We start from the raw sequence: 144,179 nt of genomic DNA on the forward strand, positions 1-144,179 counted from the left end.
CTGAAACCAAAACTACTAAAATTGGGCTTTTTGCATAAACTGACTATTATTTAGATAATTCACATTGAATCTATCAATTACTCTGAAATATAGATTAGTCATAGCATTGGTCTTAGTGGGGCAGCCTGGACTAGACAAGTCAAACTACCATCTAATTTGCCATTGTCTTTTCCATTTGCCCTTATTAAGCAACCCATAACCCTGAGCTCAGGAGCCTCGGGGATTAAATTGTATCCCAAGTCATTGTTATGGAGAAGCAATCTACTTTCTTCATTCCCAGCAACAACTACTGATGAACTTCTGCCAACAGGTATATGAGCATAAAGCCCTGGGAATGTCAGCCACCCTCCAGACCCCTGGTCCTGCTTCAAGCATAGCCGTCATCTGTGAGAAAATAGCTTCTTCCTGTTGAGAGAGGCAAATCAACCTAGCTAAAGCAGTTGGACATACCAAGGAAGAAGCCAGACATGTGGAACCACTACTATCATCTTGTAGACCCTGATGTAGAGTCTGGTGCTTGTAATCATCCATGTAGGCAGCATCTGTGTACCCAAGTATCCCCTTTACTCTTTCCACTCCTGTGGAGACCCTGGCTCTGGGCTATGGGAATTTGCCCTGAATGCAAAAGACAGCTAATGAAACCCTCAGGATCTAGAATCTGTCAAGGGCCTCATCCCTTATAATACCAGCTTTGGAGCTACAAAACTCCAAATTCCCCAAAAGCTGATGAACAAAGGAAGTGAGAAAGGAGATCATGTGTATGGGGGCCTGTGTAGCAGTTTACTAAGCTTGAAGAAGCACAACATCCAGTTAGGATACCCAAAAGTCATTTGGAATAAAGATCTAAGTTGGAAAACTATGGAGTTGTCCAGCATGGAAGGAGGCTGAGAAGATTTTTGAGATTCGTAACCCGAGGAAACTACATAGGAGTAAAGTAAGCAATAGGGGAAAAGAACAAAAAAAAAAGACTGAAGCTATCAAAGATTGCAATTAGAAGAAAATATAAAAGACTGAATATAAACATAAATCTAATGGGGAAAATAATAGTAAAGAAAATATGACCTCTGGAATCTGCGATGGCAAGCCTCACCACAGAAATGTGAGAGACCAATAGTTTAAAAATGCAAATACACAAGTCAGGGACAATCTAGAAGAGGAGCCAAAAAATCAGTAACATTAAAAGCATGTGTCCTCAAAACACAAGCCAAAATGCTAATCTCAAAGACAAGATGAGGAAAAACAATCTTTAGGGTCCCTGAAGAACAAGACAAGGACAAAACTTTTAATATCAGAATGCAGGAATGAATGGAAGAGAACTGCCCCCAACTTCTCACCATAGAAAGTGAAATATCTAAAGAATTCAGTTTGTCTTAAGGGGAGAAAAAAGGGCTTCAAAGCTCCAAGATATACAGTGGATAAATTTGACAGTTTAGTTCAGAACCAACTTCTCCAACAATCAGAAGACCTTGGAATACAAAGGAAATGGAATTTGAACTAATAAAAGACTATTCTATAATCACTAGAAAATGAAAGAGGGATGGATAATGTGTTCTAAGAGCAATGGAACTCGAGATGCCACTCAAGGTTACAGCCTGCAAATCTGAGCTTAACCATATAGGGGGAAAGATGGATGTTCAACAATAAAGAAGCATTTTTTTTTTTTTTAACAAGAAAAGCAGAAAAGAAAAGACTGTTTAGAAATACAGGTGTGAATAATGACAACAGCCAAGAATAGCAGCAACCACAAAGTGACAGCAGAAAAATCACTGTTCTTTTCTCAATATACACAAGGAGATGGGTGAAAGCAATGTCAATTGGAGGTAACAGCAAAGAGATAATATAGACAAGATTTGATAATACCCTGGTTACAGGTAGAATCATTGCAACTTTATTGGACTACATTACAACATGAGAGTGTACATGAAAGGAGAAGAGGAGAGGAGTAGTTGAAGGGGAGAAGAGAAAAGCAAAAATAAACTAAAAGGCAAAAGTGGGGAGACAATCTAAAAAATATCAATAGAGGAAAAAGAATTGCCAGGATATTAGGAAACACTTGTCCACAGCAATCTGGCAGAAATTAAGATTTAAACCAACATCTTACAGGAGGCTCCACAATACAATTCTAAATGGATATGTGATCTTAATAAAGGTCATTCTATATAAAAACTAGAAAGAAAGCTCACAGCTGGGTAGGAGATATAGTCTTAAACAAGAACAGGAAATTACAAAAAATATGTAATTTTGTTTACTTCAAAAAATTTTGTGACGACAAAATTATTGCATGTTCGATAAGAAGGGAAGCAGTCAAATAGGAAATAATGACTTGGAATCTAAAATATATAGTGTAAGTCCATAATTACACAATAGATAAATGGTCAAAATAGAAAAAACAAAAGAACTGTTCTCAGAAGAACAGCAAAGTATTCATAACCACACAAAAAAAAAAAAATGCCCTAAAACACAAATGAAATAAATGCACATCAGAACAATCCTGAGTTTTTACCTCACACCCTGTAAATCAGCACAACATGAAAAAGAATGGCAAGACTATGTTTAAAGGGTTGTGGAATGACAGGCACACTAATATATTATTGTTAGAGCTATGAAATGATAAGTCTTTTTGGAAAGCAGTTTGGAATTACGCAAATAAAGTAACTAAAATAGCCCTATCTTTTGAACCACACTCCATTATTGGTTTTATATCTATAAAAAAAAAAAAAAGTCCCATATTCTGCAAAGTACTTGTAGCAACACTTTTTGTGATAATTAAAAAAGTATCTCCAAAATAGATGCTTAATAATTAGAGAATGACTAGATTTCAGAATATAACTTAATGGAATATTACAGTATTGTTAAAAATGACATGTGGGATGAATACAGAGAAAATGGAAAGATCTATATAATTATAATGCACGATATAAGTAGAATCAAGAAAACAGTATACAGAGTAACTGAAACAGTGTAAGTGGAAAGAACAAAAAACAAAAATAAGTGTGTGTAGCAAAATTACAGATTGATCAGTTCTTGAAAGAAGAGATATAAGAAGACACCCTCCAACTACACTTCTTTTTGGAGGTGGGAGATCCACAAGTTTCAGATATTTGCATGTTTTCAGATTTTTTTAATGTATTGATCAGTTATGCTGATTTTTTTTCCCTCTTTAAAAAATTCTATTTGTCATGCAATGGTTCTTTGGCAAGGTTTTGGGTAAGAGTTACTTGGGATAACTGTGATGGTGAAACAAATAAAATATCAATAAAAACTTGCTTTTTTAAATGACTTAAATGTACTAGGCATACTTAAGCATTTTGTTTTACCTTTTACCACTTTGTTATAGTCACAGTTGCAAGTTTATATTGTTTTTACCAGTTTTTAAAAACTGCTTTTCCAGAAGCTGCTTATTTATATGTTGCCATCCTAACTCAGCATAACACAGTAGCGAATACAGTGAACTTGGAGCCAGGAAGAACTCAGCACAAATCTCACCTCAGACAACTTATTAGCTGTATGACTTGAGCAAGTTACTTAATGCCTCTAGGTCTCAGTCACCTAATCTGTAAAATGTAGGTTTGGGACTTGTGTTTAGGTCCCTTTGTAGTTTAGCTCCTCTGCCAGAGACCTTATATTGAATTTCCTTAATAATTTTCCTTCTGTAAAACCACTGCTTTACTGAATTGTCCTTATTGAAATTTATACAAAGTAGACTAGAAATATTGGTAGCAATTAATGCAAGTTTAAATAATGTGAAATTCCACTTAGTGTGAATTATAAATATCAGGTCACATTTAATGAGTTTTAAAACTTAATTAATGTAATGTGAACTAGTCAAGAGTTTTAATTTTAAACTGCCGTTGTGAACTTGCCTATTGTCATGTGAATATAATATGAGATTTGCAAACAGCTACAAGGAATAGTGTTAGGATGATAGAAATGGAGAGCCCTTTCCTATATAAATTGAAGATTGCCATTAAAAAAATAGTTATCAGAACAGCCATTCAGACAAAAACTTCACATTATTTAATGCCCTTAATAAGAACTAAGTTACCTTGGAAGAGAGAGAGCTAGATGGCAGTGGATAGAATGCCAATCCTGGAGTCAGGAAGTCTCAAATTTCTTAAATCAAATCTGACCTCAGACACTTAGTTATGTGATGCTGAGCAAGACACCAAAAGATCTTACCTCAGTTTGCTCATCTGTAAAATGAGCTGGAGAAGAAAATGGCAAACTACTCTAGTGTCTGTCAAGAAAACCCCCAAAGGTGTCTAGGGTTGAACATGATTGAAAGGCAACAATAATTTGGAGGACAGGGGAGAGTTTAGGGAGTAGAGATTGGGAATATGAGTTCTATTTTTATATATGCCGAGTTTTGAGATTCCAGTAAGAAATCTTTTGCTTGACAATCGTGGGGTTTAAATTTGACACAAGCATTCATTGATCATTCCATTCATGGAAGGAAATCTGCTAAATTATGCAATTAGGTGACTTATATTTACATGTTTTCCTAACATAAATGAACATATAATGAAAATAATAGAACAAAGCATTGCCAATTAATCTTCTCTTAAGAGCAAACTCAAAATACTCCTTAATTGCTGTTTAACTGCTCTTCAACTGTTCTGAAAGATGTGATAATATGCTTGATGCCAAATAAAATCAAAATGGTTTCAACTTTATTTGAAACTGGATGCCTAATATTGTGGAATCCATTAACTTACTAATACCCAAGAATTTCACTTAGGTCAAAATTAAGATCTAGAAAGGGACCCCAAAGGATCTTAAAAATCGTATAGTCCATTTTCTTCATTTTTACAGATGAGGAGTCCCAGAAAAGTGAGATTTCTTGGTCCAAAATTAGACAAATTACAGCAGAGCCACAGACCTAGGACTGCCAATTCAGTGCTTTTTCATTCACTACATTGTGGCAAAATTTATCTTGAAGTTTTTACCTTTATCCTATTTCAAAGCCAAATTATTTTTCCATTTACTTATAAATGATAACAAAAACAATAATTATCATTTGGTCAGTGAAACTACCCATTGTGGCCCATTTGGCCTGTTTGGCTCTCAGGAAGAAAGACATAACACATATTCACAAGTATATTTTCATGGAAAGCACTCCCTTCCTTGCCTCTAACTCTTAGAGTATCTAGTTTCTATATAGATTTAACTCAAGACTTTATAAACTTAGCTACCTTCTGCATGAAGTCTTTCTTGATTCCCACAGTCAGATTTCTGCCCTGCCCAATCTCTTGTGTGTATAACTATACTCATACACTTATATACATTATATGTTTATATAATCATATACATTCCCACCCACCTCACTTAAAATGTAAATGTAAGTTGTTGGACATTTGCTTTTTATCTCTCCAGCACATGTCATAATCCCTGAAACATAGACACCTAATAAATGCTTTATTGATTAGTTAATAAACTAGTCATGAGTAATCTAGAAAAATTTACTATATGTGGGGCAGCTAAATGGTGCAGAGGATAGAGCACTGGTCCTGAAGTCAGTAGGATCTGAGTTCAAATACGGCCTCAGACACTTAATAGTTGTATGACCCTAGGCAAGTCATTTAACCCCAAATGCCTCAGCAAGAAGCAAAACAATTTTCTAGTGCACATACAATAGTTTTAAAAAGAAACTTTTTGATATATTCTAGCTGTATCCGACCACCTGCCCTTTGAGGAAATATGACCAGAATGTTTCATGCACATTATGCTCTCAAAGTACCACTGTCATAATACAATTGGGTGGGTGGGGGTGGGACAAAGGATTGGCAACAGCAACTACCTACATCTGTCTCCAGCTAGGTATATAAGTTTCCTTGGTTATCATCCACTTAGGAAACATTCAAACCACTCTGAATGGAAGCCAACAAGAGTAATGAAGACTGATATCTGGTAAGCTATTTATGAACTGTGTTGTTTTGAAGCTAGATTTGATTTGGTTCAGGAAACTTTTATTCTGTAGACTTAAACCTGTATTTTATTTTTCACTTTTTTGGCCATAATATTCTAAAGATAAAAAAGCTTTCAAGAAATTAACTTTGTCTCAGTTGTAATAGAAATGATCTGGAGAGAGTGAGCCTGGAAATATATGGGGAAATGGGGTAGAAGGGAAATCCTCAAACCTAGAAATGCCAGTGTCTAAGACAATTGAATACTGACTTCCTTCTTAAAATGCCCTTGCTGTCATACAAAGATGATGCAACGGCATTGTACACAAATGTCATCTTTATTATATACTTAGCACTTTATAGCACAAAAGGGGCCATTTAGAACCTTAATATAAAATAAGCAAATTGCCAGCCCCCAAAGTCAAATTATACAATACTGTAGTTTATAAAGTGCTTGCTTAATAACTTTTCTGTGATGTAGTGAATGAATGAGAAAACAGCTATTGAGTAGTTACTATAGGAAGAACTGTACCTAAGTATAAAGAAGCATTTCTATTTTTCAATCACAAGTTTATTGAATCTAAAACTTAGACATTTAGTCCAATAAAAATTCCTTGTAATAGGATATAGTATATTTTTAAATACCCACTAATTTTTATATGTGGCACAAACAGGATCAGTGGATGACAAGTTGGGTCCAAAACTGAACATGAGAAGAACAGGTCAAATTTTCTTCAAGAAATGGAAAAATTCTTTTAATGACCCTAAACCTTCAAAAGGACTATTTTAAAAATGCCAATATTTTAAGGTGTTATATGACTGGTAGATGGAACATAACAGTGTCACAAATAAGTAATACAGAATATAGAATAAATATGAAATAGTGGTGGGAATTAGGAAAAGCCTTTTAAAAAAGAAAATGCATGGAAAAAGGCAGATGAGAAAACATTTTGTAATATCCTAACTACTAATCATGAACACATCCCAAAATGTGGTTCATAGAACACAATGCTCCAGGTGTCCTGATCTGACTAGAGCCAAAAGTACAGTGGGACTCTTCCACTTTATCATTTTGAACATTTCCTTAAATTCAGCCAAAGTTTAGAGAAGCTTTTGTAGAGAAGTTGCAACTTAGAACATGACTCTGAAGTGAAGTGGATACCACAAGTTTTTCAAATATATAGCCCTGAGCAATTCACTTGACTCATCATTCCAGTGAAGAAGCAATGTAAACATGTAATTCTCCATTTCAAGAACTGTCCCTTTTTGCTTTTTGATTTCTGGCTCCAGCTTAGTCTAGGAACTCTTCTGGAGTTAGAGTCTTAGACCAGGACCATCTTCAAAATTCTTGCCATTGTTGTGATACTGATGCCGATTCAAATTCAGTAGCTGAATTTGGCCCAGAAACTCACTATTCCATCAATACTTTTATCCAATGCCATCTTTCTGGTTGTTTGGCTTCTTATAGTCTCGGAAGTACAAGTCCTTGGGAGTATTGATAGGTGCAGGGGCTGAACACCAAAATATATTGAAGTTTGGGACTGGTGTCACAAAGTGTCTAAAAAGAATTTGTAGACTTAGATTATTTTCAAGTGTAAAGTAGTTATGCTATTGACAATGGTCTAAGTTCCAAAAGGGAGTTTGGCCATTAACAAGGGAGAAAACAGCATAAGGCAGGTAAAATTCCTAATGAACTCACTATTGTAGTGCTTGATGAATGGGCTAAGTTCCTAAAAGGAATTAGAGAAGAAATGGGGTACCAGTAAGTTGTTTTATAGCAGAAAAAATAACCTGGAGGGTTGACTTTTATAGCTTAGCCTTCTGATTGGCTACAATAACTGTGGAGTCATAATTTTGTCTGACAGGAATTCAAGGGCCCTTTGTAACAAAGGCCCCTTTAAGGGCAAGATAATCCTGTGAAGGCTTTCACCAGTTTGCCTGAAGAAGTAGCTGTAGAAATTTAACTTAAATTCAACAAAAGCCTCCTGTCAATGTCCCTCCTTACGGCTCATGTAGTTACCAAAGACCTGGGTTGATTTTTTTTTTTTTTTTTTTTTTTTTTTTTTGCTGCATCCATCATTAACAGCCTTTAACAGACTTTTCTCTTAAAAAATTCAAATCTTTGTTTATATTTACTGTTCACTTTCTCACTATTTAATCTCTTATGATCTTTCTTCTGTTACCATGCTTACTAAAACTATTCTCTCAAAAGCTGCCAATAATTCCAATGGCCTTTCCTCACTCATTCTCCTCCACTTCCCAGTGATTTTTGAAACTGCTGATCATTTGCATACATCTGCATAGTACTATATATTGTGTTTTGGGGGGTTTTTTGGTCTCATTTACCTTGTTTCCTTAAACACTGAATGTGTGTGCCTCAAACTGAGACCTAGAAAAAATCTTCACTTAGAAAAGATATTAACTCTAAAAGGCCAAGGTCTCCCATTGCAACCAGGTCCATCTTCAATAGCCCTAAACTATATCTTACTCCTGGATCCAAATGGCTCTAAAAGGAGTTAAAGATTCTAAGATATATAGATAAGGAGGAAGTAAATTCCAGGAAAAGGCATAATTAAGGTAAAGGCATTCCTTTATTACCAGCAGTTGGGCCTCAAGTTCATTTCTTTGGTTATGGTAATCTACAAAACCAAGAAAAATTCAAAATGGCAACTTCTACATATGAAGCTCTTAGCTGCTAGAACCCTAACCCCATCAAATTTTCTTGTATTTATTTGATATTTGTACATATTTCCCCAGATAAGCTACTTTAGAGAGGTTTCTTTTCATTTTTATCACTATCCTGCCAGCTTAGCCCAGTGCCTATCATAATAGACAATAAATACTGATTGATTGTTTGTTTTTAGTGCTTAGATAGGTTGATTCTCAGACAATCTTATCATTGGGACTATAACTTTTCCAATTTGGTAACCTGCTAGAAATTGTCCTCAATTGGCACAGCCATCCAGAACTCTGGATCAGCTTCATATTCCATTTAGGCATTGGCAATAGGAGTTCTGTGGAGAAATAGGAGAAAAGGGAAATTGACAGAAGTTTAGACAGAAAGGATAACTTTTTCCTCCATTAGAAAAAAATTTTTTTAAGTAAAAAAGAAAACCTTACTACCCAGGCTAAGAATATAGGAAGAGATTCTTGTCACATGTCATTGCTTACCCCACACTGAACACCAGGATATTTAGCTTCCATTTAATGTTACTTAAAATGTGCTTCATATCTTTATTCTGAATCATTCAATCTTCCTATCTCTAATTCAATTTAGTCAAATGTTTTCAATATACCAAAGTTAAATTTCAGTGAAGCCTCACCATCCCAGTTTATTTGATCATAAACACCATTCCAGGATATTTTAAGATATATTGTAATGCCAGAGAAACTGAGGCAAGACAGAGATTGGTTTTCAATCTTTTTAATGTGGAGAGGTTTTTTTTAGGCTAGCCAGCCGAACAGAACTCATGTTCAAAAATCATTTGGCCTCAAGGAACTGAGTCAAGAAACTTTTATAGCTAACTAGGGTTTGCAAACAGAATAATCTGAGTATACAATCTTATAGGGGAAACAAAAGCAGATAAGGGAGACGAAGACACTGGGCGAGTAGACAAGCCATAATTCCAGGAAAGAATCACACTTAATCCTGACAGGATAAGGGTCAAGATAAGAAGGCTGGGGTTACAGGAGACAGCAAGGCAAAGAGAAATACTCAAACTGAGAGGGAATTATCCTAGAAAGAATTGAGATAATGCACTTGGATTTTATTATACAATGGAATGTAAAGTATTCAAGCTTTTTCCTAACTCAATTCTCCCAATCTTAATGGCAAGGAAAAAGAGGGCGAGGGTGTTATAATTTTATTCAGGGCATGACAATTCAAGGCATAAAAATGTTTTTCTTGCAATAACTGTAAAAGAAGGACTTGTCTTATTCTGATGATATAGATGAGAAAATTGAGGCTAAGTGATTATATCATGTAGCCCCCTATCCTAAAACCCAGTGGTATGATCCTCTTTATCAGTGAATATAAAGACTTTGCCCTGTGTGAAGGGTGAGGCAGAATTGGTAAAAGGTAAGAGTTTCAGTTCTCAGCCAGTTCCCTTTTGGGGCCTCTTCAATCTGATACTCCTGCCTTCCAATTTTGAGAAAAGATGGAAGAGAATAATTCTTCTTGAGGTAGCTGAAATATAAGACTCTGGGAAGACATAAGAGAAGCAGGCTGTCTCCAACATGTCCCCAGTCCCAGATTGCAACCTTGGGGGACTTAGGGGTATTTTCCCATGGGTGAAATCTAGGATATTCTCTTTTGGTTGAATTGAGTTTTCTCACTCCTTTTGAGAAAGCTTTTGGGAGAACTTCATTCTATATTATTTAGCATTCTCCTATGTATACTTCCTCTGGTTTCTGTTTTGTGCTATGATTTGGATAGAAAGGTTTTGGGTTTTTTGTTTTGTTTGCTTATTAGTTATGTATGTTCACTGTGGAACTGGTTTTGGATGACAAAAAGAGCCAAGCCTTGTATATAAAAATTGTGGTACTCCTCCCAAAATGACAAAGTGATCAAAAGTTAGATGTAATCCAATCATATTCCCTAGACAATAATTTAAGGAAATAGATACATGTGCTTCCAGGCCTGCTACTCCTTCAATCTGAGAAGAGCAGGGTGGTAGATTCCAGTTCTGTTATGGGAGCAACCTGTTGGTAGCTGCGGGGTGTAACAGAAGCCACCTGCTAGTGCTGCTGGGGATCTAATTCTGACCAGCAGAATAGGTCCCTTCATGTGAGAGGATGATAACAATACAAGGAGACCCAGAGGCAGTTACATTCTCTGATCTCTCTGCTTTTCCCTCTTGCCTCCAATTTATTTCATTCTCAATTCACAAGCAACATCTGCATCTGTAAAGGCTGGTTTGTAATTCCCTTCAAGAACTCTGAAACTGTGTCCCCTTTGATATGTAAAAGAAGGGAGATTTGGAGTCTTGGATTCCAGAGAGTCTGGGAGGGGACATACTTTCCAGACAAGCCTTTTCTAAGATAAGCAACTCATTCAATTAGAGATCTTGAACAAATAAACCCTCCACTGATCTTTTGGGGTAGCCAAATCCCCATTCAGAAAATTCCAAATTCTGGAAAAAGCCTTCAAAGTGATTTCATTCAATTGGGAGATCTTGTTCTGATAATCAGCTCAAACTGCCCTCAGCCCCATAAAATAGATTTCTGTTAAAACATTCTTTGCAAATCTCCTCATTAAGAGATTTGTCTGCTAAGAGAGAGCTTTTGAGCAAAAAAATAAAAGTTCCTTTTGCCATTTAGATTTCGGGTTCCTGAATTCTTTCACATTGGACCTGTGCCTCTGACCAAAGAGGGGATTCTCACATCAATTTTCTACCACTAGAACCACATCATTATGATTCACAGCTGTGGGTGCTTTTAGAGAATTGTCCCACTCCTTCACATTTAGGCATGGTCCTTAACACAACTCCAACCTTTTGCTTCCCTTTCTGGCAAGAATAAAAGACTTCCTTTGAGAAGAGTGGAGAAAGTAGAAGTTTTCTGCCTCCCTTCAAGCCACACACGAGGACGGCGTCCTTGCAAAACATGGACCTTTCCATATATAGAGACCACACATCTTTGCTAAAATTACAGGAGATAGTCATACAATTAAAAGAACTAGAACTAGAATCCAGACAATCTCACGTAATGGAACAAAATAAGAAAAATCCTAGACTTAGAATAGAAATATATACATCTAAATCTCTCTATGTCTATATCTGTCCTATCCATCAGAGTGAACATGGTATATAGAAAGCTATCTTTAAAACCAGGAAGATCAATGCTCAAATTTTCCTGCTGACCTATGAGAGTTATGTGATCCTAAGTCAGTCATATAAAATAGTCTTAAAGTCAGTTCTCTAAAGATTATTGAAGACACCTTTCGTAGAAGGAATTTCCTCACCCGGGGAATTGTTGAAACAATGAAATCACATTTGGTTTTCTCCTTCAGTTACCACCTTTATTTCCATACCTTATGTCAATATATATTCGTGGAATTTTTCAGTTCCCAAGGACTCCCCAAAGTGTGGTAGGAACCCTCAAAAGGATAATTTCCTGGGAGGAGTCATTTCTGGGTTCAAGTGCCAAGTTTTCCTTAGGACCTGCTGGAGAAGATGTATTAAGTGAACAGTAGGGACAAATCCCCCAGTGGGGAGCCCCAGGCTGGATTCTTATCTTGAAGGAAGTATTTTAGTATGACTGCCTAATGACCAGTGTCTCCTAGTCAGCCATTTCTATCATACAAGCAGAAAAGTAATTATTTTAAAAACAATGTTGTACTGAAGAAGTCTCAAGGTTTAGACCAGTCAGTGCATGCTACCTTCATTATTTTATGCCAGTTGTGTGTATGTAGGTATGTGTGGGTATGTGGGTTTATGGGTACAGGTGGATGGTGGGTAGTTTTCAGCCAAAACTTTTAATTTATCCATCTGGCTGAATTCTCCTTTAGGGATGTTCTACGTGGGATTTGCTATTCACAGTGCGTAAATATATTTGGACAGGGAGTGGTTGTTCAGCTGCAGAGTGGGAGTTAGCTCTTTACATGTCACAAGACCTAGAGAAAACAAAGTGACGCTAAATTCATGTTTCTCCCACAGAGCTGAAGTTGGAGGATACCCTCAAACATCCCTGGCAGCCTGATCTGCTTCTTTTGGATTCAATGTATGTATTTGTTGGAGAAAGAAAAAAAATCATGGTATATAATATATTCCTAATCTTTCATCCTTTCGTAAGACACAGTGTGAAGCTGCTTGCATCAAATGTGAGTCTTTGGGTAAATTCTTTCCTCCCTTGTTTGTGGGGTACCTGCATTGCATAAATATTGTTTAAAGTATCAGACATCTTCATGAGATTTCCAGAACCATTTTAGCCAAAGGCTCTGGCTGATGAAATAGCTATAAATCTGAAGTTTTCTATTGCAAAACTTAGTAAGACATTGTGACCAATAGCTGCTTGCTGGCATTTAGTGTACTCAAAAGAGATTTCTTCCTGTGGCTTGTATTAATTCTATGAGGGACAACATAGCTTATGAATAATGCTTTACAGTTGTATTCTGAGTTCCTGAAGTGGTTCAACATTCTGTGAAACATGCTATCTTTATCTGAAAAAAACATCAGGGATTTTGGATTTCTTTTTCATTTTTCTAAATGAATGAACGTTATCTTCTAGTCAAATTGAAGTACCTCAGGGACAGTAGTTATTTTGTTATTATTGTATTATCATAACCTAATGTGGTATCTTATATGGAGTAATGCTTAATAAATACTATAAATGTTGTAACCTTCAGGACTCTTAGAAAATACATATCATTCTTTGAAGGCATTCATTGATTTGAAATTAAAAAAAAAAAAAGTATGTGTCTTGTCTTCAAAAAAAAAAAAAAGTTATCCAGTATTCAGAAATACAAAATAGTGAAACTATTAATAATTTTGAGTTATATTTCCAGAGATGTTCTATGATCTGATGTCCCATGGCCCATACAGACAAGCTACTCCTACAGCGATAATTCTTGAAGCAAAAAATAAAGCAATTTATGTATGAAAAGATCCATACCACACATTTCAACTTCCTCCTCCACTCTTTGAATCATATACCTCTTTTCTATCTTATCATCCATCCTAAGGCCAAATATAGCTATTTCTATTTGTACTTCTAAAGTGTGGGAATAGCACAAACATTAATAAAATGTAGATTTGCCATAAATAACAAGAGTTATTTGAGGTATGATTTCATATACCCAACTATGTCCTTTTCAAACACTGGCATTTCCTTCATAGGCAAATCTATAGAAAGTAATTGACTACATAAATATTATAAGAGTACGTATTAGGCAAAATAACAACATATTTGTTATATGCTTAAAGCTAACTCAAATCCCTTGATTGAGAGGAAAAATTTGTATGTGTGTCTATTCGAATTTAGGCAGAAACAAGGGACTGGTTTCTTAATGTAACATCATATTACTGACATTTCTGCTACCTCACTTTGTTAGCTCTGCCAACATTGTGGTAAGGCAACAATTTGTGTGGGGATTTTAAGTTTAGTAGGTTAACTTCCTAACATAGCATCAAGAGTAATTGTGTTCAGAAGTATTGAAACATAATAATGTTTGTTTTTAGTCATTCTAAACTTATGGAAAATCATTTCTTTAGAGAGAGAAGAGCTAAATACTTTGTTGCACATTGGAATGTCAGAGTCAGATGTCATTTAAATCAGCTTTCATTTCAGTACCTTCAGTGATTTCCCCCCTTATTTTCTCTTTTTTTCCCCCAATATTTTTTTTAATTCTTATACTTGTTCTATGACCTTGCCTGATTCCTGCTACTATACACTTAAGACTTTGAGGACTTTCTATTCACTCCACACTTAAACTCTCTCATATAGGTCATCTCCAAATGTGTGAGATCCTTGAGGAACATAAATTTGTAAATTTGAGGACCCAGTTAGAGAATTTGCATGACTTTTATCTAGTAGTGCTCAGCAATGTGGAGAAGGAACCAAGAAAGTGGACCCTGGGGTTTAGGATGGGCAATGGTAATAGAACAAAGATTTTGCTGAAATGTCTATTTTAAGGAGAATTCACACAAGGCAAGCAGTCATGGGGAAGTTGGAAGAAGCAAAGCCAAGGACATTTTGGAAGGCTTTTTGGAAAACTTTGGAATCACTTCTATGACACAGGAGACATTGGTAAGAGACAATCCAGCATGGGATACCCACATCAAAGAAGGCACTGTGCTCTGTGAGTGAAGCAGAATTGTAGTAGCTCAAAAAGAAATGAGATGTGAAAATTTAGAGACATCTCTACACCAAATGTTTATGTGGATTTATATGTGCTCAATCTGTGGTAGAGCCTTCCAAGATGGTGCTGATCTGATCAGCCAATCTGATGCAACACTATCTTGACTGCAACACAATGACAAAATAACAGTGATGTCATTTGGGTCCTCTTGGAGAACTAAGTACAGCAATCAACCAACTAACTAGAACAATGGTTTAAAAAAAAATTAAAAGGGCAGATGACCCCAGGAAATGATTGAATTCTTAATGATAGGTCAAGATCCTTTCAGAGAAGAAAAAAAATTCCTTTCTTTGTTTGCAGGATGTACTGAAGTAGCTACATTTTTCAAATGTTTCTTATACATATCAGTTACTTTGAATCCATAATGTTGGATTAATTAATGTTGTCGTCTCTAGAGAAAAAACCTTTTTTTAAAAGATTCATTTTGATATCAGAAGAAAATGTTAATAATGCAATTAAATTTAAAACTGTCATGAGCACAATTTTTTTTTCCTTTGTCAATTGTCAAACTTTCACTGGCACACCTCTATTTACCAACATATACTTCTAAAAGGCATTAATGATAAAAACAAAACCAGAAAGGCTTCTGGTTGAAGATAAGCTTTTAGTTGGTACTTGGAGGAATACAGAGAAGTAAAAAAATTAAAAAGTTATTGGAATAAATATACTATAGGCATAATGTAAGTATTGGATATAAACAATGGAGGAAATAATGGGGATTAGGCCTACAATAAAGAGACCTCAATTAAAAATAGGATTTAAAGACCTCTTGGTCAGTCTGTAAACCTATTGAGCAAAAAAAAAATTTTTTTGTTGTGTACAACTTGACCTACATCATCTTAATGACTGGCAATTATTCAGCCCCAGCTCACTTTAGAAAAGAGTCCCAATAAAAGAGATGGACAATATAATATGCTCAATGTGATGTAAAGTTCAGGTTAAACCTTTACATATCCTCCATCCCTTTGCCAACGGTTATTTGCCTACATTAAAAAATAACATAAAAAATAATATAAATAACATAAAAAATACACATTAAGTGGTGTAAAGCTATACCCTGAATCAGCCCAAATCCAAATTTCATATATGTCAGCAATAAGATGTTTGGAATTTACCAAAAAGACCAGCCTCTCAAATGAAAGAGTAACCTCTTAGAGGGCTTTATTTTCATTATGCTGACCTGGCACTAATCCATTTTGAACTCAACTTGGCTGCTACATTAGCAATGCTTTGAGAAATTCATTTCTGCCTACACATTGTTAAATTTCTACATACCAAAAAAGGTCATGAGTTATGTTTTCCAGCAGGGCATTTTGTACTCATAATTTTAGAACTAGAAGGACCTTCAGAGCTTGTCTAGCTTTCATGTCCCCAAGTTTCCATATCATATAATTCAACATCAAAATTATCTTTACTATTTGCATTTGCATTGTAACTATAATACCAAAGGGGAAGCTAGGTGATAGAGTAGAGTGAGTGCCTGGCCTATAATCAGAATACTAATCTTAGTGTTCAAATTTGATCTCAGACATTTATTAGCTGTGTAACTCTGACAAGTCACTTAATCCTGTTCAACTTAAATTTTTTCATCTGTAAAATGAGCTAGGGAAAGAAAGGGCAAAGTAGTCCCTATCTTTGTCAAGGAGAACCCCAGATAGGATTATGAAGACTTGTACATGAATGAAAAATGATTGAACAACAAAATTCTCTACCCACATGGTTTAATCTTGAGCTTGTCCTCTGTCAGCCAGGACTGACACCTTCAAATCTATTGGGAAAAAAATTAGCAAACACTGAAGAGAATTTGGACATTACTGGGTCTTCCAATGATTGATTAGTCACCAAGTCATGAACTTTCATGCTTTCACTGATGACTATAATAATTTTCCTGTTCCTGTAGTTAGGAGGAAAATCAGATCTTAATCACAATAATTAACAAGATTCCCAATGTAAAATCTTTACAACTCCATTTTATATCTCCTATATGAAATTGTGCTCATCTTTAAAAAAATTCATGATCAGTTTCAACCATATACCATGTATTTATATCCTAACTGTTATCATATTGGCTAAAGTTTAGTTTTAGTTCAGACAAAGATTGATTTCTATTTATTCTAATTGTCTATTTTTTCCTTCCCTTTCAATCCAACTCAATCTAACAAGCCATTAAACAACCTACTTTGTAAAAGATAATGTATAAGATGCTAGACATTCAAAACTAAATATCCTTAATGAACTTACATCTTGCTAAGGATGTAATAGATAAATAGATAAGCATATAGGTGTTAATTTGAAGAAAAAAAAGACAACTCTATTATTATATAAGAGACCCCATAACATATGGTCCCTGAACTGAGTCTTGAAGCCAGGACCTGTTAAGACACACAGAGATGAGGAGAAATGAGTATATTCTAGGTTTCAGGATACCTAAAGGGAATCAAATCCAATCAATGGGCATAGGTTAGTTAGACCTTATCTTACAATTTTTTTCCATCATTACAAAGTAATACAAACTTGGACCTTTCATAAATAAAGGATTTACCTTCAATCTTTTTTAAAGTAAACAACGATTTAGATAAAATTACATGGCTTATTTTTAAGGTAGAAATTTTTTATTGTGTTTTAATAGTATTTTATTTTTCCAATTACATATATAGTTTTAAGCATTCATTTTTTATAAGATTTTGAGTTCCAATTTTTTTCTGATATAAGTTATACATATACAATCATTTTGAAAATATTTCCATATTAGCTATGTTATGAAAAATCAGAACAAAAAAGGGAAAAAACATGAGAAAGAAAAAGTAAATAAACAAACAAAAAAGTCTCTATAATTCTCCATCTGGATATGGGTGGCATTTTCCATCCAGGCTATTTGTTTGTGTAGTCTTAGACTACTGCATTGCTGAAAAGAGCTAAGTCTATTATAGTTGATCATCACATAATCTTGCTGTTACTATATACAGTGTTCTGCTGGTTCTGCTCACCTCATTCAGCATTAGTTCATATAAGTCTTTTCAGGCTTTTTCTGAAATCAGCCTGCCCATCATTTCTTATAGAACACTTATATTCCACCATTATTTTCATATACAATAACTTATTCAGCCATTCCCCAACTGATGGGCATAAGAGGGCTTTCTTTCTTTCTTTTTTTTTTTTAACAAAATAAAAGTTAGGTAAAACTAATAATACAGTGACTGTAATACAGTGATTTCTTCAAAGATCTGACAAGCAAATTATCCTATGATCTCCTAATTTGTATATAGTTTCATTCTTTATATCTAAATCATATCATATTCTAAACAAATATGAGAATTATTTGATGAATCCCCATGGGGTAGGGATAGCAATCATGATCTCTCAGAAAAAGCAAAAATAGACAAAAATTTTGCTAAACAATACCACAGACATTGAACTAATGTCAGTACAAAATCTACATACCCGAGATGGCATAGCATCTAATGTTTTTTTTTAAATAATACTTTTCCCAATTATCAATAAAACAATTTTTAACATTCATTTTTTAAAATTTTGAGTTCCAAATTATCTTCTTCCCTTTTCCTTTCCTCTCCCTACTCAGAAACAATAGCAATCTGATGTTTTATGTGTGCAATCATGAAAAACATATATTAGTCATATTGTGAAAAAAAAACACAAAGACCAAAAAAAATTAAAAAAAAAATAAAGTGAAAAATTGTATGTTTTGACCTGCATTCAGTGTCTTGCCAATTTTGTCTCTGGAGATACATAGGATTTTTAATCATGAATCCTTTGGATTTGTCTTAGATTATTGTATTGCTAAGAATAGATGTCATTTATGTTATCAGCATATGCAGTATTGTTATTACTGTGTACAATGTTTTCCTGGTTGTACTTGCTTTATTTTGCATTGGTTCATGTGAGTCTTACTAGATTTTGCAGAAATCTGCATGTTCATCATTTCTTACAGCACAATAATATTCCACCACAATCATATACCACAGTTTATTCAATCATCCGCAACTTATGGACATCATCTCAATTTTCAGTTCTTTGGCACCATAAAAATTGCTATAAATATTTCTGTATATATGAGTCCATTTCCTTTTGAGTTGATCTCTTTAGGAAGCAGACATAATAGTTCTATTGCTGGATCAAAGAATAATTCACAATCTTATAGCCCTTTGTATAGTCCTATCCAGAATGATTTAATCAGTTCACAACTCCATCAATAATGCTTTAGTGCCTCAATTTTCCCCTCCAATATTTATCATTTCCCTTTTCTGTCATATTAGCCAATCTGATAGGTATGAGGTGTGGTATTTCAGAGTTGCGTTTTTCTAATCAATAGTGATTTAGAGCATGAACCTATGAACTGTGCTAAGAAGAAGATATCCCCATAACACCTGATCATAGCCAAGGATGATACTCTTTTTTGGACTTTAGATCAGTATCATTTCACTAAATCATGAAGTTTTCTAAATATTCTTAGTTTTATTTTCGCAGCTAACATATTTTTTTAACTATCAAAACTTGAGATATTTCAATATATAGACGTTTCAAACATATTTCTAGTAAGGGAGAAAAAGCAAACTTTTTATAGCTTTAAAATCAGAAAGGAAATAGAAAATGTTGACAGGCCCTTATCTCAATAGTCAGAATAAAATATAGATGGGTACTTCTCTCATCAGCTTGTTTCATGAATTTGAAGAAGATGATCATAAAACAATAGCCTCCAGAACACACTTCAGTGTCAGAATATATGAAACTCAATATATTATACTGTTAGAACTGACTGTATTATATATCAGAGAAGAATTATGTGATTATATGTGAAATTGTATTTATCACTCCTATTTAAATGAGAAAGTTTTTCCTAACAAACTTGTTTAGCTCAGGATGTCAGATTCAGTTTTAGACAAATTGTAAATGCCCATGCTTATTTTGTGTGTGTGTGTGTGTGTGTATGTGTGTGTTTGTGTGTATGTGTGTATGTATGTGTGTGTATGGGTGTGTAGGGAATTTGTGCCTAGACATTGTCTTGCATTCTCATTGCCAACCACTGATGAGAGGACTTCTATCTCTGGGAAGGGAAACTTCAACATTAGTACATTTGAGGACAATTGAGCCCTAGTCTTAATGCTGAACCTATGGCCTTGGATTTAGGCTCTACAAAGGAAATGAGAAACAGACATAAAGAGAACAGACAAAAACTAAGAGAACTGATAGAAATATTACATAGAGAAACTAAGGTATCAAACCTGTAGGAGGTTGCTCTAAAAATTCATAACAGTATGATAATGCTAAGAGTAGAAACCTTAGGACCCAGAAGGAAATAAATTACACAGTTTTAAAGATGGTAACAGAATGAGTGGTAAGGAATTCCCAGATTATCCTAAAAACTGAAGGATGAGAGTCGAGTCAGTAGCAGTGGTGTGGCAATAATGGAGTGACTTTGAAGTATTGATAAAAGTGGAGAAATTCCAGGATCAAGTCTCTTGAGATCCAGAAGCGAAATTCCTAAACCTACCAAATTCCTAGACCAGCAGTTCTCTAAATGTGATCTGGGAATTTGAGGTTCCCTAGAATCTTTTTTAGAGGTTCTAAGGCAAATTATTTTAAATTTCTAATATGGTAAATATCAATAGATATTAACCATTATTAACAAAACCTCTTTGGAGTCCTCAATAATTTGTAAGGGTTTTAAAGGGATTCTGAGGTCAAAAACCGAGAACCACTATTCTAGACCAAGCTTCTTAGAAAGAACTAGTTTAATGTTATCTAGGAACTAAGATAAAAGTCTTGTAGATTATGAGCCTGAGGGACTTCTTAAAGGTCCTCATGCCTAAATAGATGAAGAAATGGAGGCCCAGAGAAGTTAAATAACTTGGCTAAGATCATAATTGTGGCAAAGTATCCAAGTTGAGAACTTGAATGCAAATCCTGAATCTATATTCAGTGACTTCCCCATGGTATTTTACTCCTTCTACAATTACCTACATTATACATAAGTAAAAGCTGTTCTTTAAAAAAAAAAAATAGGTCTCAAAGAAAGTCACTTTTGTTTGATTTCTCAAATTTGAAAAGACATGTAAATTTAGGTTCTTTAGAACCACTCAAAGCAAAAGTAAATGTGTTATTGGCTAAAATTATATTTGGTGTATGTGCTGGACTTTGACTTTCTCTATTATAACTCAATGTGGCCTAAGCTATACATGTCTTCAAACCAAGGGGAAAATTGAATTTATATTGTTTTCTTATTAGTTATAGAAGTTGAATATAACCATTAGAATTTTAATTTGACCTAAACTATGTAGGAAAACTAACCTAAGTGAGCTAAGAATTTTTATTTCTTTTATTGTTCATTTTTGGGGTTTATTTTGGGGGGTGTGCTACTAATAATAGCTAGCAACTATGTAGTACTTTAAAGTTTGTAGAACTCTTTATACATGTCATTTTATCCTTACAATAATCCTGGAAGGGGGAGATGTTATTATTATCTCAATTTTTAGATGAGAAAACTGAGGCACAGAAATTAAATGAGTTGCTTCTGGGTCACATAGCTAAGAAGATCAGATTTGAACATTGTTTTTCCTGACACAATGCCCGATGGGCCATCTAGTTGCCTCATAATGAATCATAAATAAGGATCCAATCAGTTGTCTTCTCTAAAGTCTAGATTTAGCTCTGTTCAGCTCCATTTCAAACTCAACTTTTTTGTGTGCTCTAAACTCAATTCAGCAACTAACAGCAGATGGAATATTTTCTTCCAACAATATAAACTTTGAATCTGTTCCCAAACTGGAATAGAGGTCTCTCATGGTCTCAGTTTTGAGATTCTTCTCAGACCCAGGTCAGAGATCTTTTGCGACCCATTTAAAAGGTCTAGCATTGACCAACCCCACTTCTCTAAAAAAAAGTCTCTTAAATGAAATTGTTTCTCAATCATATAGTGATTTGTAAATCAAAGCCCACATTTCTGCTAGCTGAGTCACAACTATGTAATACCTTTCGTCCCATAGTCACATATTACAGTAAACTAGTTTTAAGCTATTAATTCCAAAGAACTCATATCAGTTATGAAAATTAGATGCTGGAAAGCAGTATACTTTGCTTATCTTCCTCTTTGTAGCATCACCTTTGAACCAAATGCTTTCTAAGGTCCATTTCATCAACAATTAAAACAAATTGTCAAACAAAAAAGAAATTGGGCAAAAAAGATGTATGTAACACAGATTGATACTTGGTGTCCAGTAGTTTGCTCTTAGGGTCCATATTACAAGCTAAAAACTTTTATAGCTTGTATTTTACCTCCATTTTTTCCCTCTGTAGTCAATTTCCTTTAAAAAAAATTATGTAAGGAGATAGTGCATGATTTGGAAGACCAATATAAAAAGCAAGTAATGAGTTAGTGGAGAAAACAGGGTAAAGAAAATCTGACCTTGTTCCTCTAGAGTATTTATAGTAAGTGTATTCCCTTTACCTAGAATATCCTCTCTATTATCCTCCCATCCAATCAGTTAAATTCTTACCCCTCTTGTAAAGGCTATCTCCAACACTACTTTCTTGGAAGTCTTCCTTGAATCTCCCCAGATCAGAAATAACTTTTCTACACTTAAATCTCACATTGTTTTTATGCATTTAAAAATACTATCATTATTTTTATAGATGTCATAGCCACTTACTAAATTGTTAACTCATTAGCAGGCAGAGATATTATGTTTTATCTCTTATCTCCTTCAATAACTAGCATAGTGCTACATACAGTAGATATTTAAATAATTTAAATAAATGTTTGTTGAATTTAATTAATGATTTTAGGAATACTCTATCTCAAATATATTACATTGTCTCTTTGATCTATATTTTAGATAACTGCTATAAAAAGATATAAGAATCAATGAATTGCTCCAAAGGATAAACAATAAGAGTGGGGAAAATAATAGAAGATATGATCTGGGAAATCCATAAAATGGATAATACAAAACTAATTTCATCAATTAAACAATCCTTTGCTTTTATAAGCTTTATGGAAAAATTATCTTCTTATAAAAGAATCATAGTTGGCACAAACCTCAAGCACTTAAATAATTAGTCTTATTTTGTTGGTTTTAAAAATAAGAAACTTTAAAAAATATGAACATTACTTATGTATATTTTCATTAAGCATTTCCCTCTTGAAATTATCTCCAGTGCCAAGCAAAGATTATAGCATAAGGGAGGCACTTGAAAGGGAGGCAGATTGGCCCAATGATTAAAAGCACTAACTCTGTACTCAAAGGGTATATGAACAAATTCTTTCTGAATGTTTACTACCTTTATTATCTGTGTTACTTTGAGCAAATCACTTAACCTTCCTTAGGCCTCAGTTTCCTTATATGTAAAAGAAAGAGAAAAAAGTAAGTTGATCTCAGAAGTCCCTTCTAGTTCTAGAGCTATGAATAAATTCTTGACTGATTGAATTGCAAGTTATCTTTATTCTCATAAGAGTTATCATAATTATAACAATCTCTGCAAAGAGTATACCATGTGTTATTTCAGCATCCAGAGAATTAAATTAACCCACTGAAAGCCGCAGTCAGCTGCATTATTTCATGGGAGAACTGTTTGTCAACTCCCCAGAGAATCTGGAGTTGAATGCTCAACATAAGACATTCAGCTTCCAACAAAACAGGGCCAGTAAAATATGTCCCTTGAGATTAATATCAAACATTCCACTCCAATTCTCTGATGCTTGTTTTAGGTTATTTTGATTGATGGCGGAATTAAAAACTCAAGTTATTTTTAAAAGAGGAAAACAGCCTTCTCTGTTAGTATGATAAATACAGATGCAGAACCAAAAGTCAATATTCCAAAGGCTGCAGCATCTCAGAACAAGAAAAAGGACCTGGGGACATCTAATTCAACATACTTAATTTACAGGTAAGGAAAGTGAGATCTGGGGATATAAAGTGATATAGGCTGCCTAGATGACATGGTATGGCAGGATCTGGGATCAGGAAGAAGTGAATTTGAATCTTGCTATGGATGCTTATTATCTGCTCCAGCTCAGTTTTAAGTCCCTCAGTGTCTACTGGTATCTTTCCTTATCTGTAAAATGGAAATGCTAACATCAGCTAATATACAGAGTTGTTGTGAAGATCAAATAAGATTATATATATAAAGTGTTTTACAAATCTTAAAGGGTTAAATGTTAGCTATTATTATTATTATTATTACCCAAGATTATAGAACTAGTTATCAAAAGAGCTTGAGTTAATACCCTGGTTTTCTGACCTTTAGTCTCTTGTTCTTTCTGGTAGAACCAAATGATAATGGCTTAGAACCTGATTTATCCATGTATGGATACACTCATAATCACATTTGACCCTCACAACAATTCTTTGAAGGTAGGTAGAGTGCTATTCATGTCTTCACTTTACTTGAAAAAAAAGCTCAATAATTTACTCAGGATCAGCTGAGACTAGTATTAATATCATTTTACAGTTGAGGAAACAGACCTAGAAAAGCTAAATAATTTGTTCAGGGTTAGACAAAGTGTCAGACATTGGACTAGAATGCAAATTTTACCTACTAATCTAGTGCTTTTAGCACTACACTGTGCTTATGTTTGTCCTATTTTTCCAATTTGTAAGTGTGTGGGTTTAAAATGGTTTTTCTTTGTGCAAAAGAAATCTTCTTTGTTGGAAAGAATATATAAATAATTTAACGTTCTTTATAGATTTTGGAGAAGCAAAGCATAGGAATTCTGTTGGATATGCATCCCAACTAACTGATTTCAGTTTCATCAAATTTTTTAAACTTTTTTCAGGTTTCAAAGATCATCTTTATTTTGGATTTATAACGTGTCTAACATTGAGAGAGAAGAAGGAGGAAAAGATGAGAGAGAAAGCAATAGAGGGGAGAGAATAAAGGGGAAGAAAAGGAGAAAAAGGAAGGAGAAAGAGACAGATGGAGACAGAGACATAGAGACACAGAGACAGATAGAGAAAAGAGACAGAGAGAGACATAGACAGAGAAAGAAAGAGGAGAAACAGAGACAGGTCAAGGGGAACAGGAGAAGGAACAAACTTTCAGGGAAAGTGATATTGTATAGGGGATAGAAAAATGATCTCAGAATGTGGAAAACCAAGGTTTGAAGCCTTACCTTTGAAAAACATAGTGAGTGTATGACCCTGAGAAAGTTATTTAAATTCTTAGTGTTCTCCAAGACAACTTTCTAAGACTCATTGCCAATCTTCTTTGGTAGAATGAGTTTCCTAATAGGGAATTCCCTATACCAGTGAATTCACAAGTCCAGACAAATGTAATGTAAATGTAAACTCACATACATGTACACAAGCATGTGACATATTATATACTGTATGTTTTATGCATGCCTATATGGGCACATATATAGGGACATGTATATGTGTATGTATACATATGTGTATATATGTATGTATCCATGTGCTACTCCAGTGGATAGAATACTGGGTCTAGAATCAGGGAAAATCATCTTTCTGAATTCAAATCTGGCCTCAGACACTTACTAATGGTATATCCTGGGTCATCTATAAAACGAGGTGGAAAAGGAAATGGCAAATCAGTATCTTTACCAAATAAATCCCAAATGGGGGTTACAGAGACTGAGGCCTGAAAGAAAAGCAAACAATAATGCATATATACACATACAAATACACTTATAAGTATACATATTATGTATATATGTGTGTATTTATGTGGATTGTTGGACTTTATTTGGCTTTGAAACCCTTCTGCCATTTGACTCTTTGCAATCTTATCACTGCACAGTAAGATGACTTGCCTAGTTATTTTCTGAATCTGTTACATGGTTTCTCATCTCTATGACTTAGCTTACATTGTTTCCTCTGGCTAGAGTACTATATTCCTATAAGACAAGTTCTGCTGTCACAATTGATACTATCTTTTAAGAATTAGATCAATTCTTCCCACATCCTGCGATGCTTAACCTTTTTTTGTATGTTACATAGTCCTTATGACAATCTAATGAAGCTCTCATTTGAGTAATGTTTTTAAATAATTGAATTAAATAGCTAAAATTGTCACTTAGGTATTAGTGAAAATAAAGATATATTTCTTTCCCATTCTAATTCACAAAACTCTTGAAATCCATCCAGGGATTCCAAGAGGTCTTTGGTCCCCAGGATAAGAATCCTTGCACTAAAGTAACACTTGTTTTACTAGGCTCTTCCACAGAGACCATAGAGACCACCGAGACTATTTTATCTTTAAGATATAAATGGAATATTATAGAAAGAATGATTTGGTTGACAGTTTGGAGATTTTTAGCTATTATTTCGAAAGACTTGTCATGCCAGTGAGACAATTGAAAATACCTGTCATGTTTGTGAGAAAGTGAAAAAGAAAGAGTAAGTAAATATTCTTTAAACTTATGAAAAAACTTATAAAGAAAATTATATGAAAAGAGTCTAGTTGAAAACATTATTTTCCTCTCAAGGATGAAGAGAAGTTAGAGAAGATAGAAAGATGATGGAGAAATTTTTCTGGTGAAGCTATTATAAATATATGAATAAACAAATGAATGAAAATATTTAATAAGCACTTACTATGTTCCAAAAACCAAAGATATATTTCTGCTCTCTAGGCGCTCATACCAGCCAGGGGAGGAGACAAGATAAAAAAGAATTTCAGCTGCAGGGCATGTGGAAAGGCTCAGAAAACCCAAGAATTCAGCAACAAAACTGATAGAAAAACCAAATGATAGTGCCCAGTAGTCTGATGGGCTTTTTGAGCACATTAGATTGCAATGGCAGGTGAGATGATAAGACCTTTTGACTCTTCATCTTGTTCCACTGATGCAATAAAGCCCTCTTAGAGAGGAGATGGAGGGAAAGGAAAGATAGAGGTGCTCCTAGCTCTTGTTTGTTTTTCTTTCTCAAAGAGGACCATGACATCAGAGAAATGATACTATAACCTCTGCAAGTGAACTGTATTTAAGTTGAGTGCAAAATTAACCTTTCTTACTTCCCCCTCCAAAGCCATCTGGATTCAGTGACCAGATTTTCATTTTTACCTTTAAAAAAGATTCTTGAAAAGAGACATCAAGTAAGATTTTGTTGTTGTTGTTGTTGTTGTTGTTGTTGTTGTTGTTGTTGTTGTTATTGTGGTTGTTTTGGTTAGGGGAAGTAATTGGGATTAAGGGATTTGCCCAGGGTCACACAATTAGTGCTAGAAGACAGATTTGACTTCAGGTACTACAGATACCAGGGATGATGCTCTATTGATTGAATCACCTAGTTGCCTCATATCTTGAGAGAAATTGAATAGTGTGGGATTATATTTTTATAAGTGAAATTAGCTATATTTATTTTAATGGTTTGAGCTGATTCTGGCTATGACAGTTTTCACAGTTAAATCATTACAGATAATGATTTGTCTTTGTGTTATCACTGGTTACATTATAAACTATACAGCTAGTATCTTTGATGTTTATTTAAAACTTAGATTTTTAGGGATTTAAACACATAAACGAGCAAATACAAGAATAATTTTCTTCAGTGTATTAACTAAATATTATTAAACATGGAAGTTTAGTTGATTGAATAATGGGAAATATGTTGAAAATCAGCAGTCAGAGGCAAGATAAATAGTGCAGTGGATAGATCACGGGCTCTCAAGACAGGAGAACCTGAGTTGAAATTCAGCTTCAGACACAACCATCCTAACTATATGACCCTGAGCAAATCAATTTATCTCATTGTCTTGCAAAAGAAAAAGAAAACAGAAATTAGCAAGCTACTAATCTTTTTGAGAGGTAATTTGACAGAGTGAAGTGAATTGCTTAGGACCACACAGCTCATAATGTTATGCCACAGTTCTCTTTAACTGTCCTGACTCAGTGCATTAGATTCCCTTGTCTCAGTTTCCTTAACTGTTCTGTTTCAATTCCCTAAGCTGTAAAACTCCCCCTCTGGCCCATTAAGACTGAAGGACCATTTGCTCTGGGGATATAAATTGTTTTTTTTTTTTGTTTGTTTGTTTGTTTTTTTTTAATAATAACTTTGTATTGACAGAATCCATGCCAGGATAATTTTTACACAGCATTATCCCTTGCAATCACTTATGTTTCGTTTTTTCCCCTCCCTCCCTCCTCCCCCCCCAAGATGGCAAGCAGTCCTATATATGTTAAATATGTAGCAGTATATCCTAGATACAATACATATTTGCAGAACCGAACAGTTCTCCCACTGCACAGGGAGAGTTGAATTCAGAAGGTAAAAATAACTCGGGAAGAAAATCAAAAATCAAATAGTTCACATTCATTTCCCAGTATTCCTTCTTTGGGTGTAGCTGTTTCTGTCCATCATTTATCCAATGAAACTCGAACTGAGTTCTTCTTGATACCAATCCTTATCTATTGTGCCATTAGTTGGAAAGCTGACTTCAAAATCAATAAGAATAACTTACATTTACATAGCACTTACTATATGCCAGGCACTACACTAAAGACTTTACAATTATTATCTCACAACAATTCCTGAAAGGGTAGGTCTCTATTTTACACAAAACTAAGAGTTAAGTAACTTGCCTAGGCTCATACCACTAATTGGTGTCTGATTCTGGATTTGAACTCAGGTCTTCCTGACTTTAGGGTCGCTGCACCATCAGTTGAGGAGCTGACTTCCAGAGTTAAGAACTATGTCAAAGTTCTATTTTTGACTCATTCTAGCTTTGTAACCCTCAACAAGTCATTTAATTTGTTGAACCAGAAAATTCCCTAAGACAATATATTTCAGAAAATTTACCAATCTGCATTTATTGAGAATTTCTGAACCCTATACTAATGAAATCACACATCTGGAGCGTAAATAAAATATTCTGGCCCTTGGATTCCTTTATTTCCTCCTAAACTCATGTTAAAGTAATAAAACTTTTCCTGCCCATTCCTTTCTAAAATGCCCCATATTTATTGTATTCACTCCTGCAAGAGTATAACCTCTTTAAGTATAGTGATTTAAAAAAAAAAAATAAAACAAGTATTTCCATAACATAGTACGAAGAAAAAAAGATAATTATATGTGCAAATCTATTATGTACAACTTTTACTATATCTTTTAAATATATAATTAAAATTATCATATAACTTTTTTTCCCCCTTTTTTCTCCCTTCCCTCCCCCTGTAATTGATGATGGCTACTATTAGACACAAATACATGTACATACACACACATACATGTAAAACTATTCTATACTTCTATTTATTAGTTCTTTCTCTGGGTGTCTTCCTTCATTTGTTCTTTGTTGTTAATTTAGGTACTTATAATAATCAGAATGATTTGGTCATTCAAAGTAGTTCTTAATATCTTTAGCACTTAAAATAGTGCCTGACACTAAGAGTTAAATTAATGCTTGTTCCATTTTCACAATCTGGCCCCATTTTATACTTATATCATATCCCATAAGGTTTCTAACATTCTAACAAAATTAGATTATTCACTGTTTCTTAAATATGTCCAACATGCTTCTGTACTACTTATAGCTGGAATGCCTGCCTGCATCAATCTTGACATGCTAAAATCCTGTCTAGCCTTTAAGGGACAATTACTATGCCATCTTCTCTATGAAATCTTCTCTGAACTTTCCTCATCTGGCAAGTAGACTTATCTATCACCTAAACTCATAAAGATACTGTTTATATTTATTATATCTGAATTGCCTTAGACAACTCTGTTAGGTTGTCGTTGTTTTGTTGGGTTTTGTTTTGTTTTTTCTGTTAATATTTTTTATTTTAAAATTATATACAAAATGTTAAAGAAAACAATTGCCATCTATACAACAGAACATAAGAAAGGATTCAATATAAAACAATGAATCTCCATGTCAAAAACGCCTATATGATAAATACTGCCCAACTTCTCTTTGCTTCCTTTTTGGTTTTCTTTTGTTCTCTGTTGTTCACTTTTTACTTTACTTTTTCCTCTCTCCCTCCCTCTACCCCAAAGAGCGCTACAATTAAGTGTATACATACATACGTACGTACGTACATACATATATATATATATATATATATATATACATACATACATAATATTAAAATACACACACGTGTGTGTGTGTGTGTGTGTGTGTGTGTGTGTGTGTGTGAGAGAGAGAGAGAGAGAGAGTGTGTGTGTGTGTAAAATATTAGCAGTACTCATGATTGTCATCATTATTTGGGTAGTTTAAAATAAATTTGTGGGGTCCGACTGACCATGATAAGGTAGTATATAAGGGTGCACTTTGCTTATTTCCTCCTATCATCTGTTTCTTTGAAGGTGGGGAGCATCTTCCTTTATATTATAAAACTTGTCTGCTGCAGCCAGGGCATTTTTATCAAAAATCAAGAAATTAATAGTATAAAGAGCTAGATTTAGAAGTTCTCACAGGGTTACCTGTGGCTCCCCCTTTCTTTTGTTTTTGGAGGAGGGTCTTAATGTCTCTGTTTTTCCTCTCTACTATTGCCTGTCCTTGAGGATTAAAAGGGTATGCCAGTGGTGTGTAAAATCTTATACTGTGCACAAAAGTGTGCAAAATGTTTAGAAGTATATGCAGGTCCATTATCTGTTTTTATGGCTTGTGGCACACCCATAATTGCAAATGCTTGTATAAAGAATTCAGTGACCACTTGGGCTGTCTCTTTTGCTGTTGCTGCTGATATCGCAAAAGTGAATCCTAAAGAAGTGTCTACTACAACATGGATAAAAGACAGACGACCAAAAGATTTATAATGGGTCACAGCCATTTGCCAAATTTCATTGGATCTCAAACCATGAGGGTTCTTCCTGGAGGCAATGTAGGAGCATGGGAAGGAAGGCAAGCTGTACAGGTTTTATTATGCTTCTTGCTTTCCTCTCTTGTTATTCCAAAATGCAAACGTAAAGCTTGAGCAGCCTGATGATATTTAAAATGAGATTCTTGGGCTTCTTGAAATAAAGGAGTGTTAGCCAGCATAGTTAGAAGGCTATCTACCTTTGAATTACAAAAATAGGACCTGGAAATCTACTATGAGAGTTGACGTGCAAGATATAAATCTTACCTGGATGCTTTCTCACTTGCTCTTGAAGTTCCTTGAAGAGCTGATATATATTAGAGGCTACAAATTTTATTTGGGCTGTGGCAATTCTTTGTACCCTACCTACTGAATAGGCTGAATCAGATATAATATTTATATCTCCTGGATAATAAGAGCTAGAATGATTGCATACAATTCATTCTGCTGAGGACTGAAAAGGAGTTTTGACTACTCTCTTTATAGTTAAGTCAAGAATATACAGCACAAATATGTTTGGATGCATCTATAAAGATAGTTGGTGCTTTAAGACGAACTTTAGAAACCTTCTCTTCAAGAATCCATTGCCAATTATGTCATAGTCTGGTTATCTTTAATAGAGACCCACATGCAAAATCTGGAGCCATGGCCAATAAAATTTACCACTCTGGGGTGGTTTCACAGCATACATTAATTTGTGCATTTATCTTGTCAGGTCTTATGCCAGATAATTGTACTACTTGCTTAATGACCTTTAATAAAATTCCAGCCACAAGCACTGGGTAAGGAGTAAGGCTTTGTTCTGGTTGTGCTGGGAGGTTCACCCACTCTATCACACAGTCTCCTTGATGAAGGACTGCTGTGGTGGGTGTGTCTTGTGTAGCAAAAACTGATATTTTCAAGGGTTTTTGAGCAATTCTTTCAACCACATTGGATAAAGCCAGTTCAACTTCTCTCTTCTTTTGTAAGCTGGCATGAGTTTAAAGCACTGTCTCCCCTTAAAATGTCATGTAATAGTTGTAACTGACAGCCTAACACTGGATGCATCCATTCTGAAAGTCATTTAAGGTGTTTAGCTTCTCTGTTCTTAACAAAAGTTTTTGTACTGTGAGCACCTAGGATATACTTCATATCCTAAATATTGAAAAGGAGCATGTCTTTGAATTTTCTCTTCAGCTTATTGTTTCCATGGTCTTTTGTAGACATGCTTCTAACATTTGTTCCTCAGGTGCACATCCCAATATATCATCCATGTAATGTAATAGCATAACTTTTGGAAATGCTTTTCTTACTGGAGTAAGAGCAGCAGCAACATACATTTGACACATAGTAGGGCTGTTTTTCATTCCCTGTGGCAAAACTGTCCATTCATATCTTTTATAAGGCTCAGCTAAGTTAATGCTGGGCACTGAAAAAGGCAAATCTTTTCATATCCTCCTTATCTAGAGGGATAGAATAGAAACAATCCTTAATGCCTATAACCCAAAGAGGCCATTCTCTAGGCAATTAAATAGGAGATGGAAGTCCAGGCTGAAAAGTTCCCATAGTTTCCATCTGTTCATTTAACTTTCTTAAATCAGTGAGCATCCTCCATTTTCCAGATTTTTTTCTTACAACAAATACTGGGGAATTCCAAGGACTTAATGTCCTTGGTCAAGATGCTCCTGTACTATATCTAATAAGGCCTGAATTTTATTGCTACCTAAGGGCTACTGTTCTATCCACACTGGTGTATCAGTTTTCCATTGGATAGGAACAGGTGAAAGTGTTGACAGGCCTTCAACAGCAGCCCTGCCTAAAAAAACAAGGTACTCATTTTTAATCCTAATTGTTGTAAAATGTCTCTTCCCCACAGATTGATGGGGATTTTTTTCAACTATAAAAGGAGCAAAAACTCCTGTTTTACCTTCAAATATCCATCTCAAGGGGGTAGCACTAACTTCAGCTGCTATTGATCCCCCTGCGCCAGACATGTAGGTGTCTGCCTTAATCTTTGGCCAGTGACTGGGCCACTTGGCACCTCTAATGATTGTACAATCTGCACCTGTGTCTACCAATCCTTCTAATTGTATGCCATTTATATAGATCATGAGCATAGGTCGGCCAGCTGTCACAGCTGCTGTCCAGTATATTCCTGGATTCTGTGTCTTGGAGTCAGAATCTGGGCAACTATCACCAGGTTGCTTATTAGGATTCTGTGTGAGTAACCCTGATGCTACTACTTCTCCTGAGTGATAAGTCACACATTGTCTACCTGTATTAATGACTGGGATATTATCTACACATTCCCAGTTTCCCACATCAGTGTGTGGATGGACACTGTTTTGTACGTACTCTCAGGAGGTGAAATGGTCAAGCCTACTGTGCCTGGAGGCAAGGGATCCATAGGCTGGAGAGGAACAGATTTCACTTCTCCAGGGGGTATCTCAGTTGTCCCAGATGCATATAACTCTATTTTCCCCAATTGTAATCCCTTTCTCCTATCAGATTGCTTTCTGGCTTGTTGATTGTATAATCCCCTTCTCCCATCATATGGGTTCCTGGCTGATTGGTCATGTCTGGGTACTGGACTTGTAGGCACTTTCTGGGTGCATCATTGGCTGCCATCATGCCCCAAGTGTTTTTTGTTTTGGGCCCTGGAGTTGGGCCCCTCATCCCATTTCCCTGAATCAGTCTACATTCTGAGGCCGAATGGAAGCCTCTGTTGCATTTTGGACATGGGGTTTTGGGTCTTGTTCTCCCACCCTGTTTTCTCACTCTGTCTCTATGCCAACATTGAGCTTTCAGATGTCCTACTTTACCACATTGAAAGCATTGATGAGTCTCTCTGGATGTCCCTTGCCAAAAGGGACCCTGTCTTCCCACGTTTGGATTTTGGGAAGTCTTCATCATAGCCTGGCTATAGAAGGCATTTGTGCCCACTGTGGCACAGCATCTTATGATCTCTCCTCTAAAGGAGCATGCTTGTGTAGTCTTAGTATAATTCTTCTACAAACCTCATTAGCATTTTCTTTAGCAAGTTGCCTTATCATAATGTCTGTTACTGCATTTTCACTATTAGTTCATACAACAGCTGTCTACAGATATCCCACAAAATCAGCAAAGGGTTCATTTGGCCCTTGTGTTATTTTTGTGAAGGCTTCACCCTTGTCGTTTTTATTGGGGAGTGAAGTCCATGCTTTGATAGCAGCAGCAACAATTTGCCCATATGCTGCTAAGGGGTAATTAATCTGTATTGAAATTTCTGCATAAGAACCTGCACCTGTTAGTTGGTCACAGGTGATTGGAGGATTAAGTCCACTATGACTATTTTGTTGGGTTTGTATCCTACAGAGCTCATTCAGAAAGCCACAACAAGTTTTGTCCAGGTTCTAAGGATGTCCTTGCTATAGATTTCCAGTCCCTAGGGGTTAAGACTTCACAAGCCAAATTCTGTAATAACATCTTAACATAAGCTGATGTAGCCCCATAAAGAGTGCAAGCCTTTTTCAGGTCTTTCAGGATTTCTATATCAAAAGGATCATATCTTCTACTGGATACATTTCCAGTTGCAAATCACTTAAATTCTGGCCTTCTTCTGTGGCTTTAAGGTCCTGCCTTTTGCAATCTAGTCATAGGAGGGGGTGACTTTTTGGGGGGAGGTGCTGGCAGTGTCACCATCCCTTCCACTACTCCTCCCCCTTCATCCTGGAAGATGAAGTTGATGGGGGTGTGTCAAGAACCAGTTCTGGTTTAGGCAGGGTTGAAGCTGCTTTGTGAGAGCAAGAATCACCACATCTTTGACCACACCCCCACACCCTTCGCCATGCTCCTCATCCTGGCTTAACTCCCCATGCCCTCTGGTAATATTGCTTTTAAATCCCTATTCCTCCTTTGTCCTCCTCATTTTCCTAATATTTCCTCATCTGGACATTCTGAAAACTTTTCTTTTTTCTATAACTTGCAGGATTTTTTAAAGCCAATTGTATTATGTTGTGTGTGTGTATGTATACATATATATATATAGTGTTTCTTTGGAAAGTGACTCAGAACCATTATCATTATAATAGTCACATAATTGATCACCTACAAGTTTCCAATTATTTAGGCTTATCTCTTCTTCCTCAAAGAACTAAGGGGATGTATATTCTAATGTATGCAGGAAGCCATCAATCGGCTCCCAAGTCATAAATAAGCCCTGTCTCTTTATCAGTAAGAGTATGCTTCCTGCAGATTTCCTTTGGGGTAGGGTTGGGGTTGGGGTTGGGGATGGGGGAGAATCTTTTCCCAGTATCCCATTGCAGCTAGAAAAGGATACTAGTTTAGCCCTCAACAAAGTTAAGTTCCCTGTTTGTCTGTTTAAATAATCATCCTATTTCTTGTTCACCGGAGACTTCTTCAATGAAGTTAGGGTCCTCAGGCCCCACGCTCGAGCACCAAATGTGACCACTGTGCTAGCACCCCAGATACCTCAGAATTGGTCAGAGTCAGGATAAGCAAAAGTCCTTAGTCTTTATTTTTGGTCTTAGATGCAGGATTGAACAGGATGGAAGCAGAATCTCTGCGACCACCTTCCCCCTCATCTACTGCCCAGAGTGACTCTGGCTAGTCTTACTCCATCCCCTAGTCCCTCCTACAATCCTCTGTATACACCAATCATTGAGCCAGCATGGATAGTGGAAAGGACCATCTTCCAAGCATATGCCCATAGAGTATTGTCCAATCTGTAGTTAGACTCAAGTGCTCAGCAGTCCTGACCTCAGTGCATCGATTCAATAATTTCAGCCCTCTACATGAGGGCTGAAATCAAATTAATTAATTATTGTGACTTTGAAGAAATAGAAAAAGTTAAGTAAAATTTTAATGTTAAAAATTATATTGGCTTTACCTATCTGTGACAATAAATATTATTTCAGTTACTTAAATCTGAGTTTATTTGTATGTTTTATATTTTATGTTTATGCCCATATAATTCCTGTTACTTTTTTGGCAAACAATATGGAACAATATTGTTGACACATAATGTAGTTCTCTATTTTTCAGTTTTGATTAAATCTATTTTAATTTTAACTTTGAGTTTATTATTACATTATAAATTCTACTCATGTCCTTTATTTTATTTTTGTGTATATCTCTCAATTTTTAAAATGTTTCCTGAATGTTGCTGAATTCAATTTTTTTGATCTGCTATCTGTTTCTCTTTTATTGGTAAATTCATTCTATTCCCATTCTATGCTATAAATTATATGTTGTATATTCTGGTCCTTCCTATTTTTCTTCACTATCCTTCTCACCCTATTTACCCTATCTTTCCTCATTTCCCTGCTTTACTTCTAACCTGTACCTTGCCCAGGTCCTATTTCTTAATCTACACAGTCCTCTAAGCATCCTTCTCTTGTTCTTTTCCCTCACCCTATTCTTTTACCATTTTATTTTTCTGAATTTAGAAAAGTTTTATTCCCTTCCAAATATATATATATGTATAAATGTTGTTTCCTCTTTAAGCCATTTCCTTTTGAGAGTAAGTTTCCAGCACTATCCACCCTCCTCACTATTTAGCTTCTTCTGTATCAGTTTTTTCCTCTTATACCTCATTTGTATGAATCTCTCTCTACATAGTTTTATTTTTTAGAATCACCCCATCATACTCAGCTCAGCCCGCACCTTTCTTAAAACTACCTAAATAATGATGACAATCATATGAATACTGCTAATATTTTAATATATAATTTATCTTTAATGAGTCCCCTATAATTGGTCTTTAATGTTTACCTTACATTTTTCCTGAATGTTATGTGTCAATTTTTCCCTTAGTTCTGGGTCTTTTGTTACAAAAAAAATTGAAAGTTTTTGAATTCTTTAAATATCCATTCTTTTTCTGTTCAGGATAATATTTATCTTTTCTGGGTAAATTAGTCTTGGTCTTAATCCCAACTCTTTGTCTCTATGGAATATAGTATTTCAAAAAGTTATAGTTCTTCAGCATTAAAGCTGCTAGATTTTGTGTGATCTTTATTATAACTCCATGATACCTAACTTTTTTCTTGTTGCTTGCAATATTTTCTCCTTAATCTGCGAGCTTTGAAACTTGGATGTGATATTCTTGTAAATTTTCCTCCTGGGATTTCTTTCAGGTGGTGACTGGTAGATTTTTTTTTTTTCTATTTCTACTTTGCATTTTTGTTCTAGAACCTCAAGGCAATTTTCCTTGATAATTTCTTGTGATATTGTGTGAAGATTCTTTTTTTATTGTAATTTTCAGATAATCTGGCTTTTTATATAATTTCTCCTCAATCTGTTCTCCAAGTTGATTGTTTTTCTGATGTTTCACAAAGTGCTATTTTTTTCATTTTTTTTTTTTGATTTTATGTTTTATGATTTCTTGGTGTCTTTGGAACCATTAGCTTCCCCTTGCCCAATTCTAGTTTTCAAAGAATTATTTTTTCCTTAAGTTTTTGATTATCTATTTCCAGTTGGCTAACTTTCTTTTCATAATTTTCTTGTTCTTATTTTTTTTCTATTTTCCTCAATTTCTCTTATTTGATTTTTAAAATCCTTTTTTATGTTCTTCCAAGAACTCTTTTTGAGTTTGGGGTCCATTTGACATTTCTCACTGAAAAAGGAGTGACCTTTTTACCGCTACTATTTTCTTAATATGAATCAGATCTTCTCTATTCCCATAATAACTATCTGTGATTGGATTCTTTCTCTTTTGCTTACTCATTTTTATTTATTTATTTTGGTTTTATTTGTTTTTAACAGTTGTAGTGCTGAGGAATGGGGGCTGATACGCCAACGTCTCAGGTCCTTCTTACTGTATTTTGTGAGGTCAGTGTCGCTAATCAAGCCTAGGCTTTCCACTTCTAAGCCATGCCCCCCGCCACACTGTCCCACAAATACACTGTATTTGTGTTCCCTTAGGTAGTTGCATTCTACAGCTGTGCTTTCTACCCAAGAACTGAAACCAGAGACTCTGCTCTTCTGCCCATAACCAATAGAGTCCCACTCCTCTGCTACTGAATTTACCAAATGATAGTTCCTTCTCTTTGCTGCACAGCCTGAGAGGCATGTAGTCAGCACAGGTGATGTTGGCATTCCTTGATAGTGGAAGGTCCTCAGCCATGATTTCCACCCCCATTCCTCATCTTCACTCCCCCCAAAATGTCTGCAACAAGAAAATCTTTAAGATTGAGGCATCCACTCCATCCAGCAATCCACAAGGCTTATTGTTTGTGGATTCTGCTTAGTCAGCCTGGAGGTTTTACACTTCACTCAGGCCCAATTCCTAAGAAGTTAGGTCTTTTCAAATTGTCTTAGGAGGACCACTGTTTTACCTCAAGTTTGAGTTGTTCTGAGGCAATGTTCTCTATCTTTTGTGGAAAAAATTTGGAGAACTGAAAGTTTTTTGACCTACTCTACCATCTTCCCAGAAACCACCTATACTATGTTAAAATAGATTACATATTTCTTTGGAAGGTGACAATTCTCAAATAAATCATAAGACTTCCATATATTCTCATTTATAACAAAGATATTTGTATGTGTACTTTAGACTACACATTCCTACAAGGCAGATTTATTTAATTTCATGTCTCCTTGATGCTTACCAGGAAGCACTTTTCATAAATAGATGCTAATAATAAACTATTTGTGAAAGGAAAGCAGGAAGGACAGAATGAAGAAGAGGGAGAGAAGAGGGCAGGGAAAAGGAAAGATAGAACAAGGGACAGAGGGAGCAAAAGAGAGCTGGGAGGACCTCATTTGGCTGTCTTCTAGCAAATCTATTCATTCCTAAAAATAGTGAGAGTTCAAATAGGTAATATGTAACCAACAGGCATATCTTATTTTTTTAATCCAAATAATCCAGATTTCTATGGTTGATAGCAATATATAAAGCAGACAGACAAAATATGTAAGGCTCAAGCTGTACATAAAGCAGATAGACAGTGTGTAAGGCTCAGCCTCCTTAAAGTTTCCGATGACTGATGCCACTTGAACTTGCTGGCCAAACAAAGGTATATATACAATTCAATTATACTTACCTTTTACATGGTCATGCATAATTTTGGGAAAATATATACAACCTTCTTCTGGTTGCACTGTTTTATATGAAAAACGAGCCGTAAAACCCCAGGGTTTCAAGGGAAGATCTTTGTTGCTATGTGATGGCCCACACAAAGATGACTTTAAATAATAAATCAATGCTGTTCAAAGATTGCAAATTCTCAGAGATTAGAAGTTTTCCATTGACTGTGCCTGTTGAATTTTGTCTTAACTTAATCTTCCCATACCATTCATCTCCATCCCCATAAGCCTACTTTAAGATGCTCTGGGAAGAGATTGAAAACACAAAATCCTTAGCAGGACCAAAATATGATAAACTTTAAAATACTGAATGCAGGAACAAAGTAGCAAAGAAGCTCAGAGGTAATTTTGTAACATTTCAGAAAGAACAGATATTACTAGACAGATCTGATAAAAATACTCACTAAGTCTTATCTTGCCTTGCTTGACTGAATATTATTTCAGGATTAATTGAATTAACTCATAGATCCAGTAACAACTATAAAGTCCTAAGCATGTATTTTAAGATTTTACATGGCATCTTCCTTAGTTAATTTCTATTCCCCACTTCCCCATATATCCTGGCTTCTGTTTTCTTGTTCATTAAAGAAAACCAAATATTCCTACTTCAACAGTCTCCAGTTTCATAGATCATACTATGTCATATTGGAAATGGACCTTAGCAAAATATCATCTACTCCAACATTTTAATTTTAGAGATGGGGAAACTGAGACCTGAATAAATGAAATAATTAGATTAAACATATCAGATTGGGATTTGAGTTTGGAAAACTGAAAACTGCATTCCTCAGTGTCTCATTCATTGTCCTTCCCTTCCCACTTTTAACACCAATACCTTTTAAAACAATTTGTGTGCCATCTCTATTTGGAATGCTTCCAAAATCCTTCATACAAAAATTTCCTTAAAATGTCTATTTCTCTGAAGCCTAACCTTTTCTACACCTTAGTAAGATCAACCACAGTAGAAATATTTTTTGTTCCTATGTGTAACTTGGTAAAATTATGGTGGCATATGCAATGCCAATGTTTATGTGATTTATACATTTTAAAATGAAAATTTTACTTGGAGTTTTTCTGCAAAGGGTTGTGTTTTTAACATAGTACAGGTGGTTTCTGGGAAGATGGTAGAGTAGGTCAAAAAAGGTTTTGAAGGATTTTGTCTTTGTTGATTTTCAACAGAACCGAGAAAAGTTAATTTCAAATTAATATTTTAAAAGCATTTATTAAGCAATATATATACACAGAGACACACATACACACACACACACACAAAGTATCACATCCACCTTGGAAAGTTATGAATTTAATTTACTCTTTGGTCGGTAGTTAAGATTTTTTCATGGGGTAGATGTCATTATTTAAAATGACAGTTGTCAGTGGACAGTCCTAGATGTAAGATTGATAGTATGGAACTCTGGGCTGAATCAGTAATTATCCCATAATATCTTCTCAAAGGATTTTTAATTTTTTGTATTTTAAAACTAAATTCCTATTTATAAACTTGTGTTGCAGTTGACTCTTTCCCCTAAGATGATAAAGAAAAGCAGTCTAGTCCAAAGATTCATATTAGTTAGGATCCAGCAGAAGTATATTTATGTATTATTTTATATATAATGTACACTAGAAAAGTAGATTCATTTATGAAGAACCTTATTGAGTGTCTACCATGAACAAAGCATTTTGATGAGTACCTGGGAAAGAATAAAACAGAATTTACAGCACCCTTAACAACTAACTTTATAAGTGCACCTGATGAAATATTTCAATAATTATAATTATTACTACTTTATAAACTTTATTCTTTTTTATTACATGTAAAGAATTTTTAACATTCTTTTTTCTTAAATTGATTCAAATTTTCTCCCTCTCTCCTTCTAGTCCCTCCTTAAGAAGGTAAACAATTTGATATAGATTCTATATGTACAGTCATGCAAAGCAATTTATTAATCATGTTGCAAAAGAAAATGCAAAACCTTTTTACTGGAGATTTATATCAAATAATACACTCTTTTCCCAAAAGATCTTTGGATCTTGAGTTGTCAAGCAGTAGATCACTATAGCCATTTACTACTCTGTCTTGTATACTCAATATAACTCATTGATCCAATACTATTTCTTTGCCAGTATCATATTGTTTCAATAATTTTCATTTTATAATAGTTTGAAACTCAGTTACCTTCTACTCTACCTTCGGTCTTATTTTTTTTTTTATCAATTCTCTTGATATTCTTGACCTTTTGTTCTTTCAGATGAATTATGTTATTTTTTTCTAGTTCTGTAAAATGATTTTTGGGTGATGACACTGAATAAGTGAATTAATTAAGGAAAAATTGACATTTTTATTATGTTGGCTCAGTCTTGCCCATAAGCAATGAATGTTTCTCCAATTGTTTAGATCTGCTTTTGTATGTATAAAACATGCTTTGTAATTGTTACTGGGTTTATCTTGACAGATAGACTCCCAAATATTTTATATTGTCAGCAGTCATTTTAAGTGGAAGTTCTCTTTCTATCTTTTGCGGCTGGATTTTGTTGGTAATATATAGAAATGTTGTTCATTTATATGGTTTACTTTATATCCTACAGCTTTGCTGAAGTTAATTATTTTCAATAGTTTTTTAGTTCTTTAGAATTCTTTAGGCTTACCATAATATTATCTGCAAAGAGTGATTGCCTATTACAATCCCTTCATTTTTTCTTCTTTTAATATGATGGTATTTTCAGTACTATGCTGACTAATAGTGAAGATAATGGGCATACTTGCTTCACCTCAAATCTTATTGGGAAGGCTTCTAGCTTAACTTCATTATAGATAATGCTTTCACATAGTTTTAGATAAATACTACTTATATTAAAGTTTTTTTTTTTTTTGGGAGGGGGAAGGGGGGCAGAACCAAGATGGCAGGGAGTAAGCAGGTCTCTATCTGAGCTTCTCCTGGCATCCCTCAGATCAACACCAGATCAAGGCTCTGAACTGGTTTTGGAGTGACAGAACACAAAAATGTTTGGAGGTAACAAGTTTCCAGCAGGAAATATTTTGTAAGAACTTCAGAAAAAGTCTGTTTCATTTGCGCACAGGGAGTGGTAGCCAAACTCAGGTGTAGCACAGGGTGGTATGACATCTGCATGCATTGGAATCTATTGGGAGGTTCTCAGGCAGTATACAACAGTATTAGCTACTCTGTCCTGGTTACAAGCCCGGTGCATTGACAGATTAGCAATGAGACATCCAATGCAAATACAAAAGGCAAACAGTGAGCCTCTGAATTCCAGAATAATGCTGGATCCAGCACAGGTAGAAAGTCAGCAGCACTGACCCAGAGCAGTCACTGTTGCTTGTTCAGAAAGTTTGGGACAATCTCCCCTTTGCCCTAAGAGCAGACCTCAACCTTTAAAAAATGAGCAAAAAATCAAAAAGAACTCTGATCATAGATAACTTTTATGGAGAAAGAGATCTCACACCCTAAGGATCTTAAAGGCAAATCATCTCCAGATGAAACCCCAAAGGGTGATATGAGTTTGTTCCCATCTCACAAGGCTCTTTTGGAAGAATTCAAAAAAGTCTTAAAAGAAAATTAAAAGAAATATGAGGAAAGGAAATCAGAACTTTTCAAGAGAGTTTAGAAAAGAAACATGGAAATTATCAGAAGAAAACTCTTTAAAATAGATTTAGTGAAATGGAAAAAAATCATATAGCTTCTTACAAAATAGGTTTGATGAAATGAAAAAAGCATATAATTCCTTATATATAGATTTGATGAAAATGGATAAAGAAAACAACTAAAAAAACAGAATTTGTGAAATGGGAAAAAAATTAAATGAACAAAACACCTCACTTAAAAGTTCAATTGGCCAAATGCAAAAAGAGATAAAAAAAGCTAATTGAAGAAAATAATTCACTAAAAATTAGAATTGAACAAGTGGAAGTGAATGACTCAATGAGACTTCAAGAATCAAACAAAACTAAAAAAAAAAAAATGAAAAAAATAGAAGAAAATGTAAAAGACTTCATTGGAAAAAACAGACCTGACCTGGAAATAGATCTAGGAAAGATAATTTAAGAATTACTGGATTCCTGAAAACTATGATGAAAAAAGTCTAGACAACATGTTTCAGGAAATCATCAAGGAAAACTGTGATGATGATTTGATTTAAACCAAAGTTTAAAATAGGCATTGAAAGAATTTACTAATCACTACCTGAAAGAGACCCCAAAATGAAAACTCCAAAGAACATCATAGTTAAATTTCAGAATTATCAGATGGGAAAAAATATTTCAAGCATCCAGAAACAAACAATTCAAATATCAAGGAAGCACAATCAGAATTATCTAGGACCTAGCAGCTTCCACTTTAAAGGATCGAAGGACCTGGAATCTGATATTCCAAGAGGCAAAGAAATTTGAATTGCAGCCAAGAATCAACTACCCAGCAAAATTAAGCATTATCTTTCAGGGGAAAAGATGGACACTCAATGAAATAGGTGAATTTCATTCATTTCTAATGAAAAGACCAGAGCTGAAGAGAAAATTTGATCTTTAAATACAGAACTCCAGGGAAGCATAAAAATGCTAAAAGGAAAGAAAAAAAAATGTTTCTTTTAAAAGTTAAAAAAGCTTATATTCCTATATGTGAAAATAATGTTTAACTCTTGAGGTCTGTATCTCTGTTATGGGTATAGTTAGAGGGTGCAGGTATAATCTTATTTTATTGTGATGATGATATAAAAAGAAACTAGAGGATGAAAGGGGATTCTACTGGAAAAGGAGGAAAATGGAGTTAAAATGGGGTAAATTACATTTCCTCTCATAGAGAGGACAAAAAAGACCTATTAAAATTGAGGGAAAGAAGCGGGGGGATGAATTGTGTGAAATCTTACTCTCATCAGATTTGGCTCAAAGGGAGAATATCAGACATATTTAGCTTCACAGAGAAACTTGTCTCACCTTATAGGGAAGGTAGGAGAGGAAAGGGGGAAGGGAAAGGAGGAGACTAAAAGAAGGGAGAACAGAAATAGAAGAGGGGGAAAGGTATAAGAAATGGAGAAAGGTTGTAAAAGGGATAAGCTGTTTAATGGAGAATAGTAGTCAGAAGCCAATAGAGGGAAAAAGGGAAAAGGAAAAAAAATATGACTTTGGGGAAAACAAGATAGCAGAAAAATATAGACTTAATAATTTTAACTGTGAATGAGATGAATTCTCCCATAAAAAGGAAGCAAATAGCAAACTGGATTAAAAGCCAGAATCCTACATTTGTTGTTTTCAAGAAACACATTTAAAGCAGAGTGATAGCTTCAGAGTAAAGGAAAGGTAAAAGGTTGGAGTAGGATCTATTATGCTTCAGGTGAAGTAGAAAAAGTAGGAGTAGAGATCCTGATCTCAGATCAAGAAAAAGCAAAAATAGAGCTAATTAAAACAGAAAAAGGAAACTACATCTTGCTAAAGGGAGGGAGGAGGTATCATAGATAATGAAGTTAATAACAATACTAAACATATGTGCATCAAGTAGTATAACATCCAAATTCTTAGAGATGTTGAGAGCTGTAAGAAGAAATAGATAGCAAAACTATAATAATGGGAGATCTCTACCTTGCTCTCTCAGAACCAGATAAATCTAATCACAAAATAACAAAGAAGTTAAGGTAAATAGAATTCTACAAAAGTTAGTTATGATAAACTTTTGGAGAAAATTGAATGGAGACAGAAAGAAATATGTTTTTTTTCTTGGCAATATAGGGAACCTATACAAAAATTGATCATGTATTAGGCATAAGATCTCAAATCAAACGCAGAACATCAGAAATAGCAAATGAATTTACATGTGAATTCTACCAAACATTTAAAGAATGAGTAATTTCAATACTATGCAAACTATTTGAAAAAATAGGGAAAGAAGGAGTCCTACCAAATACCTTTATGGTGCTGATACCTAAACCAATAGGGTCAAAACAAAGAAAATTATAGACCAATTTCCCTAATGAATATTGATGTCAAAATCTTAAATAAAAATATTAACAAAGAAGATTACCATAAGTTATCCTCAGGATAATACACCATGACTAAGTAGGATTTATACCAGGAATGCAGGGACTGGTTCAATATTAAGAAAACTATTAGCATAATTGACTATATCAGTGATCAAACTACCAAAAATCACATGATTATCTCAAAAGATGCTGAAGAAAGCAATTGATAAAATCCAATACCCATTTCTATTAAAAACACTAGAAAATAGAGGAATAAATGGAGTTTTCCTTAAAATGAACAGCAGCATCTATTTAAAATCATCAGCAAGCATCATATGTAATGAGAATAAACTAGAACCATTCTCAATAAGATCAGGTCAGGGGTAAAACAAAGTTGCTCACTATCACCATTATTATTCAATATTGTATTAGAAATGTTAGCTTTGGCAATAAAAGAAGAAAAAGAGATTACAGGAATGAGAGTAAGTAATGAGGAAACCAAATTATCATTCTTTGCAGTATGATAGTATACTTACAGAACCCTAGAAAATCAACTAAAAAATTACTAGAAACAATTTACAGCTTTCGCAAAGTTGCAGGATACAAAATAAATCCACATAATTATCGGCATTTTTATATTTTACTAACAAAGTCCAGCAGCAAGAGATACAAAGAAAATTCCATTTAAAATAACTGAAGATAATATAAATTATTTGGGAGTCTACCTGCCAAGAAAAAATCAGGAACTATATGAACAGAATTATAAAACACTTTCCACATAAAGTCAGATCTACTCAATTGGACAAATATGAAGTGTTCATGGGAAAACCAAGCTAATATAATAAAAATATAAATCAATCTACTTAATCAGGGCCATGCCAATCAAACTCCCAAGAAATTATTTTACAAAGCTAGAAATTTACAGAGCACAGTTCATCTGGAAGAACAAAAGGTCAAGAATTTCAAAGGAATTAATGAAAAACTGCAAATGAAGGTAGCCTATTTGTGATCTAAAACTATATTATAAAGCAGCAGTCATCAAAACTATTTGATGTACTGGCTAAGAAATAGAATTGTTGATCAGTGGAATAGGTTATGTTCACAGGACAAAATAGTCAATGACAATGGTAATCTAGTGTTTGGCAAACCTAAAGAAATTGCTTTTGGGATAAGAAATCACTATTTGACAAAAATTTTGGGGAAAATTGGAAATTCCTATGGCAGAAACTAAGCATTGACCCAAATCCAGTCACAGTAGGTGAGGAAACTCTGGAGTAAGGATAAGACCCTTCATCCCAGAGGGAACCTGCTAACAATGTCTGGTTCAGCTCCCCAACTCCTCTAAGGGCTCTGGTCTTTCTGAGAAGTCAGGGGACAGTGAATACCCTGTGTTGAGATTGAAGCAGAGTGATACTAGGTGGCAAATTACATACAATAGCAAGTTGTTTATGTAGTCCCACGTGCACAGTGTTGTTTTTGTTACGTTATACAAAGGGGAAAGTCCTTGAAGTAAACAGACCTCATTTTCTCACCATCCTCAGGAGTCCCACCTCATCACTTCTCCACTAGGAAGGTATATTTTAATCACCCCGGTGTGGGGGCTCTAGAAAGCAACGGTACATTTTGTCACCCCAACTTCGGAGCTCTAGAAAGCAGGACACAACAAAATGGGTTCATGACTTAGATATAAAGAGAGATATTATAAGCAAATTAGAACAAAAGATAGTTTACCTTTCAGATCTGTGGAGAAGGAAGGGATTTGTGGCCAAAGAAAAATCTGGAGTACAGTATTGAATACTAATATTGAACCAGCCCTGCATTCCTGGTATAAATCCTACTTGGTCATAGTGTATTATCCTGGGGATGATTTTCTGTAATCTTTTTGCTGATATTTTATTTAAGATTTTAGCATCAATATTCATTAGGGAGATTGGTCTATAATTTTCTTTCTCTGTTTTCAGCCTACCTGGTTTAGGTATCAGTACCATATCTGTGTCATAAAAGGAGTTTGGTAGGACTCCTTCAATCCCTACTTCTTCAAATAGTTTATTTAGCATTGGAGTTAATTGATCTTTAAATGTTTGATAGAATTCAGATGTAAATCCATCTGGTCCTGGGGTTTTTTTCTTAGGGAGTTGATTGATAGTTTGTTCTATTTCTTTTTCTGAGATAGGAGTGTTTAGGATATTTACTTCTTCCTCTGTTAGTTTAGGCAAGTTATATTTTTGAAGGTATTCTTCTATTTCATTTAAGTTGTCGAATTTATTGGCGTAAAGTTGGGCAAAGTAACTCCTAATTATTGCTCTAATTTCCCAGTATTGAATACAAAATGGATAATTTTGACTATAAAATTAAAAAGTTTTTATACAAAAGAAACTAATGTAGTCAAGATTAGATGGAAAGCAATAAACTGGGGGAAAATTTACATTCAAGGGTTTTGATCAAGGCCTCATTTCTAAACAATAAAGAGAAGTGATTCAAATTTATAAGAATTCAAGTCATTTTCCAATTGATAAATGGTCAAAGGATATGAATAGACAAGTTTCAGATGAAGAAATTGAAACCATTTCTAGTCATATGAAAAGGTGCTCTAAATCACTGTTGATCAAAGAAATGCAAATTAAGACAACTGAGGTACTACACATCTTTCAGAATTAGCTAAGACAACAGGAAAAGATTGTGAATGTTTGAGGGGATATGAGAAAACTGAGAACACAATCATTGATGGTGGAGTTGTGAACTGATCCAACAATTCTGGAGAACCATATGGAACTATGCCCAAAGGGCTATCAAACTGTGCATACCCTTTGATCCAGCAGTGGTTTTACTGGGCTTTTTCCCCAAAGAGATCATAAAAAAGGGGAAAGGACTCAATGTGCAAATATGTTTGTAACAAACCCTTTTTATGGTGGCAAGAAACTGGAAACTGTGTGGATGTCCAAAAGTTGGAGAATGGCTGAATAAGTTATGGTATAAGAATGTTATGAAGAATGATGGATATTATTCTTCTCTATAAGAAATGATCAGCAAGATGATTTTAGAGAGGTCTGGAGAGACATGAGCTTACTGGGAAAATTGGAAATTAGTATAGCAGAAACTAGGCATTGACCCAAACCTAACATCCTATCCCAAGATAAGATTGAAATGGTGTAGATTGATTAATTTTTTCCTTTTTGATATGATTTTTCTCATGTGACATGATATTTGTGGAAATATGTATAGAAGAATTGTACATGGTTAACATAGATTACTTGCTATCTGGGGGGGGAGGGGGAGGGAAGGAAAGGAGAAAAATTGGAACACAAGGTTTTGCAAGGATGAATATTGAAGATTATTCATGAATATATTTTGAAAATAAAAAGCTTTAGTTTTTTTTAAAGAACCTATGCTTCTGTTTTTTTTTTTTTTTTTTTTTTTAGGAATGAGTATTGCATTTTGAGAAAGGTTTTTTCTGCATCTATTAAGATAATAACATAATAATATGACTTGTATTGTATTTATTATTGTTATAATCAATATACTGATATTTTTCCTAATATTGAACCAGACTTACATTCCTGATATAAATCTCATTTGTTTATAACATATGATCATGGTGCTGAATTGCTATTATCTTCTTGCTAGTATTTTATTTAAATTTTTTGTATCAATATTCATTAAGGAAATTGGTCTATAGTTTGTTTTTCCTTTTCTGTTTTTACTCTTTAGGTATCAACACCATGTTTGTGTAGTAAAATGAATTGGGAAGGACTCCTTTGTCTTTTTTTTTTTTTTCCTAAATAGTTTATACAATATTGGACTTGTTCTTTAAATGTTTAGTGGAGTTAACTTGTGAATCCATCTGGTTCTGAGGATTTTTTTTAGGAACCTCTTTTATAGCTTGTTCAGTTTCTTCTACAATAGTGTTATTTAGGCATTTTATTCCTTTTTTGTTAATCTGATTGATTTGTATTTTTGTAAATATTTCACTTAAATTATTAAATTTATTAGCATATAATTGGACAAAATAACTCCTAATACTTGCTTTAATTTTATCTACATTAATAGTGAATTAATCCTTTCCATTTTGATATGAATAATGTTTTTCTTTTTTAATTAAATAAACAAATTATTTATCTTTTATTGTTTGGCCTTCACAAAACCAGCTCTATATAAACTATATAAACTATAAAAACAGTTTTATTAGTTCAATGGTTTTCTTACTTTATTTTATTAATCTGTCCTTTGATTTTAGGATTTCTGGTTGGCATATAATTAGTGTATAATTTGGTAATTTTGTTTAGTTGCAGGCTCAATTTACTGATTTGCTCTTTCTTATATTGTTGATAAAGATACAGTTTTCCCCTAAGTACTATTTTGACTGCATCCTACAAATTTTGATAAGTAATCTCATTGTTGTCATTCACTTTAATGTAATTCCTGGTTTCATGATTTGTTCTTTGACCAACCCCCTCATTGTTTAGGATTAGATTATTTAATATTAATTAAATTTTAATTTATGTTTCCACTACTCTTTCTTGAATATAATTTTTATTACATTATGGTCTGAAAAGGGTACATTTATATCATTGCTTTTCTGCATTATGGTATAATTGGTCAATTTTCATGAAGATGTCATATATAACTAAGTAAAAATTATGCTCCATTCTAAAGTTATTCCATTGTCTCCAGATATTTATTATATCTAAATTTTATTTATCCATCTTCTTTCTTGTTAATTTTTTGCTTAGATTTATCTAGTTCTGAGACGATTCCCTTCCATTGTAGGTCCTCACTATTATAGTTTTATTTTCTATTTCTTATTTTAACTCATTTAAATTTTCTTTTTAGAATTTGGATACTATGCATTTGGTGCATATATACATATATGTAATATATATGCACATATTTATACATATATATATTTGGTACCAATATTATCTCATTGCTTATGCTTTCAACAAAATGTACCTTCCCTACTTATGTCTTTTAATTGTCAATCTTTTGCTTCTGCTTTGTCTGAGATCATGATTTCTATACGGTTTTTTTTTTAAACCTCAGTATATCAGTATATACTGAAGTATAAAATAGATCCTGCTCTAGTACCTTATTTTAACTCAGTGTTTGTGTGTCTCTGTTTCAAATGTGTTTCTTATAAACAGCATATTGTTAGATTCTGGTTCTTAATCTGTTCTGAAATCCACTTCTGTTTTGTTAGTGAGTTCAGTCCATTCATGTTTATGATTTGTCATTGTTGAATCATGTTCTTTTGGGTCCAACTCTTTGTGACCACTTTTGGGTCTTCTTGGCAAAATACTGGTTTGCCATTTCATTCTCTTAACTCATTTTACAGATGAGCAAACTGAGGCCAAAAGGTTTAAGTAACTTACTTAGGGTCACATAGAATTTCAGACTTCTGATCACTGCGCCCCTTAATTTGTCCTCTGTTCTATCAGTCCCCCTTTCTTAAATCTCCTTCCTATTCTCCTTTCTTATAGAGTAAGGTAGATTGCAACTGTGTATGTAAATTATTCCTTCATTGAGCCAATTCCAATGAGAGTAAAGTTCAAGTATTACTTGCCCCCACCTATTTTTCCCCTCCACTATAAAAAGTCTTCCTTTAATGCCATTTTTATGTGAGATAATTTCCTTTTCACCCTTTTCCTTCTCCAAGTGAATCCCTCTTTCTGCCCTTTAATTTTATTTATTTTTTTAAATCAACCCATCCTAGCCCACTCACACTCATGCCCTCTGTGTCTGTATACTTTTTCTAATTGTCCTAATAATGATAAAGTTCTTATTACAATTAGCATCTTCCCATGTATGAATGTAAATTTAGCTTAACCTTAGTGAATATTTTATGATGATTTCTCTTTCATGTTTACTTTTTGTGCTTCTCTTGAATCTTGTATTTAAAAGTCAAATTTTCTATTCAGCTCAGGTCTTTTTCATCAAAAATGTTTGAAGGTCTTCTATTTCATTAAAAATCCATATTCCTCTTTTTTATATTCAGTTTTGCTGACTAAGTTATTTGTGGGAGTAATCCAAATTCCTTTGCATTCCAGATCATAATATTATAAGTCCTCTGATTCTTTAATATGGAAGTTGCTATTGTGTGATCCTGACTATGATGGCTCCATGATATTTGAACTGTTTGTGACTGGCTGCAGTGTTTTCTCCTAGATCTTGGACCTTTGGAATTTGGTTATAATATTCCTGGGAGTTTTTGTTGTGGATTTCTTTCAGGAGATAATTGGCTGATTTTTTAAATTTCCATTTTACCCTCTGCTTTTAGGATAATGAAAATGGTTTTTCTTGATAATTTCTTGAGATATGATATCTAAAACCTTTTTTTATTTTGGTTTTCATGGTATAATAATTCCTAAATTGTCTCTCTAGATCTATATTTTTCATGTCAGTTGTTTTTCCAACGAAATATATCACATTTTTTCCTATTTTTTTCATTCTTAGTTTTTGTTTCTTCATGGGTCATTATTAGCATTGTTAGTCTATATCTGACCAATTCTAATTTTTTAAGGAATTATGAGTTTTTATACCTCTTTTACATTCAGCTAAGAATACTTTTTAAGAATTCCTTTTCATCGGTGAATTATTGTAATTTTTTTCTATTCGACCAATACTCCTTTATTAAGTTGTTTTTGTCTTCAGTGGTTTTTCTGTGCTTCTTTTACTATTTGGTTATTCTATTTCTTAAAGTATTATTTTCTTCATATTTTCTTCACACATTTCTGTGGGTTTTACCAGACTGTTGACTCTTTTTTTTCATAATTTTCTTTCATCACTCCCATTGCTTTTCCCAGTTTTTCTTCTGCCTCTCTTAATTGATTTTTGAAATCTTTTTTGAGTTCTTCTATGAATTCTTGTTGGGATATTTATAACTTTAAGGCTTTGCTTAAAGCAGCATAGTTTTTTTTTCCTTCGTTTGTCTTGATTTTACCTATCACTGCTCTTTTTGGTCAGATTTTTTTGTCATTTGCCGATTTTTCTATTTCTGGACTTTTAACTTCATGTTAAAGTTGGTCTCTGCTCCTGGAATAAAAGTGGTACAGTCGCAAGCTTTTCTGGCTTCAGAGCTAGATCCCAGGGTTCTGTAAAGGGACATGTAAAGGTCATTGCTCTTCTGGCCTGTATTTTTCCAGGAAGGAACCATTGAACTCTAGTATTTTTCCAGGAAGGAACCATGTTCCTTTGTAACCACAAATGCTAGTAGTTCTCTTTGCCCTGGAACTGTGACCAAGTCCCCTGCTTTCCCAAAGTTTGCATTAGCTCTAGTGAAACTTTCTGATTTAGAATTAAGACCCAATTTTCTTTTAAGTAACTACAAGTATTCTCCTATACCCTGGAACTGTAACCAGGGCCCTTACTCTCCTAATGCTGCAAGTGCTATCAGCTATCGTTTCTTTTGGCCCTGGAATTGTGACCAGACCCCTCTATTCTTACAGCAGAAAGAGCTAATGTTTCTTTCTGTCTTGAATTGAGACTATGGTTTGTGCTTCCCATATGAGCGATCACAAGTACTTTTCTCTACCCTGAAACTGTGGCTAATAGTCCCTGTTCCTCTGCAGTGGTAGGTATTAGGGCTCTCCTTTGGCTTGGGTCTGCAACCTAGAACTGTATATTAACAATGCAACAGGGTCCTTAACTCAGTGTCAACAAAAGATCTCTTTCTGACTAGTTATTTGACCCCCTTACCATCTGCTCTGAAAGCTGTTACTGTTCCTGCTGTAGTTGTCTCTAAGGTCTGCTGCTAGCATTGGGGCAACCTATTTTTCACTTTAGGTCATCCATGATTCAATTTAAACCAAAATTAAAGTCATTTGAAGGGGAATTTGAGAAAGTTCAGGTAAGTTCCTGCTTTTGCTCCAAGATCTTGATTCTGCTTCCTCCTACTACCACTGCTGCTGCTATTACTACCCCTATTACTAACTAGTATAATTTATACAACTGCTTTGAAGTTTAAAATATTTATTATTCATTATTTGTTTGAGTTGCACCACAATCTTAAGACAGTAGAGGCTATAAATCCTATTTAAAGATGAGAGAACTGAAGCTCAGAAAGAAGTATAAATTGAGAACTTCTAGTTTTGATGAGGGAGTGATGAAGATAGTTTCAAAAAAAAGGTAGAATTTGAATGAGGATTTACCAAAATACAGAATTGGAAATGGTCTCAGAAGTCATTCAATCTACATAGCAGAAAAAAAAAAAAAAAAATACTTCTACAATATGGAATTCTATATTCATGTCCAGACTTTGCTTAAAGAGATCCAAAGAGGGAGAATTCCTTACCCCTGAGGCAGCCTATTCCATTTTAGGGATACCCATAATTGCTTGAAAGATTTTTCAATATATTCAGCCTAAAATTGTCAATGCCTCCATATATTAAGGGTTTACTATGTCTATCCTTAACTCCTAATTCTGTTTTCTGATGCCAAATGGAATAAATTTAATATCAAAAGAAAGACTTTTACTAGGCAGAGATGAAGGTGAGAATTCCCAGAAAAGGGAATAGCATTAAGAAAAGATACAGAGGAAAAAAGGTATAGGGATATATTCAAGAAACAATTTACTCTGGGGGAAATTAGTGGGACATTGTACATTGTAAACTAAATGGTAAAGGTACATTGAAACCAAAACATGAAGAGCCTCAAAATTTCACAGCATCTAGATTTAATTCAGTAAGTGAACCTTAGAAAGTGTCTGAGCAGAAAAGTAACATGACAAGAGATTAATGTTATAAAATAGTGCAAAAAATGGATAGGACCATGGAGTGACGGAAGAGGAAGAAAGACTGGAAATAGTGAGACAAATTAGGAAGCTATTGCCATAAGGCACATCAGGGGCACTGAGGCTGCAAATTAAGACAGAAAAGTGGATACAGATTTCAGAAAGGATGAAAATACTGACAATTTAAAAAATTCTAAATGTACAAGTTATGTGAAAGCTATCAGTATAATTTTGGAAAAGTGAATTAGCTACTCTGAGCCTAACTTCTAAAGTCCCCTTTAATTCTTTAGATTTGATTTATTAACAATTGGCAATGAAATAGTAAGTGGTATTTGTGGGGTGAGTATATAGAAAGGGGTAGGAGAGGAAACTTGATAGTTTTTAATATGAATCAGACATGTATTTTTAAACATTTCAAGAGGACAAAATCTATTTTCCTCCTGTTTCTAAGCCCTTTATAACCTTTTGAGAAGGCTTCTATTAACTGGAAAAATGACATTTCTGTTGCAATAATCAAATATGGAATTCAGTGATCCTTGTAAAGGGTTTTGGGACATATTTCACTGGGAACTTTCTGGTCTGAATTTATTTTTTTTCTTCTGACCTCAGAGAAATATCGACAAAATCCATAGCTTGAAACTCCCAGTAATAAAGGATAATACTAATAATACCTTTATTAATAAAGAACATATATTCTTATAACAATTTGTCAGAAACTTTTTTTTACCAGAGATAGAAATAAGGAGGCAAGGGAATAGAATATGTAAAGACAGTCAAAAGGGATGGAATTAGAATATGAAAATTTAAAACTAAAAAATAAAACATTCAGCATTGAATCGTAAGAATTTTAAAATTTAAAAAAAAAATGCCACTCTTCATTCTCCTCATTATATCTACATGACTTAAAGCTCTTGAGTCTGAAGAACTTTATCTCTGACAGATTCTACCAATTTGGAAAGACCTTAAGTATAGGACCAATGACAGCTCTCATGTCTATCAATCCATGGACTAGCCCAGGTTAAATTTGAAAAAGTTCAATATCAGGTTAACCATAGGATGATGACTTTTTTGACCCAAAATCTATTGTAAACTACCTACTTAAAGTGGAGAGGTAATGCAATGTCAAAGGAAGTGAAATAAAGTATGCTTCCTTAAAATTTTGAACTGTGTCATGTACTAAAATACGTATGTATGTAACAAGCTTTAGAGATTGTTACCACTTATAACCCATTATGATTATTAAGTGCTTGGTCTAGTTAAACAACAACACCACTATTTGCCCTCTCTACCTGCTATTAACTTATTGTTTCTCTATAATGAGTTCTAAGAATAAAAAACGTTTGTATTTTGACAATTCCTTGAAAATAAACAGTAATTTTCCTCAATAATTAACCCTATCCCTGATCTAATTTTATAATTAAAAGAGAGAAACCTCTTTTCCCATATATAAATAATCTCTTCCTCTCCCTTCCCTCTGATTCTATCTTTCTTCCTCCTCTCTCCCTTTAATTTTCCCTAATTTCTTAGGCTTAGACAACATCATTGTTACTGGCTAAATAATTTGTTAACATTATAAAAAATAGCACAAAGACATAATTTAAATGTTTCTAGAATGTATCTTTTATGAGAAAGATCATAGCCAGAGTCCCTTCTATTAGCTACCATTGATGATGCCTCCTTACTATAGAAAATTACTATAGATTCTGAATCTCTCAGAATGGAAGTCAATGTACCTCAGGAATTCTTGGCTAATTTCTCTACAAAGTAAGAATTAAATATCTCTCAAAATATTTCTTCAAATTCTTTCTCCATGACAATTCATTCACCCAGTCTCAAGAAAAAAAAAAAGCTCTATTAGTCTTTGAGCAATACTGTGCCTCATGTGGTATTGCTCAATCTCATAATAATTAACTCTTTGCATATTCATATTTAAACTATAATTCCCCAAGAGTAAATTCCCTACCAAAAGAACATTAATTGTTGATACAGTCTCAGGGAATGGCTAATGAAGCTGGCATTTTATGTGTACTACAATTTTTCCTAAGGACCTATTCCTTTTATACTGGTTCAGAGTATTTAATTTTATTTTTATTTTTAACTTTTTCATTAATTCTGAAGTGTGTGTGTCTTAAAAAAGGATGCTTGACTGAGTTAATAGAGAGGTAGATTTGGTTTCAGAAATGTGTTGATTCAAACTCCTCCTTGTGACATTTTCTAGAATCTGGACAAGTCACAATCTCAGGGAACTTTGTTTTTATCTAATCACAGATTCTAGATTGGTAAGACTGAAAAATTTCTCCCCAACACCTTTTATACCCCTATTTTCCATTACCCTCCTTACCCAGTGAAATCATAGATTTTTCAAATATTCACGTATGTCCTACTTATTTTAGGAAAGTCTCCTCAAGACAAAAATTAGAAATATTTCATATTCAAGTTAAGAAGATCTATATTTGATCTCCATTTGTAGTGAATTGTTCAAATTTGCATAAATAATTTGGGCTCCCTAAAACTGATTTATAAAATGGAGATTTTTTTTAATACATGCACTGTCTGATTCCCAAGGTTTCTGAAAAGAATTAATGGGGAAAAAGTACACAAATGTTTCATAACAGTAAAGTAAAATTATATATCAGCAACTATAATTGTATTGTCATTGTCATTGTGCATGCTATACATCCTCTTGTACCCCATAGTTGGTAATGGGGAAAGAGATATGATACAGTCAAAAGAGCATTGAATTTGAAATCAGAGGACTGGGCTTTCCCTGGAACAGTCAGTCCCTTCTTACCTTTGGGATCTTAGATGAATCACAACCTCTGTGGCTTTCAATTCTAAGTCTAAAATGAGAATGCTACAGACTAGAAAATCTCTAATGTCCTTTCAAGTACTAAATCCTTGACCCTATAAACCAGCACAATATTTAACACTGAGGAGAGGTGCATTCATTTTTGAAATGAATAAATGAAGTGGTAAATGACAGTGTACATAAATTATTTCATTTTAAGTTGGAAAAGCAGAAAACTATTAGCATTCCTATAGAATTCAACTCTTTCCCACAAATGATAACATAATCAGGAAAATGTTAGCAAATTATATTTATTCTCTTGTGCTCAAACTTCCTCATCCAACACAAACAAAACTCTCCATTGATTGATGGAGCTTCTGTGCATGGCAAGTACAAGACTCCTGTTAACTTTTGGCTGTTGATTTGATGCATTTTGTCAACTGCTCTTATGAAATAGAATGTGTAGGCAGGATACATGAACTGTCTTTAGTCGGTCTAAGTGCCACCATGACTTATCTGTCTATTTTATTTCTGAATTTGACTTGTTTCTTTTAGAAAATGTGCTGAGATGAAGAGACTTTGAAAATTCCTGAATTTTATTGTGCTCAGAGCTTCCTATGAAAGGCAATATATATCTCCATCCATATAATTTATTCACGGCATTTTTCATTTCTTCCTTAACAGAATCATCTCCAAAATGACAAATAATCAAACTGAATGTCGACACTGCATGAAATTACTTTATGGAAAGAAGTATACACTAAAGGACAATGATGCTTACTGCATCCCGTGTTATGATCAGCTCTTTTCTAACACCTGTGAAGCATGCAAGCAGACCATAGGGTGTGATTCAAAGGTAAGCTTTTACCTGCTCCAACTGGCATCTTATTCCTAGATCACAGAACTCACTAAACTGCCTGAGATGAATGTATGAAACTAACATGTTGAGCTGAATCGTTTGTGTTTTCTGTTTCCTTTCAAGATCAGAGTGAGTTTAAAATCATCATTACTAAGATGTGAACCTTGAATACATAACATCATTGACTCTTTAAATGACTTCGGTCACAAATGTCAAAGAAACATCAAATTGTACTAGATTCAAATACAAACTCTTTTGTCCAGTATTTAAGCCCTTTTCAACCTCATTCATGCACTCTATGGTCCCACCAAACTGACCACCTTTGTATTCCTGACAAGGTGTCATTCCATGTCCTTCATGCCTGGGATGTATTTCTTCCTCATGGAATAACTAATTTTCCTTCAAACATTAACCTAATTCTAATTGAAGCTTTTTCTAATTTATAGATATTTTTATTTCCTAGATATTTCTTAAACATTCCCTCCCCAACTACCTTGTCTCTATTTTGAATGCATATATATGTGTATATATATATATATATATATATGCAAATAAATATATCCATATTCAAATGTAGATATTTAGATGTCAGTGAGTGTGGAAAAGCAGTGTGATGCAGTGAATAGAAAGTTAGTCTACAAGTCAAGAAAGCCTTGGTTTAGGTCCCATCTCTGACACATATTAAATAGATGAAACTGAGTAAGATACAGTACTTTTCAGTACACTAAACAACTCTCAAAGACTAAGCTCTAGAGAAGATGCTGACCCATGTTAAGGAGAGAATTTTCTTACCTATAGTAAAGAACCAAAGGTCCTGTTCCCTAAATTTATGTGTGCTCCTGAGGGCAGGGATGATTTAATTCTGTCTTTGTGTTCCTAGAACCTAGCACACACTTTGTTTTCTATTGTTGGTCCTTCACACTCTTAAAAGAACCAAAATGACATCATGATATCAGGATCAGCTATAGAGTGTGTCTATCTATGGCTGATCATATCGATATGGCCTAGGAAGACTCTACCAGAGTTTAGGCACAAAATAGTCTATTATGATCATTTGGGAGGGTGATATCTTTAAATTTACACATCGCACATTTCTTTTGAGCTATCTCAATTCTGCTTTGCTATAAAGCACAACACCTCCTTTGCACAAGAGCAGTCCTATGCCAGTGTCTCTCATCTCTCATGATTGATAGTAAAGTTCTTCAGAAAGACATTGAGAAGGTCCTTGAATTATGGCTTCTTCTTACGTCCTGTGAGTACCTGTTTTGTAAGCATTCTCCATAAAACAGTCTTTTAAGCAATTTAGCATGCGAAGAATGTGGCTAAGTCCAATCAGAGTGGTCCCCTATGCTATTGAATGCGTGCCAGTTAAATTCAAGAAAGGATCCCAGTCTCAGTGTTTAGTTACCTTATCTTACCAGGTGATCTTCAGGATCTTTCTAAGACAATTCAAATGGAAATGATTTAATTTTCTGGCATGGTGCTAGTAGATTGTCCCATTTTCACAGGCAGACAACCATGAAGTCTGTACAATGGCTCTGTAGACCTTTAGTTTGCTAGGCAGCCCAGTACCTCTTTCCTACAAATTCTTTTGAACTCTCTCAAATGTTGAACTAACTTTGGCAATGCATGTGTCAACATCATCATCTACAATGTACTTCACTGGAAAAGACATTGCTGAGATAAGTGAACTTATCCATAGCATTCAAAAATTCCACTTTGCTTTAACCAATGGTTTCACATATGGATTGTTTGGCTGCTGTCTGGTGGAGAAACTCTGTTTTCTTGGTTTTAAGTGATAGGCCAAATTAGTAGAGAATCAATCCCTACTTTGTTACATCTCAGCCTTGGAGACTGCATTAAGTGCATAGTCAACTGTGAACAAAAAGGTGCACAACAACTTTCCCTCCACTTTAGTCTTAGCTTTTGTAGCCTTTTCAAATTAATTTAGTGTTATCACAGTAGTCAAATTTGATGCCATTTTCATCTTTATTACAGTATCTGACAACATCAGTGAAAATATTATACTAAAAAAGCATGGTTGAGCAAGCATATCACCCTGCTTCACTCCACTGGTGACTGGAAAAGCACAAGAACGTGGTTCATTATCCAAAACTTGTACAAGTATATTATCAATAACTGGCATATACAGTAATGATAAACAGATTTTCCAGGAAATCAAACTTTACCAGGGGGTGTTCAGAGAGTACTAGTACCTCTGCTGTGAAGGCTGCTAAACTCTTTTCAGGGTTGCTCAACCCCATTTCACCTAATTCTCACCTATAGCTCCAAGAAGCTGTAGCATAACATTCAGCCATGTTCCAATAAACTAGTTCAGTAGACAAGCTAAACCAGGTTGGGTATAACCAACAGAGTTCAAATCCAATTGGTAAGTTGGGGAGTGAGGGGGTGTCTACCCCAAGCAGGCAGAATAGGTGGATATAATAAACATGTTGTTCCAACAGGCAATGAAGGTGGTGGGAGCAGTTGCTGTGGAGCCTTGAGTGCTTGATCAATCACCAAAGATTTCAAGGTTACCTACCCACTGCATTCAGAGCTATCCCCAGTGGTATTTTGACTGTCTCACCACTGGGCTCTGATGACTCTGGAAGACAGAGTGAAGCTGACAACTTTGAGTAATCCTACCTAACTTAAATCCAACTTATATTCAAGTCAAAATGAATCATTTTATACCATTTTACCTAGCACAGCACTGACACATAGTAGATTCATGGTAACTTCCAATAATTTAATTAAAATTTTAAAATGTATATTTAAAACATACATAATAATTGATGTCATGTTTCTTGCCTTCACAGTGGGTACAACTGAGATGGGAGGGAAAGAATCTGGAAATCAACATTTTAAAAAATATTAAAAATAAATAATAAAATATTAAAAAAGAAAGCTCCATATAGTAGATGAGAGAAAGCATTTAGTAATAAAGTCAGGAAGGACTTGGGGTTCAGATCCATGCAGATGTACAATCCTGGACAAGGCACTTAATCTCTTGATGTTCTTAGCAAATCTCTAAACTAGAAGTTACAGATGAGTTGTTTGTCCATGTTGATGACAGGAGTTTTCCAAAGCAGTGAAATCTCAAGTCTGGATCAAAAACATATGAGATACTACTTTGGATATACAGATGCAAAACACGAATTAGGGTCTACAAAGGACAATCTTGACCCTTAGGTAGTTTACAATTTAATAGGGGAAATAATCATATAAATAAATTAGTATGCAAGGTAGAGGTGATTGAGGCAAAGGCACCATTTAAAATCCCATTGGAAAATATAATAGGAGAGAAATGGTTTTCATCTGAGAGAATCAGATAAGGTTCCATAGAGGAGATGTGGCTACTGACTCAAGTGGGTTTTACCTAAACTGAAAGATTTTAACAGAAACTGTAAGATTTAAATAGAGGGCAGGAATATGTTTCAGGAATGGGGAAAAAATAGACTGGGTGAATAAGCAAGAGAGAAAGCCAAGATATGAGATTAAAGGAGAAAAAATAGTTTGATTGGAATTTAGAATAAAGGGGATTGACATAAGATTGAAGAGTAGGCTCAAAAGAGACTTTGGAAGGTCTTAATACCAGGTTAAGGATTCTGTACTTTATTCATCAGTTCAGGAATTCTTGTATTCTTTTGTGTTACTGTGCCCCTTTGGAAGTACACATTCAGAATAATGTCAGTGTGGAAATCTCAGAATACTGCTTTTAAATGCAAAAAATAAAACCAATGTATTCCAAATGAAATCAATTATATTGAAATGTAGACATATTAGAAAAAAAACAAATTAACAGAATCTAGGTTAAGAACTGCTGAAGAAAAATAATGGGGAATAAATAAATGTAGATAATGCTGTTTATTATATTGTTTTGATTTTAATTTAGGAATAAGAAGGTTAGATGATCTATTCATGAGGAAGATTCAAGAATTCAGTTAAGGAGTATTTTACAGAATAATTTTAATTAATTCTCTCTACACATATTTTGCTACTTAAAGTCTTCAAAAGAAAATTACCTTAAGGAAGAGGAAGATGATTGTGAAGAGATTACATCAAAGGAATTACCATTGATGAAATCACAGTTTGGGGTAGCTAGGTGGTACAGTGGAGAGAGCACCAGGCCTGAAGTCAGGAGGATCTGAGGTCAAATCTGGTCTCAGACACTTAACACTTCCTAGCTGTGTGACCCTGGGCAAGTCACTTAACCCCAAATTGCCTCAGGGGGGAAAAAAAAAGATGAAATCACAGATCTTTTAGGATATTGAAGCATTACTTTATGTTTGAAGATACCTATGATTTTATTGATACATTCAATTCAATTTAGCAAACATTAAGTGGCAAGGTGATATGGTCCAGGCATATAATATACTTTTTGGGGTCAAACCTATGGTCAGATTCTACCTCTGACATGAGTTTTATGACCTTGGTCAAGATACAGAACTTCTTTGTACCTCATTCAATCTAATATTTATTTCTCTACCAAATCCTAAAGAAACAATCGATACACATATGTCCTCTATAGGGATGTTACTTCTGGTAACTAGAAGGAAATATATATTTCAATATTTATATAGCTCCTAGGATTATAGATGTAAAGCTAAAAGGGATGTCGTATGTTCCTTTATTTCATAATTGTGGAAAATGAAACTTAGAGGGTTACTGCCTTCAAATCAAAGGACCTGGGTTCAAATCCCATATGTGATGGGTCCTACTTATATGATCTTGAATAAACCTGGGTTCAAATCCCATATGTGATGGGTCCTATTTATATGATCTTGAATAATTTATCTTACTTTGGTGAGCTTCAGGTTTCACATCTTTAAAATGAAGTATTGGACTAGATGATTTCTGAGATAACCCAACTTTTAAATGTGTGAATTTGTGATCCTAATTAACTACCCTAAGATTATTTAGGCAGTGAAATTTTGGTGTTTAATATCTTTTTAAAATAATCCTTTTTTTCTTTAAAATTCTCAGTTTTGCTATACATTATTACAAAATTACTACAAAATAGTTGCTTCTTTATTATTTCATCTTCTTCTACTTGTTTTGATAATTTGATTTTCTTCCCTCTTCACTTTACTTAAAATTCACTAAAGGTTTAATAGTTTTATTATTTCAAAGAACCATTTATCTGTTCTTAGCCATTTTGTTTTTAATTTTAACTACTATTACTCTAATTTTCAAGATTTCCTCTTTTGTACTTGTTATAGATTTACTTATGTTTATTTTTCAAACTTTTACAATGATATATTCAGATCATGGATCATTTAAAAATATACCTTAACAAAACAGAAAAAAAGTTGATAAGTTGAATAGCAAAATATTTTTTCCATTAAGGAATGCCTACCTGAAAATGCAGAAATTTACAATTCTGCCTCATCATTATCATCTATTTATATAGTGTGTTCTTTGATACACTCATTATTCTGCATAATATATACTCATTATTCATTTTGTCAGTTTTCTGCTTAGGTCTTATCTTTTGCTTGAGCTCACTATTTTAATTATTATTTTTTTTTTAGTAAATTATGACCTAATAGAATATGTAGCATTTCTTCATGTTTGTGTTTGTTATTATAATGTATATTCCTTAAATTTCACATTCAAAAGCCACCTTGAATCTTTTAGCTTAGAATACTAGCTTGTTACATGTTCATATTTACTTATCTTTTGTCATATTTATCCATCTCTGAGAGAAATATTAAACTTCTACTACTATAATTGTGTTATTATTTTATTACTTTCTTTAAAAAGCAATATTAGCTTTTCTGTTAGATGTTTAGACACTTGTCATCTTGAATGTGTTTACTGTTTAAATTAATTCATTGTCAATGGTTCTTTAAAGCATAATACAATTTCTTTGGTTTTTAATTATTTTTTGTCTACATCTTGCTTCAATTGTTATATGAAGCTCACAAAAAGAAAGTCCTTCTAGTAATGCAATTAGCCCCTGAACTTCAATTTATGAACTTAAAAGAATTTCCTGGGGCATTAAGAAATTGTGTCACACAGGGCCAAGATAACATAATCAAAATGTGTCAGAATGCTTGGAATGCCAGTTTAAAGCATTTGGATTTTGTTTACTGGAAAATAGGGAGCCTTTGATGCATTTTTAGCAGGAGACTGACACAACCAAATTTGAATAGTTAATACGGGAGCAGTTGTGAAGATTGGTTTCAAGGAGGAAAGAAACTAAGCTGGGAGATCAATTAGGAAACAAAATAGTCCTTTAGAGCAGAAATGAGGTCCTGGACATAGGGTAGTGTCACAGAAGATGGAAAGAAAAGGATAGATCCACGATTACTTTGTTATTAAAGTAGAATCAATTGTAATTGGCAATAAGTAAACTTGTAGGTCTGTGTAAAGAGAGCATTTCATACCAATCAACTAAGAAAAAAAAGATACACTTTATACATTTTGGTAAATTTTCTTTTGCAGTGTTTAACTTTTTATTTTTCAGAGAAAATGAATGATCTGCTTTATTTTAGGTATCTATAAATGAATATGGAATAGTTTAACAATATAATATTGGCATAGAAATAACAAGGTATAGGAAGTAAAATATAGGACCAAGAGTCAGGAAAAAATGGGTTCAAATGACATTCATGATGACAATGACTCATGTCTAAAAGTGAAATGTGCTAATTTGGAAGATAATGAGTTTGCTCAATTAGAAATCTTCAAAAAGTAATTATATGATAACTTGTGAATGGGACTTTCTTTCATATATAGGCTAGGCTAAGTGACTGCTAAGGTCCCTCCCAACTCTAAAGATTTATCTGAGTCTGATCTCCCCAAAATTTACCTACTATAAATTATAGATGGATTTTAATCCACGTTATAGACACAATTCTCATACTGGGAATTCCTGATTTTGTTGAAATCGTAGCTCCTTCATGCTTTCATTTGAATAGCAATGCACTATTTCCTTCATGGTTCTTAGTGTTGTAGACATTAAGGGCCAACTTTTAATCATGATTGCAACCATACTGTCTTAACTTAATTTACCTGTTGGCAGCAATTAATGGGCAGGGAACAATCCAGAGGAGGCACTAATACCACTATCACCCCTCTTTAGAACTTCTCCCAACTTTCTATGGAAAAAATCTCTCAATAATGGTAATAATAATTAATAATAATAAAAGCTAACATTTGCATAGCATTTTAAAGTTTGCATAAAGATTATATATGTTAATTCATTTGAATCCTCACAACTCTGTGAAATGAGTGCTATTATTATTCCTACTTTATAGATGAGGAAAATGAGAGAGAGAGAGAGATTAAGGGATTTGCCCAGATATAGGAGCTAGTTAAGTGTTTGATGTAGGATCGAATTCAGGTATTCTTGAGGTACAAGTCCTGTGCTCCCTTCACTGTACCATCTAGCTGCAAAGTAGTAATGAATTTGAAGGACAAGCTCATTCTGCCTCATCTTTTAGGTGATCCACCAAGAAGGCTTCAGGCTTTGGCCCCTAATAAACTCAGAGATTTCTTCTCCCTATAGATAAATAGAATCACTGACAACTTTCCCTCAAGCAACCAGCACAACCTACGGGTACCCAGGTCCTGGGAGTATTTGGTTTTTGTCTTATAAAATGGCCTATTTTGCAACAAATTCTTTTAATTAACATTTATTTACTGTCTCAAAGGATCTTTCCTACAAAGACCGACATTGGCATGAAGAGTGCTTCAACTGTGCCAAGTGTAATAACTCTTTGGTGGAAAAGCCTTTTGCTGCCAAGGATGAAACCTTGCTGTGTACTGAGTGTTATTCTAATGAGTATTCCTCCAAGTGCTTCCAATGTAAGAAGAACATTTTGCCTGGTAAGATAACAAGGACTCTTCACTCATTAAGTAAAAGTGTTGTCATATTACAGTTTTTAATTAAATTCAGGCACTTGAATAGATGAGCAGCTGACAAAGAATTACCCCTTAGTTTGAAGTGAGGCATCTTTCCAAAGATCATCTTGTGTTGCTTCTTGATTTAAAACAAAACCAAAAAACAACCTGAAAATTACTCTCTCCTCTTGGTACATAAGTAAGCTCCATTACCATGTGCTTCTCTTTAAAACTAATTTTATGGTCATGGGAAAACTTCAAAAAGTAGCAATAAGATAAATGTGAAGTCTCCCTGGAGTAACTGACCATATGCCAAGTTATCTAGTGTGAATGGGATCAGAAAAAAGTTGCTTAAACAGTCTCATTTGGCTTATCTCCAGTTTTTTGGAGCAAAGTTTTGGGACTTTCATATACTATCCATTTTCATAAAGACAAAAGGCCAGGATGAACCGAATTATAAGATTAATCCCTGCATTGAGAGATATATACAGCCTTTCTTATCCTGCTAGTGATGTTCTTTAGGCTCCAATACTCTTTATAAAAGAGTCATGTCCTGCTGGTTTTCAGAAAATAATTGATTTTGGGGTATGTCAATGTTCTAATCAGTTCTACAGTATGTTCCTAACATTGACCTCATAAACATTTTGTGGGAGAGCAGGTATTTGTCCTCAAAAAGATAGGGATGGATTCAGAGTATCCTTAACCTTGGTATAGGTCTAAGATTCATAAATTTATCTAGACCACTTGAAACTATTCATTCACTCCACTACTGTCACTTGTTGAAGGGTAATGTTTTCACGTCAATGGTATATATAGAGTACTCAGAGAGTGTTTTCAAGAAAAACATTGTATTTAGTGTTGGTAGACAACAATATATTTTCAAGAAACAGTACCAATTTAAATAATCCACCATCCGTCTCCCAGTCTACTCCTCCCTAACTTGAAAAAATACTCTCTAATAAATTGATATATGGCTGGATAAGATGGTATAGATTTGGTTAAACTTGTTTTTAAAATATTTTGATTTTTGTATTTTCAGGCTCCCGTAAAATGGAATTCAAGGGAAACGTATGGCATGAAACTTGTTTCGTTTGTCACTCTTGCCAAAAACCTATAGGAACAGACCCTTTAATCTCCAAAGAGAGTAAAAACTACTGTGTGCCCTGTTTTGAGAACCAGTTTGCTCCACGCTGCACTGGTTGCCAGAAGGTAATTACCTTTAAAAATTTGGAAAACATGGAATCTTGTAAGCTTACAGATTTTATATTTATACATGTACAAGGGCACAGATGAGGTCATTGGCTACTTTTGATTGTGAAATCAAACCTTTTCAGGAAAATATGCTCTTGCTGTAACTGTGGACACAAATTGGTTATTTCATCCTCCCCAAATCAGCTTAAGACTTTTGATATTCAGTTCCACTGACTGCTGTGAAACATGAATTCCTGTTTTCAAGGAGATATAGCCAAAAGCATTTTGAATACAAAATAGTTCTTAGAAAACAAATTTTGATCCTTTGAGTGTAACTGATTCAGAGAAATATGACTTTGGATCAGAAAGTGTTGAAGGAAGCCAATTTAAACAGGATGCTTGACTCTACACATTATACTCTGGCAATGCTAATGATCCCATGGTTAAAACCTTTTGTATTTCCAAGTTATTTGCTACTGGGCACTAGGCCCAAGGGAATTAAATGATCATTAGAAAAACTTTAGTCTTGACAGCAGGAAGGAAGAACACACAAAAAGAGGATTTTCTTTGTCCTGAGCTTAGAATTCCAGAGATGGTCAAAGTATCATGTGACCTAGTAGTATCCTGAGTTCTTCATCCAAAAAAAGTCCATTTTGAAGAGTATAAACTTCCTTCAATTCCATTTTTTTCTCCAATTTTTTTGTGTGAAAAAAAGTCTACTGTTTTATTAATTCAATGAAACTGGTCTCCATACTATTAATGATTGTCACAATGCTTTACCCTCCATTTAACCTGTGAAGTATTTATTTGTGAATGCAATAATAAACAATATGCACAGAAAAAGTAAGACATGGCAAGTCACTGGTTTAAGATAGAGATTTTCAAAAAAAAAATTATGTAATAGGGCAAAATGTACATGGATTCCTCCCCTATCTGTTCTCACTCTCATCTACCTACCATATGTCTATGTCTACATTTGAAAATATGTATTGTCCAAGACCTATGATTTCACTAGTGAATTAAGTTTCATAGTGATGAAATTTCCTCTATCAATGCATATATGAAAAGTTTCTGACGCTTTACAGCCTTAGATGGTTGCTTGGGTCACTGAGAGAAAGAAGGCACAAAAACCATGAATAGGAAGGGAACATCCAGTCTTTGTTTTATGAATATCTATGCTTAGGAACTTATAGACTTACTGAGTAGCACAAAACCAGAATATATTGGAGCATGGACTTCAACTCATGTGGTCCTGACTCCAAAGTTATACATTCATTATATTCAATATCCATTATGTATTGTCCTATAAACAAATACACACATATATATGTGCATGTTTATAATATATACAGTCAACATATATTCATGACATAACATTATTTATATATATATATATATATACATATATATATACCCTCATATATGTATATATGGATATATATAAATATGTATAGTATACATGTATGTATGTGTATATATACATATATATGTATACACACACATATATATGTATGTGTATATATATATATATATATATATATATATATATATATATACACACTTCTTTAGAGAAGGAATTGTTTCATTCCCTTTAATTTTAAAACATCACCAACTCAACTTGATAAATTCTTTTAAAAATTTTTTTTTTTTTTTTTTTGGCAAGGCAATAGTTGTTAAATGACTTGCCCAGGGTAACAGAATTAGTAAATATCAAGTATCTGAAGCTAGATTTGAATTCAGGTCCTTCTGACTCCAAGACCAATGCTCTATCACTGTACCACCTAGCTGTCTGTACCTGATAAAATCTTACTGATAGATTCTATACCTATGTCTAATCATTTCTTCATTAATATCCTCCCCTTATGACTCATTGTAACATGGAGAAGGACACTAATTCAATCAAAATCCTACTGTGCTGGAGTGGAGCAGCTAGGTTGTACAGTGGGATAAAACAGTCAGACCCAAAAGAACTGAGTTTAAATACACCTTTCAGATATCTACTAACTGTGTGAACTTGGACAAGTCACTTAATCCTGATTGCCTCAGTTTCCTCATCTGTTAAAAAAAAAAAAAAAAAAACCTGGAAAAGGAAATGGCAAACTATTCTGGTATCTTGCCAGGAAAACCCCAAGTGGCGAGCCACAAAGAGTCCAGTATGACTGAACAACATCATGCTAAAAAGGCTTCAGTTATGAGCCTGGAAATGGATCCACATGTCTGTCAGCCAAAGATCAGTCTAACTAAATTTTAAAGAGATTCATCATAAGATTAGTTGTAGAGAAATGTACTTTTTGGCTCTTAAAGACTTTTAAAAAAATTCTTAAATTGACCACATTACAGAAGGATAACAATTTCCATCTGTAGAGAGATTCCCCGTGTTGGCCCTTCAAATATTAAAGTGTAAGAGCATATGTACACTGCTTATGGTGAGATACCAATGAGATTTCCCCAACATGAATGATAATACAGCCACAAATAAAAGGCATATCAAGGTCCTTAGAATGCATATAAATAGGAAATTAGACTTTGAGTGAACTATAGGAATACTTGAGAAGCATGGCACTGATTTAGAGAACTGTTTCACCCATTGAGAGATGGGGCTCCCTGATATAACAGACTGATATATAGTTTAAAAGTATTCATTCAAGCCCAAGGTATAATTTTATTTCAGAGACAAGGTTCTATACCTGGGATGCATGTATAAATTTCAGAAGGTTTGTGACTTCAGTTGGGGGAAAAATTTACATTGTTTATTTTCATTAATTTTTCATAGAAATTTAGTTTTTCCTCCTATTATGAATATAGGCAACAAACTATTATTCTGAAAGGGGCTTCCTAGACTTTATCAGACTGCCAAAAAGGTTTTTAACACATGAAAAAATGTTAAGAACTTGTGGTCTAAAAGAAAAAAAAAGATTTGACATTCCTTAGCTAAATGTTCTGTGTACTTTAGGCCAAGATAGATTCATGGGAATGATAGAAAAGTACTAAACACACAGCACAGTTTGTCTTCATACTAAAGGGCCTGAGGTGGGGACTTCCCTGCTTAATCAAAGGAGAAGTATGACCTGAGTGCAAAAAACTTACATTTTGTCAGAGCAGGGGCCTCATGGCTATATATAGGACTTTTTTTTAGGATTATCAAGAATTTTTGAAATGTTTACATTGGATAAGAAACAGGGTAAACCTTGCCAGGTCCCCCCTCCACTACCACCACCCACTCCCAAAAGGCTTCCTTTGAACTTAGAATTCACATATCTTCTAAGGCAAACTGAGTAATAAATATGTATCTGGCCAATATGAGGCCAAACTTAAGAAAATGTTTTGCAGGCAAAGGTCTTTGACATCTAGAACTTTAAAAAATGTTTGTTATTGTTATTAGTGTTAGCCATGAGTTTTTATTTTGGAAAGTAGAAATTTTTTGAAAAACCCAAAAATATTCTGAATCTCAAATCTCTTGGATTAAAATGAAATAAAAACTTGAGTTAAAATAGAAATGTGTGTTATACATATATAAAATTCCCTGATCCCTCACTTAATTATCTATAATCTACAGAGTTGGAAAAGCCTTATTACATTTATTTTATCAAAGATGAACTTGTAATAAAAACCACAAGATCATTCAGGGCAAAACTTAGAGAAATGAGAAGGTAGAAATCCTTGGCCTAATCTTACACCACTCTACCTCCCACTAAGGGCCAGAATACAATCCAAATGATTCTAAATGCAAGAGAGTTTCTTATTCCTAATTAAACAGTCTGTGATGTGTGTGTGTCTGGTCCTGATTTGCTATGAATGCTACTTTTATTTGAGTTTTCAATCTATTAATCTTTGCTTGCTAGTTATTTTATGGAACGGTTAAAAGAAACTCTGAATTCTGCTTTGGTTGTCAACAAAAAGCCAGCTTTTTTTGAAGTCTGTGAGAATTATTTTAAATTGCTTTATTTCTTACCATAAAACATCCCATTTACTTATGCTGAGCAGCTTTTAAAAGTTGTTTTGTTTCAATCAGAGAAAAATCCAACCCTCCTCTTTCTTTACTTCCAAAAGAAAAAAAAAAAGATAATCTTATAACTAACATAACAGAAATCATTTTCTACAGAAGAATAAACCCAGAGGAAATCAACCCATGAATTGATTGTATAATAGATGTCCTCTACAGAGATCTTATAGAGTAATTTGCATAAATTCACAGGAGCAATCTAAGTTGTCACATTGCTCCATGTATCATATAAGGTTTGCATGGGCTCATTCCAGAGTAGGCAACTTCAAACCATTGGCTTAATAGTCTCTATTTATCACATTAAGAAAAAAATATTTGAAGTATGATTTCCTTGATGCAGACAACTCCTAGTGCAGAAAGGTATCTGCCCTTCAACTTTATAATCTTAGAAAGTTGTTAAAGCCTTCACAAAAAGGTCACATTAAAACTTATGATTATTTGGGTGTACTGCACTTTGGCCTTAATCTACTCACCAGATCATGAATTGTTTTGTTGCAGATAGTGGGTGCTTAACCAAGCTTTGCTAAATTTAAATTGAATTTTAGGGGAAAATACATGACTTCAAATGCTTTGGAGTTTGGGGGATGGGGATGGGAAATAAAGGCCTTAATTTTACATTCTTGCAAGAATGGGTGCCTAAGTTAGTAAACACACCTCAGAAACTCCAGATGCACAAATCCCTCCCCTGATTTCCCATTAATTGGATGTTACAGACCTCCACCCCTTCATTACATAGCCAGTCCCCACCCCAGAGTTTACATTCTAGAAAGGAAAAATAATAGCTGAGGGCAAGGGACAGGCCATCAGGGGATTGGATTTTTGAAGGAAGGCAATATCCTCTTGCAAATTGATATAATTACTATATACTATATAGTATATTGTAATAATAAACAATAACTAGCATTTCTATAGTGCTTAAAGATTTGCAAAGCATTTTACATACCTTCACTTAATCTTCTCAACAACCCTTTTAAGCAAGTAGAAATTTTTACTTTCATATTATAGATGAGGAAACTGAGTCTGAAAGAAGTTTAATAATCTGCCCAGTTTACATAGCTAAAATATGAGTGAAACAGAATTAAACATGATGGCTTTTTGACTCTCAAGTCCAGCAGTCTACCCAAATAGGCCATTCAGCTGCCTGAATTAGTATGGAGATGAGTTAGAAAGGGAAAAGGCATAAGCATTTCTGTTTCTCATGATGTGTCAGGCAGGCACTAGAATGACCCATTTGCCCAGAGCAGCAAGGAGTAAAACACTCTTCTCTAATAGGGGCTCAACATGTTCATCTTGTTTTGTTTTCCCTAAACTAGGTGATAACTACTGGAGGAATGACTTACCATGATGAGCCCTGGCACAAGGAATGCTTTCTGTGTACTGGATGCAATAAACAACTATTTGGAGAAAGTTTCGTTTCCAAAGATGATCATCCATATTGCCAAGATTGCTATGCCACCCTCTATGCCCAGAGATGTGAAGGCTGCACCAAACCCATTACTGGTGAGTTTCCTCATACTTTTTTGTAGCCCTTTCACAGACAAGCTATGATTTCACTTTAGAGAGTTGAACTCAAAAGACAAATTTAACTGATCTTATTTATACATCAGAAAATAATATTCTTATAACATCATTCAATATATTCAATTATTTAATAATAATATTCAATATGTAGCACTTCAATCTAGCCCTCAATAGGTATTTACTGAGTACAACAAAACATCCAGCAAAAAGATATGGTCCTTCCCCACAAGAAACCTTTTAGACTAGCTGGGGAAAAATGATCAGCAGAATATAAGCTTCATGAGGGGCAAGGACTATTTCATTTTTATCTTTTTCTTCCCAGGACCTAACACAGTATTTTGTCCATAGTAGTTACCTATTGAAGTGAAAGGCAGTTAAGGAATCAGCAGTCGTCAATAAGCGTTTAATAAGTGCTTATTATGTGCCAGGGAAGGGAATAAACATTTATATAGAACCTAGGTACTAAGCACTTTTTTCTTTTCTTTTTTTTCCAAAATATCTCATTTGAACCTCACAAGAAACCACTGAGGTAGGTGCTCTTATTATCACCATTTTACACTTGAGGAAACTTAGGCAAACAGATGTTAAGTAACTTGTCCAGAGTTACACAGCTAGGATTTGAGGTTAAAATTGAATTTCAGGTCCAGTGCTGTGGTACTAAGCTTGGGATATAAAAAGGGGCAAAAATAGGTGTGAACCTATATCTATAGGGTGGATTTCATAAATGAAATGGGCTTTTAGAGTTAGGTCCTAAGGAATCCTATATCTCATACCTGAAACAGATCTCTAGATCATTTAGGCCAGTCACCTCATTCTATAGATAAGGAAGCTTATCTGTATAAGAAAGATTGATTTACTTGCCCAAGATCACACATTATGTATCAGTGGCAAAATTTGAATTCAAGTCTTCTGATTCCAGACCTGGGCATTTTCTGCTCTATCATACTACTTTCCGGAATTCTTTTAGAATACCCTAGCTCAGCTAAAATAGCCATCCTACAAGAAGCCTAATCTGATTCCTTTGTTTACCAAAAAACCATAGTATTTATTTTGTATTTCATATTTACTTATATGTATAAAGTATTTCTTCTTTCAATACAAGATAAACTCCTCTAGGGTGGGAACTGCTTTTTTTTTTTTTTTTTTTTTTTTTTTTTGCCTTTGTATTCCAGCAGTTAATATAATGTTTGGTAATTAATGCTTGCTGAATAAATGAATGAATTGAATGGAATGAGCAAAATTTGGAAAGATTGAGGAGAGGCAGTATTTATAAATGAGAATCTAAAACGATTGTCTACAAGGCCAATAGGACCTTCAAAAATGCAAGAGTTTAATTAAATGCAAGTATTGATATGAATAGCCCAACATGGTAATTAGGTAGTTTGTACAGGTCAGACATTCATTAATCAGAATTTAAAATCCTGCTAACAAGTATGGTATTCTATTTTCTCTCTGTTCACTTGAAATGAGTTTTAATTAAGAACTGGCCAGAAAGCCAAAAGATAGTGTTCTACTAAAGGAACAAAACACCTGTAAAAATGATCTGAAAATAAAACAAATTGTAAATTGATCCATGATGAATAAATTTCCATGAATAAAATCAACATTACCTTTCCCTCAGAGACCCTGCTGAAATGTTAATCATAGACCAGGAGAACCACAGCTTGCCAGACACCTGTTCAAGTACACACAAAGCAGCAGCTCATCTTAGAAGCAATTTATGGACACATTTAGCAGTGTGGCAGAACCATATTTTTATCCCCACTCCCAGTCTATACAGGCTCCTGGAGCCTACTACCATTTCCAAGATTAATATTTGTATATTATACTCAATTTTTTTCACTCTGTTTTGGTGACATGATTAAAGAATCACAATCCCTTCACATTCCTATTTTTTCCCTTCATATCCAATCTCAAGGATATTAAGAAATACAAAGCAGACATTCCACCATCCCCCACTGAGAAAGAAAAAAGGGCCATGTAACTTGTCTGGTGTTCAGTTTTGAATGTAAAATGAAGTGGACCAGATAGATTCTAAGATCTCTTTTAGATCTAAATCTATGAATGTATGATTCTAAAGTACCACTCTTCTTTGGACTGGAAAAGCTACCTTTACATATATGTTTGAATCATTCCAGGCTTCACAGTAGAAATCTAACATCCAACCTCAAAATTGGAGGACAATTGGATGGAAACTAAACCCTATAAGGAGGCAAGCCTAAAAGTCTTCCCAAACTGCTTGATAAACCTCTTCTATCTACTTGCCACCAGGGAAATCCTTCTTAACCAGTAGATTTACTTTGTATTTTATACATTTTGGAGGGTGGGGAGAGTAGCTACTGTTAGTACTTCCCAACTGTAAAAGAAAGAATCACTTAGTTTGCTTGTGATTTCTAATTAGGAGCACTAAACTGGTCCCAAGATATGTACTTTATTTATTTGTTTATTTAAATTCTTAGCCTTGGTATGGCTTAACAAACCAAGACATCTGGTTAAGAAAAAACATCAGTCAAATATTTTCCATCTATCCCTAAATATACAGATGTTTGAAATGATACAAATTAAATACCAGATGTTTGACTTTTTATTCTATCTGAATTAGTGGTAGTTACAGCAAGGTGACCCTGAAGCCACATTATAACCACCGTTAACCAAAATAACTGGGCACCGGTTTATTCTGTTATATGGTAATATTCTAATACAAAAAAAAAGTTTTACATAGAAGCAGCACATGTGAATTGAGAGCCAAAGTATGATAGTTCAATCATCATCTGTCTGAAAAGTCTGAAAATATACACATAGAATCCAGGTTAGAAAGAGCTTGATCTTGGGTGTGTATAGGAGATACATTAAATAGCACAACCAATTCACATATTAAAGGAGAGTCACCATTGCAGATATATTTTTAAAAGGTTATGTACATAAATTCATATATTCACACAGATTTGGACATAATATACACATATATTCACATATATTATGTCTATGATATATATACATCTATATATATATATATATATATATAAAATTTAATAAGTTACTTTCGCTAGATATTGTCAAATTGACAAAGAATTCTGTAACAAGTGGCAAATGCCAGACTCTTTAGACTACTGAAAAAAATAATATGCAAAATTGGCAAAAATAATCAATTACTTGGAATCCAAAAAATCTAAGTGTTCAAATAACTGGATTTTTATATTCTCCACTCACAGCATTTTTTTAAGTAAAAAGGGGAAAATGAGTGTATATGAGAGTGAGAGAGCGGCAGAGGCAGAGGCAGAGGCAGAGAGAGGAGAGACAGAGAACACAAAAAAGAGAGGAGAGGAACATATGCTTATATGATTTTTGTGTGAGCTCTAAGAATTATCTATCAGTTTTCTCAGCCAGGTTATTTGCCACAGAAAACAGCAATGGTTATGAAGAACTCTGGGGAAAAAACATTCTCCCAACTTATATCAACTGAGCTGTAACTTATAATCTTAAGAACTGGCTAAAGCACTAAGAGAGAGGTTAAGTGATTTTGTCAAAGTCACACAGCTAATGCTGTATATGTGTGTCAACATCAGACCTTGAATTGAGGCTTTCCTAACTCACTATTGCCTCATTTTAACCATTATGCCTCACTGTCAGTCAAGGTGATCTTTGGGATTTTTTTTGAAAAGCAACTTTCAAAGTTTATTATTGTCAAAAAGGATTCGGTCCAGCCCTATATCTTTTTTATTTTTACATACTATAAAATGAGAAACCATCTTCATGTTGTTAGATTGAAAGCCTGAATTAGCTAATACAGCAAATAAATGTTAAATCATGTTCATTTTAACTTTAGTCTTTTTAAAAAATTAGCCATCCATGTTGTATGTCTCTGTATGTATGTGAAAGCAGAATGTATGTGTATATATACATATATACACACATTCATATAGTAGATAATATATAAAAGAAAGCATAACATGTATATAATAGTGTTATACATAGATGTATAAGATACTATATATACATTATGCATTATATACATACATATATGTGTGTGTCTTTTCTGTTTTGCCCTATATTGAAATAAGCATTCTGCCTGCCTTTAGCAAAATTCAGGTAATACATTCTCAAGGTTACACACTCTGTAATTCATATCTTGTTGTCCTCTGGGTCAATATATTCTGTATCTGTTGAAATCCTCCGGGAATATCCTTAAGTGTGAACCCAAGATTAGAGTTGTTCCCTGATGGGTTTTGCAACATCCTTTATTCAATTCAAAAAAGTTCCCTTTTTGTTTAATTAACAGTTTTGTTTGTTTAACAAATTGTTTGAACTGACCAAGAATCCAGAAAGCTAAAAGAACATATGATGGAATTTTAAAGATATTCTGAAGGTTCTAAGTACTAACTTACTCTGCACTTTGTCTCCTATAATTCTACCACTTTAGCATCAATCTACCTTAGAGGGGAACTCCACCTTGTACATAAAGAATAAATAGACATATACCTAAGCTTCCACATGGCAGCTCCAACATTATAGTGTGCACAGTGCCAGGCCTGGAGTCAAGAAGATTCATCTTAGCGAATTCAAAAATGTCTTCAGACACTTACTAGCTATGACCCTGGCCAAGTTACATAACCCTTTTGCCTCAGTTTCCTCATCTATAAAACGAGCTAAAGAAGGAAATGGCAAATCACTCTAGTTTCTATGCCAAGAAAACTCCAAATAGGGTCATGAAGAGTTGGAAATGAATGAAATAACTAATGAGAAAGCTTCCATGTGTTTGCCTGTACAAATGGGGACACTGAAAAACCTATTAGTTCCTGATTTGTTCTAAAACAGTCATAGGCTAAGGTTGTTTAAGTGGGACTGTCCACTAATCATTGAGTCATTTTTTTCATCATTAAAACAACTGAAATTTGATGGAACTAGAAGACCATCAAGGAGAATTCAAGAATAATACATTTATTGACCACTCTCACATGGTTAAATATTGACATCAAGCAAAAAGTGCTATAAAAATAATTATTCTAGAAGCAACTTCCAGGGATCATCTCATTTAACCCAATCTTCCTCCAAATATATAAGAGAGAGAGAGAGAAAAGAGAGAGAGAAAAGAGAGGAGATTAAGCTAGTTACAGAAATTTTATCATCAATTCATCTTACATTAAGCAAAAGAAAACAAAAGTCATTTCTTTATAAAATATGATTGTTAGGATAAAAAAGCACATCTTGAAAACCTTAAGTAGTCTAAAATATTGATGCAGTATAAAGAAATATGAGCTTTATATACTTCAAAAGAAACTCAAGTAAAAGTTGATTTTTTTCCCTTATCAAAAAATGTTCTGCCATCATTTTATATATATTTTAGAGTAAGGAAAGTCCAGAAAAATGGTACAATGAGAAAAGTATTGACAGGACACTGGGGTTCTAATCCTTTCTCTTCTGCTTATTACTTATGTAACCTTAAAGAAATCACTTAATCTCTTAGTGCTTCAGTTTCTGCATCTATAAAGTGAGGGATTTGGATTCCCAGCTCTAAATCTATGAGTCTTATAAACTTATGATTCCTAATCCCTTTCAGTTCTGACATGCTATAAGTCTATAGAAAGACAAAAGCTTATGGTCTCTTCAAAAGGAATCACTAATGTCATAGCATTGTGTTCTGTGCAAATGAAATCTGACTTGTCTGTCATGCAAGGAGGAAATCTTTCTCTTATGGTATCCAGTTAATAGATGATCTCATTTTCTATAAAGAAGTCTTCCTGCCAGAGAGTAAATGAAAATCTGAGAACTGAGCGATTTGGTACTCTCTTAAAAGTTAGGTCAGGCCTATTTCAAATCACTGCTACCAGCTGCTTCTGTTTTAATGTTCAAATTTAATTTGAGATGAACTACCTTGATGTCTCTCTGCTACATGAATAAGGCATATTTATGAACTTGAGAAATACTCCTGCATATGGAAACCCTGAAGAGATTGAGCATGATGAGCTGTTTGTGAATAACTTGAATATAATTAGGACACTAGGGCAAAATTCAATGGTTTTTTTAGAGATTTTTTTTAAACTTCATTTGAACCAATCAGCACAAAATTGATATACCTGTGCTTCATGGATTTTGGGGCTCTTTCTCTCTCTCTCTGTATATACATATATATACATATATATGTATATATACATACATATATATATATATTTATATTTAAAGCATTAGTTTCATAGATAGTTGGTACAGTGTAGAGAATTGGAATTAGGAATTAGGAAGACACCTCTTCTGGAGTTCAAATCTGGCCTCAGATACTTACTACCTGAGTGTGACCCTGGGTTAACTTATTTAACCCTATTTGCCTCAGTTCCTCTTCCATAAAAATGAACTGGAGAAGGAAATAGCAAGCCAATCTAATATGTTTGCTGAGAAAACTTTCAAATGGGGTTAGGAAGAGTGAGACATGATTGAAATGATGATGCAAAGGATTGTAAAACTAGTTTAAGAAAGATGAGAAAATTTTGATATAAGTTCTCTCTAAAATGTAAAATGCTTGCCAAGAAAAAAAAGACTAGAAATAAATGTGTTGGAAATCAATCCCCTATTATGCAAATATGCATCATCATGCTCTAAAAAAGTTATGGGAAGCAAAAATGCTAACACTGGCACCTAGGTTTGGGGCTTGAGTGACTGGGAAGGATGATGTAGTACTGTTCACAGTAACAGGGAGTTGGGAAGAAGGAGGAAAGTTTGGGAGAAGGAAGATAAAGAATCTAGTCTTGGACATTTTGAGTTTAAGATGTATAAGAGACATCTAATTTTACATGCCCAATAGGCATTTAGATATTTCATGGAATCATAAAATATTTGAGCTGATAGGAACATTAGCAATCACCTAGTTTATTCCCTGACTCCTCAAATTGAGGTACAAAGAAGGGACATTAATCCACTTCAAATCATACAGCTAGTGAATGGTAAACCCCAAGAATGAATCCAGTCCTATAACTCTTCTAAGTAGTACTCTTCCAAAAACAGTAAGGTGCAAGATTCTTACAAATGAGAAATGTGGAAATATGAAAAAGTTCATATGGAATAAAGCAAAGCAAAATAAGTATTTCAGTTCTGACCTGAAATGATGAAGGTCTTCCCTTCCCAGACTGATCTTTCTCTCTCTCTCTCTTTTTTTTATTTCTTGTAGTATGTAAAAGAGGCCATTCTTTGCCTCCTTTTTTATCTAGATTTAATCACTGAATAATGTTGTCTCAGACAAACTAAAACCTAAGACCCTAGCTTAAAAAGGCCAATGTCTCCCACTGAATCTAGGCCCATTTCCAGTGGTCCTAATCTGTCTTATCCTGGAAGAGTGAGGATAGTAACTTTGGAAGTAAAATCAATTCACTTACAAGTCAACACTTTCCTGATGTTATTGGTTCTCTTTGTGAAAAGACAAACAACAATAATTATTCCTAAAGCAAAGTGCCCAGTAACTCTTAAGAGAGTTTCTTTTTCTTCACTTATAAAAAGATGCAAGAGATTACTACAAGGATCTAAGCATCTCAACTGGTATGTTTGACAACATTCAGCTATCTCTGCTCCTAAACACAAGAATGCCTCATGAAGTTCAATGGAAGGAAAACAAAATGCCATAATAAGTCTTAATGCAGAAGTTGGATGACCATTTGTGGAGATGCTATTGAGGAATATGCATAGAACTAAGTGATTTCCAAGGTTCCTTTTATAATTCTTAGAATTGGGCCTCGATTTGCCAATCTGTAAGATGAAATTCAACATATTCAAAATTCATTCTTTCCTACAAAAGGCTCCCTTCTTCCTAATTTCCCCATTCCTTTTGATGATACCACCATTCCCCCAGGTGATTTCTAAGGTAGCTTCTACTCTTGATCTATTATTCTCTGAATATAATATTTAACATTCATCATCAGTGAAATACAAATGAAAGACCATGTAGATCACAATATGGAGATGATTTTTGCCCACAAAAATCCATGCCCTTGGCTCCTTTTAAAGCCCCCATAATCCCACTAAGTCATTACCAAACATCCTTGATGAGCACAACTGAATTCAACATTCCTTGGCAAGACTGGGAAAGGGGAGGGATCATGTGGAAGTGTGACACTGTATACCTTATACCCTAATTCCATGTTCTATGAACTTGAAGTTGAGATGGTGGGACAAATTCAGCATTCAATTACTCACTGGAAAGGAGGGTTTAGGTGTAGCATACCCTTAAGGTTTCCTGCTTAGCAGGTCTCACTACTCATGCCCCAAAACAACTTGGTATCAAGTGTATAGTAAAGGTGCCATTGTGCAGGAAAAACATATGGAAGCATGGAATATCAGGAAATATAGATCTTTTTAAAAGACAAATTTTAATTTTTATTGATATCTTTTGTTTTTACATCATTTGTATTTCTAAATATATTCTTTGTTCCTCCCCTAATCAGTGAGCTTTCCCTTGTAAGAGAATATATTAAAGAGATAAAATAGAAAAAAAGAAAGCAATGAGGAAAACCAACCAATATATCACACAATGCAGTGTTCCTTATAGCACTTCACTTCTCCAGTAACAGAATGGGATAGAATCACAGATTTAGAGCGGAGAAGGACTTCTAAGACCCTCTGGTCCAAACTTTTCACAGTTAAGAATGCTGAGGCTCGGGGATGCTAACTTATTGGCCCATCATCACAGAAGTAATATCGGGGGGGTTAGGTTCAAATCCAGGTCCTCTTAGTCCAAAACCAGTGCATTTCCCCCACCCCAATCTGTACCATATGGTACCACAATACTCAGTCTCTTCTATGACCCTTCTACAGAGACAAACTTGATGATTAGAATGCTGTAGAATTATTTTATGTTTTGCTATTTGCATTGCTGAAATCATTTAATATATTCCTTTCTTGGTTCTGCTTGCTTTATTCTGCATCAGTTCACAAAAGATATAGATTTATTTTCATTGTGATCCAATGACAATGTTTACTATATAACTTTATATTTTTTTTTATCTTTTCTCAATGTCATTTTCTTTTTTGAGTTTGGGGATATATGGCAGTAGGGAAGGTGTTTACATTTCTGTTTCACTATTTGCTTTTTCTGTGTGTAATGGAAGAACTTGGTTTGCAAATGCATTTGGTGAATTCAGGAATCCTTCTCTAGAACAGATTATGGGGCTTGAAAGTAGATTATACTGGGTTGATGTTTCTTGCCTACATGTGAAAAAATGTGTTTTCTTCTAAATTCCTTCCTAGCTCTCGGAAGCCCCCAGTACATCTCATTCCAGGAACGACAATGGCACAGCGACTGCTTCAAATGTGGAAAATGCAATGCCTCATTAGTGGGCCAAGGCTTCCTGACTCATCAGGAAGCCATTCTCTGCAGGGAATGTGGTTCCAACACAGAATCTGAGATCTGAGTGGCGCAACTTACCTTTCACTTGTGTTTCTTGAGGGTTTCTCGTTCACTAAATTTAGAACTCACTCAAAGTCAAAGTAAGATCTTGTTATTGTTCAGTTGTTGCAGGCATATCTAACTCTTCATAATCCCCATTTGAAGTTTTCTTGGCAAAGGTACTGAAGTGTGACTTCCTTTTCCAACTCACTTTACATATGAGGAAACTGAGGCAAACAGGATTAATTTGTCCAGGGTTCCTCAGCTACTAAATGTCTGGGACTGTATTTGATTCCAGGCCTGATGTTCTACCTACCATGCCATCTAGCTATCTTGAATTCAAGATACTGATATTAATTTCTAAAAAAGTTTTAGGGAGAAAAATTGTCTGAATAATTCTCTTGTACATTTTATTTGCAACCATTTTAACAGGCTGAGAAAAAGAAGGCTTATCTAGCTCCTCCATCTAAAATGTACCTTTTCTTATATCACACTGCACTCTACTGTTAGATCCTAAAGACAGTATCACTTCACTGAAATTGAATGTGTAATTTCTATCTAGGAGTCCTAAGTGACTTAACTATTTGAGAGGAGAATGATCTCAGAATGATAAAGCACAAGTAAGTTTATCCAAAAACTTCAAGGAGAAGGAATAATGTACATATATACAATTAACACAAATAATTTTTCACTAGTTAAAAAGATATACTTATGGTACAAAATTGGGTTCTTTGTGAGTTACAGAAAAAATATCAGGCAAGGCTGATTGACAATGACCACATCAGACAGTAGATTTTTATCCCCTGTCTCTCAATCTTGTTCACACACATTGAACTCAGGAGCTGAAACTGTTTCCAAGCAAGATAATTCCTATATAAACAAGAAAATTTTGAAATCTCCTCCCCTAAAGCTAAGGTATACTGTTAAAGTACAAAAGATATCCCACACTTCTAGTACAATCTAATCACAGTTTCTGCATATTCCATAGGTTTTTTAAATGTACGTTTTAAAAAGAAACACTACAGATACTATGAAATATGAAAGCTGGCTCTTTAACCAGGATTATCAGGATTATCCTTATCCCTAAAGAGACAATTTAAAATAAATATGTCTTTTAGTTGTCTTTTTGTGGAAACGAAATGTCAAGGAAAGGTTGAGGGTTTTTGCATTTTAAAAAATGCACATATAATGGTAATGCTATAATAGAATATCTGACTGCATTATAAGAACCATAAAAATACATACACTGTCTCAGAATCTGATCAGTCACTAATTTCATGGACCAAGAGTATCTAAAATCTTTGCAAAGGAATTAGAAAGAAGGAAGGATGATACTAGTCAAAATGATGACAGTTATTATATGTTTTCCATCTTGATGTCATGCAAACCCATTAGAAAGTTTATTCAATGGGCCTTAGGGGCACAGATGTTTTTCTTTGCACATCTAGATTAAGGACAATCCCATCTCTCACTCTCTTGGCTTCCTTTCTCTTTCTCCTTCCTCACATCCTTTGAGGACACTTCCAGAGATCCTCTCTTGTCTTCCCCCCTCCAATTTCGCCATTTATGAGAATCCTGAGATATTTCCATCTCTATGATATCTTTAACACTAAATATCTTTAATACACCAAAATTCTTGGGAATTACAGTAGCAAATGACTCTCAGGGTAAAGAAAAGATGCATATTGGTTGCAAGTTAACTTCAATGTCTTGCCATTATGAATTTGTGCTTGAGAATATATAAAAGATATAGAGTAATAGAATCTCAGATTTGGAAGGCACCTCTGAGCTATCTAACCCAACTCATACCTGAATGAGCATCCATTATATAATACATGCCAAAATGATCATCCAGGTTTTGATTAAAGACTTTTGGGAGAATCTACTTTCTTCCAAGGCAGGAGTAATTGTTAGAAAGTTTTTCTATATGCTGAGATGAAATCACTTTCCCTCAAAAAAAGTCTTACCTTCTAGGAGCAAACAGAATAAATATAATTTATCTTCCATACAACAGCCCTTCAAATATTTGAAGAGAGCTATTGTATACATTGTACATCATGTTTTTCCCGGGCCAAACATCACCAGTACCTTCAACCGATGCTAATATCATTTGAAATGAAGACTCTTCATCAAGTGTATGTATGACAGGAAAATGAGCAGACTGGTCATATTCATCAAGAGTTATGGATAGAAAATGGGAAACCTAAACATTGCCCTGATAGCTGCAAAATGAGGAGGCAGCCTCTATTGCATTGGAATATGATTTATGCCAGATTTATAGAAACACATGGATAAGGATTGCACAGAATTGCAGTTCTGATCTACACTAGGAGCATTCAATTTTTATTTTATTCAGTATAATCTGAACTAAACCTAAAATAACCTCTCAATGATTGTATCATAGATCTACCAAAGTATTCAAAGTATCAAAGACATATTAGTTTACTAGGTAGAATGCCAAACTGGCAGGAGGGAGTCCAGAAGACGTGTTTAAATCCCATATCAAACACTTAAATGCTCTATGACTTTGGGCAAAGCACTTAAACTCTCTGTGACTCAGTTTACTCATTTATAAAATGAAGGGGTTGAATTAATGATTCTGTCTATCCCTTTTCAGCTCTAACTCTATGATCCTATATCTATGATCCTATAATTTTGTGATACCTACTGTCCAAGGACAGTCATACTTCTTGATTCCTAGGTTCCCCGCTAAGAAGATTGTATAAGGATGAATACATATACACAAACACATATATTTTCTTTAAACTATTCACAGAGTGATTAATCATACATATTAAAAAACAATGATGGGGCTTAATTATATTCTTTCACTGGTTAAAATAGCATCAAAAGAGATTCAATTAAAATTGTTATGGAATTTTGGAAAACAATTTTAGAAACATTTTAAGTGCGAAGACATTTAAAAATGTTGATAAAAATGTCAAGTTCCTTGGAAATTTTGTCAAAAAATTTTTTTTTAAATGAATGGTGCCTGGACATCTCCACAGGCACATAGTAGAATACCAAGAATAATCACCAATATTACATGTTTTGAGAATATTATTCTAAAATTACATACCTAAAATTGAACACAATAGCTATGCCTAAGAGCTCAACAATGACATTGCATCATAAATTTTAAAGAGTAGAGACATGATGACAAGTGGAATACAGAGTAGTAGACTTATTGTCAGGTATTCTGAAGTTCAAATTCTCCTTTTATCACTCATGACTTATATGATCACAAAAGTCATTTCATTCCTCTCAACTTCAAGAAGTTCTCTTAAGTTAACTTATAGAAGTTGCTGTCCCACTTTAAGGAAATCCTAATTCTTTAACACATCAAGAAAACTACTGAAAGCAGAGCTGTCTCTGCTGTCTGTCCAGTTTGAATTGTGTTCAATTGTATCCAATTGAATGTGACATTCAGTTCACTCACAAGTAATTTTTTAAGTGTTAGGCATTTTTTGGAGACTTGTTCAATTAAAATATCCACAGATCTATATCACAAAAATCACTTCTTATTGTGATAATAAATTCTAAATAAATAAGTTCCAAACTTAGATAATTAATGCAAATCATTCCCCTTATGCTTTGTTTTTGACCTTTGAATGTAAAGTATCACACTACCACATTTGAAAATAAGTTCATATCTATTAAAAGCAAATTTTTTTTCTATATATTCATGTTCTAATTGGAAGAGTCATCTATTGTACACTGAAATTAGAATGTCATACACACATACACAGCCAGCTAGGTGGCACAGTGAATAGAGCAATCCAATGATTCAGAAACCACATGATAAACTAGCAAATGGTCAATTGTCAAATGTTGTCAAATGTTAGATGAGTTGAGATTTGATAAAAATTGGTGATAGAGAGCCATTGAGGGTTCTTGAATGAATCATTGATCATTTAATGAAGATAGCATTTTAGGAAGATTATTCAAGCATATAATTTTAAAATGAGTTGAGATTATAAGAGATGGAAACATTAGAGAGAAAGCTATTATAAAATTATAAGAGTAAAGTCATGAGGCCCTTATGCTAAAATAATGGCTAAGGAAAGAGCAAGCATCTCTAAGATATATTTTTATGATGACTACAGAAAAGAACTTAAAATTATTCCAAAGCTAAAATGTTGGTTATTAAGGTAATATGGGATCAGAGAGGGGAAAAGTATTATGAAAGAAAAAATAAAATGTTGGATAGTTGAAAACTTTTAGTAAGTCATTCAGAAATATTTAAAATATTATACTTGGAACATCCAAACTCAGTTAGACAATGACTAAAAGTAATCACAAGCTCATGCATTATTTTCTCTAGAGGTTAAATGAATTTACAAAGATAAATGTGCTATCATAGCCTGGGCATATATTTTGGTAACTGTACTAAAAAGTAATGTCATTGATAATGGCAGAAACCAAGTGAGTTACTACAAATCCATCCCTATCAATCAATCAACTATTTACTAAGCATACTAAGCACCAGTGGCTGGCACTATTATTAGGCATTGAGGATACAGGGACAAAAGAAATGAAATAATCCCTATTAATTAGGAGCTTGCATTATAATGGGAGAAGACAAGTGTATAGAGGGGAGAGGCACAGGTCAGGTTGGGAATTTCAGAAAAAGTTTATGCAAAAGATGTTCCTCAAACTGTACTTTTATGGAAGAAGGGATCTGATCCTGAAGTATGGACTAAGAGAGCACAATTTGGGGACATCGGATGATTAACATTTGTGTGATTTAATGATGTCAGTATCATTGTGTGAATATATGAATAAAAGTTAAAATGTAAAAGTTACATTTAATTTTTAAACATCATCCTTTTGATTAAATGATTAGTAGTTTAATTTTTGCAAGAAAAAAATTACTTCACAAGTCACATCATTTCTTGGTAAAATGTACTTTAGAGATATTTAAATACAAACAAAATACAGATATATATATATATATATATTTATGTTTATATAAATATATATATATATATAGTCACTGATAGATATTTATTAGTGCACCAAAAGTTTTGTCTCTCTTGTAAATTGTTTTAAATACATTTGAGTCTTAAGGAGTTTGTATTCCTGAAAAGATTTTTAGAAATTTCTTTTTCATTGCTACCTAATTCTTTTAAAATTAACCGTGCATGTATTAAGTAGATAAGAAATAACAATTGTGATTTATTTTTCATTCCATTTTCTAGGAGGACATGAACTATTTTCTCTAGATATTTCTTCCAAGCCAAAAGTTATTTGTCTACTCAGATATTATGAAACTCAGATATATGAAATGCTATTAAGTCACTTTTTTATATGTCCTCAAATAGTAATCATTCCTGTCATGTTAATTGGAAAAATTCACAATTTCTGATCTTTTAATATTTTTAATATTTTATTAAGCTTTTCAGTAAATTAGCTTCTCAAGGACCACCACAGTTATGTGATCAAATAAAAATGGATATAAATGATGGACTATTATATTTCCAATTTTCACTTCTATAATATTAAATAAAATACTTTAACAGAAACAGCCTATTTCAGTGTTCATTTTTGTGTTTTGATATAAACTATGTGATACTCCATTATCTGCTCTTCCTATTGATCCTGATTCTTCATCAATAACTCCTAGGACTCAGTTCACCTTTTTCTTTTCTCTCAATATAGCTGCTGCTTCCCTCTGAAATAAGCTACTCAGATTGTCATCAAAAAGAACACAAAGACTTATGAGAAAAGTCAAGTTAATTTTTATAAGATATATTGGGTCTACTAGGGGAATAATATAAAGAAAACTAGGTGCCTCTTCAGAGCTCCTTTGTGATACTGTCAGTAAACCTTCATTACATCCCCCTTAACCCTCTAATTGAGCTCTTCTTTCGTGTCAACCCATACAAAGATGTCCTTTCCAGGACTTTTTTTCCTCCAGATACTGTGTGTCTCTTTGTAGTGTGAATCAACACCCCTTTTTTGTTTCCATATACCTCACTGTCTTGGATCTCTGTTTAAAATACCAGAGTGGGACATACTATACATAGTGATTAGATATCTCTCATTTTGAGTAAAAATTTCTCATAATTCAGAGGGCAAGATTTCCCTCAAATCTGTAACTTAGAATCTTTTCTTACATGAAGAAATATTTGGAAAAAATATTTTCTCCAATAATTTGGGCCATTTACTTAGGATAAAAGTTTTATAAAGAAGAATATTCCCTAAAAGTTAGTCAAAATAGTGAGAAGGTATATAAGAATCATGCTTTTTAAATAATCTTAGAGGCCACGAGCAGTTAGTTTGCCTAGAGGGTTACCTTCACAGTCTGAACATATTTCTCCTGATGTACAATGGGTAGCACAGCTCAAAGATTGGAAGCCTTATTTTAGGCACATATACATTGTAAAGGGAAACATTTGGAACATATAGAGGATGATGTTTTGCTGAGCTAACCCGTTGAGTTGATGGTGATTATTATCCATCCTCATTTTCCTCCTCTTCCTCCTCTCCCTTCTTTTCTTCTTTCTACTTCTCCCCTTTCAGTTCACCCGGGAGCCCAAAGAATCTTTAAATGATTGAGAAAAAAAATTGGGCACCTGAAATCCAGAAAACTCTTAGAAATTTGTTGAAATGCATTCTTTTGGAAACGATCAACAGGATGATTTCAGAAAGGCTTGGAGAGGCTTACATGAACTGATGCTAAATAAAGTGAGTAAAACCAAGGAAACATAGTATATAGCAACAACAAGATCATGTAATGATCAACTGTGATGGACTTTTTTCAACAATGAGGTGATTCAGGCCAATTCCAATAGATTTGTGATGGAGAGAGCCAGAAAGAGGGCTCTGGGGGACTGAATGTAGATCACAAAAGTATTTTCACCTTTTTTTTTTTTTTTTTTTTATTTACTTGCTTTTTTCTGTGCTCATTTTTTTTTTCCTTTTTTGATCTTTTCTTGTGCAGTATAATAAATGTGAAAATATGTTTAGGAGGGGGAAAAAAAGGCATTCTTTCAAAAGACATTTAGGAAAATGACCAAGATTTGCCAAAACAATTTTCAAATCTAAATTAGATACTCATTCCTGATGAGAATATGAAAGGCATTTCAAAGGTACATTTAACATCTGTGAAATATATTTAGCTCACTGTTCTATTTGCCAAAAGACCTTTGCCCTTTGAGATAAGATGCACAAAGGTGAAATTACAAACATTAACAGATTCCTTTCCTTACTGGAGAGAAAGAAGTTAAGTGCAGAAAGTTTGCCTTCCTTACTATAAGAGCAGAGGCTTAAGCCTCTGAGATTTAAAAGAAAGATGGTAGAACAGATTTCATTTCTAATGGACTCTACAACCAGGAAACCAGGAAAAACTTCACAATGAGGCACCAAAAAGAACAATGCTTAACAGTGACCATGGGACTAGTGAAATATTGTCCTGCAGAAACTACAAATCATTGGTAGCATCTCATATAATAAAGTTTCTGGAAAACAGGAAAGAGAATTAATGATAAACAGATTCTTCAAGATCAGTGGGGAGGGAAGCAAGGATTGCAGAGTTGAGAATATTATTTCTGGGAGGTCATTTGATTTCCTTGGAATTTGTCATGCTAGCTAAAAAGTGGAGCTAGCTAGCCAAGGTCAATTGCAAATAAGTTATTCAATTTAGTTCTCCTCTCTGAGCTTTGTCCCTGAAGGACATTAACATTACAGTTTCCTAAGTACAGTGGAAACTCTCTTCATTCTGATTCTCTAGTCTGAATATACTGCTTTTTAGGCACCTTGAAGAATGCCCAAATGGAGTATAGCTTTGTTTAGGGATAGAGGTAAAGAAGGAACTTTATAAAATTAGGTCAGAAAGGAGTAGAAGGAGATAACAAATTCAAGGTCAAAAAGGCTAATCTTACTTTTTGGAAAGATTAGGGTACCTTTACAGTTGGAAAAAAAAAGAATAGTTTACTATAACAAAATTATGTTTTGTGTCTCTGCTGAGCAAAGAGTATCTAGGTCAAGTGCTTTCCCATGAATGGTAATAAATTTAGGGAGTGGATCTCCATAAAGGACTTGCACTGAGGAACATTAACGAGCTTAACAGACATCCATCCCTTCAGTGACTCAGGAACATTAAGATGTTGTTCCCACCAGAAAAAAAAAAAAAAAGTTTGATTATTATGGCAATGCCTATAAAATTAACCTCATAAAAGTTTCTTTTCTAAACAACCCAAGGACTTTTTTCTGCATTATCCCCCTTCATCTTGTGACTATTGACTCTGAAAACCAATCTTATACTACTATTCTGCCTCAAGCAGGAAACTCAAGAATAGAAGTGAGGAGAGAGTGTAATGCCAAAGAAACTGAGGCACGATAGAGATTAGAGAGTATTTAATAATACATATAGACATGTGGCTCAGACTCAGGGGGTAGACTGAGGTAGGGGCAGAATCAGGATGCTGAGAGCAGGAACAGGACTCTAAAAGGGTGGGGCAAGCCCCCAGAGGAGATGAGATGACATAATGAGGGGAGGCACTGGAGAGGTATCTTGATAAGATGATATCTGATATTCTGATAGGTTGGAATGGGGAGAAGCATTCTGATACTTTAAAATATAAGATCTTTTATCCTTATCAAATATTCGGATTAAGAGGGAGGGGTAGTTTTGCAGGATTGAGCAGGGCAATTATAAACTGAGGCAGAACAATTAAGGAAACTGAATCAGGATGATTAGGGAAAGTGAGTCAGGACAATAAAAGAGAACTGTGGCATAACAAGAGGAGGGTAAAAATGAGAAAATGGCTGGGGGGTGGGGCAGAAAATTAGAATTACTGTAAAATGGATTTTTTTAAGCTTTCAATTTTTAAAAATACTATGTTTTCAAATAGAATACCCAACAGAAATTGAAGTGAATGTCATAAATAAATGAAATGTCTGGTACCAGATGAATTTTTAATTTGGGAGTTTTATATCCTACAAATGATTAGATTGACACCTTCCATTGGAGTTCTACTCCAACCCTTCATCTGGAAAGATATGCCAACAAAATACAAGTTCTGACTGAAAACTCTTAAAGTATGGGATTAGTGGCAAATTACACCTGTCATACCTACTCTGGGACATCAGAAAGCTGCCCCAATATAATAATTTTTTTTTTCCTTCACAGCAACTCTTGAAAAGCTATCCAGGTATGAGGATTATTGTTATCTGTTTGAGTAGAGGGAGAGAATATTGACACAGGAAACTCTGCATCTTTGTGATGGGGATGAATCCTGAAATTATTCCCTTTGACTGTTGGAGGGAAGCAATGGGGGTGAACTCTGAAACTGTCCCCTTTGATCTATAAAAGAAGGGAGTTTCAGAGTCTCAAACTCCAAAAAGTCTGGGAAAGCCTATGTTCCCAGACAAGTTAAGTGACTTCATTCAATTGGAAATCTTGGTCAAATCACCCTCCATTGATCTTTTGGGGATAGCTGGATCCTCTTAAATTCAGGCTCTGGGAAAAAGCCTTCAAAATGATTTTATTCAGTTGGAGATCTGGGCCAGGCATTCCTACTGAGTGGCTTGAAACTCCAAGTTATTTATCTAGTCCTGGGGGCATTGACTCTCTTTTCAACTGGTACCAAGTCTCAGACTTCTTATAAAATGACCATTTTAAACTCCAAATCTTTGCAGAAGTCTAAAGTAGGATTATGTTTTGTTAAAGGACCTTTCATTTTGGCACAACTGCCTACCAGGACTCTTGCCCACTGTGGAGACATTCTCTTCTCAGTGATAACCTTTATTTCCCTAATAGAACTCTTGACATTAAGAAGTCTATCTTCCTAGCAAAGCTGGCTTCTCAGTGCCAATAAAACTTCCTTTTGCCACAAACAGATTTCGGGTTCATGAATTGTTTCATGTTGGACCTGCATCTCTGACCAAAGAGGAGATTCTTACATCAATTCTCTACCACTAGACTCACATCACTTGAAGCACCAAAATTTTTGTATTTGACTTAGCTACAATAGAAATGTAACCTGTCATCAGGCCCTTAGTTGAAGACTGTGTTGTGGTAAGACTTGCCAAAAGATGTGTACTTATCCAATGTCATTGTCTTCTTTGATGAAGAACAAGCAATAATTTGCTATGCTATTTTATTTGATTATCTCATCAGTTCCCATGGAATGAATTATGTCTAAATTGATTACTCTCAAATCTATTTCTAATCTATCTCCAACTGCCTACCAGATACCACAAACTGGATGTCCTGTAGAAATTTTAAACTCAACATGTCCAAAGCTGGACTCATTATCTTCCCCTACATCCAAGTCTTCCCCTCTTCCTATTTTTTCTTATTTTTATCAAGTTATCATCAACCTCCTAGTCACCAAGATTTTCAATATAGGTGACATTGTGAACTTTTTACTTTCTTACTATACCCATATCCAATCATGTTGATTCTGTCTTTACAAACTCTTTCATATATTTTCACTAGCTGGTACCCATGTTTGGAATTCTCTTATCCATCATGTCTGTCCTCTTTGACTTTTTTCAAGAATCTTTTCCCAATTTCCCTTTAATTCTAGGAGCTTTACTTTGTTTTGGTTTTTTTAATTCAATTTATCATAGATATATGTGCACATGCATGTGTGTAAACATACACATATATGTGTGTATATATGTACATATCTCCATTTTGACTGTACATAGTTTTTTGCATGTAACCCTTCCCAAAGGACTGTGAATTCTTTGAAAGCAGGTTTTATTTTTGCTTTTCTTTGCAGCTGTATTACTATGAGCACATTTTAGTATTTAATAAATACTTATTGACTTTTCTTATTAAGCACATCACTTTTTTTTTACAGTTTTATAGATCTTTGTCATATTATAAATTTTCTTTTGATATACTCTCCTGATGCCATGAAACCCCAATTGTCTTATCAAAACTGAAGATGATGCAACTACAACCACTTAAGCAAAACTAAACAACACAATGATAATATGACCATATGTATATGCAATATTTTACACAGGAAAGCCCCAGCCATCTAAGGAAAGAAGAGAAATAAATGTCTTCACCTCTTCTCTTGGGCCAAGGTTGTTCATCATAATTACATATGTTTTGCTTTGCTTTAATGCTATTCTAATTTCCATTATTAGATACACATAAATATGTATGTATATATATATATATATATATGTAATTTTTCTGGTTCTGCTTACTTTATGATGAGCCTTCCTAGGTCACTTTGTTTTTGCTTTATCTGTTTATCCTTATTTTATCTCTCCCTCTGCTTCAAACTTTCACCTATTGGTTTCTCTTTGACTTATGCAAACCAGTTCTTTTTAAAAATAAAAATTCAAACGTTTTATACATATGGATTTTATATTAGAGTCCTGCATGTCTTTGGTATAGCTAAAAAAAAATGTCTTTACCAAGTTGTATTCATCTACATTTTGTTTGTACTCATCATCTACATGTTTCTTACAATAGCCTCTAAGGATAATACATTGAAAGGAGGATGCAGGAATAACTCAAGAAAAGACCAAACCTTAAAAAACTAATTAAGTCTTCATCAGAGGAGTGATTTATTCTGAATATTGACCAAGGGATATACTACATCTTTTTAAGATAGTTAAGCTTAACTCCTGCTTTCACAGAACACACTTTAATAATCTGAAAAAGATTTCGGATTCTGAAAAGAGTGACTTGTACTACAAAAAGGACTATCCTCCCTTGGGAGGGAACTACAAGGTCATGGGAGGAATAACAAGTTATACACATTCACAGTAGTCAAATTTTCTCCAGCCAAAAAGAAAAAGCCTCTCACATAGCATAGACTGTATTGTTATACAGAGATTACTTTCACTGAACTTTACCTTCTTTCAATATTTAATGATTCAAGGTAGGAAGGAAAAGGTAAGAAAGAAAAATAGCAAAAGAAACTTCAAGATTTCAAAATAAAAAGCAAAGTCTTATCATTTGCAGCACACCATAGTAGAAAACAAATATCAACCTTGGACTCTGAGCACCTGTGTTTGAATTCTAGGTCTGATAGTTATTCCCTGTGGGACTTTGCCTCAGTTTTCCCATATAAAAAATAAAATTCTTGGATGAAGTGATCTCTAAAGTCCCTTTCTAATTCTAAATTCAAGCAAGCCTCTTTCATTCCGTGAAACAGAACAATGTTGCAAATTTCATGATTTTTTTTTTAAATTTTAAAAATAACTCGTTTATGTCAATTTTTTCTTTTTATTTAAATTTTATATTCTATTATTTTATTATCAAAAATTATTTTTGTTAAATCATTTTAGTCATTTCCAACTCTTCATGCTACATTTAAGATTTTCTTGGAAAAGATATTTGAGTGGTGTGTCATTTTTTTCTCCAGCACATTTTATTGATGAGAAAACTGAGGCATACAGGATTAAATGACTTGTTCAAATTCACACCACTGAAACCAGATTTGAACTTAGGAAGATTAGTCTACCTTCTATAGAAACAGCACTCTATCTACTGTGCCCCATCAAAATATATCTAATAAATTTTTCAATTTTCAACTTAATGGATTAGTTTGACTGGTTTTTAAACCAGGCTGGTTTTTCCAGGAATCTAGCAAAAATTGTATGAGACCTACTCAAATGGATACAAATGGATACTAATATTAGAAAGTAATTCTGCTAATAAAAATATATACCATGTATACACCATATACATCAATTTCAATCTCAAAACCTGTGATGTCAGGGGTGTGGGTATTTCCTCTGCTGATACATATAGTAATTCCTTTTTAACTAAATAGAAAAGTTTTCAAGATTTGCTATGGTTGAAATGAATTTCCTTCTGACAATGTGGTTATGAGCTTCTGGGTACTTAACTAAGCTGCTCTCTGGACACCTAAGATATAATCAACCAAGACTTCTATTGAAACCTTAAGATTTGCTGGAAGGTATTCTCTATCAATCTAATCTTCAAAAACTTCAGCCTTTTTTGTGGTAGCAAAGAATTAGAATTATAACATTAAATTGTGCTATATGAATGTAATGGGATATTATGATGCTATAAAAATGAGAAATATGATGAATTCAAAGAAACATAGGATGATTCAAAGGATCCACAAGCAAAATGAAACAATGAAATGAAGCATCAATATAAATTAGAGGAAAAATATGTCATTCAAATATTAGATAGCTACAGTCCTTGCCCTCAAGGAACTTACATCTAAAGTGAAGACAATATTCAAACACATATATACAAAGTAAGCTATGGACAGAATAAATAAGAAATAATTAACAGTTGGAAAGCACTGGAATTAAGAAGGATTGGGGAGGGTTTCTTTTAGAAGTAGTTTTAGTTGGAACTTACAACATTCAAATAAAAATATTTGAAGAAAGCTTTAGACACGATAAATAAGAAATAATTAACAGATGGAGGACTCTGGAATTAAGAAGGGTTGAGGAAGGCTTTCTTTAGAAGGTGGGATTTTAGTTGGGACTTAAAGAAAACCAGTGAGATAGTAGACAGAGTGGAAGATGGAAATCATTTCAAACATTGGAAATAGGACTTAAAGGAAACCAGTGAGATAGTAGACAGAGTGGAAGATGGAAATCATTTCAAACATTGGAAATAAGCAAAGAGAATTCCAATAACTGGAGGTCATATATGGCCTTTGGAGTTTGGATGGAGAGTAATATATTCATCCTTACACTTTAGAAAAATCAATTTAGTGGCTGAATGGAAAATGGGTTGGACTATAGAGGCATCCAGATCCACCAGCAGGTTATTGTAGTAGTCCAGGCGTAAGGTGATAAGGGCAGTGGTAGAGGAGAGAGGGGCTTTATTTGAGAGATGTCACAAGATGAAGTTGAGAGGCCTTGGCAAGAACTTGGAATGGGAGGTAGGTAAGAAATAAGGAATCCAGGATAAATTCTAGGCTGTGAGTCTGAAGGATAGAAAAAGCAATATTTAAAAATCTGACATCATATTAGAATTGACACCAGCAATTCTCAAACTGTGCAATAAAGTAGGAAGTGGGAGTCCCTCACAACTTTTTAAAAATAGCTTTTTATTTTTCAAAATATATGCAAAGATAGTTTTCAATAGTCAGCTTTGCAAAACTTTGTGTTCATATATTTTTCTTGCCTTCTCTATTCCTCCCTTAGACAGCAAGTAATCCAATATAGATTAAACACCTCACAACTTTTTTTTTTGGGGGGGGGAGTTCTACATAATTGTAATTTCATAACACTCAGTGCTGATTCATTCTGGATATAATGTAAACTCCAGGGTCAGATCAGGCATCTTTCCCAGGAACATAGAGCTGGTAAATATCTAAATCTTGATTTGAACTCCTGAATTCCTAATTCCAGGTCCAAAATAATTCTAGGTGTACATTATGAAACCAAGCTTGATAGAAAAAAAGACACCAGACCAAGGAGAATGAAGTGAAATAAATTCTTGTTGCAGTTAGCATAAACTGAAGTCTGTGGTTGATTTATATTGGACCACCAGGTGGAGGAAGCCTAAAGTCTACAAAAATACTAATCAGTTTACTAAAGATAAATGTTTCCTCCATGAATGAGAGTATAATAAACCTTAGGCTTCTAAGACTTCAGAGAAGAAATTGGAAAATCTGAAAAAAAAAAAAAAAAAAAAAACCACACACAATTCATTTCATCAATTATCCACTAGATGGCAGAAAATCGTTAAAAGTCCAAATCCAACAAGGCATTTTTTTTTTTTTTTTTAATATAGTTTGAATTTGTCCCTTTTTATCTCAACTCTAGAAATTTTGCAGACTGCATTAACCTTTACTCGGTCTCAGCTCTCACTGAACAAAATGAAATGTTCAACTTTTAACATGAAGCTTTAAAAGCATTCTAATGTCTTGACACTGGGAAAAGAATGTTGTTCTTACTGACATGAGGATTACATAGCAATTATTAACAACTTTCCTATCCCTAGCTAATTGGACACTGCTGTATATATATTTTTTTCAAATGATAGAGCAAGCAATCCCCAGTAAAGTAAAGAGAAAGCCCACAAGTTTGATCTTTCATCATACTATATATAAATAACTGAGACTGATCTAAGGACCTCACAAACATTGCTGTTTTCTATGGCAAATAATGTACCCATGTTTCTCTCTATCTCTTACTCTTACAAAAGCTGCATTTAAAATAAAAGTACTGTGTACATTTTCCTTAAAAAAGTAGCAATTCCTTCTGATTCTTAGACATAGGAGAAAATTATTACAGTCGTGTTAAGACAAAGAATTGACAAATTTTCCAAAAGTTCAAGAATTATATAAAGAGATATCAGATACTAGTTTAGGACTAGCATGTTTTGAGCAGCTCATCAGGATCAGTGAACTAGAATTGGAACAGACTTAAGAGACAATGTAGTAGAATACTGATATTTATAGATGAGGAAACTGAGTACCAAGAGTATATGGACAGTTAATATCAGAGATAGGAATATAATTTCTGACTTTATCCTTAACTGTCTTTTCATTGCACAATATTGAGTGCCTGGGAATGTTAAAAATAAATTAAGAAGCTTAGAAAACCATTCAGTTCAATAAAAAAAAAGCCCAAATAAAATCCTGTTGCTTGCTTCCAGTCTTGTGCACAGCTCACACAGTGAGAAAGCTGTGAATGTTTACTGCAGTTTAATAATATCCTTGTGTTCCCAAGTCATATTCCTGGGGAAAATACTACTGAAAACAAATTTATATACAAAATGTTTTCCTTGGGTTTATTAAACTTCATGTTTGAAAAAAGGCAAGAGCCAGTTTTGAAGGCAATTGTGATATGTTTTTCCCCCATTAGAAGGGAACTTCTAACTATAGCAAACACTGTTAATCTTAGAGATTATGGTGGGCTTCCTAGTAATATATTTCTTTGGTAAAGGACTTGATTTAGATCATTTTTTTCCATTAAAGCCTATTGATTATAAAGCCTGACTTCACTTCCCACAAAGTGTATAGTTTTACAAATCTTGGCCAGATCTTTTCCTCACAAACCATGAGGCAAGTCAAGAAAGGGTCCATTTTAATCTTAGTCTTACTCATTACTTTGATGCTGCAATGACCAACTCTTGCACTCTTTCTCATCCTATGCAATTCATGTATATGTGTGTACACAAATGTCCAATAAGGATTCTAACCAATGAATTTGAGACCCTCCTGTAAATCTTACAATGAATAAACATTATACTACCAGAAATGCATGTCGAATGCATGTCCTAAGAGTAGCACAGCTGATAGAAAATTGAACAAAGCCTTGGAATCAAATCCTATTCACTAGAGTGTTATCCTGGGCAAATGATTCATCCTTTTTTAGCCTCCTTTTACTCTCGTGTAAAATGAGAGACTTTGAATAAATGACTACCAAGTTCTTTTCTAGCTTTAAAATTATGATATTACTGGTCAAATGATCAATATCATCAAATTAAATAATATCTGTAAAGTACTCATCACAATTCCTGTCATGTAGTGGGTGCTACTTATGACTCCCCTTAAACTGATGGAAAGTCAGTAATAAACCTTCACGCAGAATTGAGCATTGTATTCACTTGTTACTATATAAATGTGCTTATTTAATAGGACAAGTGGATATCAGAAAAATTTGCTGCAAAGCAGGCTTATATGAATAGAAAATTTTCCTCAGTGGTCATCAATATAAGAATTGAGCTAAATTCACTGAGAGAGAAGGGAATAAAACACAAGGAAGGGATCATAAAGTCCATATGTTAGAAGTGAAAATATGGAAAATATCACTAAAATAATAACAGTGCTAATCAAAACACTCATAACTTTACAGTTTTCATAATAAATCAAGTGAAAATATCAAAAGTGAAAACAAGATTCCAGAAATTCTGATATGAGGCAATTTGGCTAAATTCTTTGAATCTATTATTATTTTAACACTTCAAATTTACAAAATTTTTGTATTTTTCCTCTGAACTCAGTTACCGTTTTCCTTGTATTTTTACTCAACAACATTTATAAGCTTTTGTCACAGTATAAAAATTGAAACATCTATAAATGAGGGGATGGAATTCAACAATAAAATACTCAAACATTATTTAACACCACACAATTAAGTATTGTGCTCATCCCATAGCAGGTGCTCAAAAAGTGCTTGTTCATTCAAAGAATGAATGAATGAGTGAAACTCAATACAGGTTCACCTCACTTAATGCAGCCTCAATACAATCTGCTATTATTAGCATTTAATCTCAAAATAGAAGACAAATTAGCTGGTATTACAAAGCATTCCTTGATTTATATAAAGTTTTGAGATAGGATTTTTTTAAGTGGCAAGATTCCCTGGGACAATTAAAATATGATTCAATGTATTTAAAAGTCATTTTAGATACAAGACCACATGTATTCTATAAATCAAGGCAAAGCCATAGATAATATTCATTTTAGTAATAGAGCCTTTCCTCTGATAGGATATGGTATAATAAAAGAAACAAGACTGGATTTAGTAAGATTGGAGTCTTACTTGCCTTTCTGGAGACTTATGACAATTTCCCCTTAATGAGAGCTGGGAACTTTTTCTTGGTTGAGTGAGATGTCATCTTGCTTTTATATAAAGAGTTTATATATTATGTACATTTTATGATATAGTGTCCTCTCTATAACTTTACCAATTTCTCTTTGTTATTTGCTTGAAAAATGGGTTTCCTTGTACTTTTTTCATAGTCTTTTGTTTAACTAGTATTTGTTGAGAAAAAAATCAAGCCTGTGGTTGTAAGCTTGAGGCACATTTTCCTTTAAGACACAATGGTCAGGAAATGAGTTTTTTGTTTTAAATCAATCATTCCTTTGGACAGCAATGCTGGAGGCAGTGGGGGACATAGTTATTAATCTTAGTCTGATACTCCCTCTCTCAGAGAAGAACAGAATGGCCAACTTGGTAAATCACTTTTCCTATTGCTCAAAAGGCTATGGCAATCTCCATTGGAGAGTAACATTCCAGATGGGTAACATTCCAGAAATAGCTATTCATGTGTCCCTCCTAACTTTCTGATTGTTTAGAAATCTCACATATACCTACATAATTATGTAGGAATCAAACAACTTACATGTACTTCATAAGCAGATACCTATAAGCATTTTATGGTGCTTGCAGACTTTGCTGTATGTCAGATTTTGTTTTCCTTCAAGGCAGCTTGTTATAATAGTTAGAGGGTAAAGTCAGGAAGATTTAAGGTCAAGTCTTGCCTTTGATACTTAGCTGAAGTCATTGAATCACTCAGTATTTCCTGGGAACTAAAACTATAAACTGCAGTCATACTGATAATCTGCATTGGATGGAGTTTCCATGCTGAGCATTACCTCTGGCAATAAAATTATAAAAATAGATAGACAGTACTGATATTTTCATTATTATTTATTAACCTAAGGATTACTGGAATTCCCAAGCATTTCACTTTTTCCTTGTTTCTTTCTTTAATGCAGTTTTGTAGCCCTTTACTTTTTCCTCTAGTCTGCTCATATGGATCATCATTTAGCATAATTTCCTAACAAAACAGGACGTAATTTAAATTCTTTCATACTAGATTTATGAAGTAGGACTTCCTTGAATATATCCTCAAGAAATCATTAATAGCATTTGATCAGCTCAAAAAGTCTAGAAATTCGCACTTAGCAATCTATGGTCATTAGGGACTTTGGGACCCATAGTACCAGAAAACAATAAAGCTACTTCACTAAAAGTGGCCATTCACTACATCATGGATATTTTTCATCTACTCTGAAGTCTACTATTGACAAAAATTACTTTGTTTAGGATGAATATTTCTTTTATTTTCCAATTTTCTCTAGGAAGAAAATGGTTACATCACTGTTAAGGTTACATCAATGATTAGGTTCATTGGATCATAGATTTTGGGCTGGGTTCAACTCCTCCATTTTTTTGGTGTTTTTTGTTGAGGTAATTGGGGTTAATGACTCGTCCAGAGTCACACAGCTAGGAAATGTTAAGTATCTGAGACCAGATTTGACTCAGGTTCTCTTGACTTCAGGACTGTTGCTCTATCCACTGTGCCACCTAGCTGCCCATTTTATAAATGAAGAAACTAAGGTTCAGAGAAGTTAAATGATTTACCAATGACACTTTGAAGGATAATAATTTTGACTTTTGAAAAATGATTTCTTATCAGTAGTCATGAACAATACAGGCAGCTACTTGACTCAGCAGATTGAGTACCAGGTTTAGAGTCAGGAACATTCATCTTCCTGAGTTCAAATGTAGCCTCAGACAGTTAACGATCCTGGGAAATCACTTAGTCCTTTTAATTTCTTCAACTGTAAAATGAGCTAGAGAAGGAAATGATAAATCACTCCCATATCTCTGCCAAAAAAAAATCCCAAATGGGGACAGGAAGAGTGGGACAAAACTGAAAAACAAGTAAATAACAAATAACAATATGGAGTGCCTCATTGCTATTCCAAAGCACATTCCCTTTTTACATGCTATTTTTATCTTAAAAAGGATTTTAAAAATTTTTTATTATCTGTATTTTTTTCAATAGTCAGCTTTGGAAAATGGCCACTTAAGAAGTTTCTATCAGCAAATGAATGACATTACTAGTTACTCAGAGATCATAATTCTAGAGCTACATACAAGATTAGAAGTGATCTAGTTTAATTCGCCTGTTTTGCAGATGAGAAGCGGCCAGGGAGTTTAATTTATTTTTTCAACATGACCCAATAATTAGAAATATCCTGAGTGGTGCATTAATTGGATTGTTGTGACTGGAGTGAGAAAAACCCAAGTTTGAATTCTTCTTCAGGTATTTACTAGCTGTGTGACACTGGTCAAATCATTTAATCTCTTTCAACCCCAGTTTCCTCATTTATAAAATAAATTAATAATTCCTTCCTCACAGGATTTATGAGGATCAAATGAAATAATATAGGTCAACTTCTCCACAAACATTATTAAGGTGATATATAAATTGATTAGCAATTATTAAATGGAAGATCAGGTTTTGAACCTTAACTTAGTATTTATTCTACTTTAGCACATTGCCTGCAGAGGAACTGTAAAGCTTTGATTTCACAAATCAAGGTGCCCAATTCTCTGCCTCAAGAGGCAGAAAACAGGATGCAGAGTCTCAACTAGGATACAAAGTATAGTTATTACAGGAACTAATTCCTTTTTCTGCCTACCTGAACTCTCCTTAATTACTTCTTTTATTATTTTCACATCTTGGATTATAAAACTATGAATTACAAAGTCTATTTGAGAGCGCTTTTGTACTGCTTTCCTTAGTGTCCAAATTGTTAGCTAGATCTCTGTTAGATAGTTGCAATCATAGAGGGATAACTTTTCCCTTGGTTTCTTCAGAAAGAGAAAGTGAGTTTGAGGGTTGTGTGGATGGGAGGAGTCATCAACCATGAGTCAATCAGGTGAAGAATTGAGATTCAGCCTTTCAGTTTCAACTTTACAATCTCTTTGGATACTTGGCAAAAGAACAGTTCTCTAACCCATTCCCCACACACATACCAAAGGGATGTGCACAAGTAGAAATATCATTTCAGTAAAGCTCTTTTAAGTGTTCTCATTGTTAAATGGACAGGATACTGCAAGAAGTAATTCTATTACCATTTGTTCACCTCCATCAATATACCACCATGATCCCATCTCTCTTGACCCATTGGCTTACTTACATGCTGAAAACAAGTTAAAATCCTTTTTGCATCTATATATTTAGTCAGGGATGTGTCTGTAGGGACCACCAAGTTAGTTATCCAGTTATAAAGCCATTGGGAAAGGGACAATGTAGGCAAGAAGGAATGCCTCAAAGTAGAGATTTCTTCCCTGATGGAAGGAGGAGTCAGGTAGCAAGAAAGATACTTTAGCACTTAGGTGTATCTTAGTTACCAAAAGAAGATTTTCAGCAAACAGGTATCTAGAAATAAAAGTGAGAGGTGGCAGGCTCAAAGTGAAATTTCAAGCAATCTAAAATTAACAAAAAAAAATTTTGCACTGAATATATGCAGGGAGATTGAGCTCTTTGTTTTAATTAAGCAGATAATTAGTTCCTTATGTCTGAACTCAAAGATTAATTCCCAATCCTCTTACTGATTGAATCATTGTTGATTAGCTCCTCCTTCTCTGAACACTATAATGTGGGTTTGGGTTCAATTTCTGCTTCTGAATCTTCTCTTCTCTACCTGATTTTTAGGCTTTCTCACCAGCAAACATTACTAATAGCTCTCCTCTTACACTGTTCTCCCCTTCTGCAGTTATACTAATAGTAACGTACTTGTTATGCTCAATGGATAGTGTAAACACCAGCTTGGATGTTAAGTAAAAGTTGGAATAGAAGATCTAAATTAGATTATGGAGAACTGACAAGCTAAGGTCTTTGAATAGTAAATATCATTAAGGGCAAGGAAGAACTTGTGAAGAATTTTTTTGTTCTTGTTTTTTTTTTTTAGCTTTTTATTTTCTTTTTAAAAAATTAAAAAAAATTAATTATAGCTTTTTATATACAAAATATATGCATGGATAATTTTTCAACATTGACCTTTGCAAAAACTTCTGTTTCAACTTTTCCCCTCCTTCTCTCCACTCCCTCCCCAGATGGCAGGTAGTCCCATACATGTTAAATATGTTAAAGTATATGTTAAATACAGTGTGTGTGTGTGTGTGTGTGTGTGTGTGTGTGTGTGTGTGTGTATGTGTGTGGTTATCTTGCTGCACAAGAAAGATTGGATTTAGAGAGAAGGTAAAAATAACCTGAGAAGAAAAAACAAAAATGCAAACAAACAATAACCAAAAGAGTATAAATGCTATGTTGTGGTCCATACTCATTTCCCAGTGTTCTTTCTCTGGGTGTAGCTGGTTCTGTTCATTACCGATCAATTAGAACTGATTTGGATCCTCTCATTGTTGAAGAGGGCCACATCCATCAGAATTGATCATCATATAGTTTTGTTGTTGAAGTATATAATGATCTCCTGGTTCTGCTCATTTCACTCAGCAACGATTCATGTAAGTCTCTCCAAGTCGCTCTGTATTCATCCTGCTGGTCATTTCTTATAGAACAATAATATTCCATAACATTCATATACAACAATTTATTCAGCCGTTCTCCAATTGTTGGGCATCCCTTCAATTTCCAGTTTCTAGCCACTACAAAGAGGGCTGCCACAAACAGTTTTGCACATCTGAGTTCCTTTCCCTTCTTCAATATCTCTTTGGCATATAAGTCCAATAGTAACACTGTCGGATCAAAGGGTATGCATAGTTTGATAACTTTTTGAGCATAGTTCCAAATTGCTCTCCAGAATGGTTGGATCCATTCACAACTCCACCAACAATGCATCAGTGTCCCGGTTTTCCCACATCCCCTCCAACATTCATCATTATCTTTTCTTGTCACCTTAGCCAATCTGACAGATGTGTAGTGGTATCTCAGCATTGTCTTAATTTGCATTTCTCTGATCAATAATGATTTGGAGCATTTTCATATGACTAGAAATAGTTTCAATTTCATTATCTGAAAATTGTCTGGGCATATCCTTTGACCACTTATCAACTGGAGAATGGCTTGATTTCTTATAAATTAGAATCAATTCTCTATATATTTTGGAGATGAGGCCTTTATCAGAACCTTTTAGCTTTTTATTTTCAAAATATATGCAAAGGTAGTTTTCCACATTCACTCTTGCAAAACTTTGCATTCCAAAATTTTCTCCTTCTTTCCCTCCTTCCCTAGACAACTAGTAATCCAATATATGTTAAACATATGCGATTCTTCTATATTATTTCCATAATTATCATGCTGCACAAGAAAAATCAGATCAAAAAAGGAAAAAAAAATGAGAAAGAAAACAAAAATCAAACAAACAACAACAAAAAGGGAAAATATTACATTGTGATCCACATTCAGTCTCCATAGTCCTCTTTCTGGATCGGATGGCTCTCTCCATCACAAGTCTATTGGAATTAGCCTGAATCACCTCATAGTTGAAATAAATCATATCAATCAAAATTGATCATCGCATAATTTCGTTTTTGCTATGTACAGTGTTCTCCTGGTTCTGCTCATTTCACTTAGCATCAGTTCATGTAAGTCTCTCCAGGCCTCTATGAAATCATCTTGCTGATCATTTTTTACAGAACAATAATATTCCATAACATTCATATATCACAACTTATTCAGCCATTCCCCAAATGATGGGCAGCCACTAAGTTTCCAGGTTCTTGCCACTATAAAAAGAGCTGCTACAAACATTTTTGCACATGTGGGTCCTTTTCTCTTTTATATGATCTCTTTGGATACAGGCCCAGTAGAGACACTGCTGGATCAAAGAGCATGCCCGCTTTGATAGCCTCTTGGGCATAGTTTGTGAAGAATTTTTAATAGGAAAGTAACATGATTAAAGTAATGTTTACAGAAAAATTAAAAGGCAGCAACTTTCAAGATTGGCTGGAGATGGGAACAGTAAAAACAACTGAGAGAAATCATTTACTTGAATTTCATTGTTACTATTCAGTCATTTCAGTTAGGTCCAATTCTTTGGGACATCATTTGAAGTTTTCTTGGCAGAAATACTAGAGTAATTTGCCATTTCCTTCTCCAGTTCATCTTATAGATGAGAAAACTTAGACAGGGTTTAATGTCTTGCCCATAGTTACCACAGCTAGTGTCTGAAGCCAGATTTGAACTGTTTTCTTTTTAATTTAATTTAATTTAATTTTTTAAATTTTTATTTATTTATTTTTTTAGCTTTTTATTTACAAGTTATATATATATGGGTAATTTTACAGCATTGACAACTGCCAAACCTTTTGTTCCAATTTTTCCCCTCCTTCCCCCCATTCCCTCCCCTAGATGGCAGGATGACCAATGCATGTTAAATATATTAAAGTATACATTAAATACAAAATAAGTATACATGACCAAACTATTATTTTGCTGTACAAAAAGAATAGACTCTGAAATATTGTACAATTAGCCTGCGAAGGAAATGCAAAATGCAGGCAGGTAAAAATATAGGGATTGGGAATTCAATGTAATGGTTCTTAGTCATCTCCCAGAGTTCTTTTGCTGGGCGAAGCTGGTTCAGTTCATTACTACTCAGTTGGAACTGATTTGGTTCATCTCATTGCTGAAGATGGCCAGGTCCATCAGAATTGATCATCATATAGTATTGTTGTTGAAGTGTATAATGATCTCCTGGCCCTGCTTGTTTCACTCAGGATCAGTTCGTGTAAGTCTCTCCAGGCCTTTCTGAAATCATCCTGATGGTCATTTCTTACCGAATAATAATATTCCACAATATTCAGATGCCACAACTTATTCAGCCATTCTCCAGTTGATTGGCATCCACTCAGTTTCCAGTTTCTGTCCACTACAAACAGGGCTGCCACAAACATTTTTTCATATACATGTCCCTTTTCCTTCTTTATAATCTCTTTGATATATAAGCCCAGTAGTAACATTGCTGGATCAGAGTATGCACAGTTTGATAACTTTTTGAGTATAGTTCCAAATTGCTCTCCAGAATGGTTAGATCCATTCTCAACTCCACCAACAATGTATCAGTCTCCCAGTTTTCCCACATCCCCGCCAACATTCCACATTATCTTTCCCTGTCATTCTAGCCAGTGTGACAGGTATGTAGTGGTATCTCAGAGTTGTCTTAATTTGCATTTCTCTAATTAATAATGACTTGGAGCATCTTTTCATATGGCTGGAAATAGTTTCAATTTCCTCGTCTGAGAATTGTCTGTTCATATCCTTTGACCATTTATCAATTGGAGAATGGCTTGATATCTTATAAATTGAAGTCAATTCTCTATATATTTTGGAAATGAGGCCTTTATCAGAACCTTTGACTGTAAAAATATTTTTCCCAGTTTATTGCTTCCCTTTTAATCTTGTCTGCATTGAACTAGTGTTTTCTTGATTTTAGGTCTGGCATTCTATCCACTGTGCCACCTAGCGGGCCCTTAGAGGTATTATGTTCTGTTTGGAGTACATTTTTAAAATGATATTGAGCAATTAGGACATATCTGAAAGAAGATGACAAAAGTGGTAAGTGAACTAAATCAGAATGAAGTTGGAATTGAAGTAGGAATGTATAGAAAGAAAAGAATGTGAAATGAAATACAAAGAAAGAATTCACAAAGCTTAATGACTACTTGGCTATTGGGCTAGAGAGGAAGGGAAGAAGTAGAGAAGAAGAGAAAGAAAGAAAAATGTAGTAGAAAAGGCACTTGACTAGAAACAATGAAAATTGATTTCTTGTCCTATCTCTGTCTATGTGAACTTAGTTAAACAATCCAATATAGAATTCCACGACTCTGAGATTGACTACAGAGGTCATTTGTCCAATTCATGCAAGAGCAGGAGTATTTTCTACAAAAAGTTCTGAGATATTATTCAGCCTCCATTGGAAGCCTTTAGAGATATGGGATTCACTACCTCTAAAGCAATTTATTCTAATTTTGCACTTGTTTAATTGTAGAAACTTATTTTTAAGAGAGTTAATTTTTTTTTTGAATTTCCACTGATTGAGGTTAACACTAGTTTGAAGAGATAAAAAATATTGAGTATTTTACATGGACTTTTCAAATATCTGAAGATATTTCTGATAGTCTTCCCTCACACCACATCCCCAAAGTTTCAGCTTTCCTAGATAAAATATACTGAGTTTCTTCAACCAATATTTTATAACATAGCTTGAAAATCACCTACTACTTTGGTTGTCTTCAGATATATCCTAGGTGTTCAAAATCCTTTATAAAGTTTGCTGCACCAAACTGAACATAATATTTCTATAAATGGAGTAGAAAGGAATTACAATCTCCCTAATTTATTTCATTTATTTTTATTTTCACTTCAATTTTTTTTCTCTTTACCTCCTGACTCAACCAAAGAGAGGTTAAGAAAGAGCATATCAATTATATTATTAAGTCATGCCAAACATTTCCATTTTATGTAAGAAAAATAAAGAATGAAAAAATACATGCTTCAATGTATACTCAAGTTCATCTGCTCTGTATCTGGGGAATGGATAGTATTTTTCATCATGAGTCTTTTGGAATAATCATGGATCATTTTCTTGATCAGTTGCTAAGTCTTTCATAGTTGATTATTTTTACAGTATTGCTATTACTATACAGATGATTCTCCTGGTTCTGGTCACTTCTTGTATAAGTTCATATAAACCTTCCTAGATTTTTCTGAAATTCTGTCTTTCATTTCTATAACACAATATTATTACATCATATTTGTACACTATAATTTGCTTGGCTATTCCCAGTGAATGGGCATGTCCTCAATTTCCAATTCCTTTCTAACACAAAAGGACCTACTATAAATACTTTTGTACATATGGGTGTTTTTCTATTTTTAAAATTTTTTTAGGGTATAGAATTATTAGCAGTACACCTTGTTTTATAGTCTTTGGGGCATAATTCCAAATTGTTCTCCAGATGTTTGGACTAGTTCACAATTCCATCAATTCTTTTCTTTTCTCAGCAAACTCAGCTTTCAGGGTGTCACTGTTTCCTCTTTTTGGATTGGGTGAGATTCAGTTGGGGGAAAGAGGGCTAAATTTAGAGCCAAGAATTCTTACATTTAAATTCTTCTGAGATAATCCCAGTCCAATCATTAAACCTCTGTAAACTTCAGTATTCTGGGAACAACATCTATAGTACCTACAAAAGATTTGTTGTGAAACTTAAATGAGATATTTATAGAAAATACTTTGTGAACTTTATACAAACATCAGTTACTATCATTAACATCATTATGACATCTAGCTTGGTTATGGGAAAAGATATAGCTTTTTCCTTTATTTCTATCCCCTAATAACATTATCCCACCCTTCTTTTAGGTGATTTTAAACATTGCCACAAAAGAATTGCAATAACAAATCAGCAGGAAAAAAATTGTAATGTTACAAAATTATTGTTGGTCAACTCTTATCCTACATGCAAATACATTCAGAATTAGACTTTATTCATTTTTAGCTTTCCTTCTTATCTGACAGCTTATTATTTTAGTTTTATTCCCACTGAGAAAGCCAACTGCCAGGCAAAATGTTATCTCAGTTCTCAATCTCTTGCCTACAGATTTCATTTGGCAAAAATATGCATTAGCCCTTTTATAATCTTTTTCTATCAGCTCCTTACTTAACAATAACTGCTGGGAAAACTGGAAAGCACTTAGGCTGAAATTAGTTTTAGACTGCAATCTTACCTCATATACCATAATAAGCTCAAATAGAATATGCAGATTGAATAGAAAGGGTCATGCATCATACCAAGAAAAAAATTATTGTAGAATGAAATCAGGCACTATACAACTATGGCCAGGGAGAGGGATTCTTAACCTAACAAGAGATAAAAGTGATGACAAAAGATAAAATAAATATTATTGACTAAATGGAATTCAAATCTTTTGCAAGAATAATGCAAGAAAGAAAGCATCAGTGGTGGGGGAAGGGGAGAAATATTTACACCAAATATCTCTAGGATTCTGATCCTCAAGATATGTAGGGAATTCATACAAATATAAGGATGACTAGTCATTGATCAATGGACAAATGATCAAAAGATAAAAGTAGTTTTCAAAAGAGAAATTGCAAACTACTAACAAACATGAAATATTTCTCCCAATTATTAATAATAAAATAAAGGAAAATCTAAACTCTATGGCTTTACCTCAAAGCCAGAAAATTAGCAAAGAAGAAAAAAATGGGACTAGTCAATGTTTATGGGGCTATAGGAAGACAGGCACATTAATGTGCTATCAGCAGAGCTATGAATTAAACAACCATTCGAGAAACCACATTGTAATTGTGCTAATGAAACAAGTAAAATGCTTAATTAAGCCCTTTGCCCCAGAGATCACACCGCTATATGCTTACTTCAAAAAGGTCAAAGACAGAAAGAATCTTTATACAACAAAATATTCATATTAGCCCTCTTTGTGTTGTTAAAGAATTGGGAACAAAGTAGACTAGCATCAACTGAAGAATGGCTAAACAAACTGAGATATATACTTTGAATGGAAAATGACTGCAATAAAAAGGACAAATATAGATAATTCAGTAAATTATCCTAAAGTAATGAATTGATGCAGTGGAGCAAGCAGAACCAGGGAGACAATATACACAGGAACTAAAACAGTGCAAACAGAAAGAACAACAAAACAACATCACCTGGAATAATTATAATTACCAAGCTCAGCTTAGGAGAAAAATTGAGAAAAACAGGTTTTTCACCTCTTTGCAGAAGTGCAGAACTATAGGTATGGAATATTTAAAATATTATCAGACATAAATGATGTATTAGGTGCTTATGATGAACTGCTTTATTTCTCATTTAAAATTTTTGTTAATAAGGTATGATTTCTGAGTCTTAAATAAGAAAGTGATATATTCATAAAGTATAAAAATGAAAGATATAAGTTAAAAAAGTATTTAAAAATCTACTTGCCCCAAAACCCTAAATTCTAGATACAGAATTCCTTAGCCAATATAGATACCGATTTTTTTTAATAGTCCCTCTAGGTGAGGTTTTCCATTTCTTGATTTTAAGTCTGAGAAAGTGCCAAGTCTTTGCCTCCTGGATTCTGGAATAATGACTCTTTATTCTATGAATATCACAAGATTTCTCCCTGAGAGTATCCTGTTAGACTTCTGTTTCCAGGACTCATATAGTTTTTGTTTAGAATAGAGTAGATATAACAGACCCAATTTTTAAAATTTGTTTCCTTATTTTGAGAAATAAAGTCAGTCTTGTTTCTTAAGATTTTATGCTAGCTGATCTCTAAAGTCCATTTCAACCCTAAATCATATGATATTATGCCAGTGAAATATATTCTGGGCTGTGTTAATAATGTAGTCTCTCCAAAAGCATGTGCCATTGAATTAAGACTCAAAACTCTTCTCTTATAAATTTTCTTCTAGTTCCTAGATTTCAAAAAAAAAAAAAACCCTCTTTATCGTAAACAGTACATACTATAAATTTAATAATTTTCTAACTAAAGCCATTTTTATTTCCATTGCATAATAATCCTTTTTCTATTATTTTTAAGACATCAGGAAGAAATAATTATATTGTCCTTGGGACATTAGTCAATACTTCTAATGGCCCAAACTTCTCTCTGAATATGAAGTACCACATTTTCAAATGATATTCTTCCATGGGTGCTATATGGGTTTGCATCATGGAATTATTATATTTTCTGAAGAAGTGAAGTTGAGGATCAAAGAATAATGAACAGAAAGGTGTACAATTGATTGAGTAGGCTTCAGCACATTACTAAATAAAATCAATGCATGAAAATCTGAGTAAGGATTCCATTAGAAAGATATAAAACCAAAAAGTGATATAGGAACTGCCATCCCTCCAATGTCAAGATATTTAAAGGAAGCAGTAGTTGTAATAAATTGGGTGCATCCACTGTGAAGGATTTAAAATGGGGTAAGACAAGAGTTAGGGAAGATGAAAAAACACACATGGCTTGTGATCTGCATTGGAGAAGCAGCATGATAAGCAGAAAGAGTATTGGATGTGCAATCAGGAAGAGCTAGGATCAAGTCCTTTCTTAGATACTTCATATTCTTCTTGTGGATCTTGGTTTCTTTATCTATAAAATGGAGATCTCAAATCCTACTTCATGGGAGTTGTTATGAGGATCAAAGGTATTCTGTAAACCCTATAGTGCTGCATCTAATGGTAAGCTATAATAGTTGGAGGACCGATATTGATGAGATCATAGATTCATTAAAGAATTCATTTTTTACATGTAAATCACATAATCACAAAAATGAGCTAGCACATCTTCACCAAGAACAGCTAGAGTAACCTTGTTTCCTTTCTTTTAAAAAACAGGGTTAATAAACTAGTAGATGAGGAGAACACTATAGTTTCCTTTGATTTTTAGTGGGACTTTTGATTAAATATCTCACATTAGTCTTATGGAGAAGATGAGAAATATGAATTCTATGATAATATAATTTGATAGATTCTTTACTGGTTGGATGGCTGGACATATAGTAGTTATGAATGATTTAATTTCACTGTGGCAAAAAGTTTCTAGAGAAATTCCTCATGATCTGTGCTTAGTCTTGTGCTAGTTAATATTTTTATCAATGACTTAACAGCATTTATGATATGCTCATCAGATTTGCAGTTGATACAAATCTGTCACATCACTAAGATATTAGAAGACAGAATTGAGATCTTAGCAGTGATTCTCAAAGTATAGTCTAGAGAATACTGGGGATTTCTGAAACCCTTTTAGAGGGTCTACAAATTCAAAAATAGTTTTTCTTTCCAATATGGTAAATGTCTATCAATATAATCCAAATAAGCAAAAACTCTTTGGAGAGATCCTCAATAATTTTTAATAGGATAAAAATAGTGAAAACAAAAGTTTGAGAACCACTGTCTTAAAGGATCTTGATATACTAAAGCATTGATCTGAAACTCCTAAGATGAAAATCAATAGAGATGTCTTTAAAGTCTTTCACTTGAATATAAAAAAAAAAAATCAACATCAAATGTACAATGAAGGCAAGATATGCATAGACAGCAATTGTTCCAAAAAGGATGTGAGGGATCTTTGTGGACTCAAAAGGAGTCAGCCATGAGTGTGATGTAGCAGTAAAAACAATAGCAAAAATGAAAACAACTCACTAGTGCAATTGTAGCTTGCTTTCAGAGGGGAATAATTTGCAGAATAGATCTCACTGTACTCTGACCTCACTAGACCTCAACAGAATACTGTGCTCAGGTACTACAGTCTGAAAAAGAAAATGATAAACTAGAAAGTGTTCAGAGGAAGAATTAATGGTGAAAGGCCTTAAGTCAATGACATATGAGGATCACTTGAAACAACTGGGTATCTTTAGTCTGAAGAAAAGAAGACAAAGAAAACATGGTAGCTGTCTTCAAGAATTCAAAGGGTTGTTATGTAGAGAAGGACTTCTTAATTTTTTTCTACTCACGACCTCTTTTCATTCAAGAAATTTTACATAAACCCAGGTACATAGACATATAAAATAGGTATACAAATCAAACATTTACTGATAATAAATCATAATTTCACAACCCCCACCTTCAGATACAAGATCCCATATGGGTCTGCATATTTACTGCAGTTTAAGACGCTGGGCTGGAGAAGAGAGATGTTCAACCTAGCCTCAGACAACAAGACCAGAATGATTGGGTAGAAGTTACAACCATGAAAATTTAGCCTTGATGACAGAAAAAAAATGACTCCTAACAATCAGAACATACAAAAATGGAATGAGCTACCTTAAGAGGTGGTAGATTATTCCTCACTGGATATATTGAAGCAGAAGCTAGATGACTATTTGTCACATATGTTAGAGTGGGGTTTCCTTTTTCAGCTTTTCTTGGATTAGCTGTTCGCTGAAGTCCCTTCCAAATCTCCAATTCTATGATTTATTAGCAGGCAATAGCTATGTCCTTTATAACTGATATGCCATAGTTAATATAGTGTGGGTACTTGATAGATATGAAATCATCAATCAATATTTATGAAGAGTCTCTCCTGGGTTTCTATTAGTCATGAGATGAAGAAAAACTTGACTCAAAGTTTATAACCATATAAATCAGAGTGCCTATCCTTTCTGACCTGATTGATCCTTGAACAGCATCTTCTCAGTTAATTTTTATGTTTCTTTCAAAGAAAACTAAGGACAATAACAATCTAAAGCTAAAGGTCTTGTTATAAAAATGATCATGAGTGATTGATGATTGCATTTATGAAAACTTTTGGAAGCCCTTCTCTACACAGCAACCTCTCAGATTCTTGAAGATAGCTATCATGTTTCCTTCATCTTCTTCTCTTTAGACTAAAGATTATATCATTCTGATAACAAAACTTTGTGTTGTTGAGCTGATCTGTAATCACTGAGCCATAGCCAGAGAAGAGAAAAGCCATTATGCACCAGAAAAATAGAAAAGCTGTTTTCAATGATTGCAGTCAGTTTTATATTTCTGTTAAATTTACCAAAAAAGAAACAATATAAATTTCTGCATATATGGAAGCAGGCAGAGGTCAACAGAACTAATTTTTCCATATATGCTTTTAGGTAAAATAGAAGTGTTCGACCTTTTTCTAATGTCCATTCAGCAGAGTGCTTTATTAAGTGATATTTCAGCTATATTGGCTGAAAACACTGATAGAGACATTATGGAAGCCAAAAAAAGTTTTAATGTTTAAAATAACTAGTTTGGATGCTTATGAATTTTAATGCCATTTCCATTGCTTATCAGTATGATTTCCACAAACTGCAAAGGAAATATTGACAGTTGTAAAAATCTGGGCACAGAATAAAGTAAGAATTCAATAGATCTTACAAAATAAATTTCTCCTTATCTCAAAATACCTTATAGTGAGAATACCAAACAAATATTCCAATCTCTGTACTTTTCAACGAAGGTCAAAGCAGCAGCGATCTGACCAAATGAATTATTTATTTCCTTCACTTTTTAGAGTCACAGAACTTTAATGTCAGAAGGGATTTGAAGTTATATAGTCTAGATAGAAGCATGAATTCTCTATTCCACATTGCGAATAAATAGTCATTTAGTTTCTTTCTAATCTTATCAATAATGTAATACTCACTGCCTTTTCAGTCAGACCATTCAATCATGGGACAAACTAATTGTTATAAAGTTTCCCCTTATATTGAGATGAAATGATTATCTTTCTAACTTTTATCTACTAGCCTTAATTTCTTTTGTAGCCAAGCAAAAAAAAAGTCTAATTCCTATTATACATAATAGCTTTCCAAATATTGAAGAGAGACTGCATTCCCTCCCCAAGTTTTCTTTCCTTTAAAGATTCTCTGTTACTTCAAGAGATATTCATATAAAATTAGTTTAAATTCCATTCTTATCCCAGTTATCTTTTTGAAGGTAAATTATAACTCATTAAAATCTGTCCTAAGAAGAGATGTTGGAAACAACTAAGACATTTAGAACCAAATAAGATAACTTTGTGTGATTATTACACTGAAAATCATGAAACGACCTTGTAGACAGATAGCAGAAATGTATATTCACATCAAGAATGAAATGGCATCTATTTTTGTTCAAAAGCCAATGCATATTGATTTGAATCAAAGTGATTAAAATAGAGATCAAGTCTAAAGAGATCAACTCTAAGTTCAGCAAAAATGCATGAAATTAACAAAAATCCCAAAAGAAGGAAAAAGAAATCATTACAAGGAAAACTTCACAAAAATGCCAAAAAAGAGACTGACAAAATATAGAAATGCTATAAAACAAAAAAATGTTACTTTTTGTTCTGTAGAATTTCTGCATTCACATTTGTAATTCTTTTTGATTGCTCCTTTTGTCAGTCTAAAAATGGTTCGCTACATCACAAGTCTATTGGAATTAGCCTAGATCACCTATCAGTTTATAGATATCAAAAAATAAATATGTAAGGGGATGGTGATGAAGGATTGTCATCTTAAAATGGTACCATTAAAAAAAAGATACTATAGATAAATTCATTCATATGGAAGGATTGGGTTAGATGAAGGCTAATAGGGTCAGAACATGGCTCATGAACTACATTCTTTTCTAGGTCACACAAAGGACATTTTCAATTCCATCATTAAAAGTAGAATAAGCAGTTTGGGGTCTGGATTGAATGAAGAGTTATGAAAGAGGAAGATAAATAGATGGAAAATAAACTTGAGCAAGATATTGATTTAAACAAAACAAAGACTACCTATGGCTGATTTTTATTTTATTTTATTTTATTTTATTTTATTTTTTTTAAAGTTTTTTTATTTAATAATTACATTATATTGACACTCATTTCTGTTCCGATTTTTTTCCCCTCCCTCCCTCCACCCCCTCCCCTAGATGGCAAGCAGTCCTTTATATGTTGGATATGTTGCAGTATATCCTAGATACAATATATGTTTGCAGAACCGAACAGTTCTCTTGTTGCGTAGGGAGAATTGGATTCAGAAGGTATAAATAATCCGGGAAGAAAAACAAAAATGCAGATAGTTCACATTCGTTTCCCAGTGTTCTTTCTTTGGGTGTAGCTGCTTTTGTCCGTCATTTATCAATTGAAACTCAGGTCTCTTTGTCAAAGAAATCCACTTCCATCAAAATATGTCCTCATACAATATCGTTGTCGAAGTGTATAATGATCTCCTGGTTCTGCTCATTTCACTTAGCATCAGTTCATGAAGGTCTCTCCAAGCCTCTCTGTATTCATCCTGCTGGTCATTTCTTACAGAACAATAATATTCCATAACATTCATATACCACAATTTACCCAGCCATTCTCCAATTGATGGGCATCCATTCATTTTCCAGTTTCTAGCCACTACAAACAGGGCTGCTACAAACATTTTGGCACATGCAGGTCCCTTTCCCTTCTTTAGTATTTCTTTGGGATATAAGCCCAATAGAAACACTGCTGGATCAAAGGATATGCACATTTTGATAATTTTTTGGGCATAATTCCAGATTGCTCTCCAGAATGGTTGGATTCGTTCACAACTCCACCAACAATGCATTAGTGTCCCAGTTTTCCCGCATCCCCTCCAACATTCATCATTATTTTTTCCTGTCATCTTAGCCAATCTGACAGGTATGTAGTGGTATCTCAGAGTTGTCTTAATTTGCATTTCTCTGATCAATAATGATTTGGAACACTCTTTCATATGAGTGGTGATAGTTTCAATCTCATCCTCTGAAAATTGTCTGTTCATATCCTTTGACCATTTATCAATTGGAGAATGGCTTGATTTCTTATAAATTTGAGTCAGTTCTCTATATATTTTGGAAATGAGGCCTTTATCAGAACCTTTAACTGTGAAAATGTTTTCCCAGTTTGTTGCTTCCCTTCTAATCTTGTTTGCATTAGTTTTATTTGTACAAAGGCTTTTTAATTTGATGTAATCGAAATTTTCTATTCTGTGATCAGTAATGGTCTCTAGTTCATCTTTGGTCACAAATTTCTTTCTCCTCCACAAGTCTGAGAGATAAACTATTCTATGTTCCTCTAATTTATTTATAGTCTCGTTCTTTATGCCTAGGTCATAGACCCATTTTGATCTTATCTTGGTATATGGTGTTAAGTGTGGGTCCATGCCTAATTTCTGCCATACTAATTTCCAATTATCCCAGCAGTTTTTATCAAATATTGAATTCTTTTCCCAGAAGTTAGGGGCTTTGGGTTTGTCAAACACTAGATTGCTATAATTGACTATTCTGTCTTGTGAGCCTAGCCTTTTCCACTGATCCACTAATCTATTTCTTAGCCAATACCAAATGGTTTTGGTGACTGCTGCTTTATAATATAATTTTAGATCAGGTACAGCTAGGCCACCTTCATTTGATTTTTTTTTCATTAGTTCCCTTGAGATTCTCGACTTTTTATTGTTCCATATGAATTTTGTTGTTATTTTTTCTAGATCAATAAAATATTTTCTTGGAAGTCTGATTGGTATAGCACTAAATAAATAGATTAGTTTAGGGAGTATTGTCATCTTTATTATGTTCGCTCGGCCAATCCAAGAGCACTTAATATTTTTCCAATTATTTAAGTCTGACTTTATTTGTGTGGAGACTTTTTTATAATTTTGCTCATATAATTCCTGACTTTCCTTTGGTAGATAGATTCCCAAATATTTTATGGTATCAACAGTTATTCTGAATGGAATTTCTCTTTGTATCTCTTGCTGTTGGGTTTTGTTGGTGATGTATAAAAATGCTGAGGATTTATGGGGATTTATTTTGTAGCCAGCTACTTTGCTAAAATTATGAATTATTTCCAATAGCTTTTTGGTAGAATCTCTGGGGTTCTCTAGGTATACCATCATATCATCTGCAAAGAGTGATAGTTTGGTTTCCTCATTGCCTACTCTAATTCCTTTTATATCTTTCTCGACTCTTATTGCCGAGGCTAGTGTTTCTAATACGATATTAAATAATAATGGTGATAGTGGGCAACCTTGCTTCACTCCAGATCTTACTGGGAAAGGTTCCAGTTTTTCCCCATTGCATATGATGCTTACTGATGGTTTTAAATATATGCTCCTGACTATTTTAAGGAAAAGTCCATTTATTCCTATGCTCTCAAGTGTTTTTATTAGGAATGGATGTTGGATTTTATCAAATGCTTTTTCTGCATCTATTGAGATGATCATGTGGTTTTTGTTTGTTTGGTTATTGATATAGTCAATTATGCTAATAGTTTTCCTAATATTGAACCAGCCCTGCATTCCTGGTATAAATCCTACTTGGTCATAGTGTATTATCCTGGTGACAATTTTCTGTAATCTTTTTGCTAATATTTTATTTAAGATTTTAGCATCAATATTCATTAGGGAGATTGGTCTATAATTTTCTTTCTCTGTTTTCAGCCTACCTGGTTTAGGTATCAGTACCATATCTGTGTCATAAAAGGAGTTTGGTAGGACTCCTTCAATCCCTATTTTTTCAAATAGTTTATATAACATTGGAGTTAATTGTTCTTTAAATGTTTGGTAGAATTCACATGTAAATCCATCTGGTCCTGGGGATTTTTTCTTAGGGAGTTGATTGATAGTTTGTTCTATTTCTTTTTCTGAGATGGGACTGTTTAGGATATTTACTTCTTCCTCTGTTAGTTTGGGCAAGCTGTATTTTTGGAGGTATTTTTCTATTTCATTTAAGTTGTCGAATTTATTGGCATAAAGTTGGGCAAAGTAACTCCTAATTATTGCTCTAATTTCCTCTTCGTTAGTGGTGAGTTCTCCCTTTTCATTTTTAAGACTAACAATTTGATTTTCCTCTTTTCTTTTTTTAATCAGATTTACTAAGGGTTTGTCTATTTTGTTGGTTTTTTCATAGAACCAACTCTTAGTTTTATAAATCAATTCAATAGTTTTTTTACTTTCAATTTTATTGATCTCACCTTTTACTTTTAGAATTTCAAGTTTAGTGTTTGACTGGGGGTTTTTAATTTGTTCCTTTTCTAGCATTTTTAATTGCAAACCCAATTCATTGACCTTCTCTTTCTCTATTTTATACAAATAGGCCTCTAGAGATATGAAATTTCCCCTTATTACCGCTTTGGCTGCATCCCATACATTTTGGTATGATGTCTCATTATTATCGTTTTCTTGGGTGAAGTTATTAATTATGTCTATGATTTGCTGTTTTACCCAATCATTCTTTAGTATGAGATTATTTAGTTTCCAATTATTTTTTGGTCTACTTCCCCCTGCTTTTTTGTTGAATGTAATTTTCATTGCATCGTGGTCTGAAAAGGATGCATTTACTATTTCTGCCTTACTACATTTGAGTTTGAGGTTTTTATGTCCTAATATATGGTCAATTTTTGTATAGGTTCCATGAACTGCTGAAAAGAAAGTGTATTCCTTTCTGTCTCCATTACATTTTCTCCAGAGATCTATCATATCTAGCTTTTCTAGTATTCTGTTTACCTCTTTGACTTCTTTCTTATTTATTTTCTGGTTTGATTTATCTAATTCTGAGAGTGCAAGGTTAAGATCTCCCACTATTATAGTTTTACTGTCTATTTCTTCTTGCAGCTCCCTTAGTTTCTCTTTTAAGAATTTAGATGCTACCCCACTTGGTGCATATATGTTTAATATAGATAGTGCTTCATTATCCATGCTACCCTTTAGCAAGATATAGTGTCCTTCCTTATCTCTTTTAATTAGGTCAATTTTTGCTTTAGCTTGATCTGAGATCAGGATGGCTACCCCTGCTTTTTTGACTTCACCTGAAGCATAGTAGATTTTGCTCCAACCTTTTACCTTTAACCTGCATGTATCTCCCCGCTTCAGGTGTGTTTCCTGTAAACAACATATTGTAGGATTCTGGCTTTTAATCCATTCTGCTAACCGCTTCCTCTTTATGGGGGAGTTTACCCCGTTCACATTTATGGTTAGAATGACCAATTCTGTATTACTTGCCATCTTGTTAACCCCGGTTTATGCTTTCCTCCCTTCTTTCCCCTTTCCCCCCCTTCCAAGTATTAAGCTTGTGAGCACCCCTTGTTTCTCACAGCCCTCCCTTTTTAGTGTCCCTCCCCCCGCCTTAGAGTTCCTCCCCCTATCTTACCCCTTTCCCTCCCAGTTCCCGTATTCCCTTCCGCTTAGCTTATTCCTTCCCTTTCCACTTTTCCCTTCTCACTTTTCAATGATATGGGAGAAGTTTCACCATAAATTGAATATGTCTTAAGATTTTTCACTTAAAGCCAATTCTGAAGGCAGTAAGATACCCACTATATTCATCCCCCTCCATTCTTTCTCTCAGATATAGTAGGTTTCCTATGCCTCTTCATGAGATGTACTACCCCCACTTTACCCTTTTTCTGGTACAATGTCCTTTCCACATCAATTTCTAGAACAAGGTATACATGTATTCTTTATACATCTATATAGTCAAAATATAGTTCCCAAGATTAATCTTTACCTTTTTAGATTTCTCTTGAGTTCTATATTTGTAGATCAAACTTTTTGTTAAGTTCTGGTTTTTTCATCAGAAATAGATGAAATTCGCTTACTTCGTTGAATGTCCATCTTCTTCCCTGGAAAAAGATGCTCATTCTCGCTGGGTAAGTTATTTTTGGTTGCATACCAAGTTCCTTAGCCTTTCGGAATATCATATTCCAGGCCCTTCGATCTTTTAATGTGGATGCTGCCAGATCCTGGGTGATCCTTATTGTGGCTCCTTGATACTTGAATTGGGTTTTTCTAGCCGCTTGCAATATTTTTTCTTTCATCTGAGGGTTCTGGCATTTGGCCACTATATTCCTTGGTGTTTTGATTTTAGGATCCCTTTCAGTGGGTGATCGATGAATCCTTTCAATGTTTATTTTTTCCTCTGTTCCTATGACTTCTGGGCAGTTCTCTTTGATAATTTCCTGGAAGACAGTGTCCAGGCTCTTTTTTTCATCATGTTTTTCTGGGAGTCCAATGATTCTCAGATTGTCTCTCCTGGATCTGTTTTCCAGGTCTGTTGTCTTCCCCAGAAGGTATTTCACATTTTTCTCCATTGTTTGATTTTTTTGGATTTGCTTGACTGATTCTTCTTGTCTCCTCGAGTCATTCAATTCCACTTGTTCAATTCTGATTTTCAGTGAAGTATTCTCTTCACTCACTTTTTTAAAATCTTTCTCTAATTGTCCAATTGAGTTCTTTTGTTCTGTGGAATTTTTTTTCCATTTCGCCAATTTTGTTTTCCAGTTCACTAATCCTATTTTTCAAGGATTTTACTTCTTTATCCACTCTCTCTTTAACTGACTTCTCCAGGCTCTTTTGCCAAGCCTCCCTCTCCTTTTCCCAAGCTTCCTTCTCCTTTTGCCAAGCCTCACTCTGCTTTCCCCATTTTTCTTCTAGCTCCCTTGTGAGAGCCTTTTTAATCACTTCTATGAGGTTCATCTGTGCTGAGGAACAGACGATCTCCTCCTTTGGGGAATCACCTGGGGACTGCCTGTTTTTAGTCTCCTCAGGATTTAGAGTCTGCTCTCTATCTGTGTAGAAGCTGTCTAGGGTTAAAGTCCTCTTCAGCTTCTTGCTCATTCTGTCTATTAATCCGAGACAAACTACCAAAGAAAAACAGAAAAAACTGGAGTCTTTCTTTGGGGGGGGGCTGGGTGTGTTATCGAGCTTCCTCTACAGACTGCAGGGGGCAGCAGTGAGGCACTAGCAGGACTGTGCTGCGCCTGCGCTCTGAGATCCCAAAGCGTGCTGAGTCACTGAGGGGGGGGAAGGGGGGGGCGGCCAGGTCCTGAGAGTCTCCAGCTGTTTGCGGTTGTGTTCTTCAGCCCCGGTGTTTTTAGCTTCTCTGCTGGGCTGTTGACTTGCTGCAGGTTCCAAACCTGTAGCGAAGCTCTCCCCGCAGAGACAGCTGCGATCACTCCCCACCCCCTCTCCAGTCTGCTCCCGTGCTCTCACTGCTGCTGCCCTCAGCCTGCGCCCGATCTAAAACCGCCCCAGCCCTCCAGTAAAGACAGACCTTTCTTGGCGGATCTCAAGGATGGCTTCTCTTGGTAACTATTTGTGGGTTTTTTTCAGTCAAGCATTGATTCAGAGGCTTGTAATGAAGTGGATAGTGAGAGAAAGCGCGGAGCTTATGCAACTGTGAGCCTCCTCTCCGCCATCTTAACCGGAAGTGGACTATGGCTGATTTTTAAAGGAAAATGCAATTCAACAAATATATATGAAGTGCCTTTTAACTGAAGACATTGCATTAGACTCTGAGGATATGAAAGCAAAATTGAAAACAATACTGACCATTGAGAGGCTTAAATAAATGGGTAGTACAATATGTAAACATATATATACATATATATATATATATATATATATATACATACATACATGTTAATTTGAGGAAGAATGGAGTAATAACAAGTAGAGAGATAAGCAAAATTTTATCACATATCTAGAAAATTTTTTCACTTAAGAGAAAAATGTTGAACATAGAATAAGACAGAGTATAATTCAACTGTATGTAGAGATATACCGGGGTAATGCATGGCCTGACTTGACCCTTAATCCCATGTGATTTAGACAGTTAGCTTAGGAAAGGAACACCACTGGTAAGGGACTCTGTGAATGGTGATTATACCATTGCCAAAGTACCATAAAAAGAGACACTGAGATAATGGTCATCACAGAACATGTGTTCTTTCTTTAGAAAAATATACTCTTTTGGAAATCTGTGCTCTGTCACAAGGTTCTATTTTCCCTCATTCTAGTTATAGCTCTGGACATCTTGTAAGAGTTAGCACATGAATAACCTACATCAAATAGCTTACTATCTTGGGGGAGAGGAGAAACAGGAGAAAATATGGAATTCAAATTTTAAAAAGTGTTAAAAATTGTTTTACATGCAATTGGGAAAAATAAAATATACATAAAAAGACAGAGCTAGCTTATCAACTATGTGTTGAATGATATTGGAAAATTTCAGAAAGTAAGGAAGGGATATATTCAAAGTGGATACAGCTTATATAAAATGTCCTTGCACTAAAAATCTATAAGGAATGAAAGAGATTAGTATTGCTTAGGCAAAAAAAAAAAATTGTTGACTTTTAAAAATAAAAGAGTAAAATGACATAAATTGCAGAAGAATTACAAACAAGCATTTTTTATAAAATTATAAAAAATTGTAAAAAATTATTAGAATAATATATAGTTTCCTAACAATAATTTTTCATAGAAACAATATTTATTTGGATATATAGTTTTGATATTTCATTTTATAAGTATTATAATTTAATACTCATTCCTGGATCTTCTTGGAAGACACTTATTATCTTGCCCATGATGACTAATGTTTTTAGTAAGGTAATATATATCACTTGCCCAGCACAGTAAAATGACAACAGAGGCAGGAAAACCTTGGGTTAAATCCTCTCTCTGACACATACTGACTGTGTAATCCTGAGCAAATCATGTAACCTCTACGTGCTCCAGGAAAATCTCCAAAACTTGTAGAAGTTTCTTTACTTGGAGTTCCCTAACTTTATCACAGATCTACTTTTTTTTAAAGCCTTTATTAAATCTTCACATCATGCAAGGCATATAACATTTATTTCATCCCCTCCTATATAACCTAGTATACACTAAAAATCAAATTTTGAAAAAATCATGAAAAATCAGAATCAAAATCCAACTTTGATTATAGCAATTCCAGTGACCTTTTCCCCATTATTAACTACTAGAGCTCTATAAAAACAAAAAAGTTTCCAACTTTCATTATTCTTTGTCATGATAAAATTTCTAATTAAGTTTTTCAAATCTTCTTCAGGTTACTGCTTTTGTGTGGGTAGAAAATTGGTTTGCATGATATCATCAGCCATGTTCTCTGATACCCACACATACGTAACTCCCACTGACTCAAGGGAGCAATGAAGATTTTTGTGTCCTTTTAATAGGATTTGCAAGTAGTGAAGCAATGGAAATAAGAACAATCCCAAAAAGAAAAGATCTTATTAAAGGGAATTGACAACTAAAACTAAATAAAACAAATGATGTTTCTTACATTTGTTCTTCATTTTGGGAAAAGTCAAAAACTATAGTAACTTCCTTAGTGGTGGTATAAGGATAACAAAAACTATAATTTGAAATCAATGGATGTCAGAAGCTCTCTAGTAAAACATAATTTTGCAAAAAACAACAACAACAACAACAACAAAAAAAAAAAAAAAAAAAAAACAACCTGAGGCTTGGAGGCAGTTAAGTGATTTATCCAAGAAAACATAGCTATAAAGCAGCAATAAAATATGTTTTTGATAATTTTTTTTTCAAAATGGAGAAATGGGCTACATATGTTGCATGTAAAATGTTGTGGGTGTAATCAGATAATTTCACCATCTTGACTGTTTTCCTTTTTTATAAGAGGGCTCTCATGGAATAAGAATTTTCTGAATTATTTGCATTTGTAAACAAAACACAACAAACTTTTAAAAAATAGCATCAGAGATAGATTAAGAATCCAGTTTTCCTATCTCCAGATTCAGTGCTTTTTCCAGTGTACTAAGTACTGATTTTTGATTTGATCCTAGACTACATAGTCATTGCTCAGTGTTCCCTGCTAATACTCTTCCATCCTCCTTTGCCACTTTGTTCATCTCATTCATCTATGGTAACTTCTTTGATGTCCACTACTGTTGATGAGCTATCTTATTTCTTTTCTTCTCCCTGCCTGCTGGCTTCAAAGAATTTATAGTATTATATAACTTGGAATCAGCTGATTCAGCTGCTAATGCTCACTTATTTTCTAGCTACTCTGGATTGTTACCTAACTCTCTGATGTTCAGTTTCTTAATCTGTAAAAATGAGATTTATTCCAGATGACCCTTAAAGTCTTTTCCTACTCTAAATCCTATCATCATGTGATACTTTCTTTGTTTCTTTTTTACTTTCTGACTATATCTAGCTACCCTCAAATTATGTTGCCACATTGTCTAGTTAGAAAAAAGACATGACTTTTCACACCACTGCCTCATTTAAATCCAATTCATACAAGAGTCAAGACATAATCCTTGTGATGTCATTGGTCTTCCTCAAGAATGATCAACAACAACAATAATAATATAACAACAACTCTCTCATAGCCAATTGAAGCACTATTTACCTGCACTTAGCTTAACCTTTTGGAGTTCTAGTTGCAAGTCTTCAATCGGACATTATTCACTTTCCAAATGTTTTTCTTTTCAAGGCTAATTCTATCCATACATTCTCATGAGGCAAGGGTGTCACAATAACTCTGTCTTCCAATTGTCTTTCTGATATGCCCCTCAATGTTTCAGCCAGAGGTTTTTCCCTTTAATCTACGACTCTGGTCCTTGATATAGTCTTTTTGGAAGCCATAAAACTTGAATGTGAAATAGTTTCATATCCTTTTTTATCCTTTCATAGGAGATTTTTAAAGAAATAATTTAGATTCTAGGCATTTATAGCAAGGAATAAATACACTAAGCAGGGAAAGGGGGTACAAAGCAAGAAGCCTGGGAATAGTAAGTACAAACTTCATCTACTTAATTTTGACTAGAATTCTTTCTATTCCCTTTTGTGAAGTTGCATTTTGTCCTGGGCCTACTAACACAATGAATATATGACAAAGCTATGGCAGTTGTGTGACTGCCATGATTATTAACAATTATTAATTATTAACAATAATTAATATTATTAATCATTGATGGAAATCATTGTTAATAATATTGTCAATTATTATTATAAGGACTTAAAATGGTTTAGCAAGTGAGTGCAATTACTTTTCAATTTTCCTCTGGCCCTGCCTGCCTTTCTAAAATTCAAACTACCTTCTTATTATTACTTCTTAGATTTTAAGAAAACTGAGCTTTTAAAGACTATATTTTTATTTCCTCACTCAATTCTTATTTCTCACTTGCTTCTTTGGGATAATGACTGCCAGGCTGATATTACTCTGATTGTCCTATAGAAACTATCATTCGGTTCATCTTGTTCCCTGAATTGGGTCAGACTGTGCAGCTATGAAATGTACACAGAAACTTGTTAGCCTCTTTTTTATAACCAGCTTTCCCCACCTGTTGGCAATCACCACAGTCACGCAGCTGTTGTCCCAGCTGAACCAGAAATACATTATTCTCTGATGGTCTCTGTGAATTAGAAGTCTAAAGAGTCATATGGGCCAGGTTTATAACCCATTATCCCTAGTGTTCTAAATCACTGCACAATAGGGCTTCTATGGTAGTCAATGTGCTGAATACCTGGGACTTAGACTGGGTGAGACTTCCCACTGAATGATGGCTACCCTCACTTTGAAATTATCCCTAAAATAAATTTGATGCAGCAAAACCATGACTAGGTCTATTTCCAAATATGATTAAGGAAAAAAAGAAAATAATCTCTATTTAAAAAATTTTTACAGTAGATCTAAATGGCAGGGACACTCATCAATTGGAGAATGGCTGAATAACTTATGGTATATGAATGCTATGGAATACTACTGTTCTATAAGAAATGATCAGCAGGATGATTTTAGAGAGGCCTGTACTTACATGATGCTGATGCTAAGTGAAGTGAGCAGAACTAGGAGATCATTGTACATGGCAACAACAAGACTATACAATGATTAAGTTTGATGGGTGTAGCTCTCTTCAACTATGAGGTGATTCAGGCCAATTCCAATAGCCATTTGCATCCAGAGAGAGAACTGTGGGAACTGTGTGTGGACCATAACAAAGCATTTTCACCTTTTTTGTTGTTGTTTGCTTGCTTGTCTTTTTCTTTCTCATTTTTTCTTTTTTTGATCTGATTTTTCTTGTGAATCATGATAAATGTGAAAATATGTATAGAAGGAACTGCATATATTTAACCTACATTGGATTACTTGCTGTCTAGGTGGGGAGGAAGGGAGAAAAATTTGGAACACAAGGTTTTGCAAAGACAAATGTTGAAAACTATCTTTGCGTGTATTTTGAAAAATAAAAAGTTATAAAAAAGAGAAATGATGAGTTCAATGATCTTAGAAAAACATGGAAAGATTTGCACAAAATAATGAAGAGCAGAACCAAGAGAATAACAGCAGTAACAGCAATGATGTTTTCAAGATTTTTAACAAATAAGTTGGACAGCTAAGTTATTTTGACTATTATAAATAACTCAATTAATTATAAAGGACATATGAAGAAAGAAGCTATCTATATCCAAAGAAAGAACTAAAAAAATAGAAGTATATCTAATATATCTAATAAATATATCTATATCTATATCTATCTATATCTATCTATCTATCTATATCTATATCTATATCTATATCTATATCTATATATCTATATCTATCTATCTATCTATCTATCTATCTATCTATCTATATATATATATATATATATATATATATATATATGTTATGGGCCAGAACTTGAAACAAGGATTCTTACAAGGTGCTAATTCAATGGAATTGATGAGACAGTGATTATCTAGCTTAGCATGGTGCTTAATAATTCTCTAAGTTCAAGATGATTGATTTAATCTTACAACAAATAATGGTTTCCTAGTGATATAATGATTGGTTTATACTCAGTATAGAGCATATAAGCTGGGAGCCTCAGCTAGATTCATTCATACAGAGAGCTAGGGAAGACAAGCAAACTGGAGGCTGAAGCACAAGCCCTTGGACTCAGATTCATTCATCCCATCTCATATCACCTTGATGATAGACTCTCCTCCTTAACTTCTCCACTGAAACCAAGACTCTGGAAGGCCTTTAAGAAAGTTAACCGGGCCCCAGGAAAGGAGACAAGAAGGAGACAATAAAGGATTTGGAGATATATATATATAATGTCTATTGTTGGCCAGTTCTAGGGCAGGGAAGGAAAGAAAAAAAAAAGAGGAAAAAAGAAATTTACACAATAATTTTTGTGTATATACACACACACATTTATAATAATAGCTTTTGATTTTTCAAAAATTCCTCTACAGTGGGGCTTCTCACTGCCTTGAGGCTAGTAATGCTACAAGTTTTCCCACTGTACTGGGTGGGCCTGGCCAAGTGCCCTTTGTATTTCTGGGGTTCAGGGGCTCATGATTTGCCTTCTATAGTTGGAGGTCCCACAGCTAGTTTGCTGATCCACTGGCCTCAACAAGGCTGTATTTTGGCTAAGAGCCATTAAATTCCCTACCTCTCTGCCTTGAGCCTCACCACATGGCACCTGCACTGAGCCACATTCCCCTCTGCTCAATTGAGACAGACCTTTTCTGAAGTCCTTCCAAGATACCTTATGCTGGAAATTTGTTACATTCACTCAAAATATTGGTGGGAAAGCTCCTGCATTCAGGAGCTTGATTTAGTGTTTACTCTGAGGGAAGCCAGGAAGAGCTTAAGCAAAGTCCTGTCTATTCTTGGCCAAATTGGCCCTGCCCCTCCCTTGTTATATATTTTAAAGAAATAGAAAATTGTGCATAACAGATTTTCAATTTTGTTTTGTAATCATCATTTTATTTATTATAGAAATGTTTATTTTATCCCATAAATTAAAAATTAAATTGAAAGCAAAATAAAGCAAGATATTAAAAAAGAAATATCATTTTTAAGACTTTACATATGTAAATATTACTCTAAAACAGTTAACAAGAAAAGTAAGTTAGATAGATAATAGAAATCTAACCTTGGAGTCAAAAAGATTTATGTTCAAGTCTTACTATATAATTCAAATCTTAATATAGTACCTCCTATGTACCAGTTACTGTGGCAAGCACTTTAAAAAATTTTCATCTGATCCTCACAATTCATAAGGTAGAGATGGGAATCTGGAAAAAAAAATCACTTGATTTCTCAGTGCAAAGACTTGCACTGAAAACTTGAATTAGAGAGCTATGACCAAATTACAAAGAAGTTATCAGCATTGATATATACATATACATATATATATATATATATATATATATATATATATAAAGAGAGAGAGAGAGAGAGAGAGAGAGAGAGAGAGAGAGAGAGAGAGAGAATTTCCTCATCTGAAAACATCTTGTTTTAATGAAATCACAGGTCTATTTTCTGTCTCTACAAAACTATTAACTACAATTCAATTCAATTTAAGAATGACTTATTGAGAACCTATTATATTCAAGGCTTTGTGTTAGGAGTTATGTGTTAGAAAAATGAAAAAGGGCAAGTTCTTCTTTGCATTAAGGAAAGTTGTGGCCTAATGGGGGAAGTGGGATAAGATATGTAAAAATAATTATGGCAATTATGATAAAAAAGAAAGTGGGTAAAGGGCAGAGTGGTATAGAAAATCTGAGAAATGAAAAATAGCTCCAGTTGTGAAAACCAGGAAAGTTTTCATAGGGGAAGAAGCACTTGAGGGACCCACCATGGAAGACAATTTTAATAGATGGAGATGAAGATGGAAACCATTTCAGACCTAGAGTGGTAGGTAGTCTAAGTGAATATAACAATTCACTTTTAAACTTTAGCCCAAGAAATAAAAACATAGTATAATATCTCATTCTTTGTTTCTTCATTTTGACTCTTTTTACATGTCATGAATGATGTGTCTGTTGTCTTTGTGCTGACTTAGAAAGAGGTTATAAACATAAGTACAGATAATTATGACACATCATCTTTTGCAGTCATTATTTGGAGGGGTGATTCATAATTCCTATCCAGTCATTAAGAGAGCTTTGCTCTCCTGCCCCATAGCTGACTCAGCACTTCAAAAACAATATCTGACAAGGTATAACCATTGTCCTACAAAAGGTTTCTGACTTCGTCTTTGAGAGGAGATGGAAAAATGCATTGTACATGATAAAAGGAAACAACCAGTTCTTTGCCTGAAAGAACACATTGCAAGCTTGGGAAACATGAAGGCCAAATTCAACTTATTGCTTTATGTTCTGTCCTCAGTTAATTTAAAGAGACTAATTTCATCATCTTCCCCCACCCCCACTCTGCCATTTGTGTTTAGCAGCATACACATTGACAACCTTAATTTTTCCTTTTATAGTCCCATGGGGGATATTTCTCCTTTGTTCTGTGACTAAGGCTTCTTCAGTATCCAGAGAAAGGACAGTTTACGTGATAATTGAGTGAAATAATGTTTTTCTATCAGACAAATCATTTCTATTTATAGTTGTATGGACATAATAGCTATATAACACAAAGAAATCATCCTCCCAGCTTTTAAGAGAGATTTGCCTTTCAATAAAAGGAAAATGTTGCCACTAACTAAGATGCTACATTTAATTTTGTCATTCACAAAAGAGTATTTATTAGCATTTAACTTTTTTCCTCTGTAATCATATAAATCATTTTCTTTAATCTTCTAATACCCTATTAAGCACAAAATTATCTTCTAGCTTTTTCAGACAGGTGAAATTACTCAGGCAATTGCCTTCTAAGAGATGCACTGATTTAAAGCAGTTCAACTGGATTTCAAAATAATGAAAAGCATTTTGCTGTACTTCATAAAGGCAACATACTAATAGGAATAACAACCCAAAGAGATGAAGTTTTGAATGTCTGTTTAGGAAAATAGGATGATCTCCAGATTAATGGTTGGATTTCCAGTTAATTTTACTCTGTGTTTTTCTTTGCATAAGATTTAGGAAAACCATTTATGAACTTTCTTGCTGGAGGGAGAAATAAATTATTTAGATTAAAACTTTTTCATGAAGTTTCTAGAACAGATGTTGTATAAGCACTAGTGAGCATATTTCTTACTTTAAGCAATTATAATTAATAATTATCCAGAAAGGCAACAGGGAAGAGCACAGGTTACAAAATGAAAGGAATAATCCCAAATGCTCATTTTAAGATCCAAGAGCACATTAAGATCATGATTTCCTTATCATTTTTGTGTTTATGGACCTATATACCCTTACAGTAAACGTCTAATCTCCTTCTCAGAATGTTTTTTTTTTTAAGCTGGAGGAAATGCTAAATATTTTAAACAATTGAAAGAAATGCTAAATTTCATAAAAATTGAATTTCTCCCTTCCAAATTTATAAGCATATATTTATCCATAGCCTTCTAAGGGCATCTACGTACTCAAAGGCAAAACAGAACCTCTGATCTAGATTTTAGTCAAAATGATTGATTATGACAATGATCAATTAATCCTTTATTTATTTATTTTTCTATTAACTACAGATATCAATCTTGATTTATTTGCTGGGCGCGTTTTGAAGCTACATTTCTATAGAATTATTTGAGCTTTGTTAAGAGAATGTTAAGTTGAATACAAAATATATGATTAAAATCCTACAAAAGGAAAGGACAGTTTATACAGATGTTTTATGAAAGGCTTATGATTGAGCCTAAGGAAAACAAAAAGTAGGCAAAAGTGAAAATGATTCCATCATCTATGTTCTTTTTCTTAAGGACAATAGGGGTGCCTAATGAAAAAAGGACTAGTTGAAAGACTCTAATGTTCACTGTCATTGAGAAACTGTCCAGCAAAAAACAAAAACAAAACCTAAAGCCCACCAACTCCTGAGGACCCTGGAGGTAAAACAATCTTTTCAAGGTCATAAGATAAGCATGATAGGATCATATGTCTACAGTAGCAAGAGGGCTCAAAAGTGGCCTCATTTGAGAGGCTATGAAAATGAGTTTGAGGGAGATTAGGTTAACTTGTCCAAAATCAGAGGAAGTATCAGAAGTAGTATTTCTATTCAATTCCTCTTATCACGGAGCTGGTACTCTACTAGTTTACTTCTTTGTTTTAAATCTGAGTGTCATTTGAAACAAACTGTAAAGTCCTATACAAATTAAAAGCTTACTTATATTCAATATTGTAAAAAGATAGCCCTTATGGCAACTTATAAAGATGCTGTTGTTAAATTTATATTCTTTGACTTTGTCTGGGTTTGTCTTTGTCTGTATATGTTTGTCTGTCTGTCTGTCTGTTTCTCACACACATAAATACATAAATTCATGAATGCACATGCGCACAGACTAGGTAGTAGAAATCATAATTAGGATACTGAGGTAGTCATTGGACTCTTATTATCTTTGTATTTCTACTCTAGGCATTGTATTTGGGGTATGGTGATAATTGAATTAAGCGCCCCAGAAGTTACTAAAGTATGTTACTCTTTCAATAATAATAGTAATAACTAACCTTTATATATTGCTTTATAACTTTTGCAAAGCACTTTATACATGTCTCATTTGATTCTTACAACAGCCATGTAAGGTACTATTATTATCTTCATTTAACAGATAGTGACTTCTAAAGCTCATAAAAGTAAAGTGATCTGCCTAAGTTTTTGTCACTGTTATTCAAATGTGTCCAACTTTTTGTGACCTCATGGCCTTTTTATTCTTCACTGTCTCTTAAAGGCTGTCCAAACTCATGTTCATTGTTTCTATGACACTATCTATCTACCTCATTCTCTGCCATACCCCTTTCCTTTTGCTTCAATATTTTCCAACATCAGAATTTTTCCAATGAGTACTATCTTTTCATTATGTTGTCTAAGTATTTAAGCTTTAGCTTTAGAATTTGACCTTCCAATGAAAAGCCTGAATTAACTTCTTTTAATTGACTTTAATTGATTTTAAAAAAAGAATTGACTCATTTGATCTCCTTGCTTCCAAGGGACTTTCAAAAGTCTGCTCCAGCACTACAATCCAAAAGCCTTGATTCTGTGGGGCTAAATTTTCCCTATATGTCAACTCTGATAGCAATGCATTACTACTGGAAAAAAACACAGAGCTTTGACTATATGGATTTTTGTGGCAAGATGACATTTTTGCTTTTTAGCATGCTGTTCAGATTTGCCATAACTTTTCTTCTATGGAGCAAACAGCTTTTAATTTCATGGTTGAGATCACCATCTCCAATGATCTTTGAGCCCAAGAATATGAAATCTATCATTGTATCCATTTCTTTTCCCTCTATTTGCCAGGAAGGGATAGGGACCAGTTAAAAAACCTTAGCTTTTTAAATGTTGGCAGTTTGTTCTCTAGTTCCTCTAACTCTAACTCTTAACTCTTCAAAAATCAGCTTGCACTTTTGATAATTCTCAGTTCACATGTTGCTAAAACCTATTGTGCAGGATCTTAAGCATAAACTTGCCAATATGTGAAATTCTTTGCCATTGGCCTTTCGCTAGGATTGAGATTATAAACTAATCTTTTCCAATCCAGGGGCCACAGTTAACTTTTCCAAATTTGCTGGCATATCGAGGTTCAGCACTCTAAGCTGTCTCAAATCACAAAACTATTAAGGGTCTTGCAGTTTTGAAGTTGGTCTTTCTGAACCCAAGTTTGACACTATTCATTATGATCTCATGATTATTATGTTCAATTAATTAATTGTTTGGTATGTAATCATAAAAGTACTAAACATGATTTCATCACATCTCGAAATCTCTAATTCATGCTTTTTGATCCTACAATGAGCCAAAATGAGTCTATGTGGATTTAAGTACAATGCTCCTCTATGTGATTTTATTAAAATTTTCAATGTGTCCACATATTTTTCAACAATTTACATTTTCCAAATCAGAACTTTCTCTTCTGCTATTCAGAAAGTCTATGAACTTTCATGATGAATAAATGTTTAACCCCACTTCTATCATTAAAATAATAATAATATAATTTAAATCACCAGAGTTTCTACACCATTAAAAAGTCCAGATATGTAATTTTATCTCTATACAAAACTTCCAAAGTAAAGGGCAATTTGTATTAATTATCCGTTCTGTCAAACCAAATATGTAATAGAAGAATAACTCTTTAAAACCTCTCTCTACCAATACATATCAGTAACTAATCCATAATTAATAGCCTCAAGAGAGGTTCCGGGAGTATTTGAAGATTCAGTGACTTGGTTAGCACATATCAGAGACAAGCCATACCCAGGTCTTAATTTCAAGGTCAATTCTCTATTCACAGTGACATGCTGACTCTTATTCAAAATCATATTGACCACTAAACTCCTCTCTTTACTGCCACGCCAGCCTTGATTTCAGGCTTCTCCCTAGACCAAACTTTCATCACACATTCTTTAGTTAGAAAGTTGAGAAGTTCATTGCTTGTCAAAGTGTTAGTAAGAACACCTTTTGAAAAGAATTCTTCAGTAGCACTTAGAGTGAAAATATAGCATCATGAATATGGATGTTGAAAAACAGCAAGTTTGGTGCTTTGCAAAATTTACTGGTATTATAGATCCTGTTAAACTCTGGAAAACATAAAAAAGTCATTTAAATCTATAGAAGGATAAATAGATAGATAGATAAACAGTTGAACATCCAGTAGAAAGGCTATTGATAACATTCATTTCATTCATTTTAGTTCATTCAATTCAATTCATTCAATACATTCAATACAATTTTACAAGACTTATGTTTCTATGAGAAATTGAATGAGAATTTTAAAAAGCTATCTATCTGAAAGGCCACCTAGAGAGCCTTGGAGTGAAAAAAACTTGAGTTCAAATTCTGGCTCTGACATTCTAGCTGGCTGACCATGCATGCATGTTGCTGTGCTAAGGATGTTTCCTCCTTATACTGGGAGCTTGCTATACTAATCAAGTCAAAGTTCTGAACAAAAAATAAATGAAAGAAGAAGGACTTCAAAGTAATAAGCACTACAAAAACATCATGGCTGATTCTCAAGAACTACAACAAGTTTTAAATCAACAAGCTGAGCCTCAAGCATTAGAATTTAGAGGTGCTGGGCATAAACTTATTACTGACATGTTCCATCTCCCTTTTATTGCCAGTTACCTATCTGGACATCAAGAAGACCTGATATCTTACTTTTCTGACTCTGTTATTGGTACTACCAACCAATTAGAAAGGAACAATGTGTTTTTTTATAACTTTTATTGGTTTTTTTAAACCTCTTCATGTGAGACAATTCAGATCAAATTAATATTTGCCCATTCGTAAACTACTTTCTCCTTTTCCACCTATTAGGACTCCATCTCTCTAAAATTACTTCATATGTATTTGTAGTATTTATATGTGTATGTAATATACTATATGTCCTAGCAGAGGATAAGTTCTTTGATATTTGTCTTTGTATCCAAGAGCCTAGTCCAGTGCTTTGTACATTTTGAAGATGATGAAGGAAACCTGTAATTTATCAGTGGAGGGAATTCCCCATTTGGAAATTCTCTCTACTGATAATAATAATAATAAATAAGTAATCCATTTGTAATTCGGAGGCTGCCAATCAAGATAATAGGTAATTACAAAGCCCACAGTTAGCATGCATCAAGGGCAGACCTTAAACCTACGTCTTCTTGACTGTGAAGCCTACCTACTAGCCACTATACCATTCTGCTTCTTGTCTGGTGTATGTTTGTTGAATTTCGTTTAATTGAATCTACATGTGTCCAAACATAGGGAAATGGCCTTGATAGCCTAGAGCTGCTTCTATGGTTCTATAAATTGACATTTTTCAAGATATCTTCAGTTTTTTAAAGGTGCAATTTTTACATACCAATGAAGACAATTACAAACTAATAATAAAATTCATGAATTCTTTTTCTTTTCACATCACATATGTCAAATCACTTCAAAGTGAAAATATGAGGCACAGTAATTGGCAATCCAAAATTTCTTAAGTTAATAAAAGATTTTACTCTTTTCAATTTCAAGCTGGTTATTTTAAGTTAGTTATTAAGCTAGTAATTTAGGAAAAGTTTTTATATTCCAGTTTCTTAAGGCTTGACATTTATTACTCAAAATTCATGAATTAAATATGACTATATGAATAAGAATCAGAACAAATAAGAACCTTGTTGAATTATACCATTGTGGGCATTTAAAAAAATGTTTATTGATATCTAAGGGTTTATGCTGAAATTTGGTCTACTTTACATTTACCAGTCTACCAATTGCTTTTTAGCAAAAAATATCAGCTTTAATATAATTGGACACATTTCATATTTTAAAATTTAAACTCATTTTCAATGAGAAATGGTACAGTTTTCCTCTCACGTTGTATAAGAATATTACCACTACTGACCAATTGCTCTAATTATACATAATTACCATGAACTTAGAAGGAAATGGTCTAAAAGGAAAGGAATGATAGTATGTCATATAGTTAGAGTTAAAAGAGAGACATCTGAAGCCATTTAGCCCAATCGTGTTCTCATACAATTGGAGACTGAGAGCCAAGGAAATTAAATAACTTATCCCAAGTTACATAAAAAGTAAATGTGAGAGGAGGGATTTGAAGTTGGTGCTTCTAACTTCAGATCCAAAGCTCTGGAGTTAGAAGCAGTCAGTAATACAAAGAATAGAATGCTGAGTCTATGGTAAGGAAAACCTGAATACAAATATGACCTCAAACATTTAATATTTGTATGACCCTAAGCAAGTCATTTAACCTATTTGCCTCAGTTTTCTCAACCATAAAGTGGAAATAATAAAAGCACCTTCCTTAAAGGGTTATTATGACGATAAAATGAGATAACATTTGTGAAAAGCCCTTAGCACAATGCAAGGCACACAGCTACTAAGTAAATTTTAGTCTCATCCCTTCCCAGTGAGTCAAGCTGCCTCTTAAACATAGGAAAACAAAAGCATAGGTAGGGGTGAGAATATAGTCCATAGTACAGGGAACTGAAATGTTATTTCTTTTTTACTAGAAATACAATTCATGCCAAAATATGTTACACAGCCTTTCAGGATATGCAAGACCTAGTACTTGGACAGTCACTAAGGAAATGAAGGAGTTAGAGAAGAGAATAGTTTACAACAATAATTCCCCATTGTAGTTTTGTAACACCTCAGAATTTTTACCCTGATCTCAAAGTACATTTTGAGATTCTCAAAATGAAATTTAAATTCACTTCAATGTATTGAATAAAAAAAAATTCAGCTGTAAAGTGGATGGCAAGAGGCAGAAGTTCTAAGGATATAGCAGTGAAGTGAATGGCAAGGTCCATTCTCTAAGGAGTGCTTAAATCAATCAGTAGGTTAGATGATGGTGCTAAAGGAACTGTGAGGGAATCTAGGATGTAGCAGTAGGGCATATAGTAAGGTTTCATCCTCCACCTCTACAGAAGGAATAGAGCTGGTGATTATTTCATCTATATTATGTGAAAGTATATATGTTATGAAAAGCTTTTAAGAAGATGAGGCGAACTATCTAATAAGCAAACAATGATAGGGTTTCAAAAACTTCATTTCTAAATAACAAGAATTCCTATTCATGTAAATTTGCAATTCACAAAACACTTTCCTCACAACACCCCTGAAATATGTAATTAGAATACCATTATTTTATTTTACAAAAGGTTGAAGAGAGTAATTTACATGTATATGTGTATGTGTGTGAATGTATTACACACACAAAGGTAGCTGGTTGCAGAGCTGAGACCTGAATTCAGTCTTGTTTTTCTATTATGCCATTGCTGCCTTCTGAACATTGCACTGAGATTCAAATGCTTACTTAGATCTTTAAACTTTAAATGTAATTCCTCTTTTAGGAAGAAAAAAATTTAAATCTTTCTATCGCATCCTCTCAAACACAGTATCAAGATAATAACCATTATCTTCACTATTACAAATGCCTTTAGTTTAATTTGACTAGTACATATTAAATATCTACTGTACCATACTAGATATTGGTAGATATAGACATGGATAAGATAAAGTTTCTAAGGATTCTCTCCATTCAGAATTTATAATGGATTACAAAGAAGAATAGACATTCCATGTTCACACACACAAAGACATGTATACCCACACCCACACATACATAAACCATGTATCTCTGAAAATTTGGTGAATTTCTATAAATCAAATTACCTTTTGCCATCTTCTTTATCTATAAATTGGAGATAAATTCTCTCAGATGAAGCAAATAAGCCCTGATAGATGAAAAATTATCCTTAAATTGCCATGTGATCTTATCATTTGTTGATGTTACTTCCACTGATGGAAATTGTAACACATCTAGTTCTCTTAATCCACGTTGATTCTAATCTATGACTTCCCATGAATCCTCTATCATAATAGCTGGAGATATTTCCCTGATTCTTTTCATGGATAAACCAATATTTAAACTTATCCAGCTATTATATGGCAAACTAATCTTTCTCCTTATCTAGTAATAAATCTCTTCTTGCTTATTTATAATAAAGCCTGGGGTTATACCTGTAATATTCTTCTCTAAAGTGTAATGTTCTCTGGGAGCAGGTTTCTTGGGGGGCTTCTGGAGGCAGCCTTAGTTCAGTTCAGAGTAATAATCACCTCAAATGCAGCCAGGAGTTAAAGTCCAAATCCTTTATTGTCTCTTTCCAAGTCTTGTCTCCTTCCTGGGGACTGGTTAGCTTTCTTAGAGGTCTATCTCTCTCCTTGGTTCCGAAAATTCCTGCTGCTAGTCCTTTGCCTCTGCCAGCTTCAGCCTCCAGCCAGCACAAAGGTGAAAGATGGAATGAATGTCTCCTCCTCTGAGAGCTTCTAGTGAGCTTATGCTTTAGTGGGCTTGTCCTTTGGCCCTGAGTGCTCCTCCTTATATATGCTCTCTTAAAGGTATAAATCTTGTGGAATTATATTAAGTACTAAGTACATGTAAATTAGAGAATCATTATCTCATCAATTCCACGGACTTGGCACTTTGTAAGAATCCTAACATATACCCATCTGGAGTCTTTCAGTTGTCCTTGGAGTCAAATGATGACTTTTGGGGAGATTGTAATATTCCATGATTTTTAAACCTAAAGCAGCATGAGCAGAATATTGGAATTTAAGAAGATATGGTTTTGCTTAGAATATCTCAGAATCATTGAATCTACAATGCAAATTTTTAGTAAAATCCAAGCTACTCCTATTTAATTGGGGGATCAGCTCTTTCCTGTCTGTTCCTCATGTCAAAGATAAATAGAAATCTCATCTCTATTGAGGACTTTTGGGATATCCTATATATAAAACTAGGTATAGTGTTTTTGAAAGTCAGCCTTGAAATAAGGAAAAATATGGGTTCATGTTTCACCTCTGATACATTCTGGATAAGTGAAACTGAATAAATAATCAAATCTGTCTAAGACTATAAATGGCAAAACATCTACTAATTTCCTTTAGCAAAATTAATTTCTCTATTACGATTCCACTAATACTAGTGAAATCACAACTAGAGGCAAAGAGATAGAATATATGCATATTAATCCACATTTATGATATATATTTACAAATATGTACATATTTCACATATAAATATATGTATATATTACTACATTTGTATACATACAGAGATACATATATGATACATATATATGTATATTTAAAAATTAAACTCTGGTATTCTTAAGAGTATGAAGTTCTTGGTGAGAAACTTCCCATATTGGTACAAATAAGGCACTTGTTCATCAAGTTACATTATTCAAGAGTTTCCTGGGAGCACTGAAAAATTAAATGGCTTGCTCAGGATCAAAAAGAGGGTGTGTATCAGAGGTTGGAATTTTAATCAAGGTCTTTCTGGTTCCAAGGTCAATTTGCTGAGAATACACCAAGCTACCTCTCCCATAGTAGGAATATGTGTGTATGTATATATGTGTCCAAATATATAAAGTGTTACAAAAATTTTCCTGTGGTTTTAAATGTTGATAATTTAAAACTGTACTAAGATTTTTTTGTTACACTCTGTGGAATACACATTATATATTCTACTTCATTTCCCCTTTATGGATAACTAGGGTGATCTATCATAAGTGATTACAGACCTAATTAAGGAAGACCTCTAGTATTTGACAACAATGTAATCTGTACAACATCAGCTACAAAGAGAAAGATCATTAGAACTTCTTCACAGACAGTGAGTGAATCCTTCTTTTCTTTGTACATCATTCAGGAAATATTCTGTACAAATATTCAGGAACACCTTTGGTGAACTAATGTTTCATTTCCTATGCCTTGTTTGATCTTTAGACAAACTCTGTGGTTACATCTTTTATGAAGTCTTAGATCTGTTCTGTCAAATTCATTTAGAAATTATAAGGTGGTATATTGACTTAGAAAACCACAAGTTAACATTATATCTTATTGTATTTATTATTTATTTTGTTAAATATTTCCCAGTTAATTCAACTGGTCTGTAATGATTTTGACAACTCTATGTTAGGTGATTTTTAATACATGCACAGAACTTCCAGGATAGTGACCAGCAAGATTTTTTTCTGATCTTCACACCCTCTCAAACCTCCTAAAAATGGAAAATATACACCACAGATAAAGCAACTTCAATTCAATAAATGTTTACTAAGAACCAACTATGTGCCAGGCACTGTGCTAAGCATTAAGGATAAAAAAGAAAAAGAAAGACGGTCCCTTCCCTCAAACAGTTTATAATCTAAAGAAGAAAGACAAAATACAAAAGAAAGATAGAAATGGAGGGGGAGATGTTGTTCTGTGATGATAAAGATCAAACAAAGATATAGATAGAGAGGAAAGTAAGCTAAAAATCTAATTTTGGATCTCTAAAAGTAAGGCTTTGGGAAAAGCTTAGTACTCTTCCCTCCAGTCCTCTAAACTTAGCGAATAAGAGACTGAGGGAAGTGGGAAGGTATCCAAGACTAGGTTAGCCGTCTGGTGATGAGATTAGAAGTGATAAATTTATCCTGTGAGGGGCATCTCCTATAGAGTTGAAATCAAGCAGATTTCTAGTCCACCAGATACCCAAAGAAGGTAAAAAACCTTTAACTTAACATGAGCTCACTCAGCATTTTTTTCCTCACTGCCAATCATCCTGCTGCATTAGCCCACCTAATCCATGGATTGACAACAAAATGCAGCTCCAAACACTGTGCCTCCCTATTGCCAAAGTTGGCTCCTGGCCCTTTTTACTCCAGTGCTATGGAGTTAGTGTGGCAACTGTGTTCTTAGCTATAACATAGCTCTAGGAAAGTTGGGAAACAGAGGAAAAGTTCAGGACACATGACTGAGCTTGTGATAGAGCCCAGAGCAACAGTTTGACCCACCTCCTCCTCTTAGAATCTTAGATGTCCAAACTCCAAATGACAGAAATCTGCCCAGGCTACAACAGCACCTATATATAAGGCAGTGCTCCGTACAGTTGGATCCAAGAATTGAGGAAAAGAGGGAAAGATCTGGACATAACCAGAGAGATGGATGGAAGAGGCCAATATCCAGTTAGGGGTTCATTCTATTCCCTTAAAAATTACTTGGGTCCAAGACATAGGCTGATGATTTCTGAATTGCCCATAAGAAGATTTGGCAATTCAGTTCCCAGCAAATGATCAGAGGAAGAGGAGTCAAAAAGTTAGCATTGGGAAAATAAGAAGAAAAAAGGACAAAAGCTCCCAAAACTCTCAGGAGGAAGGATATTTAAAGACCTTGAGCACAGGCAGATAAAACAATAGGAAAGAACATTAACAGCAGAAGGAAATAGTGCCTCCAAATCTAGTAAATTGGTTCTGATATCTATGACTAAATATTGCAAAATAGGAGAAAATAATCCAACACCTATGAGACAGAAGATTCATTTTTTGAAGAGAATATAGAACTACAATATCAATACACAAATGACAACTATGGGAGACTTTATGACCCACAAAGTAGAAATAGAAAAACTTGAATATGCTGTGGCAGATGACAAGTGTCACAAAAGAAATAAAAGAAAGGACAAATGATTGGCAATGTAAATATACAGAAGTGAAGGACAATCTGTAAGAAGGGAAGCAAAAGAAATAATATGAAAAGAAAACTTGCTCTCTATACAAGCAAAACATACTAATCTTGAAGACATAAGGACAACCTAAAGATTATATCACTCAGAAAAAAGTAAACCAAAAACTTGCACATTAAAATACAAGGAAACCACCTCAAACTTCTGAACACAGAAACTGAAGAGTTAATTGATAGAACTCACAGATTGCTTCCAGAAAAAAAAAAAAAAGCCAAGGTTAGAAATTCAAAACATATAGTGGTTAAATTTAACAATTCCAATGAGAAACAACAAATTCTGCAAGCAACCAAGAGAAAGACCTTCAAAGGAAAAGGAAAGGAAATTTGAGTGACATAAGACTATTTGAAATCCATTAGAAAATACAGGAGGGAATGTGTTCCAAAGAACAATGGAGCTCAAGATAACCAAAGATAAACTTACCTTGCAAAGCTGAATTTAATCATAAATGAAGAAAAATGAATGTTTAATAATAGAGGTACTTTAAACATTCTTAGAAAGATAAGATAACTAATTTCTAGAACATTTTGATATAGAGGTATCAAACACAATCCATGATACTCCTGAGTTTAGCCTGAACCAGATTAAAGTTTAATTGGGAAATGTTTGATGAAATTAATTAATTTTTTTAAAGATTACATATAAATATATATCTTTTCTAAGTCAATATGCATCCCACAGTGATACCTATATAAATTTAGTGGCTCCTGCTGCTATTTTACCTTGACATCCTTGCCTCAAATGACAGAAATACAAGAAGAGTGAATGAGTTCAACAGTTAAGGACATCAGCAGCAAGTGAATGACAGAAGAAAGACGAAGAAGAGATTTTTTCTAAATAAAAAAAAGAGAGACAGAGATGAAGGTGAAAGTGAAATTGAAATATTGGTGGAGAGGTGAGTCTAGGTGTTATGACTGGATCTCAGAATAGCTCACCTACAGATTAGGCGATGTTTTATCATGGGACCAAATTACAAAATGGGAAGTTACATGGATAGAATACTTTTAACACTCTTTTTCAATTCATAAATGTTTTCCCAGATTCCTCCAAATCCATTACATTTATGATTTCTTGTGGAATAACAATATTCCATTATGTTCATACATTATAACTTTTTGAGCTATTCTGATTATGGAAATCTACTTTGTTTTCAATGTTGTCCCATAATTGTAAGTTTTTTTGTACACTGACCTATTTGTCTAAATAGTGTTATGGTTGTATAAAAGAATATTCACAATTTAGTGATGTTTTTATTATAGAAGAATAAAAGAACTTGTGATGATATTTGTTATGCCCATAATTCAGATAAGCCACAATATAAAATTAAAGATGTTTCCCCTCACTGCAATTCTTCAGATAAATCTGGATGGCCACTGTTTGGATATGTTGTAGAGTTTAGGTATTAATAATTGAAGATAATCTCAAAGGGAAAGCGCTAACATTAAAAAGGACAAGGATAGATTTCTTGCAGAAGTTGTGGTTTTAGCTCAGAATTGAAAGAAGCCAGGGAGGTCAGGAGATGGAGACAGGCAGAGAATATTATAGACATGGGGGACAAACTTGCATCTGGGAGACAGAGTGTCTTGCGCAAAGAATTGCAAAGCAGCCAGTGCCATTGGACCATAACATACATGGAGAGGAATAAGGCATAAGACTATCAGAAAGATAGGAGGGGACCAGATTATGAAATGTTTTGAAGGACAAATGAAGGACTTTATATTTGATCCTAGTATTAATAGGGAACTACTAGACTTTATTGAATAGAGCAGAGTGGCAACATGATTTAGACCTGAACTTTATGAAGATCAATTTGACATCTAAGCAGAGAGTTTAATGGGAAGACACCAACCTGCAGGTTTTTGTAATAGTCAAGGAAAGCAGTGATGAGGATCTGTACTAGAGTATTTGTAATATCAGAAGATAGTAGGAAACATATACAAGAAATGTTCTAAAAATAGAATTAATAAGACATGACAACAGACTGGCTATGACTGGGGTGGCAGAGACACTCAAGAGCTGAATGTGATATCTATGTTGCAAACCTAGATGACTGGGAGGATGATAGTACTCTACAATTAATAGGCAAATTTGTAAGAGAGGAAGATTTTGGGTTAAAGATAATAAGTTCAGTTTTAAACATGTTACATTTAATATTTTTACAGAATATCCAGTTTAAGATGTTAATCAACTTTAGAGATGTGAAACTGTAGTTCAGGAGTGAATTTAGAGCTAGATAAGTCAATCTGAGTATCAATATAAAGATAACTATATTGATGGGAGCTGGTAATATTATTAAGAAAAATAGTATAGAGGGAGAAGAGAAGGGGTCCAAGATTTATTCTAATTGTACTATTTATGAAGATAAAATATGATAATGATAAGGTCTAAATTTAGGGAACCAAAATGAGATTAGGGTTTCTGGTGGTCAGGGAGTTAAATGATAAGGTCTAGTGTCAGGTTCGAGGTTCAGGGAATCAAATAGAGAGGTTGGCTCCCCTGCAACCCTTGGAATTTGCTCAAGGATAGGGAGTTTTGGGGACTCCTTTCCCGTGGCACAGAGGTTCTCTGTAAAGGAATTTACAGACCCAAAAAGCTAGATTGATAAAAGAGGTTTATTATGGGGATTGGGAAAGTTAGAAATCCTGACAGAGAGGCATGAAGTCTGGTTAGAGAAATAGGTGAGGGTAAAGAGAGTGTGGCACTGGAAAAGAATATTCTAGTGGACAGAGGCTCCTTGGCATAGCTGGCATGCTTGGAACCTTCGCAAAGAGAGGATTTTCATTTAGCTCTTTTATATTGAGTGTCTTAGTGGGGGCTGGGACAACGAGCAGGTTAGACTCAGTGGGAGTTGGGGCAGCCCAAGCAAGTCAGACCTAGTGGGGCCTAGGACAGCCCAATTTGGCTCAGACCCAGTGGGGCTGGAGGCCTCACAGCTGTCCATTGTGCCATTAGCCTGCTGAGCCAGAATAGGAGACCCAGTTGCTTATCTGTGACATATATTAGCAGTGTGAGACTGATAAAATCCCTCCATACATCAGTGCCTCTAAATATAATCCTGAAAATTATCTGGTCAGATAAGGTACCACAGACTGAGGTTCTTTCTCAAGCTCAACCACCAAGCATTTAAACTCTACTGCAGAGAGTGCAACTCTCATGGACTGACATCATTGTTCAAATGCCCAAGATATATTTACCTACACCAAAGAAATCATAGGTCTAGAACTACTTTCCCTTCTCCCCACCTACTCAAAAATTAGAATTAATGAAAGCATAAAAAGAATGTAAAGTATTTTTGCAAACTTTGAAGCACTGTATTTATATAGTGCTTCATCATCAATTGCTACTGTTCTTTTCCTGTATATGAGGCTCTGAAAAAAATTTGTTATATGAGCATATAGAAGAAATCTCAGTAGATTTGGTATAAATTCAGAGTTATGGGGAAAATGTTCTTTTGCGTGTGGATGGCTCCTGACCAGAATGGAGTTACATTGTAAGAACTGCACCAGCTGATACCTTGCAGTCAGGCGATATTATCTAATGCTAGAGAACAATAAATTATGGTTTTAGAAAATGGAAAGTCATAATAAGAAGCTTTCTCTACATGCCTCTGGGAGCAGGTGCATCTAGGTAAGAATTATGAAAAAACTCTGGAGGAAATAGATTAAAATCTTATTTTCTGTTA

General features: G+C 34.1%; 1 protein-coding gene across 3 annotated transcripts; it reads left to right on the forward strand.

Annotated features, from left to right (window-relative positions):
- The first annotated feature begins 5,793 nt into the window (after positions 1-5,793).
- FHL5 (four and a half LIM domains 5) lies at positions 5,794-80,963 on the forward strand. Of its 3 annotated transcripts, XM_051997428.1 has the most exons (7): positions 5,794-5,907; positions 12,560-12,623; positions 56,758-56,929; positions 64,594-64,768; positions 65,823-65,992; positions 71,291-71,477; positions 80,724-80,963. In XM_051997428.1, exons 3-7 carry the CDS (start codon positions 56,771-56,773, stop codon positions 80,885-80,887), a joined length of 855 nt encoding a protein of 284 aa, XP_051853388.1. In that variant the 5' UTR covers positions 5,794-5,907; positions 12,560-12,623; positions 56,758-56,770; the 3' UTR covers positions 80,888-80,963. The 3 variants fall into 3 exon arrangements, with proteins under 3 accessions (XP_051853388.1, XP_051853389.1, XP_051853387.1); XM_051997429.1 differs by lacking the exons at positions 5,794-5,907; positions 12,560-12,623 and adding an exon at positions 12,630-12,723; XM_051997427.1 differs by lacking the exons at positions 5,794-5,907; positions 12,560-12,623 and adding an exon at positions 23,502-23,661.
- Positions 80,964-144,179: the final 63,216 nt, after the last annotated feature.

The sequence above is a fragment of the Antechinus flavipes genome, chromosome 4 (genome assembly GCF_016432865.1).
Source record: "Antechinus flavipes isolate AdamAnt ecotype Samford, QLD, Australia chromosome 4, AdamAnt_v2, whole genome shotgun sequence".
Taxonomy (NCBI): domain Eukaryota; kingdom Metazoa; phylum Chordata; class Mammalia; order Dasyuromorphia; family Dasyuridae; genus Antechinus; species Antechinus flavipes.

Coding starts and splice junctions, on each gene's coding strand:
- FHL5 (XM_051997427.1), top strand. CDS start 23,555: ATGATAAATACAGATGCAGAACCAAAAGTCAATATTCCAAAGGCTGCA. Junction 65,993..71,290: donor GCTGCACTGGTTGCCAGAAG/GTAATTACCTTT, acceptor TCCCTAAACTAG/GTGATAACTACTGGAGGAAT. Junction 71,478..80,723: donor CTGCACCAAACCCATTACTG/GTGAGTTTCCTC, acceptor ATTCCTTCCTAG/CTCTCGGAAGCCCCCAGTAC.